Source organism: Entelurus aequoreus, linkage group LG03, assembly GCF_033978785.1.
Source record: "Entelurus aequoreus isolate RoL-2023_Sb linkage group LG03, RoL_Eaeq_v1.1, whole genome shotgun sequence".
NCBI classification, from domain to species: Eukaryota; Metazoa; Chordata; class Actinopteri; order Syngnathiformes; family Syngnathidae; genus Entelurus; species Entelurus aequoreus.
In genome coordinates, this window is record NC_084733.1 from 24,956,726 (window position 1) to 25,100,904 (window position 144,179).

Genomic DNA, 144,179 nt, shown 5'->3' on the forward strand with positions numbered 1-144,179 from the left:
AGGCCTTTAATGCATGTTTATTCAACACCAAGATATGACGTGTGTATCTAATCTAATCTAATCTAATTTTAAGAAACACTCAACGAGGTACAAAACATAAAACAACCCAAAGACAAGAGTCCAAAACTAACAGAACATAACAAAAACATGATCCGGACCACGGATCATGACAGAAGCATAAGAAACACAAAACATGCCTTTTCTAACAGTGTGTCAATTTGTTTTAGTTGCTAAAAAAACAACTTGGTTAAAAGATTTTAGTGTGTGTATAAGTACTTTTTTAGCACGTTCTACAGTATCGTGATAATTATTGATAATCGTAATAATTTGGTCACGTTAATTACAGTTCATTTGTTTATCACTACTACCGTTTACTGTTACATCAATCAAAACATAACAACACAGTATCTTTAAACACACTTATACACATACGCAGATTCCAGGAAACAACATGAATGTTTTGTTAATTGCATGTGCATGTTATGCAACCCTTTTGTGTGAAGGGGGACTTTGAATTTTGACAACCCTGCCAAACTGACATTTTAGATCAGACCCACTAGCACACACCTTAGGCCTACCAATGATTCTTTCTTTACATTGCACATTACATTGTTTTAAGTCAACGGCCGTCATTTGGTGTGTGAAGAGATACTCTTAAGCTCAAAGAAACTTGAGGCCGGGACTCAAGGGGCTCATTTGTCTTGTTTGCAGGGCCTGACGTTCCTATTCCGGTCCCGTCATCCAGCTGTTTTGGCGTGCGCGGGGTGGATTTGCCGTCTACAATTGACAGTGCTCATCCCGGGAGGTTAAGTGCATTCTGACCTTTCGGGCTTCACGGCTCAAGACAGCCTAAAGTTATCCGAGGCCTCTTATCGGCGCTCTAATTCAGACCGACACAGCAACTTTCTGCACCCTGCTCTTCTTTAATGTCATTCCTTTGCACTTTTACAACTATGTGATGCCATAGCCTACCTACTGCTCATTCCAATTAACAAGAGCACCACTAAGGCATTAATTTCTACACACATTTGTTAATTTACCTTTAATCCCAATTAATTAAGCCAATTAAGCCAATTAATTTTGTGTTGATGACTCCCACATCCTAGATCAATAACTGTCGCGCTAATTGGGGCTATCTTTAATTCTGTATCCATGATAGTTAGCCTCAATTACAGTTGATAATTTGTTTATACACGGAGCTGTTGCTTAAAGGATAATGGGAATTAATTGGATGAGAGCAACATTTTTTTTTTCTAACGCCACTGACAGTTATAAAGTGGAATTTACTCTTAATACAGTCGGGGTCAAAAGTTTACATACACTTGTTAAGAACATAATGTCATGGCTGTCTTGAGTTTCCAATAATTTCTCCAACTCTTATTTTTTTGTGATGGAGTGATTGGAGCACATACTTGTTGGTCACAAAAAACATTCATGAAGTTTGTTCTTTTATGAATTTATTATGGGTCTACTGAAAATGTGACCAAATATGCTGGGTCAAAAGTATACATACAGCAATGTTAATATTTGTTTACATGTCCCTTGGCAGGTTTCACTGCAATAAAGCGCTTTTGGTAGCCATCCACAAGCTTCTGGCAAGCTTCTGGCAAGCTTCTGGCAAGCTTCTGGCAAGCTTCTGGCAAGCTTCTGGTTGAATTTTTGACCACTCCTCCTGACAAAATTGGTGCCGTTCAGCTAAATTTGTTGGTTTTCTGACATTGACTTGTTTCTTCAGGATTGTCCACACATTTAAGTCAGGACTTTGGGAAGGCCATTCTAAAACCTTTATTTAGCCTGATTTAGCCATTCCTTTACCACTTTTGACGTGTGTTTGGGGTCATTGTCCTGTTGGATTACCCAACTGCGCCCAAGACCCAACCTCCGGGCTGATGATTTTAGGTTGTCCTGAAGAATTCTGAGGTAATGCTCCTTTTTCATTGTCCCATTTACTCTCTGTAAAGCACCAGTTCCATTGGCAGCAAAACAGGCCCAGAGCATAATACTACCACCACCATGCTAGACGGTAGGCATGGTGTTCCTGGGATTAAAGGCCTCACCTTTTCTCCTCCAAACATATTGCTGGGTATTGTGGCCGAACAGCTACATTTTTGCTTCATCTGACCACAGAACTTTCCTCCAGATGGTCTTATCTTTGTCCATGTGATGTCAGATGTACATTGTATCGTAGGTAACCGATAAGACGTGCTTGTTTTTATGTTTTCAATCAGTGTATCTTAATCATAGAGCCAGGGCCCATTGTTTCCCAGCTGTGGTACGTATGTGGTACTCAGTTGTAACACACTTTTCCACCACTTGTGGCAGTAATGACAATATCAAACACCAGTGACGTGCGGTGAGGTTAATGTCTGGTGAGGCACTGCATCATCACAGTCAGATTTACAAACATATGAACCCTAAATAGTATCTTATTCCCCATGTGATTGGCAGCAGTTAACGGGTTATGTTTAAAAGCTCATACCAGCATTCTTTACACAACTGTAGCACACAAAAAAGCACATTTAATAAAAAAAAACATTATTATGGTCTTACCTTTCTTGCTGAACATCCACACAGCCAGCCTTTGCGTGTGTACCACGCCGTTTGAAAAGAACGGGTCTTCTGTCCCGAAGTCAAAAGCAAACCTTTTAGCTCCGGCGTTGGTCTACCTTTAATTATTACCTCCTGCTTCGATTGAAAGTCCAGTTTAGAAAACGGTTTTATTTTACATATGTAATCCTCCATGTTTTTAATAAAAGTCCAGGCGAGAGGAAATAAACAATCGCTTGCAAACTTTTTTTTTCTTTTTTTTTTTTTTCTTCTGCGGCCGAGGAATGATCTCTGGGATCTACCACCAGGAGGCCGGATTACTGCGAGCCTCAACCAGTACGTCTTTTGCAGCAGATTTATGAATGCTCAGCACAAGAAATACGTTACACACATACAGTTGTTGACAAAATACACTGTACATTATATACCTCAGCTAACTAAACTATGGTTTAAGTAGCTGATATAATTCATATAGCAATACGGTCTCACTGCACAGCAGCTCAGCAGTTAGCCGAGTCATTGTGCACAATCCATGTTGAGGCACAACTGAGTGACGTGCCTCAACTAGCTGCTGATCACCGCACAGTCTCTTCTCAGTATTTGAACGGCAAATGTGAAAATAAAATTAAAAATAATCTAAAACTGGTGAAGTTAAATGGAAAATAACTTTAGTATAATCACTGGATACATATAACAATTTAATTAATTTTTTTTTCTTTTTACATTTTTTTTCTTTCCATGATGGCAGGTGAGGCCCCGCCTCCCCTGCCTCTAGTGACTGCACGCCACTGTCAAACACACAGAAGAAGTCTCGAGTCAAAGTCCTAGGCCCCGTTTCCGCTGCACACCAAATCTGATTTTTTTAGCCCTGAAATAACACAGTTCGGATATTTTTTGCCAGTCTAAACGCTCCAAAGTGCTTCAAATCTGATCTTTTGACATTAGATTCCAGCCACATCAGAAGGTAATCCTGAATACTATTGGAATCTGATCTTTTCAAATGTGACTTCAGTCTAAACGCAATGCGACCTGAATGCGACCCGCATGCGACTTTTTTGTCAGCTTTGCGCGAGCGACGTCACTCGTGTACGCCGTGAAAGACGCTGTGAGAAAAGTCTATTTAGGACGATCGAATTTTAGCTGCATGCCTTGTTAATAATGCGCAATTAATAGGCTATATGTAATATATGAATATATATATTTTGATTCCGAAGAAATAGCGATTTCTGAAGGACCAGAATTGACGCTGTGGCACATTTGCTTACATGTGAGTGGAAAAATAAAGCTCAAATAGATCCACGCGGATGTCCATGTCTCCTCTACTTAACAGCCTTTAAAAGAGTAGAACCCTCCCAAATATATTACACTACATCCATTCATACATTTAATGCTGTGCGTAAGCTTGAAATGATCAAAATACATAAATATTTATTGTTATTATTAATATGCCTGTTACCACATTATATATATATATATATATATATATATATATATATATATATATATATATATATATATATATATATATATATATATATATATATATATATATATATATATATATATATATATATATACTTACATCATGTATATAAAACATTAATGGAGGTGTTTAGATGTTTTTTAAAGGGCTTTGTAGGCGGAATTGCGCGGCTCTCATAGGCTCCATCGTAAGCGGACTTTTGATCGCATTTATTTAATATTTAGAATGCAAAAAAAAAAAAAAGACATCGATCGTCATGTGTCTCATAGTGATTGTGAAGGATAGGCAAAATTCCCCAAAAACTGCAGTTCCCCTTTGACTGCAAAAATGATGACTAAATTGGTGAGGCTGTATTTATATTTGCACTTAAATTTTTTTGACAGTTTATTTAAGAAACACATTTATTATTAGTAGTATTTTTTCTTAATAATTTAGTCAGAATTTTAGCACTGTGCAATTATGCATACATTTATTTTTATTAAGTTTTTATGAGCCCCTTCTTTTGCAGTATTTATTTTGTAATCAGTCTGATCTAAGCCCTGATTATGATATTTGTGATTAACACATGTTTTCGTATTATTTGACAAGGTTGTAAACTGTAAGTAGGTTAGATTTAATTATTGAATATTATTAAAATCAAGAGCAAAATTACTAATTGAGTGTTAATATTTGAGTGGGCCCTGTCCCCTCTGTAGTGGGGTAGATGGGCCCCGAGATCAAAAAGGTTAAGAACCCGTTTTAAATATTACTAAATATATGTATATATTATGATTAAGAGGTATTCCAAAATGTAAATAATGAATACAATTGTTAAAATAAAATTATATGGATCATGAATATTAAAATTACTTTTGATTTTATTAGTGAACTGTGAACAGTTATGCTACCACTAAAGCTAGTGCGAATAAATCCATCCATCCTTTCATCCATCCATTTACTACCGCTTGTCCCAATTGGGGCCGCCACCTCATCGCAGGGCCAACACAGATAGACAGACAACTCCACACAGAAAGACCCAGAGCCCGGGAATCGAACCCAGACCTTATCCGTGTGAGCCACGAGCTGTAACCACAGCTTCACCGTGCTGTGGTTTAATATGGTTTCTTAAGGAGGACAAACATGACACAAAAGCTTCCTAATTGTTAGAAATCCCACTGTTTATATTGAACGTGCTTCACTGACGAGAGGATTTGGCGAGCGCTGTCTTGTCCTACTATTTTCGGCGGTCCTTGAACACACCTTAGTTTATTTACATGTACAACTTTCTTCGACGCTGCCAAAGTAAGACGTGTTTTATGCCACTCCTTCTTTGTCTCATTTTGTCCAACAAACGTTTTATGCTGTGCGTGGATGCACAAAGGTGAGCTTTGTTGATGTTATTGACTTGTGTGGAGTGCTAATCAGGCATATTTGGTCACTGCATGACTGCAAGCTAATCGATGCTAACATGCTATTTAGGCTAGCTGTATGTACATATTGCATCATTAGGACTCGTTTGTAGATATATTTGAGCTCATTTAATTTCCGTTACTTATGTCCTCTGTGTATTTAATTTATATTTGCATGTCTCAGTAGTTGTTTGTGGGCCAAGTTGTAACTTTGGCCATTCTAAGGCAGTAATTTCCAGGAGTTAAAAAGCCTCCGTTTTACTAATGTTCTCAGATGTTGCAAAAATTTGTAGAATAAATATTACATTTCAACATTTCTATCAACGAAGATTTGCGTCAGCCTGCAAAACATAGGCCTTTTCATAGTTAAAAGCTATTATAAACACTTACGCCATGTGTTGCCTTCATCATAAGACTTATATAAGACTTTTAAAGTCATTCTGATAGTAGGTTAATATAGCTAATAGACACTTACATCATGTGTTGCCGTCGTTATAAGACTTATATAAGGCTTTAAATTTTTTGCAGCTCCAGAAAGATTTTTGTTTTGTATTTTTGGTCCAATATGGCTCTTTCAACATTTTGGGTTGCCGACCGCTGCACTAGATATATGAAAGTTAAAAAAAAATACATGAATTACTTTCCCTCGTAATTAATTACATCTATTAAAGAGTAATTTTGTTAAAAATTCAGTTACTTTGAAAAAAAAAAAAGTAACTTTTTTATGACCTGCAGTATAGTAACATTAGAGTTAGAATAGTGTTAAAAATGTGAGCTCCAGTCCAGGATGTGTGTTTGGAAATCAATAATACATGAAACAGAACACTTGACAGGACACACTTTCTAGGCATTTGCAGACAATTAGAGCGAAAAGTGCCAGCGAAAACGCCTGAGTGGCACTTTTGGCCACTTCGGAAAGTATTGAAGAAAAGAAACGATGCGAAAAAGTGATCCGTGGGGTCACAAGGACCTTTTTTTGGCTACAAAGATGGTCAGAAGAGTTGACGTTCACTCAGACTTGAACTATTGGTGGGCTTAAATTGTTTTGTTTTTAGGGCGGGTGCGCCCTCTGTACTGTAAGGTCATGTATGACATACAAAGTAACAAGGATGCATCTTCTCATGTCTTACACAGTACACATGCACACACTACATCATGGTTGATATATGGCATTACGCACCACAGGCGTACTTGACCTTCTCCCACAGAGAACATTTTCTCATCTTCTCTGACGTAAACGAAAGCAATTGCCTCCCATTTACGTAACCTTTAGGTTGTTGTTGTACGACAACAATGAATGTACTCAAAAGTGCTTGCTTTGACGCTAAAGAATGTAACTTGAGATAAAGGATGAATGCACCGCTCAAATTTTTCAAAAAAGTGGAACTTTGGTCAAAATGTGGTGTTTTTTATTCCTAATTTTTATCACTCAACGTTATTTGCAGGGTTGAAAAATATATATATATATATATATATATATATATATATATATATATATATATATATATATATATATATATATATATATATATATATATATATATTGTAGATAATGCATATGTTTAAGAGCTATTTCTTTATTCATAATCATGTTTGAATCAGCTCATTTCTTTCCTTAATTTTACTCTGTATACTAGTTTCTCTTTGTCTTCAGATTGCCTGGTTAGATAGGGTCGTAAACCATCAGGAATGTGAACACAACCCCCAAGTCTCTCTTCTTATCAGTGTTGGGGGGAGGGGAAAGGCGGGCTTTCTTTGTGTGAAAAGGGTTGCTTTTGGCCGGTGGAAGGCCAGATCAACTTGGGCTGCGCATTTGTATGTGTTGTTCGAGGCTGGTCTCATTATTGCCAAAGCTTTGACAATAAAATTACAAAATACCTTTTCTGTGCTTGGTGGTACGTTTGAGTTCAGTTGATATGTCATTAAGGAACTTGGGACTGACCAGCGTTTTACATCCCACTTGGAGGAACATCTGGTCAAACGCAACAATTTGGGGGCTCGTCCGGGATGACACGCTGACAATTGGACCTTCTCTTGCAATCTTCTGGACAGACTCACATGGCCAAAACATAATTCAAGGTAAGCAGAACCTTTCTTTTTAGATAAAATCTGCATTAGGAGTCTGCCCAGAAGTCTGTAAGTTAAACACTGCTTTGTACCCCAGACACAGAATGGTGATTTTGATAGATTGATTGCATTTTTGCCGAGCCTGCCATTGCATTAAAATTGTAAATAAGTGGTCAACTCACGTCATTGTGTCTCGATTACCGTGACGGGCAGTTTCATTGACGAGTGAACTAATAGTTGGGTGTGGCTCACCCTGGGTAGTTGGTCGCCGCCTAAAAGAGTAACGGGTTGGATGCCCATCATATGGTACAGTAAATACTCCCCGGTTGTGAGATCCCTGTTGACATTTTTATGTGCACACAAATTAAGGATGGGTCGGAGGCCATTTGTAAAATACAATAAATACTCCCTGGTTGCGAGTTCCCTACGGCATTAACGTGTGCGTTAAAATTAAGAAACGTACGGGAGGAGGCCCTTCTGTACCATATGATAAATTCCACGGCTGGAGGCCATTTGTAATAAATACAATAAAGATTCCCCGGTTGTGAGGTCCCGGCGACACTTTAGTGTGCGCTAAAATTAAGGAAAAATAGACACAATGGCCAAGGAGTGTGACAGAAAAGAATGTGATGACGGCTGGGGAAAATGTGATGAATCATTACTGTTTAATAATCCATTGAATGCACTGTTGTCGACAATGGAATTAGCAGGTAAAGTTTAAAAAGAAAAAAAAAAAGAAAAAAAAAAAAGAAAAGAGAACGTTCCTTGAAAGGGTTAAGAGGGAGTTTACAATACTCGAAAAGTTGTGAACTCAAACGTCTGGTAAAATAAAAAATAAAATAAAAAAGTAACTGGAAGTTTTATGGTAAAGTGAAACGCAGAGAGAGTGCTTACGTGTGCGTGGGTGTGTGTGCGTAGGGCTGTAGGCACTTGCTTGTGTGTGCGTGAGTGCTTACACGTGCATGTGTGTGTGTGTGCGCTGGTGAAAATGGTCAAGAGAAAAAAAAAGAGAATTTAAGAGTTTAGCGTATGATAAAAGTAAACGGGGATTACGTGGAAAAAGGAAATGCAGCAAAAGAAGCGATGATTAATGAGACAAATAGGACAGACTAGACTGATTGGTGTTTTGCCTGCCGCGCATGCGCAAGACAATTCAAACGACCCGCCCAGACTTTGACTAGGCCACCGCCTCCTACTCCAGTGAGAAGGAGAGAGAGAGAAAAAGAGAGCAGGTGAAGGAAGATTGAGGGTGAAGAGGATGGTTTGAGAAAATATGGGAAAAGGATGTTTATAACCTTACGTTATGTGAATGGTTTCTAGGAGAACAGAAAATAGAAACATTGTGTGAAGTGTAAGGAAGAGATGGATACAGGATGTTGTTTGTAAAGGAAAACGAAAGTGAAGAAAAGATGAGAAAGTGACAAATGAAGGTATTCGTAAATGGTATGCTGTTGATTGTGGTTAGCTGCAAGTTTGTTTATTTGTTTGTTTGTTTAGTTGTTTGAGTGAAATGGGAAGAAATCAATAGGAGACTTTAGAAGCATTTTGTATCGTTGTGTTTCCACACAAGATGGCAAAAATACAGAACAACAAGTAGGATTAATGGCTGAATCTTCGACCTCACCGATAACACTATACGTTACAAACATAGCTACTGCTATGCGCAGTCTCTTTCCTCAAGATGAGGATGATAAGGCTAATGACAGAGCAGCAAGGAAGCAACTCCTTAATTTACAGATCGCTGAAAATAAAAGGTTAAAAGAACCAAAAGGTCAAAGATCAGCTAGGATATATTCAGCAGTGGGTGACCTTGCTTTTGAGTTCCAACAGGTGGAGGAAAGAATCCTCAACAGACGTGCAACCAGACGGTTGGACTCGGGTGGTGGACAACACGATGCTTCAAAGCCAGTCCGGGGTGGAAACTGTTTCGGCTGTGACCAGCCTGGTCACTGGAGTCGTGAACATTTTCGAACGGGAAAGGTTCCGTAGTGCCAACAAACGAACACAAAAGCGTGGCAAAGGACGCCCACCGCAGGAGCCCCAGCAGGAGATACAGACTGGCCCCCTGCTGGACATGAGTGTCAACGACAATGTTATCAGTTCGTGATTGACACTGGCGCCACCCATTCGATTCTGAATGCAGAGGTACCAAAGAAACTGTGTGCTTCCTCTTTAAAGGTCGAAGGCTTCGCTGGGGTCACAAGGTTACCTGTCACCAAACCACTTCAGGTTTGGCTGGACCTCCTTTACAGACTGTACCCTGACATTCAAATCGCACAGAAGGAACATTCCTGGTGTTACCTGACGGCTTAACCACCAAGCTGCGACACCACTACCAAGGCTCCTACCACAGCCTGAAACAACAGGAATGGCTGACATCCAACTGCTCTAACAGTGAAAACCCTGACTGGCTGAGATGCTTCCGTGTGTTCTGCCACCCGACTCGCCATATGTTATGATCACCAGTTAGACACTCACACCAGGAGACCTTTGACTCCTTTGTATATTTATATATGTTGGAACTCATGGAGTGGTTGCTCATGTTGACCTATCTTTGAAACAACTAGCATGGTATAAGATGGACACAATTGTGTCCCACATTGTTCACTTGCTCTCTGTCTCGCCTACAAAACCAAAGAACTTAGGTGCAATGATAAGACACGGCGTAGCTGCCAAACATTACACCGACACCCAAATACCACATTTTCAATTGTTTAGGTTTAGCACATAGTTGTGTTAAACACATAACTATGGGCTGCACTTTAGACACCTGTAGGCTACGAGGAGCTAGCAGCTACACAACAGCTGAGCTAAAACGACACATTACACATTTAAGCATATCAAATAATTATAGTTGCTCATTACATACACAAAGTTGCCATGGCAGAAGTCTGATAGAAAGTATTCAGTAACAAACGTGTCCGCATCATTCAACTTTCTACAACATGAGCTTGACTTAATGAATTATTGGGGCTACCAGGTGTGGTAAAATTTCAAAATACTATTGCTAAAGCATTCGCCACAAGGGTAGTATTTTTCTAGTATTGGTGACAATACATAAATATAAGCATATTTGTTACTTTCACCATATTGAATAAGTTACATAAAAGCTAGGGTTTAGTTGAGTTTGAGTTATTTGTGATATTGCTAAGGGGTCCCCTACCCTAACAACACCCCCCAGTGGACCATAGAGGCTAAAGAGACAATCATTGACCTCAAACATGACCTGTCCTCCGCTACTTGACTATTAGCTGACCTTTTTCTTAGATGTTTCTGAAAGTGATAGTATGACTAACACAGTCTTTTTTTCAGAAACAGAAGGGGGTGAGTGAGGGTGGATACAGACTCCTTGGAACAAAATCGACAATCATCCGACTCTGACACATTCCATAGTTTTAACGTTTTTACCGTGGGTAAGAAGTTATAACTAATTTTAATTTGAAAATAACGATTTTACACATCGATAGTAGTTTAGTAGATCAAATTTAGAATATGGAGGAGGTCAGGGTGAATCATGTATAGTCTTTGATTTCACTGATATGATCAATACGGTACAAGGGAAAAGGTACGTACTGACTTGTGTTGACAATCACAGTGGTTGGCCGGAAGCAACAACAGCCTCAAAAGAGGATGCAACATCAGTAATTAAATGACTTGTGAATGACCTAGTACCCCGACATGGTTTCCCCAAAAAGATTAGGTCAGACAACGGCAACCATTTAAAAAAAAAAAAAAAAAAAAAAAAAAAAAAAAAACCTCACTTAGCCTTGGTCGAAAAGGCTTTCGGACTAGAACACAGGTTTGGGGTACCATCCTGAGTCCCAAGGTAAGGTTGAAAGGATGGACCAGAACATTAAAAACTAATTGGCTAAAATCTGTGCACAGACCAAATTTAATTGGATTGACATGTTGCAATTAGCGTTAATGATCATTCGAAGGTCCGTGAATAAAACTGTTTTACCGCCCTTTGAGTTTTTTCACCCTATGAGCTGCATACAGGTCAGCCCAGGACCAGCAGCCGCCATGGAAGGAGGACTCAGCGTAAAACCAAAATGGTATTTTACACAAAAAATGCAGAATTTGTGTGCCAGTTCTTCTGTACAGATACGAGGATGACAGCCCGCCACTCCAGATTCCCTTCCGGCCGCTGAGAGGGTCAAGATCAAGGTCATCAAACGCAAGTGGACGGAGCCCAGGTAGTCCCTTCAAGGTCGTGGAACGGACGTCTCACGCCCTTCAACTAGCTGGAAAAGGGGACACCTGGTACCACCTCTCCCTCTACACTCCTGCTGAAGAACCTGACAGATTACCAGCGGATGTCATTGCTGACATCGCCACTACATCTGCCCCACTCGACCCCCAGCAGCGCCTTTTGAGCCTGAGGTAGCTGAAGAAGAACGGGAGCAGAAAACGACTCATTTTTAGTGTCATAGAAGAGCGAGGCTTTAATTACACACACATAATCCTACAGCCCAGAAGACGACGCTGAGAGAGAGATTTTCTACCTATATTACTCTTTTTAACTTCTATATTGTATATCCTTATTTGAGACCAGCCTTTATACTCGAAGTTATCCAATTTCTCTTGCTTGTTTTCAGCATAACTATCTGTGTCGTTATATTAAGTGAAAAGTTTGATGTTTATCCCCGTTTCGTTACCTGAATTACTCTGATTTTGATAGACGAAAAGCAGGATGTCACACCCGGTAGTGTTCCCTGACGGACTGGTGCTTGGGCGTGTTCTACTGTCTTTGTGTCTCAGTTCTTCCTTCCTGACGACAGTGACTGACAAGTGTCTAAGAACAAACAGCGGACTTTAAATAGACTGGGTCAAAGGGGATAGCAAGACTTATTTTTTGACCTATGCAGTGTGATTAATTACGGGGGACACAATAGCTATTACCGTGGTAATAACCTCTATATTTGTTACGACGCAACCTGAACCATTGGTGTCGGATGCAGACAACATACTATGGTAAGTGGTGCCCATCGTCCCTTTTATGTTGTTTTGGGGGTTGACCTGACTGATACAGACTCTAATTATTAAAATTAATGTCCTTGAGAGGGCGTTAACTACCTCTACACCCTCTGTAGCACCTAAAGTACCACCCCACCTTGGTGGTGTTTCAAAGGCTCTCACATCTGTGCGTGCTAATGACATCACCACCGAAGGCCTGGTAACTTTGACCTTAGGAGCGGGTACAGGTAAACCTGTGGCTCAGGTGGATGCCAAAACCTGGGTGACTGTGTTGCTTGTTCCGCTGGACGTCCTTTTCCCCACACTTACCCCGCTCCTTTTAAGTTGACTGACATAAATGGCTCAAACTGTCTTATTTCCTTGTTCTCTGAACCCACGCCACCAGGGTGCGATTTGTTGGCTAGTGTGTACCCTCCTGTTGACAATTCCACCCGACTTCTTCCATTTGTGGCCCAAAAGCTGAATTACACGTGTTTTCAATTCAAAGGACCCTCTTCGTCCCCCAACAAATTGGGTGATATTAACCCTTCCTGGTGCACCACACTGATAGATGGCTCAAGGATAGGCCCTTGGGCACGAGCTGACTTATTCTGGTATTGTGGGGAGCACAGATTGTACATTAGAATCCCAACGTTATCCGTAGGGCTTTGTACTATGGTTAGACTGGTGACCCCACTCACCCTAGTGGGTACCAAATTAACTCCCCTTGTAACTCCTGTCTCAGCGGCCTCTCTAACTTCTTGCCGACGCCGCCATGTTTTATCTCGAAGGAGTGTAAAGGGCTCCTTTGATCTGATGAGAAACCCTGATGGTGTTTACTTTGATGCAATTGGACAACCAAGAGGGGTCCCCTCACAACACAAATTGTGGTGTGAATCCTGTGCAGGTTTCGAGAACCTTCCTATCATTGGTGCTATTTTCCCTGTGACTGCTACTAAAAATGTTGAACGCATTAACTATGTTTTTTATAATCTGTTGAGACTGACCAACCTGACTCGTGACGCCGTTGAGGGACTTGCTGAACAACTTGCCCCGACCTCTCTCATGGCCATCCAGAACCGCATAGCCCTTGACCGCATCCTAGCCAAGGAAGAAGGCGTGTGTGCAATGTTTGGTGACCAATGCTGTACCTTCATTCCTAACAACACTGCACCAGATGGCTCAGTTCAGAGGGCCTTAGAGGGCCTCCAGGCCCTGTCTAAGGAACTTACTGAAGTTTCAGGGGTCTCTGACCCCTTTAAAGATTGGCTCCAAAGCACATTTGGCAGGTGGACTGACCTAATTAAGTCTGTCCTGGTCTCCATTGGAGTTTTCTTGGCCATTATAGCCTCTTGCGGTTGCTTTATTGCCCCTTGTGCTAAGTCTCTATGCACCCGCATCATTGTTAGAGCTGTAGAAGGTCAACCCCACCCTGTTTCTGGGCTCGTTATGTCTTTGAAGGGGGTCAAGCAAAATGGAGACTTTCGAGAATTGTTGATTTCCTTCCCTGACCATGACGACATTGACGTGGACTCCCTCCATCTGTCATCCATGTAAATATGCTGTTGTTTTATTGCTAGCTTGCTCAAAGAAAAAAAAAAAAACTACAGCACCTACTTTAATGTGGGGCGTGCTTTAGAGGTGTTGCTCTCGTAGGAGAGATCTTTTGGATAAGATCTGAAGGGGGATTGTAGATAATGCATATGTTTAAGAGCTATTTCTTTATTCATAATCATGTTTGAATCAGCTCATTTCTTTCCTTAATTTTACTCTGTATACTAGTTTCTCTTTGTCTTCAGATTGCCTGGTTAGATAGGGTCGTAAACCATCAGGAATGTGAACACAACCCCCAAGTCTCTCTTCTTATCAGTGTTGGGGGGAGGGGAAAGGCGGGCTTTCTTTGTGTGAAAAGGGTTGCTTTTGGCCGGTGGAAGGCCAGATCAACTTGGGCTGCGCATTTGTATGTGTTGTTCGAGGCTGGTCTCATTATTGCCAAAGCTTTGACAATAAAATTACAAAATACCTTTTCTGTGCTTGGTGGTACGTTTGAGTTCAGTTGATATGTCATTAAGGAACTTGGGACTGACCAGCGTTTTACATCCCACTTGGAGGAACATCTGGTCAAACGCAACAATATATATATATATATATATGTATATATATATATATATATATATATATATATATATATATATATATATATATATATATATATATATGTATATATATATATATGTATATATATATATATAATATTATATATATATATATATATACATACAGTATATGAATATATATATAATATTATATATATATAATATTATATATATATATATATATACATACAGTATATGAATATATATATAATATTATTATATATATATATATATATACATACAGTATATGAATATATATATATATATATATATATATATATATATATATAATATTATATATATATATATATATATATATATATATATATATATATATATAATATTATATATATATATATATATATATATATATATATATATATATATATATATATATATATATATATATATATATATATATATATATATATATATATATATATATATATATATATATATATATATATATATACGTTAGGTCAGGAAAAAACACAGAGGCTATTCCATCCCTACAAGCCTATTTCGCAGGTTTCCCTGCTCTTCAGGGGATAAACCATAGAAACCTCGCCTATATATATATATATATATATATATATATATATATATATATATATATATATATATATATATATATACTGTATATACACGTTAGGTCAGGAAAAAGCACAGGCTATTTCATCCTTACAAGCCTGTAGGGATGAAATAGCCTCTGTGTTTTTTCCTGACCTAACGTGTATATATATATATATATATATATATATATATATATATATATATATATATATATATATATATATATATATATATATATATATATATATATATATACATATATATATATATATATATATATATATATATATATATATATATATATATATATATATGTATATATATATATATATATATATATATACTGTATATATATATATATATATATATATATATATATATATATATATATATATATATATATATATATATATATATATAATATAATTTTCTCCAAATACAGCTGCTTTTTTAACCTCAGAATTTAAGATATACTGCAATATAGAATTGTTAATTTTGATTAAACAACATTTATTTTAATAATGTGTTCCGCTCTCATTGTTGCCACATATTGATATTTTTACAAGTTCCCTTCAATAAATGCCCAACCTTAAATAGACACCAACTTTTTAGCCTTAGAAACGCAGACATAATACAGTGTAGAGTAATTTCATAATATTACTGTATTTACTTTAATTCTGAACTCCACTCCATATGTTGTATCCCAATTATTCTCCAAGTGCGCAGTCCACTTGAAAAAAATGCCACGCCTCAAATTGAAAGCTACTTTTTAACATCAGAAATGACGATATAATATAATATATAATAGCCTGTTATGAGTATTATCCTATATTTACTTTAATAGTGGCGTCTACTCTGATAGATGCCTTATTAATTGTCCTCTATGTGCACAGCTGTCCTAAATAAATACCCACCTCAAATAGACAGACACCTACTTTTTTGCCGTAGAAATGAAGACAGAATACAATGTAAAATAGTTTCATGATTACTGTGTACAATATTTACTTTAATAGTGAGCTTTATAGACATTATATTTAAAATTTTCTCCAGGTGCAGAATCCACTTGAAAAAAACACAGCGCTTCGAATAGCAGCTACTTTTTTCAACGCCACAAATAAGACACAATTCACTTTAAAATAATTTATTACGAACATTATACCATATTTAATTCAAAACAGACCTGTGCTCTCATAGATGCCATTTTAATTATCCTCCAAGTGCATAGCTCTCTTCAATAAATGCCCTACCTCAAATTGAGACCTACTTGTTATCTTTAGAAATAAGGACAATGTAATTTCATAATTACATCGTATTTACTTTAATAGTGAGCTACTTTTTAGACGTATCCAAATAACCTCCAAGTGCGTAGTTCCCCTAAAAAAATGCCACACTTCAAATAGACATTTACTTTTTTCATCACCAACTAAGAATGCAATTTAGAATCATTTATTATGATTATACAATATTTACTCTACTCTACGTGCATAGTGGCCTCTCCTCTCATAGATGCCATATACGCATTAATTTTCCTCCCTGTCTTTTTTCCAAAAAATGTCCCACCTCGAATAGACACCTACTTCTTTAGCCTAAAAAAAAAAAAGACGGAATGAAATATAGAATTAATTATAGTTATACCATTTACGTTAACAGTGGCCCAGTGGCGTGCAGTCACTAGAGGCAGGGGAGGCGGGGCCTCACCTGCCATCATGGAAAGAAAAAAAATGTAAAAAGAAAAGAAGAAAAAAATTAATTGTTATATGTATCCAGTGATTATACTAAAGTTATCTTCCATTTAACTTCACCAGTTTTAGATTATTTTTATTTTTATTTTCACATTTGCCGTTCAAATACTGAGAAGAGACAGTGCGGTGATCAGCAGCCAGTTGAGGCACGTCACTGATGTGTGCCTCAACATGGATTGTGCACAATGACTCAGCTAACTGAGACTGTATTGCTATATGAATTATATCAGCTAACTAAACTATGGCATAGTTTAGTTAGCTGAGGTATATAATGTACAGTGTATTTTGTCAACAACTGCATGTGTGTAACATATTTCTTGTGCTGAGCATTCATAAATCTGCTGCAAAAGACGTACTGGTTGAGGCTCGCAGTAATCCGGCCTCCTGGTGGTAGAGGGCGGTAGTGATCCCAGAGATCATTCCTCGGCCGCAGAAGAAAAAAAAAAAAAAGAAAAAAAAAGTTTGCAAGCGATTGTTTATTTCCTCTCGCCTGGACTTTTATTAAAAACATGGAGGATTACATATGTAAAAAAAAACCGTTTTCTAAACTGGACTTTCAATCGAAGCAGGAGGTAATAATTAAAGGTAGACCAACGCCGGAGCTAAAAGGTTTGCTTTTGACTTCGGGACAGAAGACCCGTTCTTTTCAAACGGCGTGGTACACACGCAAAGGCTGGCTGTGTGGATGTTCAGCAAGAAAGGTAAGACCATAATAATGTTTTTTTAATTAAATGTGCTTTTTTGTGTGCTACAGTTGTGTAAAGAATGCTGGTATGAGCTTTTAAACATAACCCGTTAACTGCTGCCAATCACATGGTGAATAAGATACTATTTAGGGTTCATATGTTTGTAAATCTGACTGTGATGATGCAGTGCCTCACCAGACATTAACCTCACCGCACGCCACTGCAGTGGCCTGTCCCTTCATTGACGCCGTACTCCAATTAGTTTTGCGTAGTCCACTTGCATGAACAAAACAATGTTTTTACCGCAGAAATCAAGATATAGAATATAGAATTAACTATATTATACCATATTTACTTCATAAAAGACCTCCGTTCTCTCACACACCATACCTCAATTATTCCTTTTCACTTGAATAAATGCCACCTGTCAAATATACACTTACTCTTTTAAACTCAGAAATTGAGACTTAATACCATATAGAATTATTTGAATCATTACACCATTATTATTACTTTAATTGCGGCCTTAATATTAAAATAGGCCTTTTGGATAAATAAAAAAGCTTCACCTTTAATTTGAGTATTGGCTCTAAAATAATCAAACATTTAAAAAAAACATTCACACAAACAAAACACCTCAGAAATAAACGGCCTTGGCCACTTTATGAATAAATACATTCCTGTACATACTTTAGGCTAAATATAGGATGGAATACCGTAGAACATTTTGTTAACACTTTAGTATGTGGAACATATTCACCATTAATTAGTTTCTTATTAATATGCAAATTAGTAACATATTGGCTCTTAATTAAGTCATTAGTAATGACTTATTAATGCCTTATTCTGCTTGGCCTTATTATACAACCACTATAGCTAACCCTAGCCCCAACCCCAACCCCAACCCTAACCCTCTAACTCTAACCCTCTAACCCTAACCAAATAACTCTAAATTAAGTCTTTGTTACTTAGAATATGTTCTCCTAGTGTCCAAATAACTCTAAATTAAGTATTTGTTACTAAGAACAGTGTTTTTCAACCTTTTTTGAGCCAAGGCACATTTTTTGTGTTGAAAAAATCCGGAGGCACACCACCAGCAGAAATCATTAAAAAACGAAACTCAGTTGACAGTAAAGAGTCGTTGTCGCAATTGTTGGATATGACTTTAAACCATAACCAAGCATGCATCCCTATAGCTCTTGTCTCAACGTAGGCGTACTATCACCACCTGTCACATCACGCCCTGACATATTTGGAGTTTTTTGCTGTTTTCCTGTGTGTAGTGTTCTAGTTCTTGTCTTGCTATTATTTTGGTGGCTTTTTCTCTTTTATTTGGAGTTGTTTGCTGTTTTCCTGTGTGTAGTGTTTTAGTTCTTGTCTTGCGCTCCTATTTTTGTGACTTTTTCTCTTTTTTTTGGTATTTTCCTGTAGCAGTTTCATGTCTTCCTTTTGAGCGATATTTCCCACATCTACTTGGTTTTAGCAATCAAGAATATTTCAGTTGTTTGTATCCTTCTTTGTGGGGACATTGTTGATTGTCATGTCATGTACGGATGTACATTGTGGACGCCGTCTTTGCGCCACAGTAAGTCTTTGCTGTCGTCCAGCATTCTGTTTTTGTTTCCTTTGTAGCCAGTTCAGTTTTAGTTTCGTTCTGCATAGCCTTCCCTAAGCAAAGTAGGTGTACTGTCACGACCTGTCACATCACACCATGACTTATTTGGAGTTTTTTGCTGTTTTCCTGTGGTGTTTTAGTTCTTGTCTTGCGCTACTATTTTTGTGACTTTTCCTCTTTTTTTTGGTATTTTCCTGTAGCAGTTTCATGTCTTCCTTTGAGCGATATTTCCCGCATCTACTTTGTTTTAGCAATCAAGAATATTTCAGTTGTTTTTATCCTTCTTTGTGGGGACATTCTTGATTGTCATGTCATGTTCAGATGCACATCGTGGACGCCGTCTTAGCTCCACAGTAAGTTTTTGCTGTCGTCCAGCATTCTGTTTTTGTTTACTTTGTAGCCAGTTCAGTTTTAGTTTCATTCTGCATAGCTTTCCCTAAGCTTCAATGCCTTTTCTTAGGGGCACTCACCTTTTGTTTATTTTTGGGTTAAGCATTAGACACTTTTTAACCTGCACGCTGCCTCCCGCTGTTTCCGACATCTACAAAGCAATTAGCCACCGACTGCCACCTACTGATATGAAAGAGTATTACACGGTTACTCTGCCATGCTCTAGACAGCACCGACACTCAACAACAACACATCATTTGCAGACTATAATTGTTTGCAAAAAATATTTTAACCCAAATAGGTGAAATTAGATAATCTCCCACGGCACACCAGACTGTATCTCACGCGGCACAGTGGTTGAAAAACACTGACTTAGAATATGTTCCCCATACTAAAGAGTTACCAACATTTTATATTGCAATATATGTAAAGGTCATCAAGTTTTATAGTTTATCAGTCAAATAAAATTATACACATATGAAATGATGTCATATAATAATAAAGAAGGATTTGCACAAATAAAGACTTCACCCAATAGATGTGGTCATCAATAGATGATCGATGTGGTGTTTCTAAAGTCGTCACAAACGTTGCACAAAACATAAAATGTGCAATAACAAAGCATGAGTATGATTTTTGCCCCTCTCAGTCCGTGTAATAACGACAATCCTGAGCGTATGCAAATCTTAGTCATCCTCCCTGTGTCCAGCATATGCATATATTAAACTACTTGCACACACTCAAACACACGCACACACGCACACACACACACACACACGCGCACACACACACACACTTCCAAGTGCACGTTAGAGAGTCCATATGGAGACATTTGAGTGACAGAGTACTTTACTGTACCACAGGAACAGGAGCAGCAGCATACAGTACAACACACAGACAGATACAACATGGCTTTAGTCTTTCTGGTCAGAAGGCCACTTCGTTAGGTACACTTGCATTTTCCAATGAGGTTCCGAAATACAAGGGGCGACATACAGTAAAATAAATTCTGTTTGAAAAGTGAAAACGACAAAACATTTTCAAGAAAAGATGACAAAAACAACTATCAGCGTGTTTAACGTTTACCTTCATTTTGAGGGCTTTTATTTAATTTCTCAAGCTGCTGCACTTCCCCTGATGTGCTCTCCTGCTTCAGTGTATTATTATTTTGAAATGTTATTTAAAATTCAATGTCATTATAGGTTTTTTAGGAAATTAAAGTCAGCGATTTTTTTTTTGTGTACAACCTCTTTTTTTTCAAGCTGCTGCATCTCCCCTGATGTGCTCTGGTGCTATAGTATTTTCTTTTTTTTTTTTTACATTCTATTACAATTCAGTCTTATCTCATTGCAAAAATCTAATATTTTTTTGTATTTCTTAAGGCTTTCATAAAATTATAAGTCCCATTTTTTCTTTACTTTTTCAAGCTGCTGAGCCTCTCGATGTGCTCTCATGCCTCAGTTTCTTATTATCATTCAATCCCATTAAAAACTTTCTCAGGAAACTGTTTTTTTTCAAGCTGCTGTGTTTCCTTTGATTTACTTTGTTGCTTTTATAGATTTTTTTTTTATGTATAATTATGTTTTACATTTTATCTAAAATATATTCCCCTTGCAAGCATTTCATGAAATTCAAGTCAAAATATTTCTCTCATTCGATCTTATTTTTTTCAAGCTGCTGCTCCTCTTTTCTCAGTAAGTGCTCTGTTGTTTCACATAAAATAAAATAAAAACAGCTGCATTTGATCATATAATGTGTATCTCTGTGAGTGGATACAGTAAAACCTCCAAAGTCCAAATCTAATATAAATATATCTGCTTGTCCCTTTGCACGTTTTCCAACAATTTGTTGGTAAACAACGATAATAATCAAATGTAGGGGAAATTGTGGAATAATATCATGAAGCGGTCGTCCGAGGGCTTGTGTAACTGTGATGTGACCCACCATAAAAATGAGTTTGACGCCCTTGATCTAAAGAATTAACAGCAAGTTTAGCTTTATTTTAAACCTTTCCACTAATTGTAGCAATACATATAACACAGCCCTAGTTGTCAGTGTCGCTCTGTAAACATCGTCCCCTCTTTACAACATTAAGAGTCCTTAGGAGGCGAGCAGATTTACTTTATTATACACTTTCTCTACATGTGTATGAGTTTGAAGTTTTATTTTGGAATAGTTTTGATATGAACCCTTTTTCTAGCTTAAAATTGACTATACACACTTGTTTTTAGGATCAAAAGGAAACCCCGCTCATTAAAGTGTCATAAGTCATCAATATGTATATATATGTATATATTAGTGTTGTCCCGATACCAATATTTTGGTACCGGTACCATAATTATTTCGATACTTTTCTGTACTTTTCTAGATAAAGGGGACCACAAAAAATAGCGTTATTGGCTTTATTTTAACAAAAATATACCGGTACTTTTCAGAGGCCGTATAGTACCGAATATGATTCATTCGTATCGCGGTACTATACTAATACCGGTATACCGTACAACCCTAGTATATATATATATATATATATATATATATATATATATATATATATATATATATTTATTTATTTATTTTTTATTCTTATTTTTTTTTACGCTTGAAGTATTTTATCAACTTCAGATCAAACTACTGATATACTGTTTTTATTTTTTTATCTTTTTATGTTTTATAGTCTTTTTTGTCAAAAATACTGTTTTTTTATAATGAGAGAATGCAAATTATACAATATAACTAATAAATTGCTGATTAGAATATTTGGGGTTGGGTGACTACAGCCCTGAATAGGTTGTTAATTCATAAAAACATTGATTTTGATAAAGTAGACAATTAGACAAAAGCCGATTATTTTTACAAGGCCTACTGAGATACAATGAGAGAGAAAAACAATACTTTGAGTTTGAGTTCATAAAAGTATTTTTCAGTGCATCAGGAAAATATTTACAGCGCTACACTTTTTCCACATTTTGTTATGTTACAGCCTTATTCCAAAATGAAATATATACATTTTTGTCCTCAAAATTCTACTGACAATACTCCATAATGACAATGTGAAAAGTATTTTTTATTTTGCAAATGTATAAAAAATAAGTCTTCACAGCCTTTGTTCGATATTTTGTTGATGCACCTTTGGCAGCCTCAAGTCTTTTTGAATACGATGCCACAAGCTCGGCACACCTATCTTTGGGCCGTTTTACCCATTCCTCTTTGCAGCACCTCTCAAGCTCTATCAGGTTGGATGGGAAGTGTTGGTTTTCATCCAGCATGTCTCTGTACATTGCTGCATTCATCTTAGTCTAATCAGGGAGGTGACCAAGAACCCAATGGTCACTCTGGAGAGAGAAGAACCTTCCAGAAGGACAACCATCTCTGCAACAATCCACCAATCAGGTCCGTATGGTATAGTGGCCAGACAGAAGCCATTCATTCGTAAAACATTTGCCAATACGTACCTTTAAGACTCTCAGACCATGAAAAACAAAATTCTCTGGATGGTTTTCAGTGGCAGGAACTAGGAGACCAGTCAGGATAGAGGGAAAGATGAATGCAGCAATGTACAGACACATCCTGGATGAATACCCACGTTTCCCACCCAACCTGATGTAGCTTGAGAGGTGCTGCAAAGAAGAATGGGCAAAACTGCCCAACTATAGGTGTGCCAAGCTTGTGACGTTGTATTCAAAAAGACTTGAGGCTGTAATTGCTGCCAAAAGTGCATCAACAAATTATTGAGCAAATTCTGTAAATACTTATGTGATTTTGTATGTATTTTATTAATACATTTGTAAAATCTTAAAAAAAAATAAATCACATCCTCATTATGGTGTATTGTGTGTCAAATTTTAAGGACAAAAATGAATTTATGTAATTTTGGAAAAAGACTGTAAAATAACAAAATGTGAAAAAAGTGAAGCGCTGTAAATACTTTTTATGGATACACTGCAAATATATCTGCAATAATATATATATATATATATATATATATATATATATATATATATATATATATATATATATATATATATATATATATATATATATATATATATATATATATATATATATATATATATATATATATATATATATATATATATATATATTACTGTTCAAAAGTTTGGGGTCACATTGAAATGTCCTTATTTTTTGAAGGAAAAGCACTGTACTTTTCAATGAAGATAACTTTAAACTAGTCTTAACTTTAAAGAAATACACTCTATACATTGCTAATGTGGTAAATGACTATTCTAGCTGCAAATGTCTGGTTTTTGGTGCAATATCTACATAGGTGTATAGAGGCCCATTTCCAGCAACTATCACTCCAGTGTTCTAATGGTACAATGTGTTTGCTCATTGGCTCAGAAGGCTAATTGATGATTAGAAAACCCTTGTGCAATCATGTTCACACATCTGAAAACAGATTAGCTCGTTAGAGAAGCTACAAAACTGACCTTCCTTTGAGCAGATTGAGTTTCTGGAGCATCACATTTGTGGGGTCAATTAAACGCTCAAAATGGCCAGAAAAAGAGAACATTCATCTGAAACTCGACAGCCTATTCTTGTTCTTAGAAATGAAGGCTATTCCACAAAATTGTTTGGGTGACCCCAAACTTTTGAACGGTAGTATATATATATATATATATATATATATATATATATATATATATATATATATATATATATATATATATATATATATATATATATATATATATATATATATATATATAAACTGAGCTCAGAGAATTATGCATTAGGGTTTTCTGGCACCGTCTGGTGGTTAAGGGGTTGCAATTACATCAAAAAAATATTTTCTTGTTTTTCAGTTGGCAAAAAATGAGATTAATTTGGTTTTCATGGATAATGCAGAGTAAATATACAGTAATTACAGTCTGTTAAAAAACACAAGTTATAATGGGAGTCAATTGGGCCGAAAGAGTTCTTAAGAGAAGGTGTGTATACTTTGTATCCTTTCCTAACAATGTTGCAATCAACAACACAATGCGATTGTATTAAAACAACAACAACAACAAAAACTCCCTGACAAGCCGTCAAACTGAACAGTCATGTCACATAATGCCTGGTTTGGGCCCTAGGGGAGCACAGGGTTAGAACAAGTCAAGTAGCGCCACTGACTGCAAATAAAATATTTGACTTTGGAGATTTCATTGTATCGTCAATCAAAAAGAAGTCAACAGTGTTTTTTTTCTGCGCCTCAGCTGCCGTCCTTTGGCGCCTAACGCTGGAAAAATGTCTGCATGAGCTAATGGAAAGTATTTTTAGGTGAGTGCAAGTCTTATCTTTCCGCATGCATGTTTTTGAGGACAAAGGAGGTATGGCACTGAGCAGGTCCACGTAAAAACTAAAAAGCATCTCTTCTATCAGTCGGCTCTTTCAGGAGAAGCGTCTGAACTTCATAAGTTTCTGGAAGGCCTGCTTAAACTCGTCGTTGAAGGCGGTGTAGATCACCGGGTTGATCAGCGAATTGAGGTATCCCAGCCAGGTAAAGACGTCAAAAAGCACGGGGTGGGACCAGCACTCTAAGCAAATGGCGGTGACCAGCGTGAACACGAAGAACGGCAGCCAGCAGACGATGAAAGCTCCCAGGATGATGCCCAGAGTCTTGGTGGCTTTCCTCTCTCGTGCCGCGCACAAGCGCTTCCTCTCCAGCACGCTGTCCGCCAGCTTCACCTTCACGCTGTTCACGAAGAGCGGCGACCCCCCGCCGCCTTCGGCCTTCCCCGCGCCGGAGGAATGCAGGTGCGCCTCCTGGTTGGTGGTCGAATTGAGGGAACAGAGAGACGAGCCTGCCGAGGTCTGAATGAGCTGCGCCGTGGTGAAGCGTTTCCCGGACGACGTCGGCATCTTAAAGATGCGGGAGCGGGCGGCGACGTAGATCCGCCCGTAGAGGATGACGAGGAGCACCGTGGGGACGTAGAAGGCTCCAAAAGTGGAGTAGAGGGTGTACGAGATCTGATCCGTGTTCACCATACACTCCGTCAGCTCCTCGTGGGCTTTGGCCTGCCGCCAGAAGAGCGGAGGCATGGAAATGGATATGGAGATCACCCACACCACGGCGACCATCACCGCCGCCCGCCGCATGGTGCGCCGCTTGGAGTACTCCAGCGCGTCCGTGATGGCCCAGTAGCGGTCCAGTGCGATGACGCACAAGTGGAGGATGGACGCCGTGCAGAAGGTGATGTCGGACGACAGCCAGATGTCGCAGACAATCTGCCCCAGCGACCAGGTCTTGCTCACGGTGTACAGGATGCTGATGGGCATCACCAAAATGGACACCAGCAGGTCGGTGACCGCCAGCGAGCCGATCAGGAAGTTGGCGGGCGTGTGCAGCTTCCTGGTGAGGAAGATGGTGGCGATGACAAAGGCGTTGGACAGCACCGTGGCCAAGGTGACCACGCTCAGGAGCGCCGACAGAGATATCTGGAGGCCCAGGAGCGTGGCGCCGCTCCAGTAGGGAGTCGCCGTCGGATCGGGACTGTCTGTGAAGTTGCCGGTGAAGTAGTCCAGGGAGATGTTGTCCATCTCCATCTTTTTTTGGTGATCCTCTTCACTGAAGCACGCCCAGGAGCCACCCCTCGGAGACAGCTGGGGCGTTATTCCCCTTCAGTCCCCATGCCGTCTTCATAACAACCATAATCCCATCATTCGGGCTCCCAGCTAATGGCGCTGTAACCGAAGCCGACTTATTTCTCCAATGCAGTGTTCAAGCATCGATCGGCCCCCGGCTCGTGCGGGGAGATGAATTCTAATTTGTATTCAGCTTATGTCAGACGGGCACTTTTGTTCTTCTTTCTCTCCACTCCTATTATCTCATCTCCAAGCAGCCGGGCGGCAAACAACCCCTCGACACCAAACCTTCCTATCTATCAACGCTTTAATGGGCTCAGCCGTGCCTTATTGGAAGGCGACGATGACGAGGGCAGATATAAGGGTCCGCTGGGCGTCTGTGTGATATCTCTTCTGGGAGTCCACGTGGGGACCGTCACGGTGATGGAATCCAACACGGAGGACGGTCAAAGCTCGGGCCATCCTTCTTGGGGATGAATCTCCTGCACAGACAAGAGAAACATCATTTTTCACTGAATCACTTTCTTATTCTCCACACACAAACAAAAGAAAAACATCACATGACCAACGTGGACCTGTACACATGTAGCTTTGTGACTCAACACCCACACACACCTATTCCTTTATTTACACCCTGCACATTTGGTGCATGCTCATTTGCAACTGACAAAAGTAGAGTTTCGGGATACGGGCTGTTTCTTGGCTAATTTCTAGTCATTGCGTTACGTGTCTCCCCACCGCCGGACTATAAGCCGAAACTTTTTTTTTTTTACAAAGTTTTCAACTCTGCATCTTATACAAAGGCTTTTCTTCGCTAATGGCTAAATTATGGCAAAGAAATCAAACAATGTACTAATGATCCACTTAAAAAACTGTTCAAACTCAAAGTGTATAATATAGTTGGTTATAGTTTGCTTTGTACATAATTTTAGCTGTTTGCAAATGCACCAAATCGTTGAATTTTAATATTTTTGATTAAATAAATAAAAGGTTTGTATGTTCTCCATATTCAACATTATGTATTATTCTAACTGATCTTTTTTGCAACACCGTTAGTGAATGAAGCGCACATTGGTAGTTGTTCCCCCATATTTCTACACAATAACTGAGATATGGTAACACTAGTGAGCAGTAGAGAATATGGAGTGATTTTTGGTCTAGAACAGTGGTTCTTAACCTGGGTTCGATCAAACCCTAGGGGTTCGGCGGAGCCTGCGCCGCAGAGGTCAAGACACACCCAACTCATCGTGTAAATAAAAACTTCTCCCTATCGACGTATTATGGATACCCCCAAACAATGTTCCCTCTAATTTTCCATCTGATTTGCAGGTGTGTAATTTGTTGTGTTGGTTTTGTTCTTTGAACAAGGTGATGTTCATGCACGGTTCATTTTGTGCACCAGTAAAAAAAACATAAGTTTGTCTTGAATTTGAAATGTTTTTTTGTTTTTTTTTCACTAAAGAAGGGTTCGGTGAATGTGCATATGAAATTGGTGGGGTTCCGTACCTCCAATAAGGTTAAGAACCACTGGTCTAGAACATGTTTTGCTTTATTCATCATTGACGTGTTTCTTGCTACTTTATTTTGTATATTTTTTTACATGAGTTTTCCAGTTCCTTTTATCATCTATTATTACACCCAAAAATGTGTCTTCTTTTACCCTTTCAATATCTACTCCGTCTATTTGTATTTGTGTTTGACTTTCCCTTCTACTGTTACCAGTTAGCATTATTTTAGTTTTTTCTGAGATTCAAAGATAGTCTGTTTTTGTCAAACCATCTTTTTAGTTTGTTCATGTCTTCTGTTATTATTGCTATTAGCTTCTGTGTGTTCTCTCCTGAACAAAAACGCAGTTGTATCATCCGCATATAATACTAACTGCAAGTCCTTTGTAACTTTACAAATGTTGTTTGTATAAAGATTGAACAATTTTGGTCCTAGTATTGATCCTTGAGGTACGCCACAAGATATTTTCAGGTCTGTAAACGTGTGTTCGCCCATCTTCACGTATTTGCTTCCTGTTGGTTAAGTAGCTTCTTACCCAGTTCAAGACCTATCCTCTAATTCAATACCATTCTAATTTGTTCATTAGGATAACATGATTGATTGTGTCAAATGCTTTTGTTAAGTCCATGCATTTTTTTTGTTATCTATTGCATTGGTGATATCTTCCGTTATTTCGATTAATGCCATTGATGTTGAAATGTTGGCTCTGCATCCGTATTGGTTGTCTGTGAATGTTGGATTTTTATTTTCTGAATTTTCCAATCCGTTTTTAAACAGTTTTTCAGTAATTTTATAAAATTGTGGAAGTAGAGAAACAGGTCTGTTGCTTGTAAACTGGTGTCTGTCTCCAGTTTACAAACAAGAAAACAGGAGACTTTAAATCAAATCGTTTTTAAGCTACGGCTTGTCCATGGCGCTATAGCCCGCCTATCTAGAGGTTGGGCTGCACTGTCTCTGTTTATGGAATAAGCTTCAGTCCATTTTTTTCGTGTGGGGAAAACATCTGGTTATGAATACGTGTTGGAAATGCAATGGAGCCCAAAATGAAAACATTGCGACCATTGAAAGGGATTTACTTATTTTTACACTTAACAAGAAATGTTAAATAATGGCCTTTGGTATTGGAGTAACTGCATTTTTAAAAATGTACATATTAGTACTGTATTTTCCAGTTCATATGGTGCACTGCTGCATAAGGCGTACTGTCGAGGAGCACGTCTGTTCAGGTGTAATTTCATACAAAAGGCGCACCGGATTATGAAGTGCATTAAAGGTCTACTGAAACCCACTACTACCGACCACGCAGTCTGATAGTTTATATATCAATGATGAAATCTTAACATTGAAACACATGCCAATACGGCCGGGTTAACTTATAAAGTGCAATTTTAAATTTCCCGGGGAACTTCCGGTTGAAAACGTCTATGTATGATGACATTTGCGAGTGACGTCAATGGTTGAAACAGAAGTATTCGGACACATTGTATTCCAATACAAACTGCTCTGTTTTCATCGCAAAATTCCACAGTATTCTGGACATCTGTGTTGGTGAATCTTTTGCAATTTGTTTAATGAACAATGGAGACTGCAAAGAAGAAAGCTGTAGGTGGGATCGGTGTATTAGCGGCTGGCTGCAGCAACCCAACCAGGAGGACTTTGACTTGGATAGCAGACGCGCTATCCGACGCTAGCCGCCGACCACATCGATGATCGGGTGAAGTCCTTCGTCGCGCCGTCGATCGCTGGAACGCAGGTGAGCACGGGTGTTGATGAGCAGATGAGGGCTGGCGTAGGTGGAGCGCTAATGTTTTTATCATAGCTCTGATGAGGTCCCGCAGCTAAGTTAGCTTCAATGGTGTCGTTAGCAACAGCATTGCTAGGCTTCGACAGGCGGTACAGCATTAACCGTGTAGTTACAGGTCCAGAGTTTGGTTCGGTGTCTCCTGATAGTAGTATTGTTGATCTTCTGTCTATCCTTCCAGTCAGGGGCTTATTTCTGTTTCTATCTGCATTCAAGCACGAATGTATCACGTTAGCTCCGTAGCTAAAGTGCTTCACCGATGTAATGTCGTGGAGATAAAAGTCACTGTGAATGTCCATTTCGCGTTCTCGACTCTCATTTTCAAGAGGATATAGTATCCGAGGTGGTTTAAAATACAAATCCGTGATCCACAATAGAAAAAGGAGAAAGTGTGGAATCCAATGAGCCCTTTTACCTAAGTTACGGTCAGAGCGAAAAAAGATACGTCCTGCACTGCACTCTAGTCCTTCACTCTCACGTACCTCATCCACGAATCTTTCATCCTCGCTCAAATTAATGGGGTAATCGTCGCTTTCTCAGTCCGAATCGCTCTCGCTGCTGGTGTAAACAATGGGGAAATGTGAGGAGCCCTTCAACCTGCGACGTCACGCTACTTCCGGTACAGGCAAGGCTTTTTTTATCAGCGACCAAAAGTTGTGAACTTTATCGTCGATGTTCTCTACTAAATCCTTTCAGTAAAAATATGGCAATATCGCGAAATGATCAAGTATGAGACATAGAATGGATCTGCTATCCCAGTTTAAATAAAAAAATGTCATTTCAGTAGGCCTTTAAGAAGTCATATTATGATGTTTTTTTCTACATTTAAAACACTTCCTTGTGGTCTACATAACATGTAATGGTGGTTCTTTGGTCACAAGTTTATATAGATTATGTTTTAAAGACCGTCTTCAAGACGCTTTTTGACTGTCTCTTCAGGATGCGCCATTTTGTGGGCGGTCTTATTTACGTGCCTCCACTTCAACAGCGTCTTCTCCCCGTCATCTTTGTTGTACTGGTAGTTTTTAACTCGTCTTCTACGGACAGATATAAGTTATAAGTTTAGTTCAATTCAGTTCAGTTTTAGTTTATTTCGAACATGCATACGATACAATGTAATGCATCACACAATTCTAGTTGTTTCATTACAGCACGTTCGAAAAGGAGTAGGAAGAAGCAGAGCTTCTTTACGATACTTTACATTAAAAATGGCAACAGATGAGAATGAATGCCCCACAACAAGAGGATGGAGAAAAAGAAGGAGCTTATTGACTATGGCACGGACTAGAATGGTGGGGGCGCGCATATTTTCGGGACTTATGCAGATCCCAAATACACATCAGCAGGTACCAATAAGTAAGAAAACTTGGCTTTGCATAATGTAGCGAAACAAAACGCCAGATAATATGTCTCCTAATAGGTGCCATTTTGGGGTCCTTATACACACACACACCATAATAATACCCGTATGTTGAAGCACTGTACGTCTGACTATGGTAGCCGCAATGCGCCGACAAGTTGTAACTTACCAAAGTCGCATTAAAACATTTTGACAGATTTGTGGGAGTAATGTGTAATGTTCTATATTCTCAATTAGAGATGTCCGATAATATCGGACTGCCGATATTATCGGCTGATAAATGCTTTAAAATGTAATATGGGAAATTATAGGTATCGGTTTCAAAATTATCGGTATCGGTTTCAAAAAGTAAAATTTATGACTTTTTAAATCGCCGCTGTGTACACGGACCTAGGGAGAAGTACAGAGCGCCAATAAACCTTTAAGGCACTGCCTTTGCGTGCCGGTCCAGTCACATAATATCTACGGTTTTTCACACACACAAGTGAATGCAAGGCATTCTTGGTCAACAGCCATACAGGTCACACTGATGGTAGCCGTATAAACAACTTTAACACTGTTACAAATATGTGCCACACTATGAACCCACACCAAACAAGAATGACAAACACATTTCGGGAGAACATCCGCACCGTAACCCAACATAAACACAACAGAACAAATACCCAGAACCCCTTGCAGCACTAACTCTTCCGGGACGCTACAATATACACCCCCTGCTACCTCATACCTCCCCCCAACACCCCCTCAACCTCCTCATTATCTCTCAGGGAGAGCATGTCCCAAATTCCAAGCTGCTGTTTTGAGGCATGTTAAAAAAAATAATGCACTTTGTGACTTCAATAATAAATACGGCAGTGCCATGTTGCCATTTTTTTCCATAACTTGAGTTGATTTATTTTGGAAAACCTTGTTACATTGTTTAATGCATCCAGCGGTGCATCACAACAAAATTAGGCATAATAATGTGTTAATTCCACAACTTTATATATCGGTATCGGTTGATATCGGATTCGGTAATTAAAAGTTGGACAATATCGGAATGTCGGATATCAGCAAAAAAGCCATTATCGGACATGTCTATTCTCAATGAAATATCAACATTCTGGTGTTGCTTGCTTGCGGGTACTTGCTAGCATCATTGATTGAACAGGCGTCAACATACAGTCCACACGTATCTCTTATGTGTCACTGTTATCTACTGTTCAGACTTAATACACCATGTACAAAATACAATTGCTTTGAGGTCAGTAAGCACAACTAGCATTAAGGTGCACTGTTGATTTTTGAGAAAATAAAAGGATTTTAAGTGCGTCTTACAGTCCGAAAAATAAGGTAACGACTTTGTTTGATACTTTTTTAGAATGAATTGTCTTGACATTTGAGAAGCTTCCCAGAACGTTGTCGACCGATAAGATGACGCGTTTACAGATCCGTCAAGCAAAGAGCTTATCTCCTCTGGTCTGGTTTACAAGACAATGAGATAATGAGACTCGTAATGAATGGAGGAGAGGAAAAGATTTCCAATCAAGAACAGGCCCTGCCCTAAATTGGGCTGCACACTGTTTGTGCGGAATATATTAGATCCTCCATCTGGCTTCGAAAATTTAATGAAAGAAGGCAGAGCCCCAACCAGCAAGTTCCTACAACTACCAGGCAAAAGTAAAGCAGATAATAAGACATATACTCTAAATCAGACTCCATTCATAAATAATATCTACTTCACTCCTCTACTCAGACTTGGCCCAAATCCCACATACAATGTACAGATATGTGTTTGTGCAGCATGGGGTCAACCTCCATACAACCCTCTGACCCCGGCGGGACCTGCAAACACATTACGGCCCCCTGCTGGTAGGAAGCTAATTGAATCAACTCAGGAGAGAGCGTCTGTCAGCGCTTGTCTGCCGTTTACTCAACCCAGCACTCAACGCTTGCCGGGTAAGGATGTAATAAGTGTGTGTGTGCATGTGTGTGTGTGTGTGTGCGTGGGTGTGTTCGTGTTTGTGTGTGTGTGGGGGCTTGTGTGTGTGTGCAGGCAGTGAACGTCGAAAGGGAAGACAATTGATACTGACGTTTGGACAAACGGATGAGGACTTAATGCGAGTCAAGGGACCCTTTGCGGATGAACAATTAGGTAATTGCTAACAATTCCCAATAGGTGTGTCATCATTTAAAACCGAAGCAATAGGCTAACGCTGGTCAAAGATCCTCCTCTCTGCTCTGTCAATGGAGGCACAGCAAAAATGCTCGTCAAGGATCCTCTATATGTGTTCTGCTGTCATTCAGTGTTGACATCAGTACAAACCGCATGTCAAAGAACCTCACTGCTGTTGTTTTTTTCAAGACTGACTGCAAAAATAGATCCTCTTTATGATAGGAGTGTACTGCTATTTTTTTTAAAGACCTATTTCAAAAGGTTAGTCCAAGATCCTCTAATTGAGAGGAGCGCAACATGTTGTTTTAAGGACCTAATGGAAAAATACTAGTCCAAGATCCTCTTTATGACAGGGGTGAACTGCCGTGTTTTTTAAAGACCAACTGCAAAAAAACGCTAGTCCAAGATTCTCTCTATGGTGGATACACAGTGTTGTTTTTTGAAGGACATATTGAAAATGTTTTATACAAAGATCATCTACATACCAGGAGCACGCTGCTTTTTTTTAGGGACCTACTACAAAAATGCTAGTCAAATATCCTCTAATTGAGAGTAGCGCAATTTGTTGTTTTAAGGACCTAATGGAAAAATGCTAGTCCAAGATCCTCTTTATGACAGGGGTGAACTGTCGTGTTTTTTAAAGACCAACTGCTAAAAAAAAAACGCTAGTCAACGTTTCTCTATATGGTGGATACACACTGCTGTTTTTTGAAGGACATATTGAAAAAAATGTATACAAAGATCCTGTGAGGAACTCGCATGGCTGCCGTTTGTGTGTCCCCAAGATGCAAGAACCAGGAGGAGGATGAGCAGGTAAGATGATTTTAATGAACATAAACAGAAAATAAAGCAGTTTTGCATAAATGTTCCAAACATAGAGAAAACATAAATAGACATATGCTGATTGGCAACAGGTGTGGACCGGCTGCCAATCAACGGCAGGTGAGGAGAAAACAGTGCTCAGCGGAACAAACAGGAAATATAACAAAATAAGAGCACTGACAGGAAGTAATACAAAAACCAGGAAACAAACTGAAATGAAGTGACCGATCGTCACAGATCCTCTACATACCAAGAGCACACTGCTGTTTTTTTTTAGGGACTACTACAAAAATGATAGTCATATATCCTCTAATTGAGAGGAGAGCAATATTTTGTTTTAAGGACCTAATGGAAAAATGCTAGTCCAAGATCCTCTTCATGACAGGGGTGATCTGCCGTGTTTTTTAAAGACCAACTGCAAAAAACGCTAGTCCAAGATGCTCTATATATGGTGGATACACACTGCTATTTTTTTAAAGCACATATTGAAAAAATGTTATACAAAGATCCTCTACATCAGTGGTCCCCAACCACCGGGCCGCGGCCCAGTACCGGTCCGTGGATCGATTGGTACCAGGCCGCACAAGAAATAAAACATAAATAAAATTTAAAAAATTTAAAAATACATTATTTTTTATTTTATTTTTTATTAAATCAACATAAAAAACTCAAGATACACTTACAATTAGTGCACCAACCCAAAAAAACTCCCCTCCCCCATTTACACTCATTCACACTCAATCGCACAAAAGGGTTGTTTCTTTCTGTTATTAATATTTCTGGTTCCTACATTATATATCAATATAGAGAGGAGTGCAACATGTTGTTTTAAGGACCTAATGGAAAAATGCTAGTCCAAGATCCTCTTCATGACAGGGGTGAACTGCCGTGTTTTTTAAAGACCAACTGCAAAAAACGCTAGTCCAAGATGCTCTATATGGTGGATACACACTGCTGTTTTTTTAAAGGACATATTGAAAAAAAATTATACAAAGATCGTCTACGTAACAGGAGCGCAATGCTGTTTTTTTAGGGACCTACTGCAAAAATGCTAGTCAAAGATCCTCTAATTCATCTTTGAAAAATTAATCCTCCCAATCGCGCCACACCGTCCCCTAATTAAATCAACATAAAAAACCCAAAATACACTTAAAATTAGTGCACCAACCAAAAAACCTCCCTCCCCCATTCACACTCATTCGCACAAAACGGTTATTTCTTTCTGTTAATAATATTTCTGGTTCCTATATTATATATCAATATAGATCAATACAGTCTGCATGGATACAATCCCTAAGCACACATGATTGTATTTTTTTATGACAAAAAAATAAATAAAAAAATAAATTTTGAGACACTTGTGATTTAGGGCTATATAAATAAACATGGATTGATTGAAATAAAAAAATTCTGGTCAAAGATCCTCTATATAACAGGAGTACACTTCTCTTCTTTTACAGCCTTATTGCAAAAATTCAAGTCAAAGATCCTGTATATTACAGGAGCGCACTGCTGTTTTTTGAAGGACTTACTACAAACATTCTAGTCAAAGATTCTCTATTGTACATTGTAGTTTTTTTAAGAACCTAATACAAAAATTCTAGTAAAATATCCTCTATATCACAGGAGTGCACTGCTATTTTTTTTAAGAAGTACTACAAAAAATGCGTGTCAAATATGCCAGGAGCGCATTGCTGTTTTTAAAAGACCTACTACAAAAATTCTAGTCAAAGATCCTCTATATAACAGGAGTACACTGCTCTTCTTTTAAAGCCCAACTGCAAAGATTTAGTCAAATATCCTTTATATGACAGGAGTGCACTGGTGGTTTTTTAAGGACCCTCTACAAAAACTTTTTTTTTTTTTTTTAGATGTACTGCAAATATACTTGTCAAAGTTCCTCCACTGTGCACTTGCAGTACAAAGGTGCAAGTCAGAGATCCTATATATCAGTGGTCCCCAACCACCGGGCCAATTGGTACCGGGCCGCACAAGAAATACAATTTTTTAATTTTTAATTTTTATTTTTTTAATTCAATCAACATAAAAAACACAATATATACATTATATATCAATATGGATCAATACAGTATGCAGGGATACAGTCCGTAAGCACACATGATTGTATTTCTAAATGAAAAAAAATAAAAATTTAAATTAAAAAAATAAATACCCCCTATATATGACAGGAGCGCAGTGTTAAGACAGTAGCAATCTTCAGCGCGTTAAGTAAATATAAATGGCGTGACGATTAAAATTAGGCGCATAAATATCCAGTGCTAGTAATCCAGATGCAATAAAAATCATGTTGCTAATGTCAAAAACATTAAAAGTAACAGGGGTTCACTTCTTTTTACACTTGTATAACAAAAACGCAAACTGGTGCGATGAATGAAGCACATCTTTCTTCAGTGAGTCGCCATTTAAAAATTGTTATGACAGTGTAAAAATGTCACAGTTGATAAAGGATTTTTTGGGGATGTGGACAGTTTATTTCACTTTAAAAGTGACCTACATGATGAGCCAAAAAAGCTTTAGAAAACAAACAAAAATCACCTTCAATGTTCTTGCCAAATCCCTACTGGGCGAAGCATTGGAAGTGCACGTGAAACACTGCCAAGTAGCTGCAGGAATAAAGGTTATGCAAAGTCACCATTTTTGTTTTTTGTTTTTTTGTTTGTTCTTTGTTTTTTACGCGCAAGCCGAGCGTCGGAGCGTGGCTTTACGAGCCGGAGACACCAGATGTCCACCTTTAACACTTCATTTGGGGCAAGTGTCGCGACACAAAATAACATTAATTATGGTGTTTTGTCCAGAAAAGCTAAATAATAAATGTGTGCGAGAATGAAAATATGAAATATAGATGAAGCCTTAAGATAACGTCATACGTGCGTGTGTGTGTGTGTGTGTGTAGCCTAAAGGTTAAACAAACAATTGGCGGTTAGCATATTTTCATCCCGACAAGCCTACAATGCAAAACAATGCTTGTAATCAATATTTCATTTAGAAGGGCATGAATTATTATTATTTTTTTAATGAGCCGGGGGGGGGGGACTTTTGGTACCCGTGATGTTTGCAGGTGCCCGGGAGCACTGAGAGTAGGTGTTCTTCTCGGGGTGCGTGGGTGTGCACATGCACGCACCATCTGCACCACCCTCCAACCGTCCTCCTACGCACACATGCAAATGCCAGTGCAAGAAAAAAGACTTTTTTTTTCTCCCTCTTTTATTGTTATTTTTTTCCACACTTAGAAGGCTCTAATGTGTAGTTGGTGCCAACCCAAACATGGGACTAGGGTTGTATGGCATACCGGTGCTGAGAAAGTACCGCGGTACTAATGAATTAAAAAATGGTACGATACTGCCTTTAAAAAATGCCAGTATTTATTTTCATCTGCATAAATTGCTGGTAATATATGCCGAGGTGCATGTTGAGTTTGTCAACACGCACACAGATTATTACCGCGGGTACACAAAGCGCATTAACAAATGATAAAGGTGAAGCTATAAACACTGAAAGCAGTGATGGCAAAGGTGATGGCAATTCTGAGGGCCCACAGCTCGCTAGGGCCCACACATAGCACCCAGTAGCCTCTATGACAAAATGATTTATGCATACACTAAACCAGGGGTCACCAACCTTTTTGAAACCAAGGGCTACTTCTTGGGTACTGATTAATGCGAAGGGCTACCAGTTAGATACACACTTAAATAAATTGCCAGAAGTAGCCAATTTGCTCAATTTACCTTTAACTCTGTTATTATGAATAATTAATGATATTTATCTTTGTGGAAACACTGATCATCTTAATGATTTCTCACAATAAATATATATAGAAACAGATAAATATCAATATGCAACACTCTATTTTTATATTTTCTCTAAGTGCACATTTTTCAAATTGAACATTTTCAAATGATCACTTCTAAGACAGTCTTGTGAAATCACAATATCCCATTTTAACTAGCTAGCCACTAACATTTTTTAACAAATCATGAATTACTTTGCACCATGTTTGTACAAATAATAACTCATGTAAAATACAAAAGTAAACTCTCCAATTTTTAAATCATGTCACACTTTGAACTGGACACCAAATCTGTTATCTGTTTCTTTGTCAGTTAGTGGGAAGCCTGGCATTGCATGCTGTTAACTAGTGTGTTGTACTCTGGTGTGTAACTTGACACTGCAACTCTGAGTGAGTCTTGCAGATGTGCATCAGTGAGGCGTGTTCTGTGTTTGAAAGGTTTTGTACAAAGAGTATGAATATGGGGGCCTGAAACTTCTCAACCTTGAAGCTATGTGTCTTTCTTTAAAAGCATCAATTGTTCCAAAGATGTATTTAAACATTGAGTGGTACACAAATGTCCTGTTGGACAAAAAACATGTACTGTATCTAAAGAAATTGTATCCTTTTTTACAAGTGATCCCCTCCCAGAGAGTCTGCTGGGAAACATGGCGGGGTTCATAAAGGAAACAATCCACTCATAGTGGTGTTTTCAATTTTATGTGCCAGAAAAAAGAGACGATATTTTGCAGCAGTTAATATGGATGAACTCTAATATTGTAATAGATGGAAAGCCTTTCTTTTGGAAAAATATGTTTGAAAGAGGAATCATTTTTGTCAATGATATTATCAATGAGAATGGTAAAATTATGAAGTATGATGAATTTAGAGCTATGTATGGTGATGCTTGCTCAAGCTTTTCATTTTATCAACTAACTGGAGTAATTGGGAAAAGATGGAAACAAATAATTAATTATGGAACTACTAAATTATTAGTTTGTAAACCTCTAATAAGAAATTCTAGTTGGTAAAAAGGAACTAAAATAAATAGAAAAATATATAATTTTTATTTGATAAAGAAATTTTGGGGTCGCGGGGGGCGCTGAAACCTATCTCAGCTACAATCGGGCGGAAGGCGGGGTACACCCTGGACAAGTCGCCACCTCATCGCAGGGCCAACACAGATAGACAGACAACATTCACACTCACTTTCACACACTAGGGCCAATTTAGTGTTGCCAATCAACCTATCCCCAGGTGCATGTCTTTGGAGGTGGGAGGAAGCCGGAGTACCCGGAGGGAACCCACGCAGTCACGGGGAGAACATGCAAACTCCACACAGAAAGATCCCGAGGCCGGGATTGAACTCACGACTACTCAGGATCTTCGTATTGTGAGGCAGACGCACTAACCCCTCTGCCACCGTGCTGCCCGATCGATGTGCAAAACGTTATTTTCAAATTAAAATGATTTATAACTTCTTACCCACAGGCAAAATGTTCAAATTATGGAATATGACAGAGTCAGATGATTGCCGATTTTGTTGTCAGGAGCCTGAATCCACCCTGCATTTGTTTTGGTATTGTCATATTGTGTCTTTGTTTTGGGTGGAAGTTGAAAAAATGTGTTTAAGGATTGGTTTGTTTATGAAGCTTAATGTGGTTTCTGTTATTTTAGGAGAGTTCATTGACTATCAGGATTTAGTCAATTTAATTATAGTACTCTGTAAAATGTTTATTTTTAAGGCCAAAAACAGATATTCACTTAGTATTACTTTCTTTAAAACATTTATTCAGTATTTTCTAACTTTAGAAAGTTACATGGTTGAAAACGATAATGATGCCAAAAAACATTTAAAAAAAGATGAGAAGTCCTCAAAGGCTTATTTTGAAAGTATAATTATGTTTATAGATTACATGATATCTGTTGTTGTGTTTCCTAATTTGAGTGACCTGGACATAATCTGGACTGTACATAAATGCTTATTTTGAAAATGTAATTTTGTTTATAAATTATATGCAATCTGTTGTGTTCCCTAATTTTTTTCTGTGTACATGAATGAAGGTGTGTGTTGCTGAGTCCGACTTGGACATTATCTGGACTGGGCCTGGTTTAAAAAAACCTTTAAACAAATCTAATTTCATTGACAACCTGGTCTGTTGAAGATAAGGCCCTTTTTTAAAAAATTAAATAAAATAAGATAAATAAATAAAAAAACGTTTTCTTGGATAAAAAAGAAAGTAAAACAATATAAAAACAATTACATAAAAAATAGTAATTAATGAAAATGTTAGTGGACCAGCAGCCTATACAATCATGTGTGCTTCAGGGACTGTGTCCCTTGCAGATGTGTTGTCTATGTTGTGGGAACCAGAATATTGGTAGCAGAAAGAAATAACTCCTTTTGTGTGAGTGGGTGTGGATGAGTGTGCATGGGGGAGGTTGTTTGGGTTGATGCACTGATTGAAAGTGTATCTTGTGTTTTTTCTATATAGATGTAATTTAAAAAATAAAATAAAATAAAAAAATATATATATATATATATTTTTTTTTTTTTTTTTTAGAACAGGCCCGCGGGCGACTCATCTGGTCCTTACGGGCGACCTGGTGCCCGCGGGCACCGCGTTGGTGACCCCTGCACTAAACTAATATATATTTATACGAATGAAACTGAATTAAAACAAAGACATAAACATGTCATAAAATATTCTAAATGTTTTATTTCATTACCACCCTTGGCCCGTTCTGAAAAAATGGTTTGGTCCACACTAGTATTGTCCCGATACCGGAACTAAAATTATTTCTATACTTTTCAGTACTTTTTGATACTTTTCTAAATAAAGGGGACCACAAAAAATTGCATTATTGACTTTATTTTAGCAACAAATATTAAAGTACATTAAACATATGTTTCTTATTACATGTTATCCTTAAATAAAATAGTGAACATACAAGACAACTTGTCTTTTAGTAGTAAGTAACCAAACAAAGGCTCCTAATTAGTCTGCTGACATATGCAGTAACATATTGTGTCATTTATCATTTTATTATTTTGTCAAAATTATTAAGAACAAGTGGTAGAAAATGAATTATTAATCTACTTGTTCATTTACTGTTAATATCTGCTTACTTTCTCTTCTAACATGTTCTATCTACACTTCTGTTAAAATGTAATAATCACTTATTATTCTGTTGATTGGGTGCTTTACATTAATTTTGGATGATACCACAAATTTGGGTATCAATCTGATACCAAGTAGTTACAGGATCATACATTGGTCATATTCAAAGTCCTCATGTGTCCAGGGACATATTTCCTGAGTTTATATACATAATATACATTTAAATAAAACGAAAGTTGATGTTGTAATTAGAGATGTCCGATAATGGCTTTTTTGCCGATATCCGAAATTCCGATATTGTCCAACTCTTAATTACCGATTCCGATATCAACCGATACCGATATATACAGTCGTGGAATTAACACATTATTATGCCTAATTTTGTTGTGATGCCCCGCTGGATGCATTAAACAATGTAACAAGGTTTTCCAAAATAAATCAACTCAAGTTATGGAAAAAGAAAATGCCAACATGGCACTGCCATATTTATTATTGAAGTCAGAAAGTGCATTATTTTTTTTAACATGCCTCAAAACAGCAGCTTGGAATTTGGGACATGCTCATCCTGAGAGAGCATGAGGATGTTGAGATGGAGGAGGTAGGGGTGTATATTGTAGCATCCCGTAAGAGTTAGTGCTGCAAGGGGTTCTGAGTATTTGTTCTGTTGTGTTTATGTTGTGTTACGGTGCGGATGTTCTCCCGAAATGTGTTTGTCATTCTTGTTTGGTGTGGGTTGACAGTGTGGCGCATATTTGTAACAGTGTTAAAGTTGTTTATACGGCTACCCTCAGTGTGACCTGTATGGCTGTTGACCAAGTATGCCTTGCATTCACTTATGTGTGTGAAAAGCCGTAGATATTATGTGACTGGGCCGGCACGCAAAGGCAGTGCCTTTAAGGTTTATTGGCGCTCTGTACTTCTCCCTAGGTCCGAGTACACAGCGGAGTTTTAAAAAGTCATACATTTAACTTTTTGAAACCGATACTGATAATTTCAAAACCGATACCCATCATTTCCGATATTACATTTTGAAGCATTTATCAGCCGATAATATCGGCAGTCCGATATTATCGGACATCTCTAGTTGTAATGCCAACAAATATCGACGTAACCATAGTAGTATCGACTCGATACGCTCCTGTACTTGGTATCAATACAGTGGATGTTAGGTGTAGATCCACCAATGGCGTTCGTTTACATTGTGACGCCGGTGAGCTACGGTGTGTAGTGAAGCATGCTTAGCTATTCCTCGTCCTGCAGGGATGATACTTGTGAGAAACTTACTTTATTTGTCGCCATGGAGATGAGGATTAGTGATTTAGAAGTAGCTAAAACACTGCCGACTGCGGGTGGACTCAGCCGCTAACTAGCTAGCCATGTCTTAAAGCACCTCTTCCTGAGGGCGTTTCAGTGTTATAACTTCACCTTTATCTTTAGTTTTTAAGCCAAAATGCGTTCGTTCTCCCTTTTCTGTCTACACACTGTGTCTGCTTGTAAGTACTCTGTGATTGTGCGCTGCCGAACATGCTCCTCTGCTCGTAAAACCAACAATGACACGACGTGACGACGACGGTGGGGCAGGGGTGTGGTGGACCGGTACTTTTTAGAGGCGGTATAGTACCGAATATGATTCATTAGTATCGCGGTACTATACTGATACCGGTATACCGTACAACCCTCGTCCACACCAATGTTTCATCAAAGATGTGTGCCTGCGCAATTGCGCGCTGCTCCCTTGACCTTCGCACATGGGAAATCTATGCAGCGCACAAAATCCAAATCCCACTTAAACTCTAAACAAAATGAACACATAACAAATTATTCTGTACCATTTTCAACAAGCGGTGACAAGAGATAAAACAATGACGACGTCAGCCGAGGAGGAGGAGGAGGTGGTCTGCATCTACAATCATTTTAATGAGCAAAACTGAATAATGTCGGCCGTAACCACACCAAAACAACATCAGCGACAGAATGACTATGTAGAAAAAAAAGGGTCAATTTATGCCGTAATCACACCAAAACAAACACACTATATGTTGTACTCACACCACTGCTCTCTTTCATTTGCTTCAAAAGTCCCATACAATCATCTCAGTCAGCGATGCGTTCACGGGCACAAAAACAGTCAGACAAGTCTTCTGTGTTATGACACATTCAACTTCTACTCAGTAATTAATAATGATATATACCGTGTACATATTAATGTTATTATGAATAACTATTGAGTAACTTGATAATGACCTTTGTCAGATCGATGCTCACAATTGCTAATTATGAGCATCATTTACGTTATCATTATGTGTTCAATGGGGTCCTGTAAAATGTTATTAGTGGGACACTGAGTAGCCTAAATACAAAAATGTTAGCTGTCCAAAGATGGGTTGTTATTTGTTTTCATAGCAGTATAAAATACAAGACACCATAATAGCTGGCAACAACAAAGTAAAAAACGACTATTTAGTGCTTTGGACAGTTTATACTGACTTGTGAATGGTTTAAAAATATGTGTTGTCTTAAAAAGTGAGGCTATCCACCTAGAGCAGGGGTCGGCAACCCAAAATGTTGAAAGAGCCACATTGGACCAAAAATACAAAAACAAATCTGTCTGGAGCCGCAACAAATTAGAAGCCATAATACAAACAGATAGTGTGTCATGAGATATACATTGAATTAAGATGACTTAAAGGAAACTAAATGAGCTCAAATATAGCTACAAATGAGGCATAATGATGCAATATGTACATACAGCTAGCCTAAATAGCATGTTAGCATCGATTAGCTTGCAGTCATGCAGTGACCAAATATGTCTGATTATCACTCCACACAAGTCAATAACATCAACAAAACTCACCTTTGTGTATTCACGCACAACGTTAAAAGTTTGGCGGACAAAATGAGACAGAAAAAGAAGTGGCATAAAACACGTCCTAGAAAGTCGGAGAAAGTTATACATTGTAAACAAACTAAGGTGAGTTCAAGGACCGCCAAAATTAGTAGGACAAAACGGCGCTCGCCAAATACTCGAATCAGTGAAGCATGTTTAATACAAACAGTGTGCTTTATAACAATTAGGGAGGTTTGTGTCATGTTTGTCCTCCTACAGTAACCATATTAAAACAAAAAATATTTTTTTTTTCCCCTCATCTTTTTCCATTTTTCATACATTTTTGAAAAAGCTTCAGAGAGCCACTAGGGCGGCGCTAAAGAGCCGCATGCGGCTCTAGAGCCGCGGGTTGCCGACCCCTGACCTAGAGCTAAGGTGCTAAAAAGCCCATTTGGATTTTGTCCAAGAATAGTTTAGTTGAGCATCAGTTTTTCCATGAAACATCACATTTACTGTTTACAATTTATAATGGTACAATAAACCTTTATGCTCTACTGCACCAGAATCAGCAGTGGCTGCTTCATCTGAGTTTCACCCCACAGCAAACATTCACTCTCAGCAGTCCAATGATGCCTTTGATGGTGAGTGAGTGATGTAGGCACTGCTAGGCTCTTTTAGTTTATTAGTGAACAGCTGCACCACTGGCAGTGACTAAGACATTATTCAACATCTTGGTTATTTCAATTATATAATAACAAAATATATGCTACATTTTTATAACTCAATCTAAACTTTAACTGAGATTAGATAAGCCGTGTTGTTGTTTTTGATAATTGTTTCATTAACGTACTCAATGTGCTCTTTGTTTTATACCTATATATAGGTATAGCTCGGTTGGTAGAGTGACCGTGCCAGCAACTTGAGGGTTCCAGGTTCGATCCCTGCTTCCGCCATCCTAGTCATTTCCGTTGTGTCCTTAGGCAAGACACTTTACCCACATGCTCCCAGTGCCACCCACACTGGTTTAAATGTAACTTAGATATTGGGTTTAAAAATGTAAAAGCGCTTTGAGTCACTAGAGAAAAGCGCTATATAAAATATAATTTACTTCACTTCACATTTGAGTTGAATGTGTCGTGAATTGTTAACCGGAGACAGGATAACAGGAACCAGGAAACAGAGGACAGGATACCAGGATAACCGGGTACAGCAAACAATCCTCAAGCCCGGACTGGAGGGCGGGGCAGGCATAAATAGCAGCCAGCTGATTGACACCGAGTGTGGCCGGGCTGCCAATCAGCAGCGGGTGAGGGGAAACAGCGCTCAGGGAGACAAGCAGTAAATGGAACCAAAATAAGAGCACTGACAGGAAATAAACACGAAACCCAGGAAACACAACCCAACGTGAATGTGACAGATCGTCACAAAATGCTACACTTTTACTTGTGTTCTATTTCTTGCCAGGACACTTGTTCTTTTTTTTTTTTTTTTTTTTTTTTTTTTTTGCATATCAGTGCTTGGTTTTTAAATACAATAAAAAACCCTACCCACTAAACCTATTGGTTGAGTGGTTAATTGAACATGTATTTGCAATTTAACAGTTTATTAATATTTTGCAAATAAGTGAAATGAGAATTATAAGACAAGTAATAATTAGGGATGCAACAGTATCAAATGTCACGGTAGGCTATTATCACGTTATTAAGGCAACGGTATGATATTATTGTCCAAAGAAAAGGCTAAAACATGTTATGAAGTGGCAGGCATGTTTATAATGAACACACTTACTGTAATTGAAGACAAACATAATGCTAACATGTTCTAATCATATTTTTTACTACAAACAAGTATTTTTAAGTGCAAATAATTGTGCAGGAACATACACTGTTTCAAGCAAATATATTTAAAAAAACTTACAGTTGCGTGTCTGTAAAGTGAAAATGTAAACATCCAGTGTAAAACAATAATGTTCACGTTAGTGTTTTTCAACTTTTATTTTCTGAGAAGTAGTGTCCTTCACAGTGGACAAAAATGAAAAATGTATTAAAAATTGTACTTTTAATAATGTAATGATGTTTGGCTTGGCAGTTTACAAATATCTTTGCTGGATGACAGTTTATGAGGATGCGACTGGTCCTTTTGCCCGAGTGCAGCTGGACATGCTCCAGAACCCCCACGACATCGAGAGAGACAAACGGTGGAAACATAAATAGATGGATTGGGGATTTATTAAGTAGTCTTTTTTTTTATTATCATTTTTTTTTATTAATCAGTCAAACAAAGTAATACACAATATTACCATAATAATACAATTCCAATTCCAAAACCAAACCCGGCCCAGCAACATTCAGAATAGCAATCAACAGAGCAATTGAGAGGACACACAAACATGACACAAAACAATCAAAAAGTCAAACAAAAATTAATAACATCAACAAAAGCATCAATATTAATAGGAATTCCAACAAAGCAGTGATTAGAAATCCCTTACTTACATTATCATCACAGCCATTTATAAAAAAAAGTAATAAAAACATTTAAAAAATGAACCATAGTGTCAGAGTGGCTTACACTTGCAACACATCTCATAAGCTTGACAACACATTGTATCCAATATTTTCCACAAACAAAAAATAAGTCATATTGTAGGTTCATTTAATAGTTAAAACAAATTTAAATAATGGATCTCATATTCCAATATATAACTCATTATTATCTCAACTAAATGCAGTTTTTTCAACTGATATCATGTCCATAGCTTGTGTATGCCAATCAGTATGAGTTGGACTATCAACATCTATCCATTTTTTTAATATATTTCATTTTTGTTGTGATGCATATTGAAAGAAATGCATTTTTACTCTAGTAGTCTTTCAGTTTCCTCGTATTTCCTGCATTGAACATTGTTTTTGGTGATCACCTCTGTGCGGTCACCTTGGAAACGCTGGAGATGAAACTATTGCTTTGCAGAAGGCAGATTTTCTTACCGCCACCAAAGAGTTTATGTTTTCGCCAAGGTTTGTTTGTCTCTTTGTTAGCAAAACACAACTCAAATATTTATGGGTAGATTTTGATGACATTTTTCAGGAAATGTCCAAAAGAAACAATTCCTCTCATCGACTAGGAACACACTTAACTTCCTGCTTACGGGCGTTCCACACCCCCAACTTGGCGCAGAGGATACTGGGATATGTAGTATATTTTCAGACCCGGCCAATACTAAAGTGCTGGAAAAAAAATACTACACCAAGATACTGAAATACCACGGTATCTACAATACCGTTACACCCCTACCATTGACTTGTTATAAGTAGGAAATCGTAAAAAAGAAAACACATTTGGTGTATTACACCATGCACTGTCAAGAACACTGAAAAACAAGAATATTGAAGGTGGCAGTTAATGGGGTAGAGATGCCCACACCAATACTCTTTCAGGGGGCCCAGAGTTCATAGCAACGGTCTTGACTGCAAGCGGTGCTTCAAAACATGCCTTGCCAATGGTAGCAATACTTTGAACTTAGGTAAACATTGAAATGACAAGTATCATCAGGTAAGGAGATAGTTTACTAGCTCCCCTGCTGTGCCCATATAGAGACATAAACGTGCGGACCATTGGCGTTGTTAGGCCTATTTTAGGGGGGCTCAAGCCCCCCTAAAATGTTCTAAAGCCCCCCTAAATAATTTGGTGTTAAAAAAAAACAAAAACAAAAAACTTTTTTTTTTTTTTTTTTTACAAATACATGCCGACATATTCATCATAAAGTGGCCCGAATATGAGTTTCAATAAATAATCATATAACCTGTCATTATTCACTCAGTTTCCCCTCACTTCATAGCGTAAGGTAGAGAGCCCCTTTAGTGTGTCCAATCCATTCCACTTGTTCATATAGAAAATGCCCACATCACTCAAAATCCAGTCCGCATTTTCTCTGCGACCTCGCTTGCGGTCCTTGGACTTGTTCATATAGAAAATGCCCGCATCACTCAAAATCCAGTTCACATTTTCTCTGTGACCTTGCTTGCGGTCCTGCAGATGTACAAAGCACATTAGCACACAGCACTGCAGAACAAGAACCTTGTGTCTGCAATTGTAAATAATTTAGTTTTTAAGTTTTGTGTTTCTTGTAGAATCTATATAAAGTAATATACATTAGCCTATTGTTAAAATAATGAAAAAAACATCATTAAATATATTTGTTTTATTGTATTGTTACATTAATAGCTGTTGTATTATTATAGGATGGCTTGTTAAACATTTCATAGGATTTTCAGAGGGTGGAAAAACCAAGACATTTAATATAAAATGTAAAATGAATAAATACATAAAAAGAAAAAGAAAAAAAATGGTTAAAAGCCATCGTCCCGGGGAGCATTTCATTTTGTCCTGTGCATTTTTTTTACCGTCCCCGGGACGACGGGACTACATTAATCTCAAGCCCTGGAAGTTACATTTTATTGTTTGCATTATTTGTTTCAGCATTGCACTTTGAAGATGGTCCCTCAGCTTTTTGACAGCTTTGGCTCTTTTTCAGATCAGCAGACGGACTCTAAGTCTTTCTTATTTACAGTATATATAAAAGTTCCTCATTTCTATTCAGACTTCCATATATATTTAATTTCCTTAACGCCTTGCCATAATATATATATAAATATATTATATATTATATACAAGCCAAATTATCCCGATCCAGATATTACTTTAATTCAAGTAATTAAGTAATATTTCCAGGGCTTGAATTTACAACCATTTTAGTCACATATGTGCCCAAAATGTAATCTGTGCAACTTCAAAATATTTGGGAACAAACAATTATTGTATTGTGAGCAAAAGTGGTGGCATTAGCCTCTATGTTGTGAATTAATAGCAGAGGCTAATGCCATGACTTTCATTGTGTTTCAGTGTATCTTGAAGGAACATGCAAGTTATTGTTTCTTGTTGATGCTGTAAACAAAATGTCACTGTGCAAACCCAGGTTTGTTGTTGTACTGAATACACATTGAAAATAAACCGACAGAGATAATAATAATAACAATGATTAATTTCTAAGTCTTTGTTAGCCGTTTGTGAAGTTTTGTGCTTGTGCGCTACGTTCGCTCGCAGCCTGTGCATCTCCTGGGGGCGAAGCCCCCCCTGTCCTTAAAAGGTAGTGACGCCCCTGGTGCGGACAGTACATAGACAAAATCACCCACTTAGTGTAAATTAAGCAAGGGAATTGACTAAATTTTGTAACAAATTATCGGCTCCATGTCTTAGCTGTGTACTTTTTAGTAGTTACTAATGATTGTGTTTGTCTTAAAGCACAGACCAAGAGTGGCAACCATAAATCATGAAGCATTGAACACAATTTCAATAAATCTTTTCATTTTATTATTATTTTATCGTAATACGTATGATTGTAAATTGTCCTTTAAGTGCAATAGAAAAAAGCCCAATGAGATTAATGCCTTTTAATTTTAAATTTCAACCTTCTAATGTTGTAATTTAAGTGCAACAAGAAACATATGTTTAATGTATCATAAGATTTTCCGTTAAAATAAAGCAAATACATTTCAAAAATATTTTTTTGCGATCCCCTTTACTTTGAAAAGTATCAAAATACATATTGCTACCAGTGTGGAAAATTCAATAAATAAGATAAAGCGCTGAATTTTTATTTTGAAAACAAATATTCTGATCATGAAAAAAAAATAAAAATACAATTTTATATATATATATATATATATATATATATATATATATATATATATATATATATATATATATATATATATATATATATATATATATATATATATATATATATATATATATATATATATATATATATATATATATATATATATATATATATATATATATATATATATATATATATATATATATATATATATATATATATATAAAAGTGTGAAAAGGTGACTAAATTGTTTTATTGCATGTGGAGAGAGCTCTCATAATGTTGAAAAACATATTTAGAAGCCGTAAACACTTTTTTAAAATGCTCTAGCTATTAACATATTTGATTTAAAATGAATGATTCCGAGCTACTTGCCAAAATTATTATTGTCATCCCAGCAATGTCCAGAACCAGTATTTACGCTGCAAAATAATTTTCGCTGCTTTAAATTTCAATTCACATTGGATTATTACGATTAAGAATGAATTAAAAAAATGTAAAAACAGATTATTTTAAAAGACGTTTTTTAGGCCATCTCCAAGCTTACTTGCTGCACACACATGTCAGCAGGGCCTTTTGTAACCTGTAAACCAGGGGTCCCCAAACTATGGCCCGCCAACGTCCAAAATCCGGCCCGCGGGAAGTCCCAAGTTTAAAAAAAAAAATATTTTTTTAATTTAAATTTTTGTATTACATTTTTTTTAATCTAAACTTTCTAATCCATTTTCAAATTGATTTAACCCAATGCGGCCCCCGAGTCAAAATGTTTGGGGACTCCTGCGGTAAACTGTTTTGAAAAATGTTGACTTCCATCCATCCCTTTTTTACCGCTTGTCCTTCTCGAGGCATATACCAAATATTATATTGTTAGACTTAAGAATCAATTCTGAGTCAAATTGAATCGTGAGTCGTTGTAAGATTCACGTCGCTACTAAATATAAAGTGAAGGGATGGCGCAATCTGTAGGAGAGAATGCCGCCATGAATCCTGCAGAGGGCGCTGTGTCACAAGTCCATGCACGTAACATTTTCTAGCAGGAAAATGCTTTAACAAGACGTGACGCCATGTAAGCACAATATTGTATGCATGGCATTGATCTTAATGTGCCAAACTGCATTTACGCATATCAAACGGGTATGGGTTCATCAAACGTACTTCAAATATGTTAACTAACTTGTTCAGCAACTTTTATATTTGCATAAAACTGATTCAAATTCAACCTCCTGTCGTCGTATAGCTTATGTTCTTAAAATACGCGCCGATAATGAAACCTGCCCGGCCGCCAGCTGCTGCAGAGACATTGTTATATAACTATACAATATAATACACCACCAGTCACGTCAAATAATATTCCCTGCTATACTGTATGGACATGAATGACCCTTAGAAAAATGGAGCAGGTCCACTACAGATCTAGGACACCTGAGGGGCCCCTCATTAAAACTGACACTATAGGACGGAGCGAACACTCACACACATGCACACACACACAGAACCTTATACTTTGCTGGTGTACATGTTCACTGATATCTTTCTGCATACTGTATATGTTACATAGAACATTTAATACATTTGAAGAATTTTTGTTTTTATACTTCAGTCCATTGTAAACTAACCAAATACAATGTATTTCTTATGTTCTATCTGTGGTAATCACACTTTTATTTTTTTATTTTTATTTTTTTAAAGGTATAACAATACAAAATACAGAACAAAGATTGCATTTTTTTTTATTCAACTTTATTTTTAAATCAAAAAAATTAACTAAAATATATAATCATGATGTAATATGGTTAAATAATTATTCATCAATATAGATTAAAAGTAGAGATGTCCGATAATATCGGACTGACGATATTATCGGCCGTTAAATGCTTTAAAATGTAATATCGGAAATTATCGGTATCGGTTTCAAAATTATCGGTATCGGTTTCAAAAAGTAAAACTTCTGACTTTTTAAAATGCCGATGTGTACACGGACGTAGGGGGAAGTACAGAGCGCCAATAAACCTTAAAGGCACTGCCTTTGCATGCCGGCCCAGCAGGCTTTTCACACACACAAGTGAATGCATGCATACTTGGTCAACAGCCATACAGGTCACACTGAGGGTGTCCGTATAAACAACTTTAACACTTACAAATATGCGCCACACTGTGAACCCACACCAAACAAGAATGACAAACACAATTCGGGAGAACATCCACACCGTAACACAACATAAACACAACAGAACAAATACCCAGAACCCCTTGCAGCACTAACTCTTCCGGGACGCTACAATATACAAACCCGCTACCCCCACCCACCCCCCCTCAACCCCGTCCCCCCCCAACCTCGCCCACCTCAACCTCCTCATGCTCTCTCAGGGAGAGCATGTCCAAAATTCCAAGCTGCTGTTTTGAGGCATGTTAAAAAAAATAATGCACTTTCTGACTTCAATAATAAATATGGCAGTGCCATGTTGGCATTTTTTTCCATAACTTGAGTTGATTTATTTTGGAAAACCTTGTTACATTGTTTAATGCATCCAGCAGGGCATCAAAACAAAATTAGGCATAATAATGTGTTAATTCCACGACTGTATATATCGGTATCGGTTGATATCGGAATCGGTAATTAAGAGTTGGACAATATCGGAATATCGAATATTGCCAAAAAAGCCATTATCGGATATCTCTAATCAAAAGGGATATATTATGCATAAATTACCTTTTCTTGCCTATTGGTACCTGTTTTTGTGTATTCGGGATCTGCATTAATCTCGCAAATTTGAAATCAAACCAGGGATGGAGGTATGGTGGATATATTTATAAAACAATGTTCATACTTCCGCCAAAGGAGTCGTTTGGAATTTGCCCAATTTGAGATGTTTTTCCAACATATGACATCAGCAGATATCTCCATATGAGGGTAGAGATTTTACGCGAGTCCACTATTGTAGTCAGAAATTGAAGTCAATAAGCTCCATTTTTTTTTTCCGTCCTCTTGTGGGCCAGACCAGCTCGAATCCTTCGCTGTTGCCATCTCTAATTCAAATTAACGGAAAGTTTTAACCTACAGTACATCCGGAAAGTATTCACAGCGCTTCACTTTTTCCACGTTTTGTTATGTTACAGCCTTATTCCAAAATGGAATAAACTCCTTTTCGTCCTCAAAATTCTACACACAATACCCCATAATGACAATGTCAAAATGTTGGTTTTGAAACCACATGTACATAAGTGTTTAGACCCTTTGCCCAATACTTTGTTGATGCACCTTTGGCAGTAATTACAGCCTCAAGTATTGATGAATACGATGCCACAAGCTTGGCACACCTATCTTTGGGCGGTTTTACCCTTTCTTCTTAGACAATTCTTCTTTGCAACACCTCTCAAGCTCTGTCAGAGCTACAGCATTCCTCTGTGGAGAGAGGAGAACCTTCCAGAAGGACAACCATCTCTGCAGCAATCCACCATTCAGGTTTGTATGGTAGAGTAGCCAACAATTTAACTCTTTGGTGTGAATGCCAGGCGTCATGTTTGGAGGAAACCAGGCACCGCTCATCACCAGGCCAATCAGTGAAGCATGGTGGTGGAAGCATCATGATATGGGGATGTTTTTGTCCACAGGAACTAGAAGACTAGTCACGATAGAGGGAAAGATGAATGCATCAATATACAGAGACATTCTGGATGAAAACCAACACTTCCAATCCAATATGATGGCGCTTGGGAGGTGCTGCAAAGAGGAATGGGTAAAACTGCCCAAAGGTAGGTGTGTCAAGCTTGTGGCATTGTATTCAAAAAGACTTGAGGCAGTAATTGCTGCCAAAAGTGCATCAACAAAGTACTGAGCAAAGGCTTGAATACTTACTGTATGTACGTTTGTACATGGGATTGTTTGAGTTACTGTTTCTTATAAATGTTCAAATTTTTTTCACATTGTTATTATGGGGTATTGTCTGTAGAATTTTAAGGGCAAAAATAAATGTATTCCATTTTGAAATAAGGTTGTTACAAACTTAAGGATGTGAATACTTTCCGGATGCACTGTACATCGGTCATTAGACTCGATATGGAAGCGCTAAAAACTACAACATGGATGACGGGGAGAAGACACAGTAGAAGGTGAGCCACGTAAATAAGATCGCCCACAAAATGCCACATCATGAAGAGACGGTCAGAAAGCGGCTTGAAGATGATCTGTAAAACTTAATCTATGCAACATTTCGACCAATGGGCCAGCATTACATGTTATGTCGACCAATGTTTTTCAACCTTTTTTGAGCCAAGGCACATTTTTTGCGTTGAAAAAATCCGGAGGCACACCACCAGCAGAAATCATTAAAAAACGAAACTCAGTTGACAGTTAAAAGTCGTTGTCGCAATTGTTGGATATGACTTTAAACCATAACCAAGCATGCATCAATGTAACTCTTGTCTCAAATTAGGTGTACTGTCACCACCTGTCACATCACGCCATGACTTATTTTGAGTTTTTTGCTGTTTTCCTGTGTGTAGTGTTTTAGTTCTTGTCTTGCGTTCCTATTTTGGTGGCTTTTTCTCTTTTTTTGCTATTTTCCTGTGGCAGTTTCATGTCTTCCTTTGAGCAATATTTACCGCATCTACTTTGTTTTAGCAATCAAGAATATTTCAGTTGTTTCTACCCTTCTTTGTGGGGACATTGTTGATTGTCATGTCATGTTCGGATGTACCTAGTGGACGTCGTCTTTGCTCCACAGTAAGTTTTTGCTGTCGTCCAGCATTCTGTTTTTGTTTACTTTGTATCCAGTTCAGTTTTAGTTTCGTTCTGCATAGCCTTTCCTAAGTTTCAATGCCTTTTCTTAGGGGCACTCATCTTTTGTTTATTTTTGGTTTAAGCATTAGACACCTTTTTACCTGCATGCTGTTTCCGACATCTACAAAGCAATTAGCTACCGGCTGCCACCTACTGATATGGAAGAGTATTACACGGTTACTCTGCCGAGCTCTAGACAGCACCGACACTCAACAACAACACATCATTTGCAGACTATAATTACTGGTTTGCAAAAAATATTTTTAACCCAAATGGGTGAAATTAGATAATCTCCCGCAGCACACCAGACTGTATCTCACGGCACAGTGGTTGAAAAACACTGGTGTAGACCACAAGGAAGTGTTTTATACATAGTAAAAAATCATAATATGTCCCCATGTAAATATTGGGGCTAAATATTTATCCCAGGTGTACCTAATATTACGGCAATTGCTGTCTTCTTAAGAACCGCATAACACATTCTGATTAAGACGACGTATTAGCTTGACATGACTTGTGAGTCAAACACAATAGCAGCTCGCTCTGGTATTGATTTATGGGGGGAATATATCTTGGGACTCCTTAATGGACTCCGTGTCAGAAACGCTTGGACAACCAAAGACTGAAAAACTGGACTTGTTTTCAAAATGGTCACAGGGGTTCGTTCTTGGCAAAAAAAAAATAAAAGCAACCAAGACGTCCTTAAATCGTTCTAGATGAGCAATGACTCAAATTGTTGAATCACAACATTCCTCATGGATTGTACAGTACAGTACCTTCCAAAACAGTCGTTTTTGCACAGCGTTTGACCTTTTTTTTTTTGTTAGATACATAATATTTTTTGTTGAGTAGTAACATTCTATATGGGGGGACGGTGTGGCCCCATTGGGAGAGTGGCCGTGCCAGCAACCTGAGGGCTCCTGGTTTGATCCCCAGCTTCTACCAACCTCGTCACGTCTGTTGTGTCCTTGAGCAAGACACCTCACCCTTGCTCCTGATGGGTCGTGGTTAGCGCCTTGCATGGCAGCTCCTGCCATCAGTGTGTGAATGTGTGTGTGTGAATGGGTGAATGTGGAAATACTGTCAAAGTACCTTGAGTACCTTCAAGGTAGAAAAGCAGTATACAAGTATAATCCATTTATATGGTTGCAGTCTGTTGGAATAATTATATATAAGTTATCACACAACTATTATGCATAAAGGCTGTTGCTATAGTTATTATCGATTGTGCTATTTTCTACTTCGTGCAAGGGCACACAACTTGTTATCTTCCACGGCATATGAGGGGTGGCCTCGCCGCAGACGTTTTTCTTTGTTTTAGCCCGCTAACAGCCAAGGACTTCAAGTACCTCAACGAAGATAAGAAGACAGCACGCAGACGAAGCAGAGAGAAGGCAATCACAAAGCCCCCAGCACATTCCGTCACGTATTGTGCGTACTGGAGCTGCTTTGCATGATATGTGTGATCACTCCCTTTGGAGGCAGCCTCAGTGATGTTAACTAGGGAACTCCTGAATAAATAGAGGAGCGCATGGGGCTGAACCTTAGAGCAGTGGTCCCCAACCTTTTTGTAGCTGCGGACCGGTCAACGTTTGAAAAAATATATTTATTTTTTTTTCAAAAACAAATAAAATCATGTGTGCTTACGGACTGTATCCGTGCAGAATGTATTGATCTATATTGATATATAATGTATATGTTGTGTTTTTTATGTCAATTCATTAAAAAAATAAATTTAAAAAAATCTTTTTTTTTACCGGTCCGCGGCCCGGTGGTTGGGGACCACTGCCTTAGAGCGTGGTGGTAAACTGTAACTGAGTGTGCAGCCACAAAAGTTTCTCCTCATTAGCTAAATTGAACTCTGTCTCTGCCTGATTCCTTGCTTCTTGTCTTGTTTAATAGATAGTTCGGGGTTTTGAACCTGACATACTCCTAGACCATAATTAAACATCGAGCGTGGATCAAATCCCAGTCGTGTGTTTGATACCCGCTTACTTCTAAATGACTGTGACAGAAAACTTTGCAACACAACCTCCTGTCTTCACGTACTCGTTAAAAATGTGGTAATCACTTATTCTTCTGTTGTTTGATACTTTACATTAGTTTAGGATGCACTTTTCAGAGGCGGTATAGGACCGATTATGATTCATTAGTATCGCGGTACTATACTAATACCGGTATACCGTTCAACCCTAATTCAAACACAGCGTTACTGTTCAAACTGTGTGTAATGTTACAATTGTTAGGTGGTGACGAACCCTAAGATGCAGAGATGGCAGGCTTGGAGCAGGAAAACATGATTTAATGTCCAAAATTCAGGAAAAACACAAACCAGGAACCAGGAACAGGCAAAGTGGAAACAGGGAACAGGAACCAGCAAACAGGAAACGAGGAACGAGAAGACAGCAAGCTGCAAACAGCTATCAGCATACAGCTTACAATACTCCAGCACTGACTGGAGGGCAAGGCAGGTATAAATAGCAGCCAGCTGATTGACACCAGGTGTGGCCAGGTGCCAATCAGCCGCAGCTGAGGGCAAACAGCGCTCAGGTAGACAAGCAGGAAACTGAACAAAAATAAGAGCGCTGACAGGAAATAAAACAAACACAGAGGAAAAACTAAAACATAACCAGCCTGACAACATTATAATTGCTAAATAAAACGAAGATCTTGTTTTTAATGAATACTTGGGCTCACTACGCTACGGTATTTTTTTTATGTGGGTCATTATGATGGTACCAGGAGAGGCAAGTGTTTTCTGAGGTGGTACTTGGTGAAAAACGTCAAAAACGCCCGGACAACCCAAGACTGAAAAACTGGGCATGTTTTTTTAAAATAATGGTAACAGGGGTTCATTCTTGGCAAAAAAAACAAACAAAAAACAACCAAGTTCTAGATGAGCAATGACTCAAATGGTTGAATTAAAACATCCCTTACGGATTGTACTGTACAGTACCTTTCAAAAACAGTCGTTTTTGTTTTTGCACTGACATAAAAAGCAACAGCGTTTGACCTTTTTTTTTTTTTTAGATACATAATATATGTTGTGCATGGTTAAGCCTGAGCTGTCTGTAGAGTCGTAACATTCTTTATGGCTGCACTCCGAGAGCGTAATTAAACACATCGAGCGTGGATCAAATCCCAGTCGTGTGTTTGCTACCCGCTCACTTCTAATGACTGTGACAGAAAACTTCGCAACACAACCTCCTGTCTTCACGTACTTGTTAAACCTACTCCAGTGACTCATCCAAACATCCACCTGACTTTCTATTTGATGTTGTTACTTCACTCCCATGGTCAAATCCTCTAAAGGAAGCCAGAACATTTTGGGGGGGAAAGGAGGACCGCTGTATCGGAGAGTAATCCCATTGGATTTAGAGTCAGGATTATACGCAAGGATTTGGACTGAGAAATCTGTTTCTCTCTCCTCTCACACCGTCGATTTGGAAACTGGAGCTGCTCTACCAGTACTGCTTGGACTTCGACATTGTCATCCACAAAACATGTACTGTGGCAGAAAAAATGCTGTATTGACTTGACTATACGTAAAATTGTGGGCGTAAACACTTTATGCCAGGGTATTCTCAAAGTGTGGTGCGGGTACCACTAGTGGTACGCAGGCTCTATCTAGTGGTACGCCAAATATTTACTTAATTATATATTGTAATGTTGCAGTTTTATTTCTCTATATTCAATACCAACCGGTACCAAAATCATTTCGATACTTTTCGCTACTTTTCTAAATAAATTGCACCACAAAAAATTGCATTATTGGTTTTATTTCAACAAAAAATCTTACGGTAAATTAAACATATGTTTCTTATTGCAAGTTTGTCCTTAAGTAAAATAGTGAACATACTTGACAACTTGTCTTTTATTAGTAAGTAAACAAACAAAGGCTACTAATTTAGCTGCTGACATATGCAGTAACATATTGTGTCATTTTCTATTGTATTATTTTGTCAACATTATTAAGAACAAGTGGTAAAAAATGTATTATTAATATACTTGTTCATTTACTGTTAATATGGGCTTACTTTCTCTTTTAACATGTTCTGTCTATACTTCTGTTAAAATGTAATAATCACTTATTCTTCTGTTGTTTGATACTTTACACTAGTTTTGGATGTACTTTTCAGAGGTGGTATAGTACCGATTATGATTCATTAGTATCGCGGTACTATACTAATACTATACCGTACAACCCTAATTCAAACACAGCGTTACTGTTCAAACTGTGTGTGATGTTACAATACCCTTGCTAAATAAAACTAATATCTTGTTTTTAATGAATACTTAGGCTTACTACGCTGCTGTATTTTTATTTTGGTCATTATGGGGGTACCTGGAGAGGCAAGTGTTTTCTGAGGTGGTACTTGGTGAAAAAGGTTTGAGAACCACTGCTCCATGCAGTGATATATGGCCACAACTACATGGGGGCGGGGCCATGTGTTCAGAAATGTTCTGACCAGTGTAGATGTCTACTGTTCAGGGATGTGCCGATCCATCGGCTGCCGATCACAATTGGAAATTTTTTGTGAAAAAATACGTAATCAACCCATGCCGATTATTGCCTTTCTAAGCCGATCACCTCTGACTTAGTGTCACGGCGGGGGTCGCATGTTAGTGCACAGGATCGTTTTCCCAGGATGCAGACGGAACTCCGGAGGCAGGGTGCAGGTAGGAGAATTATTTATTCTTCATAAATCAGGAAAAATACAAAAATACAGAAAAGCGTGCCGATTGCACGGGAAGCTAAGTAAATATCTAACAGAGGCAGGTGGAAAATAATCAGCACCCATGGCAACCAAAAAAACACAAACCCAGGGGTGCTGAAACAGAACTAAAGGAGTCAAAATAAAATAAAACATTATCCGGGCAACGAATCATGACATTTAGTTAATATAATCGCTTCCATTGTGGCAAATAAACTACATTTCCTAATATCTTAAGTATCATTATTAAGTAGTATTAACACTGGAGGACGAGATTAAAGGTGTTTCACACAGTAAGAGCAAGCCAGGGGCAGACATACCAATCACTAAGTTAGCGTGAAACAACATACGAAAGAACAAAGTGGGGCCACAAACAGCCTAGTCGGAGATTTTCTTCCTGTCACTCACACACACCAGAATTCAGCCGCAATACAGAGACCTCAAAAGACAAGAATATTTATGATGCATATTTCTAGATAACGACAGTAAATTATGCACAGTGGTCAAATAACTGTCAAGCAGCTATTAAATATAACATAATTTTATCATGTCAATAATTGAATGAAAAGTTGGGGGGATCTTGAAAGAGAGTGGTCGTCTTATATTCAGAGGTGTCTTATATTTGGGTTAATACAGTGTGTCATAGGAAATCATGTAATTTGCATGTATTTACTCAAACTACGAACATCTTAAAACCTTTAATAAAGGTGCAGGTAATGAATGTAATCGTTCTTACATCAGCAAAAAAAAAGTTAAATCTCTGATATTAAGCTCCGATAAAAGCGGTCCTGCAGAGCGTTTACTTGTGCAAAGCTGGACAGCCAGTTAACATTTAAATGTCCTCTAATAAACACACAAGGTTGGTCTTCTTTTGTATTTTAGTCCTTTACAAAATATTACTGGTCACATTTGTCATTACACTATGTACCCAATAAAATAGCTTTCGAGGTGGGTAAGCTCAACCAAACGTATTCCTTACATTAGGTTATATATGTCGAGTTTTGAGGAAAAAAAAAAGGCTTTGAATTGCGCCTTCAAGTCCGGAAAATACGGTATGTTGACGGCACATTTCGGATTGGATGATGTTTAAAGTAAAAGTGGACTTCATTGTGTTACGTTGTTGTCTGGAGTTGTAGCGGGTTCAGCGGTGCATGACCAAAGATCGTATATTGAGAGAGAATGATTACAACATTGTGACGTACACAGCGTACACGATATCCCACACTAAGTGTTTTTGCTATCAGTCATATCCAGGGCCGGCCCGTGGCAAAGGCCGTATAGGCAAATGCTAAGGGCGCCGTCCATCAGGGGGCGCCACGCCAGTGCCACAAATGTTGGAGGAAAAAAATAAAATAAAATAAAATAAGTTGGTACTATTATTTCTAAATACATAAAATAATCCCACGTTAATTAAAATGCAAAGTAAAGCCTATTTAATAGAAATATTATTTGTTACAACATTACGCCCCCCCTCCCCCGGCACGGTGCGCCCCCTCCCTTCTCGTATCATGACTCTTTTTGGACGTCACCACATAAAAAAATCAACACAAGATGTCAAAACGGCCAAAGCTGTCAGGTGCCCAGGGAAGAAAAAATAGAAAAGAGGAGGAGGAGAAACGAGAAAAAGATAGAGGTAGCAGGTAGGTAACGTTAGCCTACATGAAATTATTTGTCTGTTACAGAATGTGATAGTAACCTGGCTTTTTAGCATTAAGCTAATGTTACATGATTCGGCAATTGCTAATCAATAAATAGCTAGTTCTGTTTTCACGTCGGGTTAATATTGTGGAGGGGGCTAAATTGTTATGGAAAATAATAATGTAACGTTAGGTAATTATACAGTACTCCCTGGTGTACAGTAATTTGTAAGTCATTCTAGTTAATGCAATATTAATAAGCACAAATAGAGAACTCTGTAGGATCCCCTTTTTTTGTAATATAGTTGTTAAAGTCATACTGGTTTGATATCTTGTTGTGTGCAGTGCCTTATTTATATTGTATTTTTAATTTATTTTATGCAACTTGTTGAAACGTTTTATTTTGTGTTATGTATGTAAAAAATATTGTATTTCATATATTCATTTATTATTTTTTGTATTTATTTATTTATCCATATTTTTTTTAATCTTGTTAACTATTCTGATTGTTAATTTGCTTTCTTTAAGTAAAAAAAAAGGTCAAAGACAAAGCTATTCGGTTTCTTGTGAGTATATACACTTCACTGTCGATGTGGGGGGGCGCCACCTAAAATCTTGCCTAGGGCGCCAGATTGGTTAGGGCCGGGCCTGGTCATATCATCTTCTTCTACAAAAAAAAAAACCAAGGACATGACCTCGTGTCCTCAATGGTAGTTACAGCCATGTGAGAGGGTGATCCGGATCGGCCCCAAAATGTAATCAATTGTTCCTTATCCTATTTCGGACATTCCCTAGTCTCTAACACCCCCCGCCACCCTGTAAGGGACAAGCGGGAGAAAATGGATGGATGGATGTATCAAAAGTGCCCCTAACTTTTTGTGCTATCAATTGTTACGTCGGGGTCGCATGTTTGTGCGGATCGTCGTTCTCCCAAGATGCAGCAGGATCTCCGGAGGCAAGGTGCAGGTAAGGAAATTATTTATTCCTCATAAATCATTAAAATACAAAAAGACAGAAAAGCGTGCCAATAGCGTGGGAGCACATGAACAAGACTCAAGAAACATAGACTTACTCAATGTAACGTGTTGCATAAGCAAACAAGAAAGCCAGACTGAGTGTGGCGAAAAGCAGGGAATGTGTAGCTCTCTGATTAGTGCCCAGGTGCAGGTGAGCGTCCCGAACACTAATCAGAGGCAGGTGAAAACAATCTGCAGTCATGGCAACTAAAACACAAACCCAGGGGTGCTCAAAACAGAAACTGAGGGAGTCAAAAACTAAACAAGCATGATCCAGGCAGCAGACCATGACATCCATAGCAGAATGAAGGAAACGGAGTGAACACTGTCTTTGTTTCTATGCGAAAGCATACTCACAGAGAAGTTGAAGCTTTTTCGTAACGTAGAAAGTAGAATTTATCCAGACGAGCCCCGAAATGTATTCACTTGTTCCTTATCCAATTTTCAGACATTTCCGGAAAGGTAGATGAAAGTCTGTCCACAATATTTTGCACTGTCTATAGTGGGCCTGCTAGCATACACACACTCAAACAGAAGCGTAAATGGAAAGTAAAATAGTAGAAAATATCTGGATCAGGCCCAAAATCTAAACAATTGTTGAGTATACCATTTTGGACATTTCTTGAAAATTTTTATCAAAATGTGCACATAATTTTTTGAGTTATCTATAACGTAAAAAAAGAAACGGAGTGAACCCTCTTGTCTGTAATCCACTGTCTTTGTCTCTCTTGGTGGAGAAGAAGTGGAAGCTCTTCACATAAATATAAGTTAACATACCGTAATAGCCGCAATTTAAGCCGTTACTTTTTTCCTGCACTTTGAACTCTGCGGCTTTTTACGGATTTGTATTCGCTAAAGGCCTTTATGTTTTGTATTCAACAAATAGTTTTCATACAACACCAACAGATACACTGAAATGGTGTGTTATTGCTTGAGTCATGGCACCATCTTTCGGACAATTTCACTCACTGCAGGTGCCGTGGGTTGAACATCTACAGTATTTCCCTCTGTTTAGTGCTTTGAACTGGATGTAAAAGGGATGTTCCGTCTACTGATCGTCTATAGCGTTCCTACTCGTATTGTTCCTTCATTCGTCAATCCAAGTGTTGCGTGCGACCAGTCTTCCTCTCAGGGAATAAAACACACTTGTCAATCCCAAATTCTTTTGGATAACATATATGTTGAGTAAGAAGGACCACCGAGACAGAATAGAGCTTGGCCAAGTTTTACTAAAGCTTTAGGAGACCAGCCCTTACAATGCGATAATAGCAGCATCAAGAAGCGGTCTAAACCAGTGGTTCTTAACCTTGTTGGAGGTACCGAACCCCACCAGTTTCATATGCGCATTCACCGAACCCTTCTTTAGTGAAAAATACATATATATATTTTTTTTAAATTCAAGACAAAGTTGTATGTTTTTTTACTGGTGCATAAAATGAACCGTGCATGACCATCACCTTGTTCAAAGAACAAAACCAACACAGTGCATGAACTCACAACAAATTACCCACCTGCAAATCAGTGAGACTTCTCCTGTTGCCTTTGAGAGACCAGATCAGATATGCGTGGCTTCACCTTGGCAAGTGCCACTCTCATGTCATTTTAAATGATAAATGATAAAATAAAATTATTTATTCATTTTCACAGCAAAGTCTGTTCATTTTCTTCGTTTTCCACCCAGACATACAATACTAGTACACAGCTCATGAAAAACAATATTTTTTGTTATTGTCATTGTAAGTGGGCCAAAACTCTTATGTTAGAAAATAATCTCATGGAAATGACAGCTGTCATTTGATTATAATAATACAACATTTAATTTGTTATTTAGTCAGGTTTGGGACAGGTGTGCTCACATGTGCTCCACTGAATGCTCAAGGAGTTTTTGCGTTTGCTCACGCATATGGAATATTAGAGGGAACATTGTTTGAGGGTATCCATAATACGCCAATAGGCAGAAGTTTTTATTTACACAATGAGTCGGGTGTGTCTTGACCTCCGCGGCGGAGGCTCCGCCGAACCCCTGAAGCCGACTCACCGAACCCCTAGGGTTTGATCGAACCCAGGTTAAGAACCACTGGTCTAAACTCAAATGAAAAGAGCCATCTTATTTAGTGTGAAAACAGCCCCTCCCGCCCAGAAAGAAATACAGCTTTTTGTTCCAAACAGATAAGGCTTTCTCTGCAAAAAGGGAGTACATTATACTCCCAGTAGACATTCCAGGCCTTCAAGGTGAAACACACGAACAAAAGGAAAAAACACAAAGCGTACACATGGGAAAATATTAGCTGCTTTAAACATGACTACGGATAAAGAAAGAACACTTAAAAATATACGCATTCTCCACACAAGCAACATTTGTAAGTTTTACAATACAACTAAAACATTTCATACTTACTAAACCGTCACATGTTTGATAGTAGTGCTTTCATGCATATTTGTACGTGCTATTGTAATGTAATAAAGTTAGCGTTGTGTGCACTAGCTAATATATAATATAATAATATGTTAGTATTATTAACACACACGCGGATTGATACACAGACACACACATTAGTACACACGCACGCAAATTGGATTACACACGCAATTTTGCTACAATGATACTTACACAGCTAACTAACCGACAGACAAACCAACGGCAATGATTACATAACATTTTGGCGGAGGTAAAAAGATAAGTACTGAAAAGTATATACAACATCTTTTAAAAAAACCCAACAACAAACGGAATATTCATTGTATCATTCCTGGCAACCGTCAGGTCCATCGGCTGCATTTCGCTAATGTTTATTTTCAAGGTGTAATGTGTCTCGCGTGTGTCTTTTTATTTCTACTTTGAGTCTGCGTTGTTTCACCTATTCGCCTCGGGTGTTGTTATGATTACTGCTGTGACAGATGACAACATCCCGCAGCATTTAAAAAAAAAAAAAACTGTTGTCATGCTTCTCCATTACAGGCACTTCCATACTATACTGTATATACACTGTAAGTCCTCTCAGATCTGCGGACGTTTTGAACTACGGCCCATTTCCAGAAGGACGCCTTCACATCTTCCGGCAACGTCTATCCTCTGGTTGACGGTTTCAATTGCCAGAGGGTCGACTTTTTGCCGCGCCATCTGCGCAGCTGCCGCCGAGCCAACTCATGTGCGGGCTACTGTAAACAAAGAGGAGCGCCTAAGGGGGCCACAAAAATGTAACCGGGACACTTTTTGAAGGCACCTCAAAGGGCTGCAACGTGTTTGTTGTCGCATACCAGACTGACGTTTGGGACTCAACGTGACGCTTTCCTGCACTGCCAGACCTTTAAGTAAAACACACAATAAAACCAGCATGCATTCCCTGATGTGCATGAAATATTAGATTATGCCTTAGTTACCGTTGCTGTGAATGTCAAGTGCAGACATCTTTTGTTGTGCAATTCGTATTTTAGAAACGACGAAGGTCACAGCTGAGTGCAAATACACCCTCGCTCTTTTAGTGTCTCCAGCTGAGGTTTTATACGGCAAAGAAACGTGTTGTCCAGAGATATCCTTGCGGGACATTAGCACTTTCTGCTGCTGATTGTTACACAGGGAAAAGCTCAAATAAAATAATTTGGGGTTTGTACTAAACCATGGGTGTCAAACTCAAATACAGAGTGGGCCAAAATTTAAAACTGAACAAAGCCGCGGGCCAAGGTTGAACAAATGAACCTTTTAATAGGGACCCAAACAAGTTTTGCATTGAATATTGAACAAGCAAGGCTTATATAACTTTATAGTGACATGCAAAATCGAGTTTCAAATAATAATAATAATAATTAAAAAATATCAATGATATATCAAATAAAATGTAAATAAAAATGTAATGCCTCTTTTCTATTTGCAGCCTTCTGAGGTAAATATCAAAATAAACTTTTTCCACAGGCTAATAATAAATTGGAAAATGAAATAACAATAATGAATGAATCAAACATTCAAGCCTTGAAGTAGCAAGAGAAAGTGCATGAATAAAACGTTAATTATTGCTCCGTTTGCTAGACTGATTTGCTTTAACACTGAATATGGAACAAGCAACGCTTATATAACTTTAATAGTGCAAAATCAACTTTCAAAAAACAAACGAAAAAACATCAATGGTATGTTAAATAAAATTTAAAGAAAAATTGAATGCCTCTTTTCTATTTGCAGCCTTCTGAGGTAAATATCAACATTAACTTTTTCCACAGGCTAATAAATTTGAAAATAAAATAACAATGAATAAATCAACCATTCAGGACTTTAAACTGCTCAGTTTGCAACACACTGATCTAATCTGATGTGCCCAAGCCAGATACCTGCCATCTTTTCTGGGATGCTAGTTCATTAATGTCGGGGCTCAGGTGGGCGAGGTTGGGGGGCGGGGTTTGGTGGTAGCGGGGGTGTATATTGTAGTGCTGCAAGGGGTTCTGGGTATTTGTTCTGTTGTGTTTATGTTGTGTTACGGTGCGGATGTTCTCCTGAAATGTGTTTGTCATTCTTGTTTGGTGTGGTTTCACAGTGTGGCGCATATTTGTAACAGTGTTAAAGTTGTTTATGCGGCCACCCTCAGTGTGTCCTGTATGGGTATTGATCAAGTATGTCTTGCATGCACTTATGTGTGTGTAGAAGCCGCATATATCATGTGACAGGGGCCGGCACGCTGTTTGTATGGAGGAAAAGTAGACGTGACAACAGGTTGTAGAGGACGCTAAAGGCGGTGCCTTAAGGCACGCCCCCAATATTGTTGTCCGGGTGGAAATCGGGAGAAATTCGGGAGAATGGTTGCCACGGGAGACTTTCGAGAGGGGCACTGAAAATCGGGAGGGTTGGCAAGTATGAGTATTAGCGGTGAATGCGGTGTTACAGCGGCACCGCTGCTGTATAATACTGGCGGGCCAGCTCTAATGTTAATTTGATATTGCCTCAAGGTCCAAATGAAATTACACGGCGGGCCAAATTTGGCCCGCGGGCCAGAGTTTGACACCCATGTACTAAACAATGGTCATTAATGTGACTGTTGGACTCTCTTCCAAGAAACAGTGAAAGTGTTGCATATCATCTGATATCATAAAACGATACAGTCCATGTGTCACATATCTGTTCAGGTTCAACAAACTAAAAATTATTCTTTGACAGCCAGCGTTAGCATGAGTGACTCGGCGACCTCGGTTTTCTAACAAAATGTAAACAAGCAAGTCAATGCATCTGTGTATCATTCAGCGTGGAAGAGCGCCCATACAAAAAAAAAAATCCCACACATTAGTGACTCAGACTCTGTGCTTTTCTCCTATTAAGGACTACTGCAAAAAAAAAAAAAACCCGGTTCCCGACTTTGCACTTCAGCACTTGGCGAAAACTACCAGCCAAACTACTTCTAGTTAGTGTTGCAAGTTTCAATGCGAACAAAGATGTTTTCCAAAAAGGCGCTAGTTTGATGCATTGGCTTTGCTATTGGCGTGCTACCGATAGCATTAGCGAGTCTACATAGCGATTTCAACACTTTCAAATATGGTAATGATAACTACAACTAAGATTTACATTACAGTCAAACCGCTGGTTGTGTAATAAGTAAAATACTTAAAGTATTAACACTTTTTAGGGCACAACAACAAAAACAACAACAACACAAAAACGCACCATAAACCAGGGGCCCCCAAACTTTTTGACTCGGGGTCTGCATTGGGTTAAAAAAATGTGCCTAAGCGGCTAGGAGACACCGAGAGTAACAAGTGGTAGAAAATGGATTAGAAAGGACCGATAAAAAAAAATATATAATTTAAAAAAATAAAAAAAAGTATATATATATATATATATAAAATAAAAAAAAGTATATATATATATATATATATATATATATATATATATATATATATATATATATATATATATATATATATATATATATATATATATATATATATATATATATATATATTTATTTATTTTTATTTTATTTTTATTTTTTTAGTTTTTTTTTTAAAAGTTTTTATTTTATCTGTTTATTTATTTTAATTTGGGACTTCTCCACGCTGGCGGGCCGGATCCGGCAGTAGTTTGGGGACCCCTGCCATTAACGATAAACTACTGCTATCTAACGTCTTGGACTTGCCACTGTAATTGCAATTTAGTTATACTTGTAAATGAAAAACATAACATTTGGACAGCAGTTATCATAATAAGCTCATTTTCAAATGTTGCAGTAAAAATGTGATTTTATTTTTTAAAAAAACAATATTTATTAACTCACACAAAAGTACCAAAAATTGAGTACCGGTATCGATATCCAGGTACTTGGAGTCGGTACCGTAATCGGTTCAAATGTGAATGGTACCCATCCCTAGCTAGAACAATAAAATGGTCTACAAAGTACCGATCCACCACCACCCTGCCCCCACGTCGTGTCATTGCTGGTTTTACGAGCAGACGAGCATGTTCGGCAGTGCACAATCACAGAGTACTTACAAGCAAACACAGTGTGTAGACAGAAAAGGGAGAACGGACGCAATTTGGCTATAACACTGAAACGCCCTCAGGAAGAGGTGCTTTAAGACATGGCTAGCTAGCCAGCGGCTAAGTCCACCCGCAGTCAGCAGTGTTTTAGATACTTCTATATCACTAATCCTTGCCTCCATGGACAAATAAAGTAAGTTCCTTACAAGTATCATCCCTGCAGGACGAGGAATAGCTAAACATGCTTCACTACACATCATAGCTCACCGGCGTCACCGCTAATGATGCCGTTCCTGAATGTAAACAAATGCCATGGGTGGATCTACACCTAACATCCACTGTAATAATACCAAGTACAGGAGCGTATCGAGTCGATACTACTATGATTTCATCTATATTTTTTAGCATCACCAAATCCATTTTCATTTTTTTAAAATGTATATTATGTTTATAAGCTCAGGAAATATGTCCCTGGACACATGAGGACTTTGAACATGACCAATGTATGTATGATCCGGTAACTACTCGAAACCTAATGTAAAGTATCAAACAACAGAAGAATAAGTGATTATTACATTTTAACAGAAGTGTAGATAAAACATGTTAAAAGATAAAGTAAGCAGATATTAACAGTAAATGAAAAAGTACATTAATAATAAAAGTTTTACCACTTGTCCTTAATAATGTTGACAAAATAATAGAATGATAAATGACACAATATGTTACTGCATATGGCAGCAGACTAAATTAGGAGACTTTGTTTGTTTACTTATTACTAAAAGACAAGTTGTCTAGTATGTTCACTATTTTATTTAAGGACAAACTTCTGATAACAAACATATGTTTAATGTACCATAGGATTTTTTGGTTAAAATAAAACCAATATTGCCATTTTTTGTGGTCCCCTTTATTTAGAAAAGTACCGAAATAATTTTACTTCCGGTATCGGGACAATACTAGTGTAAACCAAACCATTTTTTCAGAACGGGCCAAGGGTGGTAATGAAATAAAACATTTAGAATATTGTATGACATGTGTCTTTGTTTTAATTCGGTTTCATTCGTATCAAAATACATGTTGGTATCGCCCCTGCCTTGTTCTACACATGTTGCCGCAAAACCAAACCACTGACAAAACTTTTCTTTTCTTTGGAACAAATGTCTTCTCTCTCAATTACGTTAGCATTAGCCATGTTGTGCTGTGTGAATTTCCCCACAGGAAATGACGGGGAGGGCGGAAGCTATGGAAGCTCCTGACTTTTTAAAAAATGTAAAAATAGCCGGCAACAAAAAAAAATAAATTTATCGATGAAATCGCTTTATCTCATCAATCCCAGCCATAAGATCCCAACCGTAAATGTTATGACAAAAGCCAAAAAAAAAGTTAAATATTTCAAGTAGGGATGTCCGATAATGACTTTTTGCCGATATTGTCCAACTCTTTAATTACCGATACCGATATCAACCGATACCAATATCAACCGATACCGATATATACAGTCGTGGAATTAACACATTATTATGCCTAATTTGGACAACCAGGTATGATGAAGATAAGGTCCTTTTTTTTTTAAATTATAAAATAAAATAAGATAAATAAATTAAAAAACATTTTCTTGAATAAAAAATAAAGTAAAACAATATAAAAACAGTTACATATAAACTAGTAATTAATGAAAATGAGTAAAATTATCTGTTAAAGGTTAGTACTATTAGTGGACCAGCAGCACGCACAATCATGTGTGCTTACGGACTGTATCCCTTGCAGACTGTATTGATATATACTGATATATAATGTAGGAACCAGAATATTGATAACAGAAAGAAACAACCCTTTTGTGTGAATGAGTGTGAATGAGTGTAAATGGGGGAGGGAGGTTTTTTGGGTTGGTGCACTAATTGTAAGTGTATCTTGTGTTTTTTATGTTGATTTAATAAAAAAAACAAAAGAAAACAAAAAACAAAACGATACCAATAATTAAAAAAACGATACCGATAATTTCCGATATTATATTTTAAAGCATTTATCGGCCGATAGTATCGGCAGGCCGATATTATCGGACATCTCTAATTTCAAGAGTTACATTTCCAGGCTCACAGAAGTCACAGAACTTGCAAGATTTTTTTTTAATTTTTACATTTTTGAGCGAATTGATAGATGTTAAAAAAAAAAAAAAGGTCTGTGTTTTAACTATGATATCACTGTTTTCACACATGTGATTTAGAGCAGTGTTTTTATGGTGTCCCTTCACACCCTTGATCTAGTCTTTACTTGGCCCTGAGTGATCACAGTGATTTGTGAGACCAAACATGTCCTTGCAAGGATGAGCTATGGATGGAGATCATGAGATTAGTTCCATTGACTTACAGAGCCTTTGAGGGAGGGAGGGTTATTTAATTGTTTCTCAAAGATGAGAAGACATGATGCACATGTAGAGCACTTCCACATCACAACTACATTAACTACCAGCTCCAATATTCATTATTAAACCGCATGAGTGTAATTATCCAAATGAGCTACAAATGAGTCGTGAGAAAAGTCCCCTCATTATTAACAAATCTCCCAATCCATTTGATTTTCACGACTCCGTGCTTTTAACTATTTATCAGCGGCAAGGATTCCTCTCCGCGCTAATGGGCTCTGATGTAGCTGGCGTGGTGTTGTGATCTCCTCCGAGCGGGAAAGAAAGAGTGCCAGAGAAGAAAAATGGAGGTACGAATCATTGAGTGCTTGAACACACTTTTCTTCATGGTGTCGATTTTTTAATTCTGACCAGAAGCAGCGCTCACATCACTCAGCTGGGTGGAAATAGTGACTATCCAGCTTGGATAGCAGTATAAATCAGTGTTTTTCAACCACTAGTGTGCTGTGAGATTATGTAATTTCACCTATTTGGGTTAAAAATATTTTATGCAAACCAGTAATTATAAACTGCAAATAAAGTGCCATTGTTGAGTGTCGGTGCTGTCTGGAGCTCGGCAGAGTAACCTTGTAATACTCTTCCATATCAGTAGGTGGCAGCAGGTAGCTAGTTGCTTTGTAAACGTCATATCTAATGCTTGAACCAAAAATAAACAAAAGGCGAGTGCCCCTAAAAAAGGAATTGAAGTGTAGACATGGCTATGGAAAACGAAACTAAAACTGAACTGGCTGCAAAGTAAACAAAAACGGAATGCTGGATGACAGCAAAGACTTACAGCGTGCGGAGCAGAGACGGCGTCCACAAAGTACGTACGTACATGACATGTCCCCACAAAGAAGGATAAAAAACAACTGAAATATTCTTGATTGCTAAAACAAAGTAGATGCGGTAAATATCGCTCAAAGGAAGACATGAAATTGCTACAGGAAAATACCAAAAAAAAGAGAAAAAGCCACCAGAATAGGAGCGCAAGACAAGAACTAAAACACTACACACAGGAAAACACCAAAAAACTCCAAATAAGTCACGGCGTGATGTGACAGGTCGTGACAGTACACCTACTTTGAGACAAGAGCTATAGTGATGCATGCTTGGTTATGGTTTGAATTCATATCCAACAATTGCAACAATGACTTTTTATTGTCAATATCAACTACTGAGTTGACATTTTTAATGTTTTCTGCTGGTGGTGTGCCTCCGCATTTTTTCAATGAACAAAAATGTGCCTTGGCTCCAAAAAGGTTGAAAAACACTGGTATAGATGAACTATCCACTGAAAATAACTCAATACAAAGCTATTATTGGCTCAACATTGCGAACACAACATTGCGCGATCTTATTTTCACTTTTCTTCTATCACCTCATCCTGGTTACATAATGTTGCCGCTGTGTTTGAATGCATAAATGTGAGCTTTGATGACCTTATGACATCTGTGTTGTGTTAACAGTGAAGTGTCCCATGCTGGGGTTTCCGCTACCGGAAAAAATGAACCATTTTGCATTTTAGTGAGGGGGTGTAGGTAAGGTTACATATTCCTAATTTGTATTTATGTGCCAGGAAATAATGGAACATAAACATGTATTTGACGCTCAAACCTTAATATTAATGTAATGAGAGCTGCTATAATTCAGTGTTACATTATTTACATACACAAAAATTGTGTGTATGAATTGTTGGCGGTTTGGAGTGCATAACCTAGGGCGGGGGTCAGCAACCCGCGGCTCTCGAGCCAGAGTGTCCGCCCTGAGATCGGTAGGTTGTGAGTTCAAACCCCGGCTGAGTCATACCAAAGACTATAAAAATGGGACCCATTACCTCCCTGCTTGGCACTCAGCATCAAGGGTTGGAATTGGGGGTTAAATCACCAAAATGATTCCCGTGCGTGGCCAGCGCTGCTGCTCACAGCTCCCCTCACCTCCCAGGGAGTGATCAAGGGTGATGGGTCAAATGCAGAGAATAATTTCGCCACACCTCGTGTGTGTGTGTGACAATCATTGGTACTTAACTTAACTTAACTTAACATGTGGCTCTTTAATTCCACTGTAGTGGCTCCCTGGAGCATTTTGTAAAAAAGGATTGAAAATAGAAAAAGATGGGGGAATAATTTTTTAGTTTTAGTATGTTTTTTGTTTGTTCCAACGACATGACACAAACCTTCCCAATTGTTAGAAAGCCTATTGTTTAGTATATTTGTGTGTATGCTTCACTGATGAGAGTATTTAGTGAACATCGTTTTGTCCTTCTAATTTAGGCGGTTCTTGAACTCACCATAGTGTGGACTGTGATTCTGTTTGTTTACATGTAAAATCTTCCACTCATTCTTTGTCCCACTTTGTCCACCAAAAGTTTTATGCTGTGCGTGAATGCACAAAGGTGCTCCTTGTTGATGTTATTGACTTGTTGGAGTGCTAATCAAGCGTATTTGGTCAGTGCATGACTACAAGCTAATCAATGCTAACATGCTATTTAGGCTAGCTGTATGTACATATTGCATCATTATGCCTCATTTGTAGGTATATTTGAGCTCATTCAACATCCTTTACTTGTATCCTCTTTGTATATAATTTAGTTTTGCATGTCTCATGACACATTATCTGTATGTATTGTTGGCTGCATTTCTGATAGTTGTTTGTGTGCCATGTTGTTCCAGACCACATCAAACGTTACCCAGCTTGCCAAAGATTTTAATGAATCTATTAAAAGAAGACAGCCTGCCGTTTCCTTTAACTTGGACACACACATCTATACATTTGGCCATTAAAAGCCAGTCATTTCCAGGAGTTAGCCTCTTATTTACTAACGGTTTCCAATGTTGTAAAAATGTGTAGAATAAATATTACATGTCAACATTTCTGTCAACGACGATTTGCTTCAGCCTGCGACACATAGTCATTTTGATAGTAGGCTAATATAACTAATATAGACACTTACGTCATGTGTTGCTTTCATTATAACACTTATATAGGGCTTTTGTTTTTTGTATTTTTGGTCCAATATGACTCTTTCAACGTTTTGGGTTGCCGACCCCTGACCTAGGGAAATCATATTTTTAATATTATGTTCAATAACATTGTAACTATTTTCTGTTCCATCATTAAAATATTACGTGTAGATTTTATCATGTAGGTCTACCATTTATTTAGACAATTATGACAACAAAAAAATATCACTAATCTATAGTTTTTTAATAAAAGAACACTCTAAATGCCAGTGTACAGTGCATGAAAATATGTGTGCATGTTTAAGGTCGGACGGTTTTTCACGGGACACATTTCCTGTGTTGTTGTTTCTGGATGAGGAGATGCTGCTCCGTTATTGGTTTAAGTAAAGTCTGAATGTCATTAAAACAGTTAGCTCCATTTTTTTTGACACTTCTTCCACTCCCGTCCTTGCACGCTACACCGCTACAACAAAGATGACGGGAGAAGACGCCGCTGAAGGTGAGCCACGTAAATAAAACGGTGGATCCAGAAGCGACTGTCAGAAAGCGGCTTGAAGATGATCTGTAAAACATAATCTATGCAACATTTTGACCAAAGAACCACAATTACATGTTATGTAGACCACAAGGAAGTGTTTGAATGTAGAAAAAAATTATAATAATATGACTCCTTTAATGCGCCCTATAATCCGGTGCGCCTTATATATGAAAAAAGCTTTTTTTTAAAAATAGACCATTTATTGGCAGTGCGCCTTATATTCCGGTGCGCCCTATGGTCTGGAAAATACGGTAATCGTAGACGTTTGGTCCGATGTCGATTGAATTTGAAACATGTATTCTTGACAAACTAAATAACAAAACTTTTCAGGTTTCAACGTAGCATGTGGGCAGAGAAATTGAATGACTTACCATAAAGTGCTAAAAATAACCTCTAAGAACTCAACGCCACGAGGTCAGAGTGTGACCATGCATATTTCATGTGAAGAAGGTCCCCTCTAAAAAGATGAATGTGCCCCTTTCCCAAAATAGTCACAGCGCCAACTAGTGTTGACGGAAAATATCAACAACTCTCATGCACACGGACGAAACTTTAGTTTTATGACTCTTCGGTTGCCATCGTTTCCAACGCATGAGTATCAATTAGAAGAGAAGCAATGAAGACCGATGGGGATAATAAGATGCCATACAAACCAATATGCATAAATCCTCACACAACCATATTGAATTTCACTCCAACCCAATAAATCTCCAAGTAGGCTTTGATCATCATTCCTCCTCCCTTATAAGCTGCTCTCAATGTCTCTCTCCGTTTTAGGATAGGATGGGATCGCCTTTATTCATCCCAAAACGGGGAAATTATGTGGTTGCAGTGCAGATACAAAAAGTCCACAAACAATGAGGTTTTTTTGGGGGGAAATGTGTCTATGCCTCACAATCCTTATGTAAGACAAGAACTAGAGATGTCCGATAATGGCTTTTTTGCCGATATCCGATATTCCGATATTGTCCAACTCTTAATTACCGATTCCGATATCAACCGATACAGATATACACAGTCGTGGTATTAGCACATTATCATGCCTTATTTTGGTGTGATGCCCCGCTGGATGCATTAAACAATGTAACAAGGTTTTCCAAAATAAATCAACTCAAGTTATGGAAAAAAATGCCAACTTGGCGCTGCCATATTTATTATTTAAGTCACAAAGTGCATTATTGTTTTTAACATGCCTCAAAACAGCAGCTTGGAATTTGGGACATGCTCTCCCTGAGAGAGCATGAGGAGGTTGAGGTGGGCGGGGTTGGGGGGGGCGGGGGGTATGGGGTAGCGGGGGGTGTATATTGTAGCGTCCCGGAAGAGTTAGTGCTGCAAGGGGTTCTGGGTATTTGTTCTGTTGTGTTTATGTTGTGTTACGGTGCGGATGTTCTCCTAAAATGTGTTTGTCCTTCCTGTTTGGTTAGGGTTCACAGTGTGGCGCATATTTGGGACAGTGTTAAAGTTGTTTATACGGTCACTCTCAGTGTGACCTGTATGGCTGTTGACCAAGTATGCACTGCATTCACTTGTGTGTGTGAAAAGCCGTAGATATTATGTGACTGTGCCGGCACGCAAAGGAAGTGCCTTTAAGGTTTATTGGCGCTCTGTACTTCTCCCTACGTTCGTGTACCACTACGTACAGGGGCGTTTTAAAAAGTCATAAATTGCACTTTTTGAAACCGATACCGATAATTTCCATACTGATACCGATAATTTCCGACATTAAATTTTAAAGCATTTATCGACCGATAATATCGGCAGCCCAATATTATCGGACATCTCTAACAAGAACACATATGTTTTTCTTTTATTATGGATTTTAACTCGTATAATTGCAAGCAAAAGTCAGCCAACAGTGGAGGCTATGAGAGTCGCTCTCTTCCGCCTATAAAGCGCTCTACAAAGACATACAAAATCCTTCATCAACGTTTTTTTTATGCACGCTGTATGTATATACATGAACATTCATAATAACATGTAATATTTACATATTTTGTTCATTTTAACGCATACGGTGGAGAAATAATTTCACAGACGCATCACAGCATTCACTTATCCCTTCAACAACAACAACAATTACTACTAATCAGTGCAGATTTCGCGAGAGACAAAAAAGACTACTTTGGGACAAATGATGATGCAGAACCTTGTATTTTTGAGCCTGACTATAAGGAGGAGTCAGTAGAAGCATTTAAGTCCCATCTTAAAACTCATTTGTATACACTAGCCTTTAAAAAGACCCCCATTTTAGACCAGTTGATCTGCCGTTTCTTTTCTGCTTTGCCCCCCTCTCCTGTGTGGAGAGGTTATTAGGTGACCACAGATGAAACACTAGCTGTTCAAAGTCGGGACCACTCATATGTGCATCAGTTGGGGACGTCTCTGCGCTGCTGACTTGTCTCCACTCAAGATGATCCCCTGCTGGCCCCACTATGGACTGGACTCTCACACTATTAACTAGATCCATCCGATGTCCATTGCTCCGGTCGCCCGGGGGTCCCCACGTCTGCGGTCCCCTCCAAAGTCTCTCATTGTATCCCATTGGGTTGAGTTTTTTCTTGCCCTGATGTGGGATCTGAGCCGAGAATGTCGTTGTGGCTTGTGCAGCCCTTTGAGACACTTGTGATTAAGGGCTATATAAATAAACTTTGATTGATGATGACTTTGAGGATGAGCTGCAAGGTTTAGAAGCTGTGCTGAACAGACCCAGTTTTAGTGAAACACTAAGCATCTTGCAGCAGTATTGTCAATTTCTGAACAAGCTATACAAACTATAATAAAACAATCGCTTACTGTACAATGTCTGCTCTCACTGGGATGCCAACTGATGGGACATTTATAACTTCCCGTTTAGATGAAGAATTGATTGTAATCCTCACAACAAAAAAAAAGTGCTGAAAACAAGCGTCTCCTTGGTATAAGTTCTCGGTTTATGACCACAACCTTCTATTATCCAGGTGAAAGGCATGATTTTAAATCCGGAATTAACTTTCACCAGCTCAGAGGCGATACAGCAACTCACCGGCTCAATATGTCAATATAAAAGCACGAGCTAGTTAGCGCTGTGGGATCACGGCTATGGCCGCCTTAATGCATGGGCTTTATGGGCTGAAGGCTCTGGTCCCCCCACCCAATTAAGGGCCCTCTGAGTTTCACGGCGGAAAACAATATTTGGTGTTCATGGCGTGTCAGTCACAGACAACTCTACTTCGTGTAGCGACTGTACTCTCTTTTTCGGCTGGGTTGTTTTTACCTACCGCTCCGAGGGGGGGGGGGCGCAAACCCAGGTCGCCGGTGTGAGAGGCAAGAGTGCTGACTATTGAGCTAAAAGCAGAGGGAATCTCACAGATTCTCAAGTGTGCATGCGCCCGTCGCAAAGGAGATGTATTCCATCCATCCATCCATCCATTTTCTACCGCTTGTCCCATTCAGCTGCAATCGGGCAGAAGGCGGGGTACACCCTGGACAAGTCGCCAACTCATCACAGGTAGACAGACAACATTTACACTCACATTCACACACTAGGGCCAATTTAGTGTTGCCAATCAACCTATCCCCAGGTGCATGTCTTTGGAGGTGGGAGGAAGCCAGAGTATCCGGTGGGAACCCACACAGTCACGGGGAGAACATGCAAACTCCACACAGAAATATCCCGAGCCCAGAATCGAACCCAGGACCTTCTTATTGTGAGGCACATGCACTAACCCCTGTGACACCGTGCTGCCCGGAGATGTATTCATGAACAAAATTATTTTTAAAATGGATGGGAGGGACAAGCGTTAGAAAATGGACGGATGGATGGATAATATTTTTTCATTGTTGCTGTTAAGTAAAATCCTGATTTTCTTTTTTTTTCTATACTGTAGTTTGTCTGCGTACGCGCTTATAATAACAATATCGCTAATACTTGGTTAATATTCAGAAAAAACATGTGTGCTTGTCTTAGATAGGGATTGTGAGTGGGCAAAATCCCCCCCCCCCCCCCCCCCTCCCAAAAAAACGTGCAGTTCCCCTTTAAAGAACACTAAGAACTAGAGATGTCCGATAATATCGGACTGACGATTTTATCTGCCGATAAATGCTTTAAAATGTAATATCGGAAATTATCGGTATCGGTTTCCAAATTATCGGTATCGGTTTCAAAAAGTAAAATGTATTATTATAAAACGCCGCTGTGTACACGGACGTAGGGAAAAGTACAGAGCACCAATAAACCTTAAAGGCACTGCCTTTGCGCACATAATATCTCTGGCTTTTCACACACACAAGTGAATGCAATCCATACTTGGTCAACAGCCATACAGGTCACACTGAGGGTGACCGTATAAACAAGTTTAACACTTTTACAAATATGCGCCACACTGTGAACCCACACCAAACAAGAATGACAGACACACTTCGGGAGAGCATCCGCACCGTAACACAACAGAACAAATACCCAGAACCCCTTGCAGCACTAACTCTTCCGGGACGCTACAATATACACCCCCCGCTACCCCCCCCCACCCCCCACCTCAACGCCCCCTACCCCCCCACCCCAACCCTGCCCACCTCAACCTCCTCATGCTCTCTCAGGGAGAGCATGTCCCAAATTCCAAGCTGCTGTTTTGAGGCATGTTAAAAAAAATTATGCACTTTGTGACTTCAGTAATAAATATGGCAGTGCCATGTTGGCATTTTTTTCCATAACTTGAGTTGATTCATTTTGGAAAACCTTGTTACATTGTTTAATGCATCCAGCGTGGCATCACAACAAAATTAGGCATAATAATGTGTTAATTCCACGACTGTATATATCGGAATCGATTGATATCGGTATCGGTAATTAAGAGTTGGACAATATCAGAATATCGGATATCGGCAAAAAAGCCATTATCGGACATCTCTACTAAGGACCGTAACTTTGCTAAATAAAATAACAGCTCTTTTCCCGGTAGGCCACCTAGATCTGTAATAGACTCACTCTTGGAAATCCCTACAAATCAGAAAGGCATCATTTCAAAAATGTGCATCCTAATTTCCCATCTTAAAGAGACATCTCTTGACAAAATTAGAAACGACTGCAGCAGAATTTGCAAAGTTTTGGATGACAATGACTGGAAATCTGCATTGATACAAATAAATGATAGCACATCTTGTTCAAAGGTTAATCTAATACAGTTTAAGGTGGTCCATCGCATATATTTTACTAACGCTAAATTTTCCAAAATGTGTGCCAATATTGCAGATACACGTAATCGACTCCTGCAAACATTACACACATGTTCTGGTCCTGTCCCTGTCTGAAAGCCTACTGGATTAATATTTTTAAACATCTTGCAGATGCATTACATTTTAAATTGACGCCTTGTGCAGAATTGGCTATTTTTGGAATTCCCCCAAACTTTTAAAAAATTAAGCAGACTTTTAGGGATAGTATCGCCTTTGCATCATTACTAGCTCGTAGAAGGATTTTATGGGAGTGGAAATGCACAGTTTGCCCCCAAGGCCTCTCTATGGCTTAAGGACCTCATGTTTTTCTTAGATTTAGAGAAAATTCAATATAATCGGAAGCTGCATAATTAGTTACATAGAGAGACTATAGGATAATTGAGACACTCACTGGTGACAATGAGCCTTTTCGCTTACCTCAACTCTTTTTTTTCTTTGTTGTTGTTGTTTTTATTCATTGACACTTCTCTGTATGTTTGTGATTTTTATTTGTATTGTTACCGTTTTTTTTCTTCCTTTTAGTCAGTTACTGTGATTCTCTATCTGCTTGTGGTGCAGAGGAAGGCAGTACATTGCTACCCACGGTGACTGGAAGGTAGGACGGGGGGAGGCAGGGAGTGTTATTATTTTACTTTTATAATTTTTCTGTAGTTTTGTATTTTTTTGTATTTTAGTATTTTTTTTTTTGGGGTGGGGACAAAAAAAAAGGTGTCTGTTTTCTCAGTACCTGTATTATGATTTCCCTATCAAATGAATAAATGAATAAATAAATTTAAAAAAAAGAACTCTAAGGACATAAGTCATTAAAGAGCACAGCTACAGTATGTCATATGTAGGATTTTGAGCAGAAATTTGTGATAAAACTTTTTTTTTTTCCACCACAAGGACACTTCATTGGGTACACCTTCACAATTTTGTTTTGTGAATTTTCTGTTTTTTTTGTTTTTTTTTTGTAGCAGTGCGCTGTGAGCCCTTTTCCATTCTGCCCCCTCAAAGGGGCGGCCAGAATATTAGGAACAGCGCCCTCATTAGATGGTGCAGGGGTACCTAATGTTGTGTCCGGTACTCCGACTTGTGTGCGCGTTATTATTGCCGTAACAACAATAATGACACATGACATGTCTTTGGATCGTGCGTAATCGACAACGCAAACAACACAGCAAATAAACAGCGCACTTACCTTGGTTAAAAAAAAAAGAAAAAGAAAAAAGCAATCAATCGGGGAATCCCGGCAAGCAGAGAAGTCCTTTTACGCACGCACGTCCCCAGGAAAGCGAGGCTTTGGAATGAAGCAGCCTCCTCCTTGTGTGCGTCTTCTTTGCCTTGCCATCACTCAACAGTGCTTCACATTTCATCTCAGCTCCAGCCTGCATAAACTTGACCAAAAATAAATAAATAAATGAATAAAAAAGTCCAATAACGACGATCCTCTGCAGTCAGTAGTGGATTGAAAGTGCGCCAAAGTGCCCGTCCTTAGGTTTCCATGTGAGGCGTCATCGTTTTCTTCACTGCATGGTTTTGTTGAGAGACCAGCGCCCCTCCTGCTCCTGCGTCTTCTCCTGCATCACCACCATCTACACCGGGGGTCACCAACCTTTTTGAAACCAAGGGCTACTTTTTGGGTACTGATTAATGCGAAGGGCTACCAGTTTGATACACACTTAAATAAATTGCCAGAAATAGCCAATTTGCTCAATTCACCTTTAACTCTGTTATTATTAATAATTAATGATATTTACACTTAATTGGACGGTTTAAAAGAGGAGAAAACTCGAAAAAAATAACAATTAAATTTTGAAACATAGTTTATCTTCAATTTCGACTCTTTAAAATTCAAAATTCAACCGAAAAAAAGAAGAGAAAAACTAGCTAATTCGAATCTTTTTGAAAAAATTTAAAAAATAATTTATGGAACATCATTAGTCATTTTTCCTGATTAAGATTAATTTTAGAATTTTGATGACATGTTTTAAATAGGTTAAAATCCAATCTGCACTTTGTTAGAATATATAACAAATTGGACCAAGCTATATTTCTAACAAAGACAAATCATTATTTCTTCTAGATTTTCCAGAACAAAATTTTTAAAAGAAATTCAAAACACTTTGAAATAAGATTTAAATTTGATTCTACAGATTTTCTAGATTTGCCAGAATAATTTCTTTGAATTTGAATCATAATAAGTTTGAAGAAATATTTCACAAATATTCTTCGTTGAAAAAACAGAAGCTAAAATGAAGAATTAAATTAAAATGTATTTATTATTCTTTACAATAAAAAAATTTTTTTTTACTTGAACATTGATTTAAATTGTCAGAAAAGAATAGGAAGGAATTTAAAAGGTAAAAAGGTATATGTGTTTAAAAATCCTAAAATCATTTTTAAGGTTGTATTTTTTCTCTAAAATTGTCTTTCTGAAAGTTATAAGAAGCGAAGTAAAAAAATTAATGAATTTATTTAAACAAGTGAAGACCAAGTCTTTAAAATATTTTCTTGGATTTTCAAATTCTATTTGAGTTTTGTCTCTCTTAGAATTAAAAATGTCGGGCAAAGCGAGACCAGTTTGCTAGTAAATAAATAACATTTGAAAAATAGAGGCAGCTCACTGGTAAGTGCTGCTATTTGAGCTATTTTTGGAACAGGCCAGCGGGCTACTCATCTGGTCCTTACGGGCTACCTAGTGCCCGCGGGCACCGCATTGGTGACCCCTAATCTACACCATCTCCAGTGCTGAGGAGGATGTCAACAAGTTGCATTCGGGGGGTTGGAAGATGGTGCGAGAAGGCTTTGTTTGCAAGGAATTCTGCTGCTTGGATTAGAAGGTTGAATGATTAAGGGCGTGCATGCAGCAGAGCAGCATTACTTCAGCAGGGAACATGAGTCCAACGTCTATACCAGGGGTGTCCAAAGTGTGGCCCGGGGGCCATTTGCGGCCCGCAGCTAATTGTTTAGCGCATGGGTCAAACTCTGGCCCGCGGGCCAAATTTGGCCGGCCGTGTAATTTCATTTGACCCTTGAGGCAATATCAAATTAACATTAGAGCTGGCCCGCCAGTATTATACAGCAGCGGTGCTGCTGTAACACCGCATTTACCGCTAATACTCATACTTGCCAACCCTCCCGATTTTCAGTGCCCCTCTCGAAAGTCTCCCGTGGCAACCATTCTCCCGAATTTCTCCCGATTTCCACCCGGACAACAATATTGGGGGCGTGCCTTAAGGCACCGCCTTTAGCGTCCTCTACAACTTGTCATCACGTCTGCTTTTCCTCCATACAAACAGCGTGCCGGCCCCTGTCACATGATATATGCGGCTTCTACACACACATAAGTGCATGCAAAGGCATACTTGATCAACACCCATACAGGTCACACTGAGGGTGGGCGCATAAACAACTTTAACACTGTTACAAATATGCGCCACACTGTGAAACCACACCAAACAAGAATGACAAACACATTTCGGGAGAACATCCGCACCGTAACACAACATAAACACAACAGAACAAATACCCAGAACCCCTTGCAGCACTAACTCTTCCGGGACACTACAATATACACCCCCCCCCCCCCCCCGCTACCACCAAACCCTGCCCCCGCAACCTCGCCCACCTGAGCCCCAACATTAATGAACTAGCATCCCAGAAAAGATGGCAGGTATCTGGCTTGGGCACATCAGATTAGATCCGTGTGTTGCAAACTGAGCAGTTTAAAGTCCTGAATGGTTAATTCATTCATTGTTATTTTATTTTCAAATTTATTAGCCTGTGGAAAAAGTTAATGTTGATATTTACCTCAGAAGGCTGCAAATAGAAAAGAGGCATTCAATTTTTTATTTACATTTTATTTAACATACCATTGATGTTTTTTCGTTTGTTTTTTGAAAGTTGATTTTTCACTATTAAGTTATATAAGCGTTGCTTGTTCCATATTCAGCAAATCAGTCTAGCAAACTGAGCAATAATTAACGTTTTATTCATGCACTTTCTCTTGCTACTTCAAGACTTGAATGTTTGATTCATTCATTATTGTTATTTCATTTTCCAATTTATTATTAGCCTGTGGAAAAAGTTTATTTGGATATTTACCTCAGAAGGCTGCAAATAGAAAAGAGGCATTACATTTTTATTTACATTTTATTTGATGTATCATTGATATTTTTTAATTATTATTATTATTATTTGAAACTCGATTTTGCATGTCACTATAAAATTATATAAGCCTTGCTTGTTCAATATGCAATGCAAAACTTGTTTGGGTCCCTATTAAAAGGTTAATTTGTTTAACCTTGGCCCGCGGCTTTGTTCAGTTTTAAATTTTGGCCCACTCTGTATTTGAGTTTGACACCCCTGGTTTAGCGGCCCCGCCACACATTCTGGAAATGCCATTGCAAAAATCAAAAAAACATTAAAAAAGTAGAATGAGGTGAAATCTAACTAGAAAAAGTTGCAATGTTGACCATACTTGCCAACCTTGAGACCTCCGATACCGGGAGGTGGGGGGTGGGGGGGCGTGGTCGCGGGGGCGGGGGGCGTGGGTGGGGGCGTGGTTATTTAAGCTAGAACTCACCAACTCAAGTATATATATATATATATATATATATATATATATATATATATATATATATATATATATATATATATATATATATATATATATATATATATATATGTATGAAATACTTGACTTTCAGTGACTTCTAGCTATATATACATATATATATTTATTTTATTATACATATAAATAAAATAAATACTTGAATTTCAGTGTTCTGGACGCTATCCAGTAGATGGCAGTATTGTCCTGTTTAAGAGTCTCACAACATTGCTATTTACGGCAGACAAACTGCTTTACGGTAGACTAAACGTGACCGCTGTTGTTGTGTGTTGTTACCGCGCTGGGAGGACGTTAATGAAACTGCCTAACAATAAACCCACATAAAAAACCAAGAACTCGCCCTCGATCATTCAACAGTTATGACGTCATTGGGCAGGCAAGCTGTTTATATTGTGGGAAAGCGGACGTGAGAACAGGCTGTCCCCACTCAGGTCCGCATTGAGCTGGAGGGGGCGTGGCCTCCAGCTCCGGCTGAATAACGGGAGTTTGTCGGGAGAAAATTTCTGCCGGGAGGTTATCGGGAGAGGCGCTGAATACCGGGAGTCTCCCGGTAAAAACGGGAGGGTTGGCAAGTATGATGTTGACACAAATCTGCCATGCGGGCTGTTTTTCTTCTTTTGTCTATCTTTATTTTCCTTTTTTTGTCATTGCTCAACAAAAAAAAAAGACAAAAAATCAATCTTATAATGAATTATTGACCTATTCAAGGCTCCAATTACTTCAAATATTTCACATTAAAATGTTTTATGTGGAAAAAATATTGCATATATTGTGTGGTTGCCATATAAAAACATCCAAGTTTTCTTTGACAAAAGAGCATAAACAAATAAGATAATAGTTCAAACGTAAAATCGACAGATATATCTGAAGTTGATCTTGTAACTTAAGTGTTGAAAGTAAAACAAATAATAATACAAAGTTATCACTTTATGAGCGGGGCACCTTTTGGATCCCAAAGATCTTTAGTGGGATTTTATTTATCTTTTCACTGTGATTAATGAAAAATAATAATATGAAAATAAAATCAATGGTGACATGCATTATTGATCTTTTCAGGGCTCCAATTACTTCACATCAAACATTGCTTTCTGAATGTTTTGGGCGGTGGGGGAAATACTGCATATTTCAGTTTTACTATAAAAAAACAAAGTTGTCTTTGACAGAAAAGGCATATATAATAATAGGCAATAATAATTTGACTTGTTTTTAACATTTTAATGACTGAAACCCTTTACGGGCCCTAGGAGCCCTAAATGTTAAACAAAATAAAAATCTATATATTTTGTTATGGTTTGAAAATGAAAAATATCAAAATGGGCCCCGCATGTTTGGACACCCCTGGTCTATACTCTCTTACAGGGGTGTCAAACGTAAGGCCCGTGGGCCGGATCAGGCCCGCGAACAGGTTTTAAAGCGGCCCGCGAGATGAGTTTACTAATCAGAATCAGAATCAGAAATACTTGAATAATCCCAGAGGGGAAATTAAGATTTTCCGCACAATCTGTCACGGCCCCGGGCTCTCTGTGCGCTGCGCTGGGCGCTCCGGCTGCAGGAAGCAAGTTAAACCCCCGATCTAACAAAGGTCTTAACTCATTCTCCTTCTATGCCACATCAATATGGAATGCACTCCCAACAGGTGTAAAAGAAAGTGCATCTCTATCCTCCTTCAAAACCGCACTAAAAGAACACCTCCAGGCAACTTTAACCTTGACTAACACCCTCCCCCCACCACATCCCACCTCCCCGGATTGTAAATAATCAAATTTAAATAATCAAATGTATATACTTGTTCTTATGCTTTCTGAACTCACTATGTTCACTGCTCGCTGTACATATCCTACCAAGTCAGACCTACACTGTTTCAATGTCCATTTCTCTGATTATGCAATTGTTGATGACTGAAGTGCTGATATCAATTCATTTACCAGTCATTTGAAAGTAATTAGTTGTATTTAGTGTTGTCCCGATACCAATATTTTGGTACCGGTACCAAAATTATTTTGATACTTTTCGATACTTTTCGATACTTTTCTAAATAAAGGGGACCACAAAAAATTGCATTATTGGCTTTATTTTAACAAAAAAATGTACGGTAGATTAAACATATATTTCTTATTGCAAGTTTGTCCTTAAATAAAATAGTGAACATACAAGACAACTTGTCTTTTAGTAGTAAGTAAGCAAACAAAGGCTCCTAATTTAGTCTGCTGACATATGCAGTAACATATTGTGTCATTTCTCATTCTATTATTTTGTCAACATTATTAAGGACAAGTGTTAGAGAATGAATGATTAATCTTCTTGTTCATTTACAGTTAATATCTGCTTACTTTCTCTTTTAACATGTTCTATCTACACTTCTGTTAAAATGTAATAAGCACTTATTCTTCTGTTGTTTGGATGCTTTACATTAGTTTACTTTTCAGAGGCGGTATAGTACTGAATATGATTCATTAGTATCGCGGTACTATACTATGTACTATATTGTCCAACCCTAGTTGTATTACATATTTATTGTCTCACAATTGCGATGCATGAGAACAGGGCTTTTAAATACTTTTTAAGACTCCAGGGAAGATGCAGCAGCTTGAGAAATTAAGAAAAAAAAGTTTTTTTCCAGACTGCAAAGCTAATTAAAATGAATTTTTAACTGTAGGGGTTTGCAAAATATGTCCCGGAAAATTCGTTTTTTGAAGCGTAATGGATGACCTGACATTGGCATATATTCTCTGAAAGGGAGGCTCACTGTGCTGCACTTTAAACAATTCTGCTCTAAGCGATGCTTCTGTGTTGTTTTCACCAAAATAAGAAGAGAGATTCTCAAGTATGACATTTACTTTAATGCACAGATGGCCTTTAGCAAAACAACACATAACTGATGCTTCTTATCTTAATAGACCTATGTTTGAATGTATTAACAAAAAATACAGATGTGTCACCTAACCAAACAGTAAACAAAAAAAATGTTTTACTCTAAAGCAATGGTGTCAAACGTAAGGCCCGCGGACCGGATCAGGTTTTATCCAGCCTGCAGGATGAGTATAAAAATGAGCCGAAATTTTTGAATGAAAGAAACCGGTGTTCCAAATGTGTCCACTAGATGTCGCAATATAAATTCTTTGTATCTTTGTAGATGATGCTACATATGTAAAAAAAAAACTAAAAAAAACATGTGATGTTAGTACATCACTTGAGGAAAATGAGCAAACTACATAAATAACATCCTGTAATTTGATTTTGATTAAAAAAAAAATTAATCACGATAGATTGAAAATTAACACCAATGAGTTGACTGATGAACATTATCACATAATTTATTCAGAAAGTATAAATAACGGCAAGTAAAGTTAGAACACTATTAACCGTAAAATGTAAGTTTAACAAAAACCCAACAACATTATGATTTGTACATTTTCAGAATGTGCTTGTTCTATTTTTGAACAAAGAATACAATCTTAAGTTGTCTTTATTTTTAAGTTATCGTGCCGTGATTTTACCAGTCCGGCCCAATTGGGAGTAGATTTTTCTCCATGTGGCCCTCGATATAAAATTAGTTTGACACGGCGGGGAACTGCACGAGATGGCGGGGGTCCACGCGACCTCTCCCGGGTCCCGGACGGTCGAGGACGCGGCATACACAGGATTTAGAGGCGCCTTTACACAAACATTTTCGTTATTCTCGTTCTCTTTGTCTTCAAAAAAGCCCGCCAAAAGGAAACCAAACCCATCCCCCAGCAACCCTACCTGGCTTCCTCCTCCCTCTCCCTCCCCTCCCCCTTTCTCTCCCTCCCCCTTCACCTGGAGGACGATCAATATGCCCCTCTCTCTCCTCTCTCTCCTTGCTCTTCAACTGCAACAGCAATAATAACCAACAATTTTTCTGGTCAGTACCACAACACAGCGGACTCTGATGCTCTTTTTGGTTCCAGTGGACTACACATCATCCACCTTAATGTGAACAGCCTCTCTGGAGCCAAACTCGACCAAATCAGAGAAATGTTCCTCAACACGAAGGTAAAAATCTTGTGTTTCTCTGAAACCAAATTTGATCAAAGTATTTCTGACTCAGAGATAGAAATACAAAACTTTTCGGTTATCAGAAAGGATAGGAATAAACACGGTGGGGGCATTTGTATGTATATTCACCAGGATATTAAATACATAACTCGCACTGATCTTAATCACAATGACTTGGAATCTGTGTGGGCGGAAATCAAATTTAAAAACGCTAAGCCGGTACTAATAGGGACTGTTTATAGACCCCCTAATCAGAGTGATTTCTATGGGGCTTTGGAAGAATGCTTGGCGGGGACAGACAACATGGAGAAAATTATAACTGGGGATCTGAACACAGATATTCAACGCAAAGATGCGCCTGTCTTCAGATCCTTCAGCAAGTTTTGTAATCTGCACGGTCTTTCCCAGCTAATAGCGCTACCCACAAGGGTGTGTGATTCCACCCAATCAACCATAGATCTCATTCTCACTTCAGACCGGCCTAAAATAAAAAATAGTGGGGTCATGATCTGTGGTCTTAGCGACCACTATCTAACCTTCTGCACCCGTAAAATAGCTAAACCTAAAGCCAATGGCCACATAACAGCCCAATCCAGATCCCTCAAAAAATACTCCAATGACAATTTCAATTTAAAATTAGATGAGTGGGACTGGTCCCCTGTGCTCGCGAGCAACCTGGTCGATGTCGCTTGGGATCGCTTCAAAACGGCGTTCCTAAAGATACTAAATGACATGGCTCCCGTGAAAACAGTCAGGATCAAAGCCCGCTCGGAACCATGGATGAATCCGGACCTATTAGCTGCCATAAAAGACAGAGACAGGAAATACTCTGAATACCAAAAATGTAAAACAGAAGTAGATAAACAACCCAATAATATCAATCTCAAATTACTCCTTTCAACTCTCAAAAAGCAATGCAATTAATTAAGAAATAAGTCAACCAACCTGACTAAATCCTTAAAAAAAATTACATTAACGACAAAATAGAGGAAAACACGAATAAGCCACGTGAGCTCTGGAAAATTCTCAACAACCAGCTTCCTGGTTGCAGCCAGAAACTTAAAACAAGACTCACCAACATCAGCATCAAGGAGGGTGACTCCCTCATTAAAGACAAAATGGAGGTAGCTAGCAGACTTAACATCTTTTTCACCAGCATAGCCGCAACTCTTGTCAACAAGCTGTCCCACCACTCTGGTCGCTTTGGTGTAGAACACATTAAAGCCTTCTACAGAAAGCTAGGAGTATCCAACGATGATTTCAAATTAGAAATGGTCACAGCTGATGAGGTGTTTAAAAAATTGAGCGCGCTCCACCCTAACAAGGCCACCGGCCTTGATAATATTCCCTCCAGATTCCTCAGGGACTCTGCCTCCATCATTGCCCCGATCATCACGCACATAATAAACCTATCAATTACACAAGGCCAAGTACCAAAAGATTTTAAGATAGCAAGAGTAACTCCCCTCTTTAAAAAAGGAAGCAAATTGGAACCTGGCAACTACCGACCTGTTTCTATTCTCAGCTCCATTTCGAAAGTAATGGAGAAAATAGTTTATGAACAGGTCGATAGTTACCTTGCCACTAATAAACTCATGTACAAATTCCAATCCGGCTTCAGAACTAACCACTCCACTGACACATGCCTTCTCTATCTGACCGACCACATCAAACATGAGGTGGACGCGGGCAAATACTGCGGCATGGTCATGCTGGACCTTCAGAAGGCCTTTGACACCGTTAACCACGCTATACTGTTGGATAAGCTCAGAGCAATCGGATTTAACAAAACCTCTTGGAGCTGGATGCAGTCTTACTTGGAGGGGAGGGAGCAGGTGGTAGAGGTGAACGGCACCATGCCCCCCCCCCCCCCCCCCCCCCTCTCGGTGAGCTGTGGAGTCCCCCAAGGCAGTATATTGGGACCTTTACTGTTCCTAATATACATAAACGACATGTCATCGGCATGCGACTGTGAATTGTTTTTGTTTGCGGATGACTCTGCCTTGCTGGTATCAGACAAGGACAAGTCACAGGTGGAGAAAATCCTCAGTGCTGAGCTCTGTAGAACTTGCACCTGGCTCGCTGACAACAAGCTATCCATCCACTTGGGTAAAACAGAATCCATCCTGTTTGGGTCCCACATCAAACTTAAGAGAGTCAATGACTTCAACATAAAAGTAGGTGACAGTGTCATCACCAGGAAAGATGAGGTCACCTACCTAGGTTCCATTCTAGAGGCTAACCTTTCCTGTGATAAAATGGCAACCAAGGTAATCAAAAAGGTTAACCAACGAACGAGATTTCTCTACAGAATTTCCTCTCTGGTCAACAAAAGCACCTTGAGGATTCTGGCGGGAACTCTCGTTCAACCCTTTTTCGATTATGCATGCACCTCCTGGTACCCTAGCACCTCCAAAACCCTCAAATCTAAACTCCAAACATCTCAGAACAAGCTAGTCAGGTTACTTCTAGACCTCCACCCCAGATCCCACCTCACTCCTACCCACTTCTCTAAAGTGGGCTGGCTCAAGGTGGAGGACAGAGTTAAACAACTTGCACTGAGCCTAGTCTATAAAATCCGCTACACCTCCCTGATACCGAAGTACATGTCAAGCTACTTCCTTAACGTAAATGACCGCCATAACCACAACACCAGGGGGTGCTCCACTAACCACGTTAAACCCAGATTCCGAACTAACAAAGGTCTTAACTCATTCTCTTTCTATGCCACATCAATGTGGAATGTGCTCCCAACAGGTGTAAAAGAAAGGGCATCTCTGTCCTCCTTCAAAACCGCAATAAAAGTTCACCTCCAGGCAGCTACAACCCTAAACTAACACCCTCCCCGGATTGCTAATAATCAAATGTAAACAATCAAATGCAGATACTTTTTCTTTTTCTTATGCCTTCTGATCTCTCTCTCTCTCTCTCTCTCTCTCTCTCTCTCTCTCTCTCTATGTCCACTACTTGATGTCCATACCCCCCCCCCCCACCCCCACCCCCCCTCCACACCCCTGATTGTAAATAATGTAAATAATTCAATGTGATTATCTTGTGTGATGACTGTATTATGATGATAGTATATATGATAGTATATATCTGTATCATGAATCAATTTAAGTGGACCCCGACTTAAACAAGTTGAAAAACTTATTCGGGTGTTACCATTTAGTGGTCAATTGTACGGAATATGTACTTCACTGCGCAACCTACTAATAAAAGTCTCAATCAATCAATCAAAAAAAACCCTGCTCTAAATGATATCAAAGGAAGAAGAATCGGTTCCGATATTTCCTGTATTTCATACAGCGGTTGACTTCTTTTTACACCAAAAATGATCAGTGTTCATTAAAGTTAAAGGCCTACTGAAACCCACTACTACCGACCACGCAGTCTGATAGTTTATATATCAATGATGAAATCTTAACATTGCAGCACATGCCAATACGGCCGGGTTAGATTACCAAAGTGCAATTTTAAATTTTGCGCGAAATATCCTGCTGAAAACGTCTCGGTATGATGACGCCTGCGCGTGACGTCACGGATTATAGAGGGACAGCATTGTGGCCAGCTATTAAGTCGTCTGTTTTCATTGCAAAATTCCACAGTATTCTGGACATCTGTGTTGGTGAATCTTTTGCAATTTGTTCAATGAACAATGGAGACGGCAAAGAAGAAAGCTGTAGGTGGGAAGCGGTGTATTTCGGCCGGATGCAGCAACACAAACACAGCCGATGTTTCATTGTTTACATTCCCGAAAGATTACAGTCAAGCTTTACCATTGGCCTGTGGAGAACTGGGACAACAGAGAGTCTTACCAGGAGGACTTTGAGTTGGATACGCAGACGCGGTACCGTGAGTACGCAGCTGCGGTTTCCAAACATTTGATCGCTTGCCCGTACGTGCGTGCCGCTATGTGCATGTCACGTACGTAGCTTTGGGGACTTTGGGGAAATATATGTGCTGTATGAACTTTGGGGAGATGAACGATACTGTGGGATTGAGTGTGTTGTGCGGGTGTTTGATTTGTATTGGCGGGTTATATGGACGGGAGGGGGGAGGTGTTTGTTATGCGGGATTAATTTGTGGCATATTAATTATAAGCCTGGTTGTGTTGTGGCTAATAGAGTATATATATGTCTTGTGTTTGTTTACTGTTTTAGTCATTCCCAGCTGAATATCAGGTCCCACCCGCCTCTCACAGCATCTTCCCTATCTGAATCGCTTCCACTGCCCTCTAGTCCTTCACTCTCTCTTTCCTCATCCACAAATCTTTCATCCTTGCTCAAATTAAGGTGGAAATCGTCACTTTCTCGGTCCGAATCGCTCTCGCTGCTGGTGGCCATGATTGTAAACAATGTGCAGATGTGAGGAGCTCCACAACCGGTGACGTCACGCGCATATCGTCTGCTACTTCCGGTACAGGCAAGGCTTTTTTATCAGCGACCAAAAGTTGCGAACTTTATCGTCGATGTTCCCTACTAAATCCTTTCAGCAAAAATATGACAATATCGCCAAATGATCAAGTATGACACATAGAATGGACCTGCTACCCCCGTTTAAATAAGAAAATCGCATTTCAGTAGGCCTTTAAGGCTTATTGTAATCTGTGTTAGACAAATTACTTTTAAAAAGTAACTAATTACAGTTACTCGTTACTTTCTCAAAAAAACATTTTTTATAACTAACGGCATTACTTTTTAAAGCCCCACTTTCAGTTTTGGCCAGTGGACCAACGGTGATGTTTTGCCAGAAAAAGACCACATTTCCTGTGAGGACTAGCACATATAGAGTAAAACTGTAATATTGGCACAAATATTACGCCTCTAATGGCTATGCTGATGTTAAATAGCAGACACTATCAAGAAATGATCTTGGATTGCGCTACAAACATGACGCTACTACCAAGAAAGTATCGAGGGGGATACAGGTTCAAAGCAAAGACAGAGTGACGAGAGTGTTTTTTTTAAAGAAGTAGTGTGGAACTATCACGCTGGTGGCTATTTATTGCTACCACGCAAATTTCTGATTGCTGACATTTGCATTATCATTTTGATTTGAGCATCGAAAGTCACTTACTAGTTCAGCAGGAACAGAGCAGAGGCAGCATTGCCCTGTTGCTAAGTGACATGACATCAGCGAGGGGTACAGGGAGAAGAGCATTAGCCGTGTTAGTTCAGCATTAGCAGACGACTAATGACAGTGGTGGAGTGTGACGGGAGAACTGTGCTCACTGCGTGTTGTTAGTGCTACTCCATAAAGCGGCGGAACGTGCTTTGGCTGCTTTGGTTCTTTTTGTCTTTTTGCAGGATGACATGATTATCACTTTGTTGGATTGTTCATTATCCCCTCGTAGTAGTAGCACTAGTTGTGTGTGTGTGTGTACTTACACTACCGTTCAAAAGTTTGGGGTCACATTGAAATGTCCTTATTTTTTAAGGAAAAGCTGTACTTTTCAATGAAGATAACTTTAAACTAGTCTTAACTTTAAAGAAATACACTCTATACATTGCTAATGTGGTAAATGACTATTCTAGCTGCAAATGTCTGGTTTTTGGTGCAATATCTACATAGGTGTATAGAGGCCCATTTCCAGCAACTATCACTCCAGTGTCCTAATGGTACAATGTGTTTGCTCATTGGCTCAGAAGGCTAATTGATGATTGGAAAACCCTTGTGCAATCATGTTCACACATCTGAAAACAGTTTAGCTTGTTACAAAAGCTACAAAACTGACCTTCCTTTGAGCAGATTGAGTTTCTGGAGCATCACATTTGTGGGGTCAATTAAACGCTCAAAATGGCCAGAAAAGAGAACTTTCATCTGAAACTCGACAGTCTATTCTTGTTCTTAGAAATGAAGGCTATTCCATAAAATTGTTTGGGTGACCCCAAACTTTTGAACGGTAGTGTATGTGATGTGTTGGACTTGCTGTGTGATGTTGCCAAATGATACAGTGGTCTTGTTGGCATTGAACCACCATAAAAGTACTACGCCACATTACATCAGACATACAGTGGAACCTCGATTTACAAACTTCATTGGTTGTTAAGTTTGTATAGTGAAGTATGTAAATATGAATAATGGGTTCCAGCCTTTGACAAAAAGTCCCTATTTTAGTAAAGGTTTGTACACTTTGAACACAATATAAAGTACTATATCAAACACACATAACAAGTGGGTGATGTTTTTAATAACAAGGTGTCACGTGCGGTGGAGAAGGAGACGGCACGGAGACAGGTCTTAGCCTTAGTCGCGTTTAGAGTTAGAGTTAGAGTTTGAGTTTATTTCGAACATGCAAGCATACAACATGATACATCACAATTTCCAGTTTCTCTTTTCAACATGTTCGAAAAGGAGTAGGAAGAAGCAGAGCTTATTTAATCCTACCCCTTTTCTTTACATAACAGTTGCTGAAACTTTTTTATTCACTTCCTGTTCTCAATTTATTCACAATAACTCCATAGGTAATCACAATAAAAATAAATAAATAAATAATAGTAAGAATTTAATAATAATAATTGGTGAAGTAAGTCATATTTCATGTGATGAGATAAGTAAGATTACTTTAAGAATTAATGAATGGATGGATGAAATAAATTGAGAATGTTTGTCATGGTTCTTCTTCTTTGTACTTTGTAAACACTTTAAGTTTGAAGAGTTTCTTGAAGTGGATCATATTAGTACATTGTTTGATTGCTTTGCTTAATCCATTCCATAATTTAATTCCACATATTGATATATGTGGGCGTTTATTAAAATAATAGAATGACGTGTGCAAGTAATCCAAATACGTATGGTGTGACTATGTGTTGTGTTTAGCTGAGTTGTTGAAGGTGCATGTTGAGGAAGGTGCGGAAGTCCGGAAGGAGCAAGGCATGTTCGGAGGTCCGTGGGCAAGCAAGAGGTCAAGGGCAGGAGCGAGGCGTCAGAGTCCGTGTACAGGCGAGAGGTCGAGATCCAGGAAGGCAGCAAGAAGACAGGAGGAAATCCGGCGACACGAGACACACAGCTCGAATCCAGGGAACGAAGAGGAGCTGCAGGGTGACGACACAGGACACAAGACAATGAGCACGGAGGGGAAACGAGACAGTGCGCCTTATAACCCGGTGCGCCTAATGTACGGAATAATTCTGGTTTTGCTTACCGACCTCGAAGCAATTTCATTTGGTACATGGTGTAATGATAAGTGTGACCAGTAGATGGCGGTCAAACATAAGAGATACGTGTAGATTGCAATATGATGGCAATATGACTCAAGTAAACAACAACAACATTTTATACGTTCCATTGAAAATATAGAACATTACGCAGGGCGCTCAAAAATCTATCAAAATGTTTTAGTACGACTTTGGTAAACTATGAAGCCGCACCGCTTGATGGAATGTCGGCGCATTAAACATATGAGTATTATTAGGGTGTGTGTATAAGGTAAGACATATTATCCGGCATTTTGTTCCGCAATAAAATGCAAAAGCAACTTTTCTTACCTTCTGGTACTTGCTGATCTGTATTTGGAATCTGCATAAATCCTGAAAAATTGTGCGTGTCCGCCTTGGTAGTCCGTGTCGGCACTAGTGAATAAGCTTCTTCTTTTTCTCTATCTTCTTGTTATGGGACATTCATCCTCCGCTGTTGGCATTTCTAATTTAAAGTAGTGTAAAGTTCCAATTTATATCTGTCAGTAAACTCGCCATGAAAGCGTTAAAACATACCGGCGTAGTGAGTTTACATTATTCACCCAAAATTTGTTATTAGAGAGTTCCGGTTGGACAGTTTTTCACGGGACACATTTCCGTCCTTGTTGTTGTTTCCGGATGAGGAGATGCTGCTTCGTTATTGATTTAGGTAAAGTCTGAATGTCATTAAAACAGTTAGCTCCATCTTTTGACACTTCTTTCACTCTCGTCCTTGCACGCTACACCGCTACAATAAAGATGACAGGGAGAAGACACTGCTGAAGGTGAGCCACGTAAATAAGACCGCCCACAAAACGGCGTATCCGGAAGCGACTGTCAGAAAGCGGCTTGAAGACGGTCTGTAAAACATACGTAATCTATGCAACATTTTGACCAAAGAACCACCATTACATGTTATGTAGACCACAAGGAAGTGTTTTACATTTAGAAAAAAAATTATAGTCATATGACTCCTTTAATGCGCCCTATAATCCGGTGTGCCTTATATATGAAAAAAGATCGAAAATAGACCATTCATCGGCAGTGCGCCTTATAATCCGGTGCGCCCTATGGTCCGGAAAATACGGTATTACAGGTGAACAGGATGCATCTAAGATACTGTGCACCGTGTTGTGCTGTGTGTAAACCACTTTCACATCACCATGGTGACAAAGTGTAATTGCATTAGAATTCATCACTTTGTCAATACAGCGCATGATTGCAGGGTTGATGTTACAGCCAGTATTGGGTTAGTTACTGAAAACCAGTAACTAGTTACAGTTACCAGTTACTTTATTTCAAAAGTAACTCAGTTGCTAACTCAGTTACTTACACCAAAAAGTAATGCGTTACTGTGAAAAGTTACTTCTTTTTTTCTTCTTTTTTTTTTTTAAGGCTCCCATTAATGCCCTTTTAGCCTTCATTTCAGTACTGTTATTGCACTGGAGAATAATACAATCTATTCATCAATTTGACATGCATTTGCATCACTGAACTCTGCTAAGCAATGTGGTCGACTTACAACACACAAAGACAAAGATATGTTTCAAAGGGCCAATTTATTTCAGGCCAGAACAAATTGACGAAACTATTTTAAAATAGCTGCAACATAACATACATAAGTAACAAACAGCATAATAACAATATAGCTGTAAACCTGGCTCCACCCAAGGAAGGCACACGTGACATACACAAAGCCTAACCAGGCATTGTTTTTTCTCTCAAGGAATTCGGGAATAAAATCATGTCTTCAGGAGATCAACACTGTACTGAAGCCCAGAATACTCTACGCATTTCCCCAGTTTTAGTTTAGAGATAAGGAAAGATTGGCCTGGCCCACTAGGATCCCTCTTTATGTTTGTGTCACGTGGGGGTCGCATATTTGTGCGGGATCGTTCCTCCAGTGCAACACGAACACTCCGGACAAAAACGTGAAGGTAAGAGATGGTTTAATTAACATAAATCATAGCCAAACAGAAAAACAAGCAAAAGAAAAGCGTGCCGAACGCACGGGAAGCTAAGGCTAACGCTTAGCACAAGAGTCGGGAACATGAAATACAAAAAACGTGACTGATGCTTACCGCAAACAAGGAGAACAGGACGAGTGAACAAAAAGGCAGGTTTAAATAGTGTCAGTGATGGCAAACAGGTGCGCGTCGGGAACACAAGTGGCAGGTGAAAATAATAAGTAACCATGGTGACGAAACAAACTCACAGGTGCACAAGCAATAACAAAAGGAGTCCAAAACTAACAGAAAACACAAAAACATGATCCGGCCCACGGATCATGACAGTACCCCCTCCTCAAGGACAGATACAAGATGTCCAAAAAAAAAACAAGCAGAGTCAAAAGTCACGGGCGGGCGGAGGGAGGACTTGGAGGTGGGTCGCCAAACCAAGTGTCCCCGAATCCACCGAGGCAAAGTCAAGTGGCGGCGGCGAGTGGAACGCCGCTGCAGCCGGCGAGGAGGGCGACCAGGGAATGGCCACATTCGTGGCCGACGGGGAGGTGGGCGCACTTGGCGAGGCGGACGACCACGGAGCAGCCACATCCGTGGTCGACGGGGAGGTCGACGGGGAGGTCGACGGGGAGGTCGGCGGGGAGGTGGGCGCGTCGGCGCCGTCATGGCAGGCTTGGACGCAGTGGACAAGGCAGGCGTGGTAGCAGGTACAGGCGGCGAGACAGGCGTGGAAGCAGGTTCAGGCGGCGAGTCAGGCGTGGTAGCAGGTTCAGGCGGCGAGTCAGGCGTGGTAGCCGGTTCAGGCGGCGAGTCAGGCGTGGTAGCCGGTTCAGGCGGCGAGTCAGGCGTGGTAGCAGGTACAGGCGGCTAGTCAGGCGTGGTTGCAGGAGCAGGTACCGCTGACTGGCGTGGAGCAGGTACCGCTGTCTTGCGCGGAGCAGGTACCGGTGTCTGGCGAGGAGCAGGTACCGGTGTCTGGCGAGGAGCAGGTACCGGTGCCTGGCGAGGAGCAGGTACCGGTGCCTGGTGAGGAGCAGGTACCGGTGCCTGGCGAGGTGCAGGAGCAAGTGCCTGCCGAGGTGCAGGAGCAGGTGCCTGCCGGGGTGCAGGCGCAGGTGCCAGCTGAGGTGCAGGCGCAGGTGCCAGCCGAGGAGCAGGCGCAGGTGCCAGCCGAGGAGCAGGCACAGGTGCCAGCCGAGGAGCAGGCACAGGTGCCAGCCGAGGAGCAGGCACAGGTGCCAGCCGAGGAGCAGGTACAGGAACTGATGATGGTGGCATCTGCAGGCCCACCGGAGATGATGGTGGCGTCTGCAGGCCCACCGGAGATGATGGTGGCGTCTGCAGGCCCACCGGAGATGATGGTGGCGTCTGCAGGCCCACCGGACAAGATGGTGGCGCCTGCAGGCCCACCGGACAAGATGGTGGCGTCTGCAGGCCCACCCGGGCAGAGGTTAGCCATGAGCATGGCGGAGGTGGTCTAGCTGGGGGTAGCGGCTTAGCATGCCGAAAGACTGGTGGTGGCGGCCGGGATGGAGGTTGCTGCCTGGCTGGGCGCAGCCGAGCAGCCCCACCAGCACAGCTCCCGGCCCCCAGCCCCCCCCCCCCCCCTCAAGGGGCTGATACCAGACGCGCTCCTTGCGGTCTGGAACAGTCTTTAAGGGTGGGTGGCGGGAGGTCAGGAAGGGGGCAAAATCCTCCCCTCTAAATTGTCCAAAATGTCTTTTCCCATCCCCCACCTGAGGTCTTTTGGGAGGATGAGAGGAAAAAGTCACTGACGTGGGCGGGGCTAGAGTCCTAGGGGGCGGAGCTTGGCACTCAGAAGGAGACTGTGGCTGATATCTAAATTTCAAAATAATGTCCTGATAATGTTTAATTTTATGATTAAAGTCTTTAGGAGGTTGCTGACAGAAAGAGTCAGAAGAATTTAAAAAAACATCTTCGTCTCTGACGTCATCCACAGTGGGCGGGATGACGTCATCCGTGTGGGTCTCCAGCTGACTGACAGCCCAATCGGTGAATTGCTTAGCAAAATGTGTGATGGGATTACCTAATTTTGGCGGCGAGGAATACTGGTCTGGTTGCAACTTGCTTCGGTCCGGGGGAGGAGCTTGCGGGAGCGAAGCGTCATAACGGCGAAACGAAGCCTCTTTGGCTGGCTTCCGTTTTTGCTGACGCGTCCGGTACTGCGGTGGCGCGACAATGTCCTCGGGCCATACGGAGTTGAGTGGGATCAACTTTCCATTAGGACCCCACATCAGGTCCTGGCGCTCCAAGGGGGAATAGCGGAGAGTCTCCGCCTCCATTGCCTCCAAATCTAACCACATACCTAAGTCCAGCTTCTCGAAGTTCGTGGCGGAAGAACTGTATGCTGTTCTCCTTCTGTCACGTAGGGGTCGCATATTTGTGCGAGATCGTTCCTCCAGTGCAACACGAACACTCCGGACAAAAACGTGAAGGTAAGAGATGGTTTAATTAACATAAATCATAGCCAAACAGAAAAACAAGCAAAAGAAAAGTGTGCCGAACGCACGGGAAGCTAAGGCTAACGCTTAGCACAAGAGTCGGGAACATGAAATACAAAAAATGTGACTGATGCTTAACGCAAACAAGGAGAACAGGACGAGTGAACAAAAAGGCAGGTTTAAATAGTGTCAGTGATGGCAAACAGGTGCGCGTCGGGAACACAAGTGGCAGGTGAAAATAATAAGTAACCATGGTGATGAAACAAACTCACAGGTGCACAAGCAATAACAAAAGGAGTCCAAAAGTAACAGAAAACACAAAAACATGATCCGGCCCACGGATCATGACAGTTTGTGAACTTTATAGTCTATACATTTAGAGTGATGTGATAATCAAACACTCTAGAAGTCTAGAATGAAAGAGCAACAGTATATAAGAGAATTGACAGAGAGTGTGTACCTTCAGTGCTGAATGATGAGCAGAGGCAGAATTTGGAGTGTTTTCTTTAGCTCGCTTTCCATGTTTATGTACTCACTGTCCAGGTACGTGGAACATGTTTTCCGTGCCATTTGCTATTCGACACCGGTATCATGCTAATTAGCTGCCTGAAAGCGGGTGACTCCACTGTAGAAATAGCCTGCATGTCTTCTAGCACATACGCTGCAATGGCTCAATCAATGTTGTCCTGGCTAACAGTCCCTCCGTTAAAGTCCTTAAGTGGAGCTGAAGTGGCATCAGAGTCTGTGTCTCTCTTAACTAGCTTCGTCGAAGCATGTTGCTTTTGTAGCTGTTTCAGCAGATTTGAATTGCTGTTTTGGGCAGTAGATGGGATCTTTGATCCAAGACACAACTTACCTTTAACTAAAATTGCATTTTCTTTGTGCTCGACAAAAGAAAAGTAGTGAGAATATCTCCATGTTCAGAAACTGGACTTCTGGCTGCGCCATGATGTCTTGTTAGTAAACACAGACACGACACGCCCCCCCCCCTGGCCCTCACCCACACAAAGCGCGCCTCTCCTCTTCCTTGTGACACAGAAGGATGACACCGCAGCGCTCCAATAAAACACACTCAGATCTTCTGTTTCTAGCCGATACTACATAAAAAATAACGTAAAATAACGCAGTAACGCATCATGTAGTAACAGTAACCGAGTTACTGAATATAAAAAATAACGCGTTAGACTGCTAGTTACCGCCAAAAATAACGGCGTTACAGTAACGCGTTAGTCCAAACACTGGTTACAGCACATAGAGGAATTTTGTATTTGTTACGATCATGCTAATAAAGACATACAGTCGTGGTCAAAAGTTTACATACTCCTCCAAACATAATCCTAGGTATTGTGGCCAAACAGCTCAATTTTTGTTTCTTCTGACCACAGAACTTTCCTCCAGAAGGTCTTATCTTTGTCCATGTGATGTCAGGTGAAACAAAAATTGAGCTGTTTGGCCACAATACCCAACAATATGTTTGGAGGAGAAAAGGTGAGGCCTTTATTCTCAGGAACACCATTCCTACCGTCAAGCATGGTGGTGATAGTTTTATGTTCTGGCCGTGTTTTACTGCCAATGGAACTGGTGCTTTACAGAGAGTAAATAGGACAATGAAAAAGGAGGATTACCTCCAAATTCTTCAGGACATCCTAAAATCATCAGCCAGGATGTTGGGTCTTGGGCGCAGTTGGGTGTTCCAACAACACAATGACCCCAAACACACGTCAAAAGTGGTAAAGGAATGGTTAAATCAGGTAATAAAGGTTTTAGAATGGCCTTCTCAAAGTCCTGACTTAAACGTGTGGACAATGCTGAAGAAACAAGTCCATGTCAGAAAACCAACAAATTTAGCTGAACTGCACCAATTTTGTCAAGAAGAGTGGTCAAACATTCAACCAGAAGCTTGCCAGAAGCTTGTGGATGGCTACCAAAAGCGCCTTAATTGCAGTGAAACTTGCCAAGGGACATGTAACCAAATATTAACGTAGCTGTATGTATACTTTTGACCCAGCAGATTTGGTCACATTTTTAGTAGACCCATAATAAATTCATAAAAGCACCAAACTTCATGAATGTTTTTTGTAACCAACAAGTATGTGCTCCAATCACTCTATCACAAAAAAATAAGAGTAGTAGAAATTATTGGAAACTCAAGACAGCCATGACATTATGTTCTTTACAAGTGTATGTAAAATTTTCACCATGACTGTATATGGGAAATAAAGCCCATTCAAAATAAGCTAAGCTAAGCAAAGGTTGTTTTTGCAAGGCGAATAAAATCTATTCCAGCATAGTCATGTGGAAAACAAAATGTTTGCCATAGTGTCTTTTCTGTTTTGACACAGCGAGAGGGGAAAAAAAACAAAAAACGTGCAACCTTTTGACGTGTGTTTGCCTTTTACTCTGCTTATTTGCAGGAGTTAAGTCACACGCCTGCAGGGAGCAACAGTAAGAAAATGTCACGGTTGATAAATCCACCAGCTGGCAATGCCTTCACCACTTCACAGTGCTGAGAAATTTACAGTGGGTGGCAATATTGAGTAGCGGCAAAGAAGTTAAAGAAAAAGCAGCGTCTGCTTTAAGAAACTCATTGTGACCCACAGCCATGCTTCTCCTTGGGATGGATGGAAGCAGAGTGGACACACGCTACACTATACATAGAGAGCAGCCCGCGTGACGCTCCATAAATATCTTCCATCACATCAATAGAAAGCATCTTGTCAGCACATACAGCATGTCATGTTTCTTATATGAAGCCTCAACAACAAATAAAGTTGAGTAAAAAATCTTTAAAATAAGTAATGGGATACAGTAAACTCGATTACTGTAACGTATTATTTTCGGGTCTCCCTATGTCTAGCATTAAAAGATTACAGTTGGTACAAAATGCGGCTGCTAGACTTTTGACAAGAACAAGAAAGTTTGATCATATTACGCTTATACTGGCTCACCTGCACTGGCTTCCTGTGCACTTAAGATGTGACTTTAAGGTTTTACTTCTTACGTATAAAATAATATATACGGAATGCCCTCCCGGTAAAAGTTAGAGATGCTACCTCAGTAGAAGCATTTAAGTCCCATCTTAAAACTCATTTGTTTACTCTAGCCTTTAAATCAGGGATGTCCAAAGTGCGGCCTGGGGGCCATTTGCGGCCCGCAGGTAATTTTTTAATGGCCCTACGGCCCGTTTTAAAATACGATTAAAAAAATTTAAAACATAAAAAGTGGTATGAAAGACCAAACAGGTGAAATGTAACGAGAAAATGTTGCAATGTTTACTCTAATAACACAAAGCTGCCATGCTGGCTGTTTCTTTCTTTAAAAAATAATAATGAATCAAAATCAATGTTATTATGAATTATTGACCTATCCAAGGCTCCAAATACGTCACATTAAATATTCCACTTTGAGATATTTTTTTGGGAAAATGTTGCATATTTTGTTTGCCATATAAAACATTTAGCTTTTTTTTTTTTTTTTTTAAAGAAGGGCTTAAACGAACAAAAAACATAAACAACAATACAACGTATAATTGACGGATATATCTGAAGTTGATCTCGAGATTATTGTGTTAAAAGTAAACAGTAAATTTATTTTTTAACACTTTAATGAGTAGGACCCTTTTGGTTCCCCAATAATTTTGTGTGATTTGTTTTTAAGTGTCATTGCTCAAAAAATAATAATGAATTAAAATCAATGGTGTTATGAGTTATTGACCTTTTTAAGGCTCCAATTATTATATAATCTGAAATATTCCTCTTAAACATTTTATTGGGTGAAAATTTTGCATATTTAGTGTTTTTTTCCATAAAAAAAACAGGATTTTCTTTAACAAAAAAAGCATTCGACTTAAATCTTTAAAAACGTTATATTGACAGATAGACCTAATGTTGATCTAGAGATAATAATACTGAATAATGACACATTTTAAATATTTTTTGGACCAAAACCCTTTGGGGTCCCCGGGATCAAGCCTGAGTGGAGGCCTTAATGTATATTTTTTATACATATATTGTATTGGTTTTTAAAATAAAAAAATATCAAAATGGCCCCCGCTTGCTTTGATTTTTCAGTGTGCGGCCCTCAGTGGATAAAGTTTGGACACCCCTGCTTTAAATAGACCCCTCTTTTAGACCAGTTGATCTGCCGTTTCTTTTCTTTTCTGCTCTGCCCCCCCCCCCCACCACCACCACCACCTCCACGAGGGAGAGGGGGGCACAGGTTCGGTGGCCACGGATGAAGCGGTCCTGATATGAGTCCTGAGAATTGGGACGATCTAGCCTTCGCAATACTTCCTGGTTGTGTCATATATTCACAACCTCAGGCTTGAGTCAGGTCCACAAAGTGGGCAAAAAAGAGAAAGAATATCCATCCATCCAATTTCTACCGCTTGTCCCTTTTGGGGTTGCGGGGGGTCGCTGGAGCCTATCTCAGCTGCAAAATTTTGAATTATGAAGTAAAAGTTGATGTTGCTTTCGACAGATTTATCGCTTGCTCAGAGAGAGAAATATTGTATTTTTTTTAGACATGTTGAATTACTTTACACTGTAATTAACCTACTGTAATTTGTAGAGCACTCGCCTCAACTTTCAATCAATCAATCAAAGTTTATTTACAGGTATATAGCCCTTAATCATAAGTGTATCAAAGGGCTGCAAAAGCCACAGCGACATCCTTGGCTCAGATCCCACATCAGGGCAAGAAAAAACTCAACCCTATGGGATACAATGAGAAACCTTGGAGGGGACCGCAGATGTGACCGGTGCAATGGACGTTGAATTAATCTAGTTAATAGTGTGAGAGTCCAGTCCATAGTGGGTCCAGCATGAGATCATCTTGAGTGGAGACAACTCAGCAGCGCAGAGACGTCCCCAACTGATGCACAGATGAGTGGTCCACCCCGGGTCCCGACTTTGAACAGCTAGCTCGTCATCTGTGGTCAACTAATAACCTCTCCACGCAGGAGATTGGGGCAGAGCAGAAAAGAGACGGCAGATCAACTGGTGTAAAAGGGGGTCTATTTAAAGGCTAGCGTATACAAATGAATTTTAGATGGGACTTAAATGCTTCTACTGAGGTAGCATCTCTAACTGTTACCGTGAGGGCATTCCATAGTACTGGAGCCCGAATAGAAAACGCTCTATAGCCCGCAGACTTTTTTTGGGCTCTGGAAATCACTAATAAGCCGTAGTTCTCAGAACGCAGATTCCTTGCCGGAACATATGGTACAATACAATCAGCAAGATAGGATGGAGCTAGACCGTTTAGTATTTTATACATAAGTAGTAAAACCTTACGGTCGCATCTTAAGTGCACAGGAAACCAGTGCAGGTGAGCCAGTATAGGCGTAATATGATCAAACTTTATTGTTCTTGTCAAAAGTCTAGCAGCCGCATTTTGTACCAACCGTAATCTTTTAATCTTTAATCTTTGTTGTTTTTCAAATTTGCTTAAAACTTGTTTCTAGGATATCCACACAGTATCTATTACATTTTACATTAATGTATTCTCATTCTTAACTGCAGGGACCATGGCACAGTACTGAACAGCACACTCGGATTGATTTGGTCTAAATACCACTGTAGTATTGATAATTTTAGTTCAATTAGCCATTTTTATGCTTACAGAAAAACACATAGAATACAGTCGTAATGGTTCTGTCATATTAAAACCAACCGTTCAGTGTTTAAAAATAAGTTTGATGATCGGCATTAAAGGGTATATATTGACAATGGCAGTGTTGGGTTAGTTACTGAAAACCAGTAACTAGTTACAGTTACTAGTTACTTTATTTCAAAAGTAACTCAGTTACTAACTCAGTTACTTACACCAAAAAGTAATGTGTTACTGTGAAAAGTAACTATTTAGTTACTTCTTTTTTTCCCCTTTTTTTTAAGGCTCCCATTAATGCCCTTTTAGCCTTAATTTCAGTACTGTTATTGTACTGGAGAATAATACAATGTGTTGATCAACTTGACATGCATTTGCATCACTGAACTCTGCTAAGCAATGTGGTCTACATATAACACACAAAGACAAAGATATGTTTCAAAGGGCCAATTTATTTCAGGCCAGAACAAATTGACAAAACTATTTTAAATAGCTGCAACATAATGGCACTTTAACTTTAACTTTAAGTAGATAGGATCTTTGATCCAAGACACAACTTACATTTAACTAAAATGTTATTTTCTTTGTGCTTGACAAAAGTATTGAGAATGTCTCCATGTTAAAAAACTCGACTTCTGGTTTCGCCATGATGTCTTGTTAGTTGTTATGATAGTAGCGTGTGTGTGTGTGTGTGTGTGTGTGGCCCTTTAAGATATGACAACATGTGAGGTGAGTGACGTCAGTGAGTGAGTGGGCGAGAGAGGTGAGCGAGCGGCGACAGTGAGTGCGTGCAAGTGCTCTAGCTTGGTGGATGGCTCCGTCCAATAAAGTCACAAAGTTGCAACAAACCGCCGGCCTCGTCATTCACCCTCAGCTGTAAAGACCACTTCCGGGTAAAGTGAAGGTTGTTAGCCCCGAAGGAACGTCTCCCCTGCGCTCCTCAACTACGGTATGGGAGTCCAACCCCCCCCCCCCCCCCACCCCCACCCACCTACAGAAAGCACGCCTTTTCTTTTCCACCGCAGCGCTGCCACAAAACACACTCAGATCTTCTGTTTCTAGCCGATACTACATAAAAAATAACGTAAAATAACGCAGTAACGCATCATGTAGTAACGGTAACTGAGTTACTGAATATAAAAAATAACGCGTTAGATTACTAGTTACCGCCGAAACTAACGGCGTTACAGTAACGCGTTACTTTGTAACGCGTTAGTCCCAACACTGGACAATGGTGATACATACTTTTTCACAAAAGTCATCCGATACTGATCGGTGACCGGCATCCTTAATTATCCCTTAAATCGCAAATATACTGAACTTGGCTCTTATTTGCTGTGGTTTGCTGTCATTATTTTTACATTCTATTTGGAATAGAATAGAATAGAATAGAATAGAAAGTACTTTATTGATCCCTGGGGGAAATTCAGCACCACAGTTCGCTCACAATAGACAAGAATAATCCATCCATCCATCCATTTTCTACCGTTTGTCCCTTTCTGGGGTCGCGGGGGGTCGCTGGAGCCTATCTCAGCTGCATTCGGGCGGAAGGCGGGGTACACCCTGGACAAGTCGCCACCTCATCACAGAGACAAGAATAATAATAAATAATATAATATATATAATATATAAATAATATAAATATATTCTACATATACTCTACATTTAAGTGCAGTCAAGGAACATATGCATTATACAGTCTGATGGATGTCGGTATGAAGGACCTCCTGTGTCGTTCCGTGTTGCATTTTGGGAGTCTGAGCCTTCCGCTGAACGTGCTCATTCTCTCCGCAAGGTCCGAGTGTAGTGTGTGGGAGGTGTTGTCCATAATGGCTAGGAGTTTTGCTAGACTTCTCCTCTCTGACACCACCGCCAGAGAGTCTGCTCCACTCCCACCACGTTACTGGCCTTCTCTACCAACTTGTCCAGTCTGTTTGCGTCCCTCGCTCTCAGTCCGCTGCCCCAGCAGGCCACGGCATACAAGAAGGTCTCACAGGATTTTCCATGACAAGACCGCTATTTTATCAGCGCCGCCTCACGCATGATGTCGAGAACAACAAGTGACTTGATCACATGACCCTTAGCCATCATCTCACCGTGGTTCGATCGCCTGAGTTAATCTCTCAAAACGTACAGATTTCAGTAAGACAGAAGGTCTGCATTTGTCTGCCGCGATTCACAAAGCGTGAGATCTTCTGAGTTCATTACAACAACAAAAAAGTGTTGATTGCGCTCACGGGTGCACTGCTTTCTCCGCAATATTCAATCTTTAATTGAATCAATACCAGCTCCTTGAAAGCTAATTAGAAAGCTCTTCAAGTATAGAAAATGTTAATGAAGAAACGGCGCTCATCACTCACGCTCTTCGGAAGCAGACATTTACACACACACACACACACACACACACACACACACACACACACACACACACACACACACACACACACACACATACACTTCATGGGCCATTTAAGACCAAACATCACCACGTTTTACCTCAGCCATCGACTAATGTCAACCAAAATAAATAGGGTTCTTGCTGACACAGCGATAAGCCCTGAAGGCTTGTAAAGAAGAAGGTATACATACCAAGCTAGTTCACCTTTGAACTAATCTACCTTGACCAACTTTTGCCAAAATATCATCCATAATACGTACGTAAAATACAACGAATCTAACAAAATAAAAATAACTATGAAAAATAAATAAGGTTTTTGTGGACATTCACCAATAATCCCACAGTGGGAGGTAATATAGTTGGAAATCCTGAAGTGGTCAAACATACAGTGGTACCCTGTACCCTTTGGGACTGTGTGACAAGGGGTGGCACTTTCATGACTTCTACGGTGCTTTTTTGTGAACTTCTGGATCTGCCTCCCCGGAGTCTTTTGGCCATGGAGACCAGCTGCTGGGTCTCTGCCACATCTGAGTCCATTTGGAGAGACTAGAGGAGATGCAGATGAAGAGACAGGGCTGTGGAGCTGGAGCACCGGGACGGACACGCTTCACAGTGTCTTGGCTGAATGAGCAGGTATCGGACAAAATCCAAATTTACACTCCTGCGCACGCTCTGAGGTCCGAGAGCCAGCTCCAGCTCGTGGTGCCCAAGACCAGACTTAAATCCAGGGGAGACAGGGCCTTCTCTGTGGTCAGCCCTAAGCTCTGGAACACTCTGCCCCTCCATGTTCAAACTGCCCCCACAGTGGAGTGTTTTAAGTCTCGTCTTAAGACCCACTTTTATTCTTTGGCTTTTAACACTACGTGAGTTGTGTGGTCCTCTGTCCTCTGTTGTCCTCCGTGTTGTTTTTTTTATAAATTTTGATTTCTATTTGCTGTTTTAATTGGTTTTTCCCTTTAAAATTATTTTTATTCATATTTATTTTTATATTGTTTTTATATTGGTTCTATATTTATTTATTTTTTGTTTTTATTCAGTCATTGGTGGAGCTAAGGATAATATTTGATTATTGTTTTTAATATTTTTTTTAACACTGTTGTTAATATTGTTGTGCAGCACTTTGGAAACATTTTTGTTGTTTAAATGTGCTATATAAATAAAGTGGATTGGATTGGATTGGACACATCGGTCTCCTTGCTCATCCATGCAGACTAGACACTGGCTTAGGGTGGAGTCGGCTCTCTTGGTTGCTTTGTTGGGTCTGCTCCTGTCTCTGGCCATGCTCCCCCCACGTGGAACAACGCAGAGGCCACCGCAGTGTATATGTTTTAGGTTTTTTTTACTTTTGTGGCTGTATGTAGAAGTTGCTGGTTGCATCAGCGCCGCTCTTTTTATGTTTTTAATGTCATTTGTGTTCTTTGATGTTTCCCTCTTACACACATGTTTATGTGTGCTATGGCTATGAGGTTTTTTTCCCCTTGGCCTCAGTCTGTACCCCCTCTCCAGGGGCCCAGGCTTAGACTGATTTTTTTTTCTCAGCCCCCCCAGCGCTTACCTGTTTCTCACCTTTTTTCTAAGGGGCGCCGGAAGTTGGTAGACCCGTCAGCGATCCTGTTCTGTCTCCCTGTAATGTTTGTTTGCTCTTGAATAGGATTGTGTTGAAAATCTTTATTTCCCCTCGGGGATTATTAAAGTGTTTCTGATTCTGCTACCTCTGAATATGTGTACCCCACCTTAAAAGTTTTTGGGGATATGAGCTGTTTCAAGGCTAATTGTTATGTTTTAAGTTACGAGCACAAATTCAGGTGACGAGCCTCCCCACCGCTAGTTGGCATAGCGAATGCCACAGTTAACCACCGTAAGATCCGACCAAAACCTCCGGTCTTACTCGCTAACATACCAACAAAAACACAGTTTTTGTTGGTAAAACGTTCCCATGAATTGAAAGTATGTGGTATTAAAGAAAAGTTCCAGCAAAAGGCAAACCTGTAAGCCAACATATGGCACATCATTGACGGGGAAACTCTTCAGGCCAAGACTCAGCTGTCTACCTGCACCTCAAGGAGAAATAGCACTCCTTTAAGAATAAAAATGTACAGATTCTGGACAGGGAGAAGGATGGTACGAAAGCACTGAGGGAAGTCATCTATGTCAAGGTCTAGAAACCATCCCTGAAGAGAAGAGGTTTGTCTTCAACACCACCTATCTCCCACATACAACACTGGCCTTTCAAGCATTCGTGAAAGACTCTGCAATTTAGCCTCCAATCAAATAACAAGAGTTAAAAAATATTCTGGTCACAAATGCTCCTCTGTGGCATTTGTGTACAACTAAACGGAATGCTAACGTGGCGGATGTTGACTAATCCACAGCGATCGTTCTGCCACACAATACCTCAAGGCTTACGAGGGTATATTACACTTCAACAACTGACAGTAGGATTGCTCATTCGCATCCCAACAGTTGTTTTTCTCTCTACGAAAGGGCGGAACCATCATTGCCTGAACCCACCCTCCTGGTGTTGAAGTATAAATGTTTGGGGTTTGACGCTCGCCGCTAGAATGGATCTGACCTGTCTAAGAAGAGATCTGACCAATCTAAGTCTATGATCATGAACTGATGAAGCCTACTCGGATGAGAGGAGAAACGTCTATCTATTTAATGCTCTGAGAATGACCGAGCATGCCACCAATTTAGTAAAGTAATTTGAGCGTATCACTGCTAGTCTGCACCATACTAAAGCAGAATTATTCCATAACGCCAGCGGTTTAAACGGCGGATATTTATCCATGAAAATATGGGGAAGCTGCGGATGGAGAAGGAGCTGGAATGAGATACGATAAAATGTTGTTTTCCAAAGCAAATGCTGTACATTATTATTGAATTATTTCATAAAACTACTTTAGTTATTTGTAGTACATTCTATTGTATTGTTTTTCCTGCCATATTTATCATCTAAAAGTAAAAAAGTAAGTTTTTTCTTAGTTTTTTAAAAGCATGTTACATGTTAAAATTGTGCTGTTTTGAGGGTGCCAAGCAGGGAATAAACATCATTTTTTTTAAATGAATTCCAATGGGTGATGCTGTTTCACAATACAAGTTTAAACAGTATCCAGAGCCACCTCTGTATATATTGACTTGGCCTTTAAAATGTGTTCATGTCGATATTAAGAAATACCTTCAATTATTAAAGGAAATGCAGTAAAAAAAAAACATACAGAGCAGCAACCTTTAGATTGTTGTCATCCGCATACACACACAGCTACAAATATTACCACAACTGACCTTATCCATCTTGTTGTAAATGCTGACAATAAACATGGAGCTACTGACCTGACATTTGACCTCAGCTTCCTTAAATGTTTTTACAACCCAAATCATAAAGGTTTCTTCCTCTGCGCAGAGCCGTCATTTCTTAAGAATGTCTTGCGGTAGAGCGCTGACAAAGAACATTGACAGCACCTACCAATCTATTACTTCACATTGGACATACACTATATTGCCAAAAGTATTTGACCACCTGCCTTTACTCACATATGAACTTGAAGTGCCATCCCATGGAATTGTCCAAAATGTTTTAGTATCCTGGAGCATTCAAAGTTTTTTTCACTGGAACTAAGGGGGCAAGCCCAACTCCTGAAAAACAACCACACACCATAATTCCTCCTCCACCAAATTTCACGCTCGGCACAATGCAATCCGAAATGTAGCGTTCTCCTGGCAACCTCCAAACCCAGACTGGTCCATCAGATTTCCAGATGGAAAAGCGTGATTCATCACTCCAGAGAACGCGTCTCCACTGCTCTAGAGTCCAGTGGTGACGTGCTTTACACCACTGCATCCCATGCTTTGCATTGTACTTGGTGATGTATGGCTTAGATGTAGCTGATCGGCCATGGAAACCCATTCCATGAAGCTCTATGCCAGTGGTTCTTAACCTTGTTGGAGGTATCGAACCCCACCAGTTTCATATGCGCAACCCTTCTTTAGTGAAAAATAAACTCTTTTTTTTTCAAATTCAAGACAAAGTTATATGTTTTTTTACTGGTGCACAAAATGAACCGTGTATGAACCTCACCTTGTTCAAAGAACAAAACCAACACAGAGCATGAACTCACAACAAATTACACACCTGCAAATTAGTGTGACTTCTGCGGTTGCCGTATACATAATACGCCGATAGGGAGAAGTTTTTATTTACACGATGAGTCGGGTGTGTCTTGACCTCCGCGGCGGAGGCTCCGCCAAACCCCTGAGGCCAACTCATTGAACCCCTAGGGTTCGATCGAACCCAGGTTAAGATCCACTGCTCTCTGCGTACTGTACGTGGGCTAATTGGAAGGTCACATGAAGTTTGGAGCTCTGTAGCAACTGACTGTGCAGAAAGTATTTGCACTATGCGCTTCAGCATCCGCTGACCCCTCTCTGTCAGTTTACGTGGCCTACCACTTGGTGGCTGACTTGCGGTTGTTCCCAAACTCTTCACTTTTCTTATAATAAAGTTGACTTTGGAATATTTATGAGTGAGGAAATTTCACGACTGGATTTGTTGCACAGGTGGCATCCTATGACAGTTCCACGCTGGAAATCACTGAGAGAGGCCCATTCTTTCACAAATGTTTGTAGAGACAGTCTCCATGCCTAAGTGCTTGATTTTATACACCGGGCCAAGTGATTAGGACACCTGATTCTCATCATTTGGATGGGTGGCCAAATACAAACCCCGTTTCCATATGAGTTGGGAAATTGTGTTAGATGTAAATATAAACAGAATACAATGATTTGCAAGTCCTTTTCAACCCATATTCAATTGAATGCACTACAAAGACAAGATATTTGATGTTCAAACTCATAAACTTTATTTTTTTTTTGCAAATAATAATTAACTTTGAATTTCATGGCGGCAACACGTGCCAAAGTAGTTGGGAAAGGGCATGTTCACCACTGTGTTACATGGCCTTTCCTTTTAACAACACTCAGTAAACGTTTGGGAACTGAGGAGACACATTTTTGAAGCTTCTCAGGTGGAATTCTTTCCCATTCTTGCTTGATGTACAGCTTAAGTTGTTCAACAGTCCGGGAATCTCCATTGTAGTATTTTAGGCTTCATAATGCGGCACACATTTTCAATGGGAGACAGGTCTGGACTACAGGCAGGCCAGTCTAGTACCCGCACTCTTTTACTATGAAGCCACGTTGATGTAACACGTGGCTTGGCATTGTCTTGCTGAAATAAGCAGGGGCGTCCATGGTAACGTTGCTTGGATGGCAACATATGTTGCTCCAAAACCTGTATGTACCTTTCAGCATTAATGGCGCCTTCACAGATGTGTAAGTTACCCATGTCTTGGGCACTAATACACCCCCATACCATCACAGATGCTGGCTTTTCAACTTTGCACCTATAACAATCCGGATGGTTCTTTTCCTCTTTGGTCCGGAGGACACGACGTCCACAGTTTCCTAAAACAATTAGAAATGTGGACTCGTCAGATCACAGAACACTTTTCCACTTTGTATCAGTCCATCTTAGATGAGCTCAGGCCCAGCAAAGCCGACGGCGTTTCTGGGTGTTGTTGATAAATGGTTTTCGCCTTGCATAGGAGAGTTTTAACTTGCACTTACAGATGTAGCGACCAACTGTAGTTACTGACAGTGGGTTTCTGAAGTGTTCCTGAGCCCATGTGGTGATATCCTTTACACACTGATGTCGCTTGTTGATGCAGTACAGCCTGAAGGATTGAAAGTCATGGGCTTAGCTGCTTACATGCAGTGATTTCTCCAGATTCTCTGAACCCTTCGATGATATTACGGACCGTAGATGGTGAAATCCCTAAATTCCTTGCAATAGCTGGTTGAGAAAGGCTTTTCTTAAACTGTTCAACAATTTGCTCACGCATTTGTTGACAAAGTGGTGACCCTCGCCCCATCCTTGTTTGTGAATGACTGAGTATTTCATGGAATCTACTTTTATACCCAATCATGGCACCCACCTGTTCCCAATTTGCCTGTTCACCTGTGGGATGTTCCAAATAAGCGTTTGATGAGCATTCCTCAACTTTATCAGTATTTATTGCCACCTTTCCCAACTTCTTTGTCACGTGTTGCATCAAATTCTAAAGTTAATGATTATTTGCAAAAAAAAAAATGTTTATCAGTGTGAACATCAAATATGTTGTCTTTGTAGCATATTCAACTGAATATGGGTTGAAAATGATTTGCAAATCATTGTATTCCGTTTATATTTACATCTAACACAATTTCCCAACTCATATGGAAACGGGGTTTGTACTTTTGGCAATATAGTGTATATGCCCAATAAACCTTTAAAATCCATAATATTATTTCTTGTACTTAATTTAATTGCCCGTGTACATAGCTATTAAAGTGGAGTAAAGCAGGCAGAAACATATGCAGCCATTAACACAAATGACATTTCATGCTAATCAACAACTGTAATGCAAACACCCGGATACACTCAACATATGGCTTGCTGTTAAAAAAAGAAAGAAAACAGTAATAGAACGTGATGGCCTGCCTGCTGCATAATGTGCAGAGTAAAAATGGGAAAACCCAGTGAGCTTGCGATAACCTCATAAAAACGTCCATTAGAATGAGCGATGTCCATTCCAAGGCACACTGATAGAACAGCAGCGAATGACGAAGAAATGCAACGCCCATATAAGGAATGTATGGGCTCCCTACATTCGTCTTAATTGATGTATATATATTAATGAACTCACAATCACAACCACATATATAACACAGGCTGCACAATACGCTTCCGATCATCTGTCAAAATAATGCAAACATCATTTGAGTTCATTATGGTGATGAATGTGTCACACACTTTAAAGGCCTGTGCACATTTAAGTCCCCCACTTTTCTTTTATTTGTAGAACCCCTAGCAGAGATTAATCTCCATGACGGACAGTTTTATTTGACGCTCTCTCTTGCACTTTAATAATTGACGAAATCTGTAACTGTCAGGATAGCATCGCTGCTAATCAGCAATCCTACATTTCACGAGTGTAGTGACGTGTAGAGTACATCACAGTAGTCAGATTTACTCAATTAATCAATGCACTCAACACATAAAAGTGCCCTTTTTTGCATTAAATAAAGACGGGTCTTTGAGGTGGGTCTTCTGTTAGACACGACCCAAACGAGCCTAGAGAACTGAAAGTCAGTGTTAAAATATTGACTGTCATTTGTGTCTACTATCGAATGGCTACTGTAGTCCCTCGGGTCTAAAGTAATAAGTCACACCAATTAACATTTGCCTGCAGGTGTTTCACCGAGTCCCTGTGTCGCACAGTAATTGAAGTGTGACTTAATCGACACCTGACTGGTGTCGCTAAAAACTGGTCCATTCAAAACTCGGACAAACGGAACGTGTCTATGTGGTAGTCTGGGATTACTTTGATAAGAACATTGTAAAAAAAAATGATTACTATTTTAAGTCCAGTTTTTGGGTCAAATGTAGGCGAGTATGCTGTCCCAAATGGTGGGGAAAAGTCAGCATTAAGACGGATGCATTCACGGGGCTAAAGTAAAAAGTAGGTTGATAGGTCCAAGGGGGGAAACATGTTCAATATTGCCTACCGCAGTGAAGCCAATTCAAAACTGCTATGCCGCTTTGACATTAATTAAAAGAGTAAACAAAACACAATAAATGGGCAAACACTATGAAAAAACAAATGTTCTTTAGGCATTTTATATTTGGGGAAAAGTTTTTGCTATAATATAAGCTTTAATAGTACGGCCGTTTCAAAAAATATTTGTCACGATCAGGGTTTTGTCGAGATTGCCTAGATACCTGTGGCGGTGGGGAGGTGGCTAGGGGCGTGGTCATCATATAATTTGCCACGATGATATGATTTTCTTTGAAAAGGCTAAACACAATACACTAAATACATTTAAAAAACAATTTTTTTTATAATTAGTATTACCATATATTTTTACATAATTTTGCTCTATTTTTTCATTGTTGCTGCTTATTGTACAATGTACTTTGTTGAGGATTTCATAATGACCAACATTAGAATACAGTGGTGCAGTAAATATTCATTAAAAACAAGGCAGAGGTTTTATTTGACAAGTTTATTTAATATTATTGGCCACTGTAACATGACACACAGTTTGAACAGTAACACTGTGTTTGAATATTTCTGTGGAGGGGGGCGTGGCTTGCGGGCCTGCCGCGGAACGGGGTGTGCCAGGACGGGCCTCGAAGACAGCGACAGGTGAGTAGATGGCCCAGGTGAGCCTTGTTATCTAATCACCTGTCGCCTTTATTAGCAGCAGCCGGGATGAGACACGTGGTTGGAGTTGGAGTGGGAACCAGAGCGAGAGAGACACGGACTCGGAAAAGAGAGACATGTTGCTGGAAAGCAAAAGCCGGGCAATCCTTTATGCAAATAAAACAGTGTTGTACCCAGAAATCCGGGCTCTCGTGGCAATGTGTGGTGGTCCGAGGAACCCACTAGAGGGCAATCTCTACAATTTCGTTCAGTGATTCTCTGGCATACCAGCCCTTGTACCACTAGTGGTACATACAGGTATACCACAGTGTGAGAATCACTGGTCTAGAGCTTCTAGTGACTTTTTCTTCATTAAAAATGACTAGCAACAAATCAAGTATCTTTTTCTGCTGTTATTGTAGACTGCACGCGTGTGTACAGACTGTTCTTTTTGTACCTCAATGTCCGTGAAAAAAGAGGTGAACTGCAGCTAGCATGACGTCACACTTGCTTTGCGCTGCTGCTCCGGTTGGACTTCTCTGCTTAAAAGCTGACCACTGTCCTGTTAATATTGGTACATTTTGTGTATTTATCATAATTAAAGTATGTCCACATTGCAGACATGCTGCCTCCACTCTACGTCGACACAACATCCGGCTTCGGCAGTGCTGTTATATGGTCAAATTCTTTTTTTATATATATATTTATATATATATATATATATATATATATATATATATATATATATATATATATATATATATATATATATATATATATATATATATATATATACACTACCGTTCAAAAGTTTGGGGTCACCCAAACAATTTTGTAGAATAGCCTTAATTTCTAAGAATAGACTGTCGAGTTTCAGATGAAAGTTCTCTTTTTCTGGCCATTTTTAGCGTTTAATTGACCCCACAAATGTGATGCTCCAGAAACTCAATCTGCTCAAAGGAAAGTCAATTTTGTAGCTTCTGTAACGAGCTAACCTGTTTTCAGATGTGTGAACATGATTGCACAAGGGTTTTCTAATCATCAATTAGCCTTCTGAGCCAATGAGCAAACACATTGTACCATTAGAACACTGGAGTGATAGTTGCTGGAAATGGGCCTCTATACACCTATGTAGATATTGCACCAAAAACCAGACATTTGCAGCTAGAATAGTCATTTACCACATTAGCAATGTATAGAGTGTATTTCTTTAAAGTTAAGACTAGTTTAAAGTTATCTTCATTGAAAAGTACAGTGCTTTTCCTTCAAAAATAAGGACATTTCAATGTGACCCCAAACTTTTGAACGGTAGTATATATATATATATATATATATATATATATATATATATATATATATATATATATATATATATATATATATATATATATATATATATATATATATATATATATATATTTATATATATATATATATATATATATATATTTATATATATATATATATATATATATATATTTATATATATATATATATATATATATATATATATATATATATATATATATATATATATATATATATATATATATATATATATATATATATATATATATATATATATATATATATATATATTAGTGTTTGGTATCGGGACCAAAATGCTTTTCGGTACTTTGATACTTTTCTAAATAAAGGGGACCACAAAAAATTTCATTATTGGCTTTATTTTAACAAAAAATCTTAGGGTACATTAAACATATGTTTGTTATTGCAATTTAGTCCTTAAATAAAATAGTGAACATACAAGACAACTTGTCTTTTATTAGTAAGTAAGCAAACAAAGGCTCCTAATTTAGTCTGCTGACATATGCAGTAAAATATTGTGTCTTTTTCCATTCTATTATTTTGTCAAAATGATTAAGGACAAGTGGTAGAACATGAATTATTAATCTACTTGTTCATTTACCGTTAATATCTGCTCATTATCTCTTTTAAAATGTTCTATCTACACTTCTGTTAAAATGTAATAATAATTTATTATTCTGTTGTTTGGATGCTTTACATTAGTTGTGGGAAGATACCACGTAGTTACAAGATCATACATTGGTCATATTCAAAGTCCTCATGTGTCCAGGGACATTTTTCCTGAGTTTATAAACATAATATACATTTTAAAAAAAGGAAAAAAGATGTTGTGATAGCAAAAAATATCGATGTAATCATAGTAGTGTCGACTAGATACGTTCATGTACTTGGTATCATTACAGTGTAGATCCACCAATGCCGTTTGTTTACATTTTGACGCCAGTGAGCTACGGTGTGTAGTGAAACATGTTTAGCTATTCCTCGTCCTGCAGGGATGATACTTGTAAGAAACTTACTTTATTTGTCGCCATGGAGACGAGGATTAGTGATTTAGAAGTAGATAAGACATTGCCAACGGCGGATGGACGTTAGCCGCGAGCTAGCTAGCTAGCCATGTCTTAAAGCATTTCTTCCTGAGGGCGTTTCAGTGTTATAACTTCACCTTTATCGTTAGTTTTTAAGCCAAAATGCGTCCGCTCTCCCTTTTCTGTCTACACACTGTGTCTATTCTTGTAAGTACTCCGTGATTGTGCGCTGCCGAACATGCTCGCCTGCTCGTAAACCAGCAATGACACGACGTGACGACGACGACGGGGGCGCGGGAGGGTGGGGGACCGGTACGTTTCAGAGGCGGTATAGTACCGAATATGATTCATTAGTATCGCGGTACTATACTACCTGCTCAGTGGCCTTGTGGTTAGAGTTTCCGTTCCTGAGATCGGTAGGTCGTGAGTTCAAACCCCGGCCGAGTCATACCAAAGACTAAAAATGGGACCCATTACCTCCACTGCTGATGCTCACTGCTCCCCTCACCTCCCAGGGGGTGAACAAGGGGATGGGTCAAATGCAGAGGTTGATTTCACCACACCTAGTGTGTGTGTGTGACAATCATTGGTACTTTAACTTTAACTTGAATACCGGTATACCGTACAACCCTAGTATGGAGTATCAGACCGTCTGATTGTGGCTCCCTGTATGATGGGTGTCAGAGCTGAGTCCGCATTGGATCCCTCGGGAGGAGCTGGATGCAGTGGCTAGGAAGACCTCGGGTAAGCAAAGGAAGATGGATGGATTTGTTAATTTCACACTGACATCTGTATTAAATATTAAGCAGACTTTGCAAATAAGTTACCTGCTTTGTGCCGAGATCTGATCTTATATAACGCAACTCGCTGAACTTGTGTGGAAGTTCGGCAATCTTCCGTGTGACTGCTCATCTGTGTGCCGAGCGTCATAAGTGCATCTTATATTGACATCAAGTCACATATGGTGAATGCTCCTTACAGGTGGGCTCTCTTGCGGAAATGATTGGAATTATCCATCTGTCAATGAAAAATGCTCTGGGAACCTCAGCAAAACTTCTGCCAGGTCGGATCAGGAGAAGCACGCCGACCTTTACATGCGGGACCGGACGGCAGCACAGGGACCCGGTCTGTCTAAGTCAGCGTTTCTCAAAGTGTGGGGCGCGCCCCTCTGGTGGGGAATAGAGACATGACAGGTGGGGCGCGAGGAACGGGAGGAAATTTCACTTTACTTTTTTTTTTTTTTAAATTATATTCTTAGATTTTTTTTTTTACTATGCTTTCATTTTCTATACACACTGTAAATCACTTTGTGATTCTGTCTGTGGAATCCGCTATATAAATAAATGTAAATTACTTATTTTTCCTGTAGGCTTTAAATTTCTAGGTAGGAGCGAAAGTTTGACAGACATAGCAACAGTAGCTAATGGGGGCGGGGCTCAGCGGAAGCTTTGTGAATGGCGAGTCACTCTGCGAGGATTTGCTGTTTTGCAAATACATAAAAAATAGAGCCACTGCTGATGAGCTGTTCGAGATAATGGACAGTTTTCTCAAAGAACACAACCTTAAATGGGAAAACTGTGTGGGCTTCTGCTCTGATGGCGCACAGACCATGGCAGGGTAAAGAAACGGGCTGCAGGCTCTAATAAAGAGGGTTGCGCCAAATGCGCATTGGACACACTGTGTCATTCACCGGGAAGCACTCGCGTCAAGGCAGCTCAGCCCCGAACTCAATGAGGTTTTAACAGTGGCAGTGTCAAGCCTGCAACCCCGATTTGAAAAGCTGTGCAGTGCAAAACAGGCTCATTGCAGCCACTAATGCTGGAGTACTGTAAAACTCATGTTCACTTGCAGGGGCGCCGAAAAGGGGGGGTAAAGGAGACGGATTCTAGGGGCCCATGATGGAGGGGGGCCCAGAGAGGCCCCTAATGATGATGAAATTATAATACAGAAAATATAATGACACTAAGTCATTAACTAACATATAATCACACATGTTTTATTTTCCATGTCCTGGTAACAATACCTTTATTTGTTTTGGAAGCATCAACACATACAGGGCCCTCCCTTCCCCCCTCTATTTACGTAAAATGGTTCAGTCCGACTGGATCAGCTGCAGGTAGAGCACCTGCTATTTGTCGCCACAGCGGGCAAAGCGGAGGAGACAGCAGTATGCCTCAAAAATCAGGCAGCCAAAAAAAGAAAGGAAAATAAAATAAGAGAGGAGAAGGAGTTGAAGGGTCGACAATATGTCACCCAATATTTCCCAAAAAAAGGTGGGTTTGATAGTTGTGGTGGAAAGTTATGCATATTAACTTTGTCCCTGTCTGTGGTAATAAGCTAGCTCACTTTTCTCACCATGTTAGCTCAAGAAAACTCTGGATTTTTACATTTTACTGCTATATTAGTTAAATAATCAATCCAGTCAAACATTTATCAAGCTGTTCTTATTCAATAATAGTTGATCTCCCCTCTGTCAAAATGATGCCTCATTCTGAACAGAGTCAAGTGCACCAGCAGCAGCAGCAGCAGTAGCTGTCTGTCAGCCCCCAAATCCCCCTGCCCCTGAATCAGCCCCAGTGCCCCCACATGAGGAAGGAGGTGAGCAGCTGTGTGTGTTGAAATAATAATAATAATGATAATAATATAATACAAAATATAATACATTTTACTACAGTCTCAAGAATCAGTGGTGCAGCAAATAAATGACTCAAAATTAATTCCATTGTATTCAGAATACCATTAAAATGCATAATTGTATGTAAAATAGCATCAAAAAATGTTGCCGCTGTGTTGGGGGCCCTGTAAAGATTCTTTTCATGGGGCCCAAAATCCCTAGCGGCGCCCCTGTTCACTCGCTCTGTCTTGCCAAAATGCATAGCTCCTCCTTTTTTTTTGCAAAGATTGCAAAGTAGCACTTTTATTTGATTTATTATTGAACTTGATGCAAGTTATTTGATTTATAATTGAACTTGAAGCAAGTTATAACACTTTTATTTTATTTATTATTGAACTTGATGCAAGTTATAACACTTTTATTTGATTTATTATTGAACTTGATGCAAGTTATTTGATTTATTATTGAACTTGATGCAAGTTATAACACTTTTGACTTATTATTGAACTTGATGCAAGTTATAACACTTTTGTTTTATTTATTATTGAACTTGATGCAAGTTATTTGATTTATTATTGAACTTGATGCAAGTTATAACACTTTTGTTTTATTTATTATTGAACTTGATGCAAGTTATTTGATTTATTATTGAACTTGATGCAAGTTATTTGATTTATTATTGAACTTGATGCAAGTTATACCACAGCTGCACAGTTATTTTATTTATTATTGAACTTGATGTTATTTTATGTTATTGAGTTTGAATGTATACAACTTGATGTTACTTGATGTTCAATAAATTTGAAAATGTTAAGCTTGGCATTAGCGTTCTGTTGGGGCGATGGCGGCAGGTGGGGCTTGAAAACTCCCCCTTGTCCAAAGTGGGGGATGACAAAAAAAGTTTGAGAACCACTGGTCTAAGTAATGAAAATGAACATCTTGCTTAATCTCAAACTGCAAAATGGCAGCATTTTGCCAGAGATTTGGCATTTTCAATTAGCTGAAAGCATTTTTACTTCCATTATTAAATAAGAGCCTTTAGAAGAAAAAGGATAAAAAAAACTAATTTGGTGAAAGCTGTGCTTTCAAAACTATCCAGCTGGAAACATGGAAATGGAAGCAATGTCACATTTATAAGCTGATGAAAACTGCTGTCAAATAGTAATGCTGATGGTCTGTGGCTGCCAGTGAAAAGTGTTTTCCTTTTCAAAATGCTTTTACTATTATGTGAAATGCAATATTTAACCAGCAGGCAGTCTACTAATTTGTATGCCCCTAAAAGAAATAAATGATTCAGCGCTGCCAATTCATTCGAGGTCCGTGTACCTTCCGTTCATTCTATTTCCAGTTCTGAAACGCAATTCAAAAAATAAAATTAGGGCCAAACAAAAAATGGTTGATTTTCAATAAAATGTTGCCATACAATTGGATTTTGTGCTGTTTTGCTTTTATGGATTTTAATTTTTCCAGATAAACGCAAAAAAAATGTGCAAAAATTTGTGGTTATCTGCGTGATGACAAATTGAACCGGAAGTAGTATTTTAGCCTTTCCTTTGCGTTTAGCGTGTTTTAAGCATAACAGTAACATCTTTGTTCAACGTGAGTCCTATTGGGTCCTATATAGAGACGTCCGATAATATTAGCCTGCCGATATTATCGGCCAATAAATGCTTTAAAATGTAATATCGGAAATTATCGGTATCGATTTCAACCTCTCGATTTTCCCGGGAGACTCCCGAATTTCAGTGCCCCTCCCGAAAACCATTCTCCCAAATTTCTCCCGATTTCCACCGGGACAACATTATTTAGCGTCCTCTACAATCTGTCGTCACGTCCGTTTCTCCACCATACAAACAGCGTGCCGGCCCAGACACATAATATATGCGACTTTTACACACACATAAGTGAATGCATGCATACTTGGTCAACAGCCATACAGGTCACACTGAGGGTGATCGTATAAACAACTTTAACACTGTTACAAATATGCGCCACGCTGTGAACCCACACCAAACAAGAATGACAAACACATTTAGGGAGAACATCTGCACCGTAACACAACATAAAGACAACAGAACAAATACCCAGAACCCCTTGCAGCACTAACTCTTGCGGGACGCTACAATATACACCCCCCGCTATCACCAAACCCCACCCCCCTCAACTAAAATTAGGCATAATAATGTGTTAATTCCACTACTATAATCGGTAATTAAGAGTTGGACAATATCGGAATATCGGATATCGGCAAAAAAGCCCTTATCGGACATCTCTAGTCCTATATATAAAAAATGTCATTAAATAGTTGTCCAACTTTTGCTTCAGAAATGAAAATAGAAAAAGGGTCCAAAATTTGTCTTTTAGGACTCCTGTTGAACAAAGATGTTACCGTTGTGCTAAAAACACGATAAACGCAAAGGAAAGGCTAAAATACTGCTTCCGGTTCAATTTATCTTCACGCAGATAACCATGCATTTTTGCACATTTTTTGCGATTTGTATTATTTATGGCAGATTTGAAAAAAAAAAATAAAAAGGGTTGATTTTCATTAAAATATTGCCGTAAAATTTGATTTTGTGCTGTTTTCCCTTTAATGGATAAAAAATTTTTCAGATAAATACAAAAATCGAAAAAAAATTGTTCATCCAAAATGCAAAAATGCGTGGTTATCTGCGTGATGACAAATCGAACCGGAAGCAGTATTTTAGCGTTTCCTTTGCGTTTAGCATGTTTTTAGCATAACAGTAACAGGTCCGTGTACCTTCCGTTCATTCTATTTCTAATTCTTAAACGCAATTAAAAAAACTAAATTGGGGTCGTTTTTCGATTTTTATTATATGTGGCAGATTTTAAAACAAACAAAAAAGGATTGATTTTCATTTAAATATTGCCATTAAATTGGATGTTGTGCTGTTTTCCTTTCATGGATTTTCATTTTTCCAGATAAACACAAAAACCGGAAAAAAAAATTTATCCAAAATGCAAAAATGCATCAAGTCAAGTCAAGTCAAGTCAACTTTATTTATATAGCATGTTTACGACAACTTTTAAATTGAACCAAAGTGCTTTACAGGTTAAAAAAGCATAGAGCAAAAAACAAAACAAAAACAAAAAAACTAACAAAGAACATAAACAATGAATGAGCTGAACAAGATATTGCAAAAGCAATACGGTAAAAGGGGGTCGAATACAAAGTAAAAAATTTGCAAAATAAAAATAATAATAATAAAAGTGGGACAAATTGAAAAATAATGCGTGGTTATCTGCGTGATGACAAATTGAACCGGAAGCAGTATTTTAGCTTTTCCTTTGCGTTTAGCATGTTTTTAGCGTAACGGTAACACCTTTGTTTAGCAGGAGTCCTAAAAAAGGTGTCATTGAATAGTTGTCCAACTTTTGTTTCAGAAATGAAAATAGAAAAAATTGCCCCAAAATGTGTTTTTTGATTTGCACTTTAAGAATTGGAAATAGAATGAATGGAAGGTACACGGACCATTAAGGAGCCTTCTAAATCACATAAAGACATAAAAAAAAAAGGAAATATCAACTATCAAAGAATAAATACATGAAAATAAACATGTTCATGTAAATGTTCATTTAAAAAAAATGATTTGATTACATAAATAAACTGAGTTCATAGTTTTCTTTATTTCCTTTATATATAATGAAATATAATGTATATTTTCAATTTGATAACTATATAATAGTGTTGTCCCGATATCAATATTTTGGTACCGGTACTTTTCGGTACATTTCTAAATAAAGGGGACCACAAAAAATTGCACTATTGGCTTTATTTTAACCAAAAATATTTCGGTACATTAAACATATGTTTCTTATTGCAAGTTTGTCCTTAAATAAAATAGTGAACATACAAGACAACTTGTCTTTTAGTAGTAAGTAAGCAAACAAAGGCTCCTAATTTAGCTGCTGGCGTATGCAGTAACATATTGGCGGATCAGTACTTTTCATAGTCTTGTTTGCCAATAGAAAGCCGGTCAAGCAATAGCACTCAAAGGAAGGCGTGAAGCAGCTACAGGAAAACACCAACAAAACAGGAAAAGCCACCAAAATAACAGCGCAAGACAGGAACTAAAGCACTCCACACAGGAAAACAACAAACTCAAAATAAGGCACGACAACCTGGTGGAGTTTCATTTTTTAACGTCTTCTGCTGGTGGTGTGCCTCCGTATTTTCTTTAATTAAAAAATGTGCCTTGGCTCAAAAAAGGTTGTAAAAATGTGTAGAATAAATATTACATTTCAACATTTCTGTCAACGAAGATTTGCATCAGCCTGCGACATCCTGTCATTTTGATAGACACTTACATCATGTGTTGCCTTAATTATAAGACTTATATAAGGCTTTACATTTTTTGCAGCTTCAGACAGATTTTTATTTTTTAAATTTTTGGTCTAATATGGCTCTTTCTTTTTTTTTTTTTTTTTTTTGTCCTGTCCAGCTTCTCAGGCAAATCATATAGTTGATGTAGATGTAATATGGCTCTTTCAACATTTTGGGTTGCCGACCCCTAGTCTGAGGGGTTTGCAGTGATGCTACCTGCCTGTTTACAGACCCTAGACCTGTACAAGTCAGTTGCAGATCCCAACCAGACAGTGATGGACGTGCACAGAACAGACTGAATGATGAATGTGTAGAACACGATCAGCAGTTCCTGGGGCAGGTTAAACTTCTTGAGCTGACATAGGAAGTCCATCCAAGTGCCTTTTTTTTTTATTGTGTCTATGTCAAAGACATTTACAAATGGCAAATTTTCAATTTAAATGTATTCAGGATAGCTCCTTCAGATGCAGCATCTCGTTGTCAAGGGGGTCCTGACACAAATACAGAAACGCAAAAAACATACATCACAACAAAACACACTACTCTACCACTTCCACAGCACCCGCTCACACACATTTACATAAACCATTGCAATGGATTACAATACAACACAATAAAAAACACAACATCAGAAGCAACATAATACAACTTCAAAATCAGAAACAAAAACACCTTGTTTGCAGGTTGGAAAATACATCTGATTTAAAGATTTAAAAAAATAAGTAATGGACTTTAAAGAAGCAGGGAGATTATTCCAATCAAATGGGGTTTTGAACTTCAATGACCTATGGCCTATTTCCTGATGAATTTTTGATACTTTAAAAAATGGATAATTCATATGTCTAAGAGAATAAAGAGCTGCATACTGAACTAAAAGTTGTTTAAAGTATGGTGGAATATTATAAACTCACTAAAACAATGTCCTATGTTACAACTTGGTTGCAGGAGTGCTGTCTGCAGCTAAACGTTTCTAAAACTGTGGGCATGTATGTAACTAAAACAAAAAAAAGCATCATCTGACCCCGACATACATATTAATGGAGAAAGAATACAAATTGTCAGCCAATATAAATATCTTGGTTTAATAATAGTGTAGAGGTTGCCCTCTAGTGGGTTCCTCGGATCACCACACACTGCCACGAGAGCCCGGATTTCAGGGTACAACACTGTTTTATTTTCATAAATCGTGCAAGCCTTTTGCTTTCCAGCAAAATGTATTTTTCTGAGTTTGTGTCTCTCTCTCTCTCTCTCTCTCTCTGGCTCCCACTCCAACTCCAACAACGTGTCTCGCTCCGGCTGCTGCTAATAAAGGTGACAGGTGATTAGATAACAAGGCCCACCTGGGCCATCTACTCACCTGTCGCTGTCTTCGAGGCCGGTCCTGGCACACCCCGTTTCGTGACAGGCCCGCAGGCCACGCCCCCCTCCACAAATAGATTCAAAGCTTTCCTTTTAAAGCCCATATTGGCAAATTGTGTAAAATAATCAAGTTTCATCTTGCAAATTTTTGTGCCATTCGAAATGAAATGTCAACTGAAGCTGCAAAATTGTATTTGCATTTGATGATTTCCAGCCACTTCAACTATTGCCTTACCAGCTGGTCTCAGGCTGGTCAGAGTTTAAAAAAAACAAAAAAACAGTGCAAATCTTGTACAAACAAGCAATTAAAGTTATGGATAAAAAAAACCTACATCACTGTGCCATTCTAAAAAAAAATACAGTATTTTAAACTGGGACAGTCTTCACACATTTGCAGACTTAAAACTGACCTATAAAGTACTGCATGAGTTAGCTCCAGATCCTCTGGCAGAGTTCATCAGCCAAAGAAACAGCCGTGAGCGTGTCACTCGAGGCTCTGTCAGAGGTGACTGTTAAATTCCTCTGCGCAGGAGCACTTTCAGGAAGTCGGCCTGGTCAGTAAGGAGTGCAAATGTGTGGAACTCAGCACCCGAGGAAGTTAAACTGGTCACAACTTACAAGGCCTTCACAAAAAAATTGAAAATGTGGCTTACCAACGCTTACGGCTGCCAGCACTAAAAGATGAGCCCGTTTTGATGCTAAGATAAATGTTATGTTGTGATATTGTATTTTATTTTTTATTATAAGAATAACTTCACAATTGTTACTTCCCATACTAGATTATGCGACTGTTGTTTACCAAAACACTACTGAGTCTTCCCTTAAACCTCTCAAAATGTTATATAGGTCTTTGTGCAGATTTTTCCTGAGGTGCCCATTCAGAACTCAACATTGTGTCATGCACCAGGCTTAGTCCTAAATCGAGGCGTCACTTCCATTGGGTTTTATTTCTTTTAAGACTAAGATTAACATTGGTTTATTTCAAAGGTGACAATGCAATTTCATAAAAACACATGACTACACATGGTTAAAAAAGTCAGAATTAGCCAGGAGAAAAGGAGAGAAAAAGAAAATTAAGCACACATGCAATACATATTATGTATTGCATGTGTGCTTAATTTTCTTTATTAATTAAGAAATTAATAATTAATTTATTAATGTATTATTTAAATTATTTTTCTTTATTAATTAAGAAATTAATAATTAATGTAACTATTATTAATAATTAATAATTAATTAATTAATTAATTTTCTAGTTAGGAAGGAGTAGGACAAACCAGCAGTAAAATGTATCATTTTTAAGCAACTATTGGGTCAAAGAGCGCTAAATTGCGCAACCCAATAGTTGGGTTTGGAATAACCCAACATTGTAGGGAGCATAACTCATCTTTTGTGTTAAATAATTCAACCCAATAGTTAGGTTGGGAATAACCCAATATTAAGTTATCATAACTCAACTTTTTGGTTAAATAATTCAGTGCAAAAGTTGGGTTGAAAAAATTAACCCAAAATGTCAAAATAACTCAAATAAGGGGTTTGTCCTTTTCTGAACCAGCAGTTGGGTTAAAATTGGGTTATTTTTTAACCCAACATTTTTTTCTGTTGTACTGTATTAAAATCTTATAGCAAGTTATACTCAATTTGTGACATATCAGAATTGGAATGGTAAATAACAGAGTCGTCGGCATAGAGATGAATGTGACAGAATGAGCACATTTGAGGTAAATCGTTAATAAAAATAGAGAAAATTGTCACGCCGCCTCCTTTGGAGCCTCTGTCAGCTCTGTAAAGCACATGGTTGTCTATCATTAACTCATTATATAAAATGGTATCATGCAGCCATGTCTCAGAAAAAAATCATCACATGGGGCTTAATTATGGATGTTAGCCCAAGCCCTGAAAATATCAATGAATGAATGAGTAATCTTTAACCCCTTTAAATTATCAATTGTACTTCATAAAAAATAAATAAATAAGTAGAACTATGGGTATATGCTGATGGCGGGGAGGGGCAAGAGCAGACACACATACACATACACACACACACACACAAAAACACTTTCTGAAAAGAGAAATGATTAACTTGCAGAAGACAAGTAACAACAAGTTCAGTCTGCATAAACCTTTTCTTCGTAGAGGAACACAGCATAACCAGCCAAGCAACAGAAATCTCCAGAGCTCATAGAATACACACAAAAATCCCTAGCAAATGAAAATATCACACTAAATCAAGCGTAACAAAAAAGTTCAGTTCATTAATAAGTGCCCTTCATCATGTATTGCAACAGTCACTTTCATCGCGTCAGTTGCGACAAGTGACATCAGAGACATTGTAGGCTATGGGCTACTAGAAGCTTGTGGCTACACAACAGCCAAGCACACAATGGTACACGAGCTAGACATATGTGTCCCTAATTAACAATATTGCAGCCTAAAACACTGCATTTGTCAATATAAACAAGTATCAAATAAGTATTATATTTGCACATTACTTACAGATAAAAGTCTCCAACACCAAAGCGTAGAAAACATCCAGTAACAAACATGTCCACCTCAATCAACTTACTGCGTAATGACCTTAATTCATTATTCTGACCACTCTGTGCCGTCAAAATAAACCAAAAACACAATTACCACGCCACAATCAATTTCTCACAGTTAATAATGAATAAGATACGTGTTTTTCAAACCTACCCGTGTTCTCTTTGTTGACTAATTTGACTTGATCAAACCTTTTCTAACATTCCACTCTACAAAATAATTAAAGTATGTACCGTAATTTCCGGACTATAAGCCGCACCTGACTATAAGCCGCACCAGCTAAATTTAGGGGAAAATACAGATTGCTCCATATATAAGCCGCACCCGACTATAAGCCGCAGGGTTTTGATGTGTAATTAGCGTAGTATATAGGGGTTCCTGCTACCACGGAGGGGATTGTCGGGACAGAGATGACTGTTTGGGAACGCAAAGCGTCCCATTTATTAACAATACATCTTTCAATCATTCAATCAAACTTTCACATCTTTGACATGGCGAACAGCATTCGTGCAGAGTACAAATAATACAACGGTGCAAAGTAATACAAAGTGCTCGCCTGTACGTTATCAAAATAACCAGCCTACCGGTATATGAAAAGTCAGTCTTTAATCATTGTGTCATCGTCTTCCTCCTGCGTACTAAAACCACCCAAATCCTCTTCGTCGGTGTCGGAGAAGAACAGGCCGTATATAAGCCGCACCCTTGTATAAGCCGCAGGGACCAGAACGAGGGGAAAAAGTAGCGGCTTATAGTCCGGAAATTACGGTATTATTCCTGCTGATATCGTATCGAATCAACAAGGGTAAAGCTCCCACAATCATTGATAGATTGTCTGCAAGGCTAACTAGTTGTCATCTATCATTGTTAATGGCACTAATTATAGGAGCTTCATTATATATGTTTAGGCTATTGGTGTTTCAGGCTGGGTTTGGCCCATGGCCCAATGGCACATTTTCACTTGGAGGCAAAACGTTTGGGCACCCCTGATCTGCTAAAGGGGCAAAACGTTTTCTTAATTTGATGTGGTTAGTGCCTTAAGTCAGTGGTCCCCAACCACCGGGCCGTGGCCCGGTACCGGTCCGCGGACCGATTGGTACCGGGCCGCGCAAGAGATTAAATTTTTTTTTTTTTTTTTTTTTAATTAAATCAACATAAAAAACACAATATATACATATTGTGTATGTGTATGTCAATATAGATCAATACAGTCTGCAGGGATACAGTCCGTAAGCACACATGATTGTATTTCTTTATGGGGGAAAAAAAAAAAAAAAAATCCCCCCCCCCCCGGTCCGTGGGACAAATTTTCAAGCATTTACCGGTCCCCAGCTACAAAAAGGTTGGGGACCACTGCCTTAAGTTTATCATTCGAAGGACACGGCTCACCACATCCAAAATGTAGCCTTGAAAAAAGGACCATACGGTTTTATTTTATTTGTGTATGAGGATTTATTCCCATTTTAATTAATAAGTTAAACGACTGCCTCCAAGGTGCTTTCCCAGGGTTACATTGGAGTCTTCCAGCTGTTTGAAAGCTTTTTAAAATAAAAAAAGGAGTTCCACAGAGAACACAACAACAGTTTGTTAGTCAATGTATCCAACTTTGCTTGAGCTCATCTCAGTTTGTGTGCTGTGCCGCAGAGTAAAGTGGATTATTTGAGCAAACTCTGGAAAGGCAGAAGAATATTGTATTATGATGCAGCCAGCGAGACCATATGAGTCATACAATCGCACACAGAATGGTGAAATCACTGGAAATAGTGTGTGGGTAAGTGGATGAAGTTGCATATATATATATATATATATATATATATATGTATATATATATATATATATATATATATATATATATATATATATATATATATATATATATATATATATATATATATATATATATATATATATATATACAGTATATATATATATATATATATATATATATATATATATATATATATATATATATATATATATATATATATATATATATATATATATATATATTATTTTTTTCATATTCATGCAGTAACTTTCCAATTTACCATTGTGTCCATGGTGATATGATTTTAAATTGACTAGAATAATTCAAAATCCTAGTGATTATCCAGATACTCTGCAAGAATATAAAACATGAAAAAACATTGCAGTTAATAATATAATGTTATAAACAGTAGGAGAAGTGTTACAATTTAATGGTGATCCAAACTTGATCTTCAAGCTTGGTGGAGGTAACATAATCCTGGATTCCTTCCAAATGAGAACAACAACAACAATGTGGTATGATATCATCTCAACGGTGATTGCAAAAGCTCTGATCATCCCACTTCTTACACTTTTCTTCATAGAAGTTTGAGAAGCAGTACCTTCAACACAGATTTGACCAAAATCGATAGGGCCACCTCAGCCAAGGATCCTTCCAACTGGAAACACTGCTTATGACTTCATGGGTAATCATCCCACTTTGAACACCCTTTTTTAAAGCACTTTGAGAGGCAATACAGTCAAGCTAGATTTGATCTAAGTCAATTAGATCACTTGGGCCAGGGATCATTGCACCTGGGCATGCCTCAAACAGTCTTTCGGCTAAAACCCCCACTTCTAACACCAATATTCACAGAAATCTGAGGAGTAGTATTGTCAACATAGATTGGAACCTAGTCTACTGGCTTGAAAAGCCTGAACACTATCAAAAACGACCACATAAGTTATTTAGGATGATATCCAGAACGGTGATAACAGCTCTGATCATCATGTCTGCCACTATGTTCCAAGTAAGTTTGAGAAGCAGTATCCTCAACAAAGATTTGAACTAAATTGTTTGGCTCACCTAAGCGTGGGATCCTTCTAACTGGGAACACTGCATATGATCTCACGGATAATCATCCCACTTCTGACACCATTTTTCATTGAACTTTGAGAGACAAAACCGTCAACCCAGATTTGAAGTAGGTCCATTGGATTTATGCAAATGGGCATTCCTAAAATAGCCTTTTAGCTAATAATCCCTCATCTAACACCATTATTTACAGAAATCTGAGGAGTAGTGACGTCAACATGGATTGGAAGCTAGTCTACTGGTTTGAAAAGTCGGAACGCTATCCACAATGACAAAGTAGGTTGTTATGTATGATACCCAGAATGTTAAAAATAACTGCCTTGATAATCTCACCTCAGACACCATTTTTCATAGAAGTTTGAGAAGCAGTACCGTCAACCCAGGTTTGAACTAAGTAGATTGGGTCACGTGTAGGGATGGAAATCGAAAAACTGTTCCCAGTGCATCAGTTCCTTGGAATCGCTTGCCATTTCGTCTAGCGGTTCTCTTAACAGTTCTTCCGGATAAGGATGACGTCACTACGCACGTTGCGTAATGACGTCAGCAACATGGCCTGTTACCGGGGGGAAAAAGTTTTACTAAAAAAGACCGCTACAGCGCTACTTTTAATAATTCCAAGGTTGCTATTTCATCAAGAGGAGGATATTCGAGCAATATGCTGAAACATTTGAATATACAGCATGCAATAAATGTCGGCAGCAGTCATCTGACACAAATACAACAGGTACTAATACCGCCTTTCATGTTAGCGCTATTACCTGTTAAATTGAAATGAATGCCTTCTCATTAGGATGAGCACGAGGAGACATATTCTGACCGGTTTGAAGGCGGGCAGTAATTGCTCCAGTTCATGTCTGCTGCGAGTTTTTTTTACCGCGGCAGGGAAGAGTAGCATTCTGCCAGGAACGACGAATGTGACCGAGCAAACCCCACAAGTTTATGGTCAAATGAAGGAATATAAATGCTGTTAAATGTAGCTTTGATGTAGCAAGCTACTTTTGCCATGTACACTACCGTTCAAAAGTTTGGGGTCACATTGAAATGTCCTTATTTTTGAAGGAAAAGCACTGTACTTTTCAATGAAGATAACTTTAAACTAGTCTTAACTTTAAAGAAATACACTCTATACATTGCTAATGTGGTAAATGACTATTATAGCTGCAATCGTCTGGTTTTTGCTGCAATATCTACATAGGTGTATATAGGCCCATTTCCAGCAACTATCACTCCAGTGTTCTAATGGTGCAATGTGTTTGCTCATTGGCTCAGAAGGCTAATTGATGATTAGAAAACCCTTGTGCAATCTTGTTCACACATCTGAAAACAGTTTAGCTCGTTACAGAAGCTACAAAACTGACCTTCCTTTGAGCAGATTGAGTTTCTGGAGCATCACATTTGTGGGGTCAATTAAACGCTCAAAATGGCCAGAAAAAGAGAGCTTTCATCTGAAACTCGACAGTCTATTCTTGTTCTTAGAAATTAAGGCTCAAACACAAAATTGTTTGGGTGACCCCAAACTTTTGAACGATAGTGTACCTTGTGTAGCTTGTGTAACATTTAATCGAGAGTAACTTGTAGCTTAGTTTACTACATTTTCCAAGTAGTTTGCCTATCACTGCTATTGGGTTTAAAGCCAGAATACTATCAAAAGGGACCAAACAGGTTATTTGGGATTATATCCAGAACGGTCGTAACAGCTCTGATCATCACAATTCTGACACCATTTTTACGTAAGTTTGAGAAGCAGTACCCTTAACACAGATTTTAACGAAGTCGATAGGATCACCTGAGCCGAGGATCCTTCCAACTGAGAACACTGTTGATTACCTCTTGGGTAATCATCCCACTTCTGACACCCTTTTTCATGTAACTTTGAGAGGAAATATCATCAACCCAGATTTGAACTAAGTCAACAGGAGCACTTTTGCCAGGGACCCTTGCAACTGGACATGCCTTACACGGTCTTTAAGGTAATAATCTCACTTCTAACGTTGTTATTTACAGAGATCTGCGGAGTAGTGACATTAACATGAATTTGAAGTTAGTCTACTGCAGTTTTTTTCAACCACTGTGCCGCGGCACACACTGTGCCATGGGATACAGTCTGGTGTGCTGCTGGAGATCATCTAATTTCACCTATTTGGGTTAAAAATATTTTTTGCAAACCAGTAATTATAATCTGCAAAATTATGTGTTGTTGTTGAGTGTCTGTGCTGTCTAGAGCTCGGCACAGTAACCATGTAATACTCTTCCATATCAGTAGGTGGCAGCCGGTAGCTAATTGCTTTATAGATGTCGTAAACAGCGGGAGGCAGCATGCAGGTAAAAAGGTGTCTAATGCTTAAACCAAAAATAAACAAAAGGTGAGTGCCCCTAAGAAAAGGCATTGAAGCTTAGGGAAGGCTATGCAGATCGAAACTAAAAAAGAACCGGCTACAAAGTAAACAAAAACAGAATGCTGGACGACAGCAAATACTTACTGTGGAGCAAAGACGGGGTCCACAAATTACATCCTAACATGACATGACAATCAACAATGTCCCCACAAAGAAGGATAAAAACACCTGAAATATTCTTGTTTGCTAAAACGGAGTAGATGCGGAAAATATCGCTCAAAGGAAGACATGAAACTGCTACAGGAAAATACAAAAAGAAAAAGAGAAAAAGCCACCTGTCATAACTCGGTCTTTGGCGTGGTTTGCTCTCCCGTGGTGCAAAAGAAATGGAACGGACGTGGCGTGCAGGTAAAGACATATTTAATTATTACTATAAACTCAAACAAAAGGTACAAACAAAAGGCGCTCACAGAGGAGGTAAAAAACTTGACTAGAAAACAAAAGGCGCGCACAATGGCGGAGAACTATGAACATTAAACAAACAAAAAACTTACGTGACAAGAGATGAAACAAGAACTAACGTGACAAGGAACTGTGGACATGGCATGAATGGGTGATGTCGCCAGGACGAACAACAGAAACAGAAAAGCCTATATAGTGACATGAAAAGTGAAAACAGGTGCGTGACTAACTGTGAACAGGTGCATGACATGACTGTGAAAACGTGAGACAGGTGTGTGTGAGTCCAAACGTGGAACAGGTGAAACTAATGGTTGCTATGGTGACAAACAAAACCAGGAAGTGAAACCAGGAACTAAGGAAGTGTCCAAAAAACAAAACAGCACATGGCCAAACAAAAACATGAACACAGACATGACAGAACCCCCCCCTTACGGACAGATCCCAGATGTCCAAAAACAAAAAACAGGATCAAGAGTCATGGGAGGGGGGGAGGGGGACATGGCGGTGGGTCGCCAGACCAGGTGTCCCCGAATCCACCGGGGCAGAGTCAGGTGGCGGCGGCGGGTAGACCGCCGCTGAACCTGACGAGGTGGGCGACCTGGGAATGGCCACATTCGTGGCAGACGAGGAGGTCGGCGCACCTGGCGTGGCGGACGCCCATGGAAAGGCCACATCCTTGGCCGACGAGGAGGTGGGCGCGTTGTCGTGGCAGGCGGCGAAGTTTGGCGTGGCGCGTCAGGCGGCGAAGCTTGGCGTGGCGGGTCTTGGTCTTGGCGTGGGTCTTGGTCTTGGCGTGGGTCTTGGTCTTGGCGTGGGTCTGGGTCTTGGCGAGGGTCTGGGTCTTGGTCTTGGCGAGGGTCTGGGTCTTGGTCTTGGCATGGTTGGTCTTGGACTTGGTGTTGACATGGTTGGTCTTGGACTTGGCGTGGTTGGTCTTGGTGTGGTTGGTCTTGGTCTTGGACTTGGCGTGGCGGTGCTTGGACTTGGTCTTGGTCTTGGTCACTTGGCGGGTCTTGGTCACTTGGCGGTTCTTGGTCTTGGTCACTTGGCGGTTCTTGGTCTTGGTCACTTGGCGGTTCTTGGTCACTTGGCGGTTCTTGGTCACTTGGCGGTTCTTGGTCACTTGGCGGTTCTTGGTCTTGGTCACTTGGTGGGTCTTGGTCACTTGGCGGTTCTTGGTCTTGGTCACTTGGTGGGTCTTGGTCACTTGGCGGTTCTTGGTCTTGGTCACTTGGCGGGTCTTGGTCTTGGCTTTGGTCTTGGCGTGGGGCAGCCACGGGCGGCACTTGGCGGCGTGGGGCAGCCACGGGCGGCACTTGGCGGCGTGGGGCAGCCACGGGCGGCACTTGGCGGCGTGGGGAAGCCACGGGCGGCACTTGGCGGCGTGGGGAAGCCACGGGCGGCACTTGGCGGCGTGGGGAAGCCACGGGCGGCACTTGGCGGCGTGGGGAAGCCACGGGCGGCACTTGGCGGCGTGGGGAAGCCACGGGCGGCACTTGGCGGCGTGGGGAAGCCACGGGCGGCACTTGGCGGCGTGGGGAAGCCACTGGCGGCACTTGGCGGCGTGGGGCAGCCACTGGCGGCACTTGGCGTCGTGAAGCTGCGACTGGGCGTGGAGCAGGTACTGGCGGCGCTTGGCGTGGAGCAGGTACTGGCGGCGCTTGGCGTGGAGCAGGTACTGGCGGCGCTTGGCGTGGAGCAGGTACTGGCGGCGCTTGGCGTGGAGCAGGTACTGGCGGCGCTTGGCGTGGAGCAGGTACTGGTGGCGCTTGGCGTGGAGCAGGTACTGGTGGCGCTTGGCGTGGAGCAGGTACTGGTGGCGCTTGGCGTGGAGCTGGGCGTGGAGCAGGTGGATCTTGGCATGGTCGAAAAACTGGTGGTGGTGGTCGTGCTGGTGGCTGTGGCTTGGCGTGACGAAAGACTGGTGGTGGGGGTCGTGCTGGTGGCTGTGGCTTGGCAGGTCGAAAGACAGGTGGTGGGGGTCGTGCTGGTGGTTCTGTCATAACTCGGTCTTTGGCGTGGTTTGCTCTCCCGTGGTGCAAAAGAAATGGAACGGACGTGGCGTGCAGGTAAAGACATATTTAATTATTACTATAAACTCAAACAAAAGGTACAAACAAAAGGCGCTCACAGAGGAGGTAAAAAACTTGACTAGAAAACAAAAGGCGCGCACCATGGCGGAGAACTATGAACATTAAACAAACAAAAAACTTACGTGACAAGAGATGAAACAAGAACTAACGTGACAAGGAACTGTGGACATGGCATGAATGGGTGATGTCGCCAGGACGAACAACAGAAACAGAAAAGCCTATATAGTGACATGAAAAGTGAAAACAGGTGCGTGACTAACTGTGAACAGGTGCATGACATGACTGTGAAAACGTGAGACAGGTGTGTGTGAGTCCAAACGTGGAACAGGTGAAACTAATGGTTGCTATGGTGACAAACAAAACCAGGAAGTGAAACCAGGAACTAAGGAAGTGTCCAAAAAACAAAACAGCACATGGCCAAACAAAAACATGAACACAGACATGACACCACCAAAATAGGAGCGCATGACAAGAACTAAAACACTACACACTGGAAAACAGCAAAAAACTCAAAATAAGTCACGGCGTGATGTGACAGGTGGTGACAGTACACCTACTTTGAGACAAGAGCTATATTGAGACATGCTTGGTTATGGTTTAAAGTCATATCCAACAATTGCAACAACGACTTTTTACTGTCAACTGAGTTTCGTTTTTTAATGATTTCTGCTGGTGGTGTGCGTTCCTTATTTTTTCAACACAAAAAATGTGCCTTGGCTCAAAAAAGGTTGAAAAACACTGGTCTACTGGGTTGAAAAGCCTAAACACTATCAACAACAATCCAACAGGTTATTTGGTATGATACCCACAACTGTTACAACAACAACTCGGGTCATCCCACTTCTGACACCATGTTTTGGAAGTACCCTCAACTATGGTGTGGTAGCTAGAATGCGTATAAAACTGTACCTACAGTCTGCCTACAGCCCATTTTGACTCCGACATCATCTTTTTGGAAAACACTTCAGCGCACTGATGATGTTTAAGCACTAATTGCAACAGTAAAACAGGCAACACAAAAAAAATCTACAATAATTAACACTTGTTTCGTTTGCTTTTGTTTCCCCCAGGTGTGGATCATTTAAATGCAAGATCTAAATGTAAATGTATGCAAATCAAAACACCCTTTTCACACAATGCAGTCAGAAAGAGAGGATTCTGAATGATGCACCTAGCAGGGTTTTTTGTTTTTTTTCTTTCCATTCCTCATTTGGTACATGCCCGGAATGAATAGCAGTCTCACAGCAGGTGTTGCAATGCATCCAAGAAGCTTCCAGAAATAGTTTTTTTTTTTAAATAAATAAACAAGAGCATGGCAAAAGGGCTTCGCTTAGCTCAGGACATTCACATTTGTCGTGTCAGAGAGCTGGAAAGAAAATAGTGGGGAAGAATTAATCCTCTAAGAATAAGGATTTTGTCATCAATATGCATGACATTATGAGAAATATGAGCATGCTTAACACCATTTAACCTCCTTTAGTTGCCTTTTAATCTATGACACCGGTCTTAGATTTCTGCTGATTACCATTTTTTAGTTAAATTGGATTTTCATTTTAAATATGCAATATATTCCACAATGTAATATTAATTGAGTGTAGTCAAAGACCTGGACTAAATTAGGTGCCTCTATAAATAATAGAGAAAAAAAGATAAATCAGCTCAGTGTGCGCTTTGGTATCCCAGCAGTGAAAAATGAGCTGTTTCACTCCCTTCCCATGAATTTATTTCTCACTAATGCTCCTGCTTCTTACGTCTGTGTGATTGTAAGCTCAGATAAAAAAGGATTCAATGCGGAGCATACGCTGATTTAATCGCCTTGCCCCTGCCTGCTGTCAGCTGCATGCCTCTCGCCAACAACAACATTAGCAGGGGGGTTTATACTAAATGCACATTCATAAAACCAGACAATAATATTGTCCCTGCTTGATTTGACATTATTGGAGCAAGAGTTGTAGTGGCTTCCCTTAATGCACAATATGAGCCTGAATAAAGGACGCCTAAAAAACAGCCAACATGCACATTTTTGAGCAGGGAATGAACATTTCCATCAGTCCAACAAAAGAGAGGACAAAGCCCTCGTGTACTTGTTTTAGGTAGCATCTGCAGAATTCAGAGTGATGCAACTGCCCGGCAATAGAAGATCAACCAATCTAATAATCCTCTTGGTCTGCTTTACATTTGCATACCTTATTCCGCTGTCATTCCTCTTAATGTGTCTCACTTTAATATTAAGTACACAAATATGAAAAAAAAAACACTACACAGAGAATAATATTTTTTTTACATGCATGAAATAATGCAAAATGTTTACTAACAACAAAATACATACATAACTTTTTCATTTTTACATTTATTGAAGACTCTTGAGCTAGCACTCGCAACTTTATTTGGCCCCATCGTCGCTTATTTTGCAGTCGTACTCAATACTTAAAAAAAAAAAAATACAGGGACTAAATTGCCAACGCGTGGGGTTTCTTGTTTGGATATTTTTAATTTTAGAATGATTATCGGAAGATGGGACTAGTTTGTTAAGAGCAATAACCGAGACAGAAAAAAATTACAATGTAAACTGAATACTACGTTAAGTGGGGCATACTAAAACAGAACATGCTTGTGGAAGTTACCTCCTAGCTGGTTGGGTGGATCACACACGTCATCTGGAGACCGTTGTTCTGGTTTAACAAAGGTTTTTATTTTTTTCCACAATATCCATATGACACTCGACTTTTCAGTCCTCCTCTGTGTCATGCCTGCTCCCAACCGCTCACTGTTAAAGACAACAGATGATTAGATTAACACGAACCACCTGCGAAATCTAGATACATGCCAGCTGTGTCTCGCCGTCAGCACATGCCCCGCCCCTATCCGATGGTGCTCGTCCTCAGCACCATAGACAGAGGCGGTGACCTTTGCTCCTGCAAGCGCGCTGGCCACACCTCCCCCCACAATGCTGTCGCTATTTCTTGGTATTGTTTCGGTTGTTTATTGGAGGAATATGCAATTGCTTTCTCAAATTTGTTAAAAATGTTCCTATAGAAGTGTCAAAAAGTCAAACAATGGAATCAGGGTTTCCCCCAGGTTGCAACGATATTTGTAGTGGTGGGATGGTGGCCAATATAACATCACCAAATTTATGTCGTTGTGATTCATTGAATTAACAATGATGATTTTATTTCCTTTAAAAAAGCAAAACAAATGTTTTATGTATCTTTGCAAACAAATCGGTGTTATTAGTTATTGGTAATAACATATATTTTTATATTGTTTTGCTCTATTTTCAATTGTGGCTGCTTATAGTTAAAAGGTAACACCGTCTACACTATATTCTGCCCTGCCTGAATGTTGCAATTTAGTTTGCTAAATATGTAAACAGTCTTTTGAATTAGAGATGAAAAAATAACTTGAAGTAGTTTATTGATATATTCTCCCAAATGTCACTGTAAAACTTAGCACACTAAGGAAAGTACATTATATGTACACATTAAATACACATACATGTAGGAATCACATTAACTTAATAATACAGTTTGTGTGACGACCGGGTCGCATGATGATGCAAGGTTCGTTCTCCCAGGATGCAGACGGACTTCGGACAAAGTGTGCAGGTAGGAAATTATTTATTTTGGAAATAAATCAGACGGGAACAAACAAAAACGTGCTCATAGTACGGAAGGTAAAAACTAAGGGGGCTAGCATGGGAGCTAGCAAACAAAAGAGCCTAGCGTGGAAGCTAGTATAAAAATAGCAGGAATCAATACTGTCATCGACTGTTGCATAAAAAAAATTAGGAAGCCAGCCTGACTGACCGGAAAAGGCTGGATTAAATAGTGCTCTGATTAGTGCTCGGGAAACAGGTGAGCGTCCCGAACACCAATCAGCGACAGGTGAAGACAATAAGCACCCATGGAAACAGAAAACAAACCCAGGGGTGCACAAAAAACAAGAACTGAAGGAGTCCAAAAACCAAACAGAACATGATCCGGGCAGCGGATCATAACAGTTTGTGAAAGAAAGCGATACAATTATTCAGGAAGAAGGTTGGCTCAAAGGGCTCCTTAATGCTAACGGACAATGGGCCAGCTCATTGACAGGCTAACAAAAACTAGGACCAATCGCAGAGCACACATGAACAAACAATCAATGACACTCACATTCATATCCAAGGACAATTGACAGTCTCCAATGAAGCTGGAGTACCACACACACAAGTGTTCTCCCATAAAGAGATTTCCAATCGGAGGTTTGAAGACGCACACAACGTAAAGTTAGATGTTATTGTCAAGTGTAATGTCATAATTAGGGTAGTTTCCTCCCTTTTGCCGGCGGCCAACTTCGTTCAGGTGCGCGGCCAGCTGTGATGCTGCTGGGAGGCGATTCAGGCGCACTTTTTTTTTCCACTACAAATTATATAGCAGGACTTTTCAACCACGGTGCTTGTTTACAGCGTATGCAGCTAAACAGATAGTAAACAGCATGAAGAAACAGAAGCTCCAGAAGTTTCGTCGAGGATTAACGTTCCTTCAATTGAATTATTTGTTCTTCCTCAGTTAAATTTTTTTACACTTCTTCCTTCCTTGGGTTTGTCCATCCATCCATTTTCTACCGCTTGTCCCTCTTATGGTCGCGGGGGGTGGCTGTAGCATATTCCATCTACACTCGGGCGGAAGGCGGGGTACACCCTTGACAAGTTGCGACCTCACCGCAGGGCCAACACAGATAGACAGACAACATTCACACTCACATTCACACACTAGGGCCAATTTAGTGTTGCCAATCAACCTATCCCCAGGTGCATGTCTTTGGAGGTGGGAGGAAGTCAGACTACTCGGAGGGAACCCACACAGTTACAGGGAGAACATGCAAACGCCACACAGAAAGACCCCGAGCCCAGGAATCTAACATGTGAAACAAAAATGTGCTGTTTGGCCACAATACCCAGCAATATGTTTGGAGGAGAAAAGGTGAGGCCTTTAATCCCAGGAACACCATGCCTACCGTCAAGCATGGTGGTGGTAGTATTATGCTCTGAGCCTGTTTTGCTGCCAGTGGAACTGGTGCTTTAAATGGGACAATGAAAAAGGAGGATTACCTCCAAATTCTTCAGGACAACCTAAAATCATCAGCCCGGAGGTTGGGTCTTGGGCGCAGTTGGATGTTCCAACAGGACAATGACCCCAAACACATGTCAAAAGTGGTAAAGGAATGGCTAAATCAGGCCAGAATTAAGGTTTTAGAATGGCCTTCCCAAAGTCCTGACTTAAACATGTGGACAATGCTGAAGAAACAAGTCCATGTCAGAAAACCAACACATTTAGCTGAACTGCAGCAATTTTGTCAAGAGGAGTGGTCAAAAATTCAACTAGAAGCTTGTGGATGGCTACCAAAAGTGCCTTATTGCAGTGAAACTTGCCAAGGGACATGTAACCAAATATTAACATAGCTGTATGTATATTTTTGACCCCGCAGATTTGGTCACATTTTCAGTAGACCCATAATAAATTCATAAAAGAACCAAACTTCATGAATGTTTTTTGTGACCAACAAGTATGTGCTCCAATCACTCTACTACAAAAAAATAGGAGTTGTAGAAATTATTGGAAACTCAAGATAGCCATGACATTATGTTTTTTACAAGTGTATGTAAACTTTTGATATATATATATCAGTGACGTGCAGTCAGGGGAGGCAGGTGAGGCGGGGCCTCACGTGCCATCATGGAAAGAAGATTATTAGATTATTTTTATTCAAAATCGCTGAATTTTCACATTTGCCATTCTAATACTGAGAAGAGACTTGCGGTGATCAGCAGCCAGTTGAGGCACGTCACTGAGTTGAGCCTCACCATGGATTGCGCAATGGCTCGGCTAACTGCTGGCCTGCTGTGCAGTGAGACCGTATTGCTATATGAATTATATTATACATTTCCATAGTTTAGTTAGCTGAGGTATATAATGTACAGTGTATTTTGTCAACAACTGTATGTGTGTAACGTATTTCTTGTGCTGAGCAATCATAAAACGGCTGCAAAAGACGCACTGTGTGAGGCTCGCAGTAATCCCGCCTCATGGTGGTAGAGGGCTGTAGTGATCCCAGAGATCATTCTTGTGACTACTCGGGCGGCAGAAGAAGTGACAACAAGCAACAGTTAGCAGTGATCGTTTATTTTTTCCTCTTGCCTGGATTATTAACATGGAGGATTACATATCTAAAATAAAACAGTTTTCAAAACTGGACTTTCAATCGAAGCAGTAGGTAATACTTAAAGGAAGATCTCCATCGAGACAGAGAGACTTTTAAAACTGAAGAAAGATAAGGAAGACTTCTATAAACAAGTTATCGATGCTTTTGTTCAAAAGGAGTGGAGCATGGACTTCATTTATAAGTAAAGGTAAGACCATAATAACTTTTTTTTTTATTAAATGTGTTTTTTTGTGTGCTACAGTTTGTATGTGTAAAGTTAAAGTTAAGTTAAAGTACCAATGATTGTCACACACACACTAGGTGTGGTGAAATTTGTCCTCTGCATTTGACCCATCCGTTGATCACCCCATGGGAGGTGAGGGGCGGCGCCGCGCCCGGGAATCATTTTTGGTGATTTAACCCCCAATTCCAACCCTTGATGCTGAGTGCCAAGCAGGGAAGAATGCTGGTATGAGCTTTTAAACATAACCCGTTAACTGCTGCCAATCAAATGGTGAATAAGATACTCTTTAGGGTTCATATGTTTGTAAATCTGACTGTGATGAAGTCAGTGCCTCACCAGCCATGAACCTCACCGCACATCACTGATATATATATATATATATATATATATATATATATGTATATATTCCAAGCGCGATGATGTCACGTTTTAGATGGAAAAAGGCATTTTTAGACAATATGATTTTCTTGAGCGGCTAGGAGACACAGAGAGTAGCAAGCAGTAGAAAATGGATTAGAAAGGACAGATTTTTAAAAATTATAATAAAAAATATATATATACAGTATATATATATTTTTTCTTTTTTAACTTGGGACTTCCTGCGGGCTGGATTTTGGGGACCCCTGCACTAGTGGGTTCAGAGTGGAGACCTGCTAGGCCAACTCCTCTGCCTCTTTCTGTCTCCCTCTCTCCCACTCTCAGACTCTCCCTCTACCTTGCGTCTGTTTGCAGGTCCTACAGTTGCATCTGGTTTGGCCTAACTAGCTGGATTGGATGTAGACTGGAAACTCCAGGAGCTCAGCCCCTGCTCACTAGCTATGTGCACATGGACACATTTAATCGGATTAAAAGCCTAATCGTAATATTAATGCTTCATGTAAATGTTGTCCATGTACACGTGGCTAATGTCTGCTCTGTTCAGTCCTGCCTTGGCTGCTGGCTCTCTTGTTTTGCACATTTATGTTAGCTTTGTCTTTTGTTTATCTTACGTTCTTTTAGGTTGCATGTTGTAAACACATTTGTTATATTAAATATTATTTTGCGCACTTTTAACTTCAGTTTCAACTCCCCTTTGTCGTTGCAGCCCTGAGCACAGCCGTAACACATTTCTTTTAATTGAAGAGTGTTTGCAGTGTAAACATGCCCTGTAGTGTGGCAGGGGGATGCGCCACTCGCAAAAAAAAATGCTGCAAGCAATTGCATACGTTTCCCTGCAACCCAGATAAGAGAAAAATATGGGAAGGGAATGTTCGCCAGGAAGGTTGCAGAGGCAATAACTACAGTTTCTTGTGTGAGGTGAGCAGGCATAAATACAGTACACATGGGAAACATGGTATATTGCACTCTGTAACGGTGAATTAA

At 39.3% G+C, this 144,179-nt stretch overlaps 1 protein-coding gene across 2 annotated transcripts; it reads right to left on the minus strand.

Annotated features, from left to right (window-relative positions):
• Positions 1 to 24,456: 24,456 nt before the first annotated feature.
• Positions 24,457 to 80,322, minus strand: LOC133645615 (5-hydroxytryptamine receptor 1D). Of its 2 annotated transcripts, none has more exons than XM_062040460.1 (2): positions 80,150 to 80,322; positions 24,457 to 26,673 (listed from the first exon to the last, which is right to left on the minus strand). In XM_062040460.1, the coding sequence occupies exon 2, from the start codon at positions 26,150 to 26,152 to the stop codon at positions 24,998 to 25,000; it is 1,155 nt and encodes a 384-aa protein (XP_061896444.1). In that variant the 5' UTR covers positions 26,153 to 26,673; positions 80,150 to 80,322; the 3' UTR covers positions 24,457 to 24,997. The 2 variants fall into 2 exon arrangements, with proteins under 2 accessions (XP_061896444.1, XP_061896445.1); XM_062040461.1 differs by lacking the exon at positions 80,150 to 80,322 and adding an exon at positions 43,602 to 43,665.
• Positions 80,323 to 144,179: the final 63,857 nt, after the last annotated feature.

What these genes read in the sequence shown, in the direction of transcription:
- LOC133645615 (XM_062040460.1), bottom strand. Translation starts at nt 26,152, where the DNA reads ATGGAGATGGACAACATCTCCCTGGACTACTTCACCGGCAACTTCACA.